Source organism: Strigops habroptila, chromosome W, assembly GCF_004027225.2.
Source record: "Strigops habroptila isolate Jane chromosome W, bStrHab1.2.pri, whole genome shotgun sequence".
NCBI lineage: Eukaryota > Metazoa > Chordata > Aves > Psittaciformes > Psittacidae > Strigops > Strigops habroptila.
In genome coordinates this window covers 2,492,085-2,625,481 of record NC_044301.2, presented here as the reverse complement: position 1 = coordinate 2,625,481, position 133,397 = coordinate 2,492,085, and the positions used below count along the sequence as shown (strand labels likewise).

General features: G+C 45.7%; 1 protein-coding gene across 1 annotated transcript; it reads left to right on the top strand.

Moving 5' to 3' along the window:
- Positions 1-39,371: 39,371 nt before the first annotated feature.
- Positions 39,372-120,173, top strand: LOC115619211 (E3 ubiquitin-protein ligase RNF38-like). Its single transcript, XM_030511258.1, has 10 exons — positions 39,372-39,493; positions 48,291-48,504; positions 53,849-54,016; positions 86,602-86,769; positions 90,952-91,113; positions 109,051-109,145; positions 115,991-116,075; positions 117,473-117,594; positions 118,270-118,369; positions 120,111-120,173. The coding sequence occupies exons 1-10, from the start codon at positions 39,387-39,389 to the stop codon at positions 120,171-120,173; spliced, it is 1,284 nt and encodes a 427-aa protein (XP_030367118.1). The 5' UTR covers positions 39,372-39,386.
- The last annotated feature ends 13,224 nt before the right edge of the window (positions 120,174-133,397 follow it).

Sequence of the window (133,397 nt, the reverse complement as noted above, 5' to 3'; positions counted from 1 at the left end):
ATAGGCTGGAGAGTATGGAACTCTGTCTGGGGACAGGTGATGACTTAACAGTGTGCTTGTGAGTCGGGGTCAAAGGGAGAACAGCGATGGGGGATCTGCTACAGACTGCCTGATCAAGAGGACTCTGTGGATGAAGCGCTCTAAAGACAGATAGGAGCAGCCTCACACTCGCAGGCCCTTGTCCTCATGGGGGACTTCAACCATCCTGACATCTGTTGGAGGGACGGCATGACCCGGCACAAGCAATCCAGGAGGTTCCTCGATTGTGTGGAAGACAACTTCCTCTTTCAAGCAGTAGAGGAGCCGACAAGGAGAGGTGCCATGCTTGACCTCGTGCTCACCAACAGGGAGGGACTGGTTGGAAATGTGATGCTCCAGGGCAACCTTGGCTGTAGCGATCATGAGATTGTTGACTTCGAGATCCTCAGGACAGTGAGAAGAGCATGCAGCAAGCTCACTGCCCTGGACTTCAAGAGAGCAGACTTTGGCCTCTTCAGGAACCTGCTTAGTAAGGTTCCATGGGCTATAGTCCTAGAGGGCAGGGGGGCCCAAGACTGCTAGTTGATACTGAAGGATCACCTGCTCCAAGCTCAGGAGTGTTGCATCCAGACTAGAAGAAAGTGCAGCAGGAGGGCCAGGAGACCTCCATGGATGGACAAGGAGCTGCTGAGGAAACTCAGAGGGGAAAAAAGAAGCTTATAAAAGGTGGAAGTGAGGACAGGCAGCCTGGGAAGAATACAGGGATATTGTCTGGAGAAGCTAGGGATCAGGTCAGGAAAGCTAAGGCCCAGTTAGAAGTAAATCTGGCAAGGGATGTGAAAGATAACAGGAAAGGCTTCTATAGGTACATAGCAAATAAAAGACAGACTAGGGATAATGTGGGCTCTCTCCGGAAGCTATTGGGAGAACTGGCTACCATGGATTTGGAGAAGGCTGAGGTTCTTAATGACTTCTTTACCTCAGTCTTCACTAGCAAATGCTCTGACCACACCACCCAAGTCTTGGAAGGCAAATGCAGGGACTGTGAGAATGAAGACCTTAGGCCCACTGTAGGAGAGGATCAGGTTCAAGACCATCTTAAGAACCTGAATGTGCACAAGTCCATGGGACCTGATGAAATCCATCCGCAGGTCCTGAAGGAGCTGGCGAATGAAGTTGCTAAGCCACTGTCCATCATATTTGAAAAATCCTGGCAGTCAGGTGAAGCTCCTGATGACTGGAAGAAGGGAAATATAACCCCCATTTTCAAGAAGGGGAAGGTGGAAGACCCAGGGAACTACAGACCAGTCAGTCTCACCTCTGTGCCTAGCAAAATCTTGGAGCAGATTCTCCAGGAAAGCATGCTAGGGCACATGAAAAACAATGAGGGTGTCGTTGACAGCCAACGTGGCTTCACTATGGACAAATCCTGCCTGACCAATTTGGTGGCCTTCTATGATAGAGGCACAGAACTGATGGACAGGGGCAGAGCACTTGACGTCATCTACCTGGATTTGTTCAAAGCATTCGACATTGTCCCACATGACATCCTTGTCTCTAAACTGGAGAGACATCAATTGAATGGATGGACCACTCGGTGGACAAAGAATTGGCTGGATGGCCGCATGCAAAGAATTTTGGTCAATGGCTCAATGTTCAGTTGTAAAACAGTAATGAGTGATGTCCCTCAGGGGTCAGTGTTGGGACCGATCCTGTTCAACATCCTTGTTGGCAACATGGACAGTTGGATTGATGCACCCTCAGCAAGTTTGCCGACGACACCAAGCTGTGTGGTTCAGTTGATACGCTGGAGGGAAGGGATGCCATCTAGAGGGACCTTGACACGCTTGTGAGGTGGGCCAATGCCAACCTTATGAAGTTTAACCAAGCCAAGTGTAAGGTCCTACACCTGGGTCAGGGCAATCGCAGGCACAGCTGCAGGTTGGGCAGAGAAGAGATTCAGAGCAGCCCTGTGGAGAAGGACTTGGGGGTGTTGGCTGACGAGAAGCTGAACCTGACCCGGCAGTGTGTGCTTGCAGCCCAGAAAGCCAACCATATCCTGGGCTGCATCAGAAGAAGCGTGACCAGCAGGTCAAAGAAGGTGATCCTGCCCCTCTACTCTGCTCTCGTGAGACCCCACTTGGAGTACTGTGTACTGTTATGGTGTCCTCAACATAAAAAGGACATGGAGCTGTTGGAGTAAGTCCAGAGGAGGGCCACGAGGATGATAAGGGGGCTGGAGCACCTCCCGTATGAAGACAGGCTGAGGGAGTTGGGGCTGTTCATCCTGGCGATGAGAAGGCTGCATGGAGACCTCATAGCAGCCTTGCAGTGTCTGAAGGGGGGCCTACAAGGATGCTGGGGAGGGACTCTTCGTTAGCGACTGTAGTGGTAGGACAAGGGGTAACGGGTTCAAACTTAGACAGGGGAAGTTTAGATTAGATATAAGGAAGAAGTTCTTTACTGTGAGGGTGGTGAGGCACTAGAATGGGTTGCCCAAGGAAGTTGTGAATGCTCCATCCCTGGCAGTGTTCAAGTCCAGGTTGGATGGAGTCTTGGGTGACATGTTTTAGTGTGAGGTGTCCCTGCCCATGGCAGGGGGGTTGGAACTAGATGATCTTAAGGTCCTTTCCAACCCTTACTTTTCTATGATTCTATTCTATGATTCTAAAAGGGTACCGATGGCCTTTTGGTATCAATGCATTGGAGATAGAGGAAATGAAGCAGCTGTCCACCTTGCCTGGTCTCTCAGAGAATCCTTCTGTTGCGGGGCTGCTGAAGGTCGAAGAACAAGTGCAAATCACGACCACAGTAGTGCACTGATGGCAATATCACACCAACCGAGACTCCCTGATTCCCAACCACAAGCCGATCCATAGACTGGAGAGTCTACATATAAGTGTTTTACTAATTTTTCCGGATTTTGCACTTGTTCAGGGGTGAAGTTCCAAAGCACTGGAGGGGCCCACTGGCCCAGGTGCTTAACCATATGAACCCACACACCCTGCTACTCATGAGTGTCCAGCCTCGGGGAAAATCTCTTGGTGGTATTCTTAAATACTCGTTTAACCTTAGACAAGTCCTGAGCCAGACCCTGCTTAGCTTCCAAGATCAGAGGAAATAGGGCATTCACAGGGTGGTATGGCAGTGGGTAAAGCAAATGCAGTATTTGTGGCAACATGATGATTCCCAGCAAAAGCAGCAGGCAGGTTTCAAGGGTATCCAAAGGAAATCCAAAACCTCTAGAACTCTCAAATGCTGCTGTAAATTGCCTAGTGGGGGAGCGGAGGGTGTGAGGGAATGTCTCCTTCATAGGTGGACCCTCCGAGGAGGGAAAAAAAAGATGTTTAATTGCTAAAAATTCCTATTATATGCCTCTCAAAGTATAGAGCCCCTTCAAGCTCCACGTTGGGTGCCACAAAGGACTGTTATGGTTTAAGCTCAGCCGGTAACTCAGAACCACACAGCCGCTCACTCATTCCCCCGCTTATTTCCCTGCCGCTCCTGGAGGGATGGGGAGGAGAATCGAAAGAATGTAACTCCCATGGGTTGAGATAAGAACAGTCCAGTAACTAAGGTACAATACAAAACTACTACTGCTACCACCAATAATAATAATGATAAGGGAAATAACAAGGGGAGAGAATATAAAACTGAAAGGGGAAAGGAAAAGAAAACAATAAACACAAGTGATGCACAGTACAATTTCTCACCACCCGCCGACCGATACCCAGCCCAACCCGCGCAGCTATCTGGGCCTTCAAGGTAACTCCCCCCAGTTTCTATACTGGGCATGACGTACTGTGGTATGGAATACCCCTTTGGCTACTTTGGGTCAGGTGTCTTGTCTCTGTTTCCTCCCGGCTTCTTGTGCCCCTCCTCACTGGCAGAGCATGAGAGACTGAAAAGTCCTTGATCGGGGTAAGCGCTACTTAGCAACAACTAAAACATCGGTGTTATCAGCACGGTTCCCAGGCTGAAAGTAAAAAACACAGCACTGCACCAGCTACTAAGAAGGAGAAAAAATGACTGCTGTAGCTGAACCCAGGACAGTATCCACCCCTTATTCCATACCATTCATGTCATGCTCAGATCCCACATTTTTCAATATACCATTGCTTTTGTCTCATATATACATATGTACACCCAGACCCACACACAAAGAGAGAGATATCATTCCTTAGACCATGGACCAATCCCTATAAAGTTGCTGAATTCATCCAGTCCATGATGTCAGGCTCCATCTCTTGTAACGGTCTTTCAGGGAAGGAAGGACGGTGTGTAGTGTTGGATTTTTGCCTGCTTATGACACTGCCGAAGTCGTCTGGTCACTGCTGAGCTCATCTGGTTTCATCAAAAATTCAATCTTTGTCGAGGTGATGATCGGAGGGAAGTCAGGGTCAGTTGCTGGCGACCTGAAGATATCTGGCTGGTGGGCTATAAAAGTGTTATAGAGCAGGCAACAGCATTCAGTTGAGTTCATTGTCTGTTTTCCCCCAAAATTAAATCCCCTTGAGGTACACATCGGACTTCCCCGTCTTCCCGCATTACCCACCAAGTATGTCCAGGTCCCTGAGCAAAAGCAACCCCACGAGTGGGTTTGCATTTACCTGAAGCAGGAATAACCCAGACTGTCTTCCCCAACAAATTCTTTATGTGCACCACAGGAACTTTATCCCCCTCTACAGGACGTAAAAGTTCTGATTGGGCTGGGCCAGCCCTGTTGGCAGATCCCCTCGTGTTGACCAACCAGGTGGCTTTTGGTAAATGTGTATCCCAGTGTTTGAAAGTCCCACCACCCATTGCTCTCAGTGTAGTTTTTAACAGCCCATTGTACCATTTGATTTTCCCAGAGGCTGGTGCATGGTAGGGGATGTGATATACCCACTCAATGCCATGCTCTTTAGCCCAAGTGTCTATGAGGTTGTTCCGGAAATGAGGCCCATCATCTGACTCAATTCTCTCTGGGGTGCTGTGTCACCACAAGACTTGTTTCTCAAGGCCCAGGATAGTGTTCCGGGCAGTGGTGTGGGGCACAGCGTATGTTTCCAGCCAGCCGGTGGTTGCTTCCACCACGGTAAGTACACAGCGCTTGCCTTGGCTGGTCAGTGAGAGTGTGATGTAGTCAATCTGCCAGGCCTCCCCATACTTGTACTTCAGCCATTGTTCTCCATACCAGAGAGGCTTTAACCCCTTGGCTTGCTTAATTGCAGCACGTTTCACATTTGTGAATAACCAGGGCAATAGTGTCCATTGTAAAGTCCACCCCTCCATCACAAGCCCATCTATATGTTGCATCTCTGCCTTGATGGCCTGAGGTGTCATGGGCCCACAGGGCTAAAAATAATTCACCCTTATGTTGCCAATCTAAATCCATCTGAGCCACTTCAGTCTTAGCAGCTTTATCCACTTGCTGGTTGTTCTGGTGTTCCTCAGTGGCCTGACTCTTGGGTACATGAGCATCTACGTGGCGTACCTTCACCACCAGGTTCTGCACCTGAGCAACGATATCTTGCCACAGTGCAGCAGCCCAGATGGGTTTACCTCTGCGTTGCCAGTTGCTCTGCTTCCATTGCTGCAACCACCCCCACAGGGCATTTGCCACCATCCATGACTCAGTAGAGAAATAAAGTACTGGACATTTTTCTTGTTCAGCACTGTCCAAGGCCTGCTGGATGGCTTTCACCTCTGCAAACTGACTCGATTCACCCTCTCCTTCAGCAGTTTCTGCAACTTGTTGCAGGGGACTCCATACAGCTGCATTCCATCTCCGATGCTTCCAAGCACTGGAGGGGCCCACTGGCCTAGATTCTTGCCCATACTATCCCACACACCCTGCCACTCATGACTGTCCAGCCTCGGGTTAAATCTCTTGGTGGTCCTGCTGCAGCGTCTTTTAATCCTAGACAAAACCCAAGCCGGACCCTGCTTAACTTCCGAGATCGGACAAGATCGGGCATTCTCAGAGTGGTGTGGCTGTAGGCAAAACAGAGAGAGCATATGCAGCAGCAAGCTGGCTCCCAGCAAAAGAAGCAGGATGCTTTCAAGGGCATTGAAAGGATATTCAACGTCTTTAACTTTTCCAGAATCTGCTCCTACTGTAAATGGCCTGGTGGGGGAGCAGAGGGTGTGAGGGAATATCTCCTCCATAGGTTGACTCCCTGAGGGGAGGAAAAAGAAAGATGTGTAATTGTTAAAAATTCCCATTACATGCCTCCCATAGTATAGAGGTGATGACCACGCTGAGGATGCATACCAGCCCAGTTTCATGATCAATGAGTCTATTGTATTACAAGTCATTGCCATGAAGTACAGTGAAACAAGAACCTTCGCCCAGGCCTCCCAGCCGATAAACTCTAAAACAGCAAATACTGGCTCTAAGTAAGGTACAACATGCTGAAACTCTGAGATCAAGTGCAACAACTCTGAGAGCAAATAAATCAGCATTCTGACGAGTGACTATTAATCCAAAACAATGAATGCTTATCATAAATATGATTAGACACACTCTGGTCAGATCTGTCGTTATCTCTACCCTTCGAGCCCCACCTTGGGCACCACAAAGAACTGTCATGGTTTAAGCCCAGCTGGTAAATCAGAACCACACAGCCGCTCACTCACTCCCCCCCCTTCTTCCTCCCCCCACTCCTGGAGGGATGAAGATGAGAATCGAAAGAATAAAACTCCCAAGGGTTGAGATAAGAACAGTCCAGTAACTAAGGTATAATACAAAACCACTACTGCTACCACCAATAATAATGATAAGGGAAATAACAAGGGGAGAGAATGCAATTGCTCACCACCCGCCGACCGATACCCAGCCTGACTCAAGCAGCGATCTCGGCCTTCTGGGTAATTCCCCCCAGTTTCTATACTGGGCATGACGTGCTGTGGGATGGAATACCCCTTTGGCCAGTTCGGGTCAGGTGTACTGTCTCTGCTTCCTCCTGGTTTCCCCTCCTCCCTGGCAGAGCATGAGACTGAGGAAGTCCTTGATTGGAGTAAACATTACTTAGCAACAACTAAAAACATCGGTGTTATCAGCGTTGTTCCCAGGCTGAAAGTCAAAAACACAGCACGGCACCAGCTACTAAGAAGGAGAAAAAATGACTGCTGTAGCTGAACTCAGGACATAACCACATTCCTTACCTCTTCAAGAATCAAAACCTATCATTTCATGATTGCTATGCCCAAGACAGCCTCCAACCATCACATCACCCACAACTCCATCTCTGTTCACAAGCAACAGGTCCAGTGGGATGCCTTCCCTAGTTGGCTCACTCACCAACTGTGTCAAGAAGTTATCTTCCACACACTCCAGGAATCTCCTAGATTGCCCTCTCTGCTGTATTGTATTTCCAGCAGATATCTGGTAAATTTATGTTTCCCATGAGTGCAAGGGTCGTGACATTTCTCCCAGCTGCTTATGGAATATTTTGTCTGCCTCTTCATCCTGGTTGGGTGTTTGATAATGTGGGAAATGGTGTCTAGATAAAAACTTTTATTGTAAAAGCTCAAGGTAGACACAGCAGTGAAGCAGCTATTTATTAATGTTTTTGCAAAAATGGGTGTCCTAGCAAGTAGGCACACACAGCAAAGGCAGAACTTTGATTTATATTTCCTATCCCATCCACAAGTTCCCAGGCTGGACAGAGCCTTGGGCAACATGGTTTAGTGTGAGGTGTCCCTGCCCATGGCAGGGTGCTTGGAACTAGATGATCTTAAGGTCCTTTCCAACCCTATCTATTCTATGATTCTATGATTAAGGGCATTATCCAACTGCCTCTTAAATACTGACAGGCATGGGGCATTGAACTCCTCACTAGGAAACCTGTTCCAGTGTTTGACCACCATCTCGGTAAAGAAATGCTTCCTAAAGTCAAGTCTGAACCACCCCTGACGCAGCTTTGAACCATTCCCACACGTTCTGTCACTGGATATCAGGGAGAAGAGATCAACACTTCTCTCTCCCCTTCCCTTCCTCTGGAAGCTGTAGAGGGCAATGAGGTCACCTCCTCAGCCTCCTTTTCTCCAAACTTGATAAGCCCAAAGTCCTCAGCCGCTCCTCATAGGACATGCCTTCCAGCTCCTTTACCAGCTTTGTTGCCCTCCTCTGGATGCATTCAAGGACCTTAACATCCTTCTTAAATTGTGGGGACCAGAACTGCACACAGTACTCAAGGTGAGGCTGCACCAACGCTGGATACAGTGGGATAATCACCTCTTTTGACTGTCTGGTTATACTGTGTTTAATGCACCCCAGAATATGGTTTGCCCTCTTGGCTGCCAGGGCACACTGCTGACTCCTATTGAGCCTGCTGTCAACCAGCACCCCAGATCCCTTTCTGCAGGGCTGCTCTCCAGCCACTCCTCTCCCAATTTATACTTGTGTCCAGTGTTACTCAGGGTGTATAGAACAAAAGAGAAATTTCAGAAAGGTTATGAACAGATGTTCACGGATGAAATTTTCATAGTAGCTGAAGTTGTGAGAAGGGGACAGATACTCATGTACTGCTTAATAGACTATGGTCATGAAGCGATCAAGGGGATATTTTACTCTGAAAAACCTTCAAAAATTGAATCCTGATGAGGAAAGACTACAAAATTGAGATCATTGCTGCAAAAGGGAAAGGAAGAAAGAAACAGCTGGTTGTGAAGAGGCATGGCTTCACAGAAATTTAACAGCTGGATAGAAGCCTCCCAAGTCCAGGATATCTAGTGACTGGGATAAGAGTGGGGGAAAAAGAAGGACTGTAGACAAGGGTTTTTATGTCACGCTGCCCAGCAATGTCAGTGCCAAAAATATCCCACAAAACACCAGCTCGAATTTCACCTCACATCTGGTGAGACCCCTGGAGCTCTCAGGCAAGTGGGAAGTGGGGCTTGCAGACATACAGTACCCACGCATCTGGAATAACATTGACAAAGACACCATCTTTAAAATAGTGCTGCAGGGCAAGACATGGCAGTATACTTTGCAGAAAGGCTATTGTCCAGCCCTCTCCATGTTGATGGAGATCAATCTTATTATGAACAATCTTATTAACCTCCACAGTAAAGCTTCAGTCATTGACTCTCCAGCCATAGGCCTGGTTGTTGTGATTTAACCCCAGGAGGCAGCTAAGCACCACACAGCCACTCACTCACTCCCCCCACAGTGGGATGGGGTAAGAATTGGAAGGGTAAAAGCACAAAAACTTGTGAGTTGAGATAAAGACCATTTAATAAGTAAAAAATAACAATAAAAAAAGAAATATAATAAAGAAAAACAAACCCAAGAAAAACAAGTGATGCAAGAAACCCAACAATTGCTTACCACCATCCAACCGATGCCAGGCCAGTCACCAAGCAATGGCAAACTTCCCACCCCCACCCCCACTTTTTATTGCTGAGCATGATATCATATGGTATGGAATATCCTGCTGATCAGTTTGGGTCAGTTATCCTGGCTGCGTCCCCTCCCAACTTCTTGCACACCCCCAACATACTTGCTGACAGGGCAAAGCAGAAAACACCTCGATGGTGTGTAAGCGCTGTTCAGCAACAGCTAAAATATGGGTGTGTTATCAACACTGCTTTCATCACAAATCCAAAACATAAGAAATTTCCCTTTGTGGCAGACATCCCTGGAGGGTTTAACTTAGAATCATAGAATCATAGAATCAGCTAGGTTGGAAAAGACCATCAAGTCCAACCATTACCCCAGGACTGCCAAGACCACCACTAAACTATATCGAGGGCCTCATCTGTCCATCATATTTGAAAAATCCTGGCAGTCAGGTGAAGTTCCCGATGACTGGAAGAAGGGAAATATAACCCCCATTTTCAAGAAGGGGAAGGTGGAAGACCCGGGGAACTACAGACCAGTCAGTCTCACCTCTGTGCCTGGCAAAATCTTGGAACAGTTTCTCCTGGAAAACATGCTAAGGCACATGAAAAACAATGAGGTGGTTGGTGACAGCCAACATGGCTTCACTAAGGGGAAATCCTGCCTGACCAATTTGGTGGCCTTCTATGATGGAGCCACGGAACTGATGGACAGGGGCAGAGCAGTTGACGTCATCTACCTGGACTTGTGCAAAGCATTCGACACTGTCCCGCATGACATCCTTGTCTCTAAATTGGAGAGACATCAATTTGATAGATGGACCACTCGGTGGATAAAAATCTGGCTCGATGGCCGCACGCAAAGAGTTGTGGTAAATGGCTCGATGTCCAGTTGGAAACCTGTAACGAGTGGTGTCCCTCAGGGATCGGTGTTGGGACTGGTCCTGTTCAACATCTTTGTCGGCGACATGGACAGTGGGATTGATGCACCCTCAGCAAGTTTGCCGATGACACCAAGCTGTGTGGTTCGGTTGATACGCTGGAGGGAAGGGATGCCATCCAGAGGGACCTTGACACGCTTGTGAGGTGGGCCGATGCCAACCTTATGAAGTTCAACCAAGCCCAGTGTAAGGTCCTACACCTGGGTCAGGGCAATCCCAGGCACAGCTATGGGTTGGGTGGAGAAGAGATTCAGAGCAGCCCTGCAGAAAAGGACTTGGGGGTGTTGGTTGACGAAAAGCTTAACATGAGCCGGCAGTGTGCGCTTGCAGCCCAGAAAGCCAACCGTATCCTGGGCTGCATCAAAAGAAGCGTGACCAGCAGGTCAAAGGAGGTGATCCTGCCCCTCTACTCTGCTCTCCTGAGACCTCGCTTGGAGTACTGCGTACAGTTCTGGTGTCCTCTACATAAAAAGGACATGGAGCTGTTGGAGCACGTCCAGAGGAGGGCCACGAGGATGATAAGAGGGCTGGAGCACCTCCCGTATGAAGACAGGCTGAGAGAGTTGGGGCTGTTCAGCCTGGAGAAGAGAAGGCTGCGTGGTGACCTCATAGCAGCCTTCCAGTATCTGAAGGGGGTCTACAAGGATGCTGGGGAGGGACTCTTCCTTAGGGACTGTAGTGGTAGGACAAGGGGTAATGGGTTCAAACTTAAACAGAGGAAGTTTAGATTAGATATAAGGAGGAAGTTCTTTACAGTGAGGGTGGTGAAGCACTGGAATGGGTTGCCCAGGGAGGTTGTGAATGCTCCATCCCTGGTGGTGTTCAAGGCCAGGTTGGACAGAGCCTTGAACCACATGGTTTAGTGTGAGGTGTCCCTGCCCATGGCAGGGGGGTTGGAACTAGATGATCTTAAGGTCCTTTCCAACCCTTACGATTCTATGATTCTATGATTCTATGATCTATACAGTTTTTTAACGCTTCCAGGGACAGTGATTCCACCACTTCCCTGGGCAGCCTGTTCCAATGCCTGATTACCATCTCTGTGAAGAAAATTTTTCCTAATCTCCAATCTAAACCTCCCCTGGTGCAGCTTGAGGCCATTACCTCTTGTCCTATTGCTTGTTACTTGGGAGAAGAGACCGACCCCCACCTCACTACAACCTCGTTTCAGGTAGTTGTAGAGAGTGATAAGGTCCTCCCTGAGCCTTCTCCTCTCCAGACTAAACAACCCCAGTTCCCTCAGCCTTTCCTTATAAGGCTTGTACTCCAGACCCTTCACCAGCTTTGTTGCCTTTCTCTGGTCATGTTCCAGCACCTCAATGTCTTTCTTGGAGTGAGGGGCCCACAACTGAACACAGTATTCAAGGTGCAGCCTCACCAGTGCCGAGTACAGGGGGATGATCACTGCCCTGGCCCTGCTGGCTACTCTATTTCATATATGGGCCATGATGCTGTTTGCTCAATGATAAAAGTTCAGTGCATATTTGTATTTTACACTGGACAGGGGTTCCTAAACTTACTTACTTTGTACACAACCATACTGCAGCAACATCCAACCATATGTATTTTCAAGGGGATGCATTCACCTTATTATTGCTGCTGATGGGATGAGTGCACAGTTTGGGAGTCCCAGACAGGAGATCCAGCTCATGCCAGAAGAAAAGTCCTTGATTTTTCTTTCATTGGCTGGGGAATAATGAATCATAGAATCATAGAATCATAGAATCATAGAATAGTTAGGGTTGGAAAGGACCTTCAGATCATCTAGTTCCAACCCCCCTGCCATGGGCAGGGACACCTCACACTAGACCATGTTGCCCAAGGCTCTGTCCAACCTGGCCTTGAACACTGCCAGGGATGGAGCATTCACAACTTCCTTGGACAACCTGTTCCAGTGCCTCACCACCCTCACAGTAAAGAACATCTTCCTTATGTCTAATCTAAACTTCCCCTGTTTAAGTTTAAACCCATTCCCCCTTGTCCTATTGCTACAGTCCCTGATGAAGAGTCCCTCTCTGGCATCCCTGTAAGCCCCCTTCAGATACTGGAAGGCTGCCATGAGGTCTCCATGCAGCCTTCTCTTCTCCAGGATGAACAGCCCCAACTCTCTCAGCCTGTCTTCATACAGGAAGTGCTCCAGCCCCTTATCATACTCATGGCCCTCCTCTGGACTTGCTCCAACAGCTCCATGTCCTTCTTATGTTGAGGACACCAGAACTGTACACAGTGCTCCAAGCGGGGTCTCACAAGAGCAGAGTAGAGGGGCAGGATCACCTCCTTCGACCTGCTGGTCACGCTTCTTTTGTTACAGCTCAGTATATGGTTGGCTTTCTGGGCTGCAAGCGCACACTGAAGTGGCTTGTTCAGTTTCCCATTGACCAACACCCCCAAGTCCTTCTCCACAGGGCTGCTCTGAATCTCTTCTCCACCCAACCCGTAGCTGTGCCTGGGATTGCCTTGACCCAGGTGTAGGACCTTGCTTTGTTGAACTTCATGAGGTTGGCATTGGCCCGCCTCTCAAGTGTGTCAAGGTCCCTCTGGATGGCATCCCTTCCCTCCAGCGCATCAACCAAACCACACAAATTGCTCTGCCTCAACATAGACCTTGTAGAGTATTACCTTGTTGAGGACTTTTTGTTTCCATTATCATGCTGTGTTCCAACCAGCAGTAATGACAATGAGACTGCTTACCAAAATGGGGGAAATAACCTTTGCAGCCCTCAATACACAGCACATGGTGAAAGTTGTTTAGTTACATGGGTAAAAAATGTGTAGAGTCTCTGAAACATATACATATACATGAACATGTATGCACATGAGTTTACCACCTCCACTGCACATTCATTCTTTCCTTCAGAAACTAAGTAGGCTTCATAGCCTTTGGCATTATATTCTAGGAAAGTGTAGGCCTGAAACTTTGTGTCCATTGACAACTGCAGTTGACAAGGCATGTTTCCCTTTTAAACTTCCATTTTCCTTCACTTTTCATTTCTGCCCTGTGATGGGTTGACCTTGGCTGGCCATCAGTTTCCTACCAAGCCGCTCTCTCACTCCCTGTCCTCAAAAGGACAAGGGGAGAAAACACAATGAAAAAGTTTGAGGGTTGAGATAAGGACAGGGAGGTCACTCAACAATTACTGTCACAGGCAAAACAGACTCGACTTGGGGAAGATTAATTTAATTTATTGTCAACTAATAACAGAGTAGGACAGCGAGAAATAAATAAAAATAAAACCCACTTTCCCCTAGCCCCCCCTTCTTCCCAGGCTCAAATTCACTGCCAACTCTTCTACTTCCTTTCTCCCAAGCAGGGCAGGGGGGTGGTGTATGAGGGTTGTGGTCTGTTCATAACATTTCATATCTGCCGCTCCTTCTTCCGAGCACTGTTCCACTGTTCCAGCATGCGGTCCTTTGCACAGGAAACAATCCTTCACAAACTTTTTCAGTGTGGGTCCTTCCCACAGACTGCAGTTCTTCAAGAACTGCTCCAGCATAGGTCCTTTCCATGAGGAACAGTCCTTCAGGAGAAGACTGCTCCAGCATGGGTCCTCTAAGGGGTCACAGGTCCTGCCAGAAAAATTGCTCCTGCATGGCCTCCTCTCCACAGGCTGCAGCATCCTTCAGAGAATGTCCACCTGCTCTGGCATGGGGTCTTGTCCTGGGTTCAGCTGTAACATTTTTCTCCTTCCTAGTAGCTGGTATAGCGCTGTGGTTTTGACTTTAGTCTGAGAACAATGCTGATAACACACCAGTGTTTTAATTGTTGCTAAGTAATGCTTACTCCAATCAAGGACTTTTCTCAGTCTCATGCTCTGCCAGTGAGGAGGGGAAGCCGGGAGGAAGCAGAGACAGGACACCTGACCCAAAGTAGCCAAAGGGGTATTCTATACCACAGCACGTCATGCCCAGTATATAAACTGAGAGGGGAGTCACCCGGAAGGCCCAGATCACTGCTCGGGTTGGGCTGAGTATCGGTTGGCGGGTGGTGAGCAATTGTCTTGGGCATCACTTGTGTTTATTGTTTTCTTTTCCTTTTCCCCTCTTAGTTTTATATTCTCTCCCCTTTTTATTTCCCTTATCATTATTATTACTAGTAGTAGTAATTTTACATTATACTTTAGTTACTGGACTGTTCTTATCTCAAGCCATGGGATTGTCCTGGGTTCAATGGGTTCAACCAATGGCTGTGTGGTTCTGAGTTACCGGCTGGGCTTAAACCATGACAGGGATTTACATTCTTTCGATTCTCCTCCCCATCCCTCCTGGAGGCAGGGGGAATCAGGGAGTGAGTGAACCGTTGCGTGATTCTGAGTTACTGTCTGGACTTCAACCGTGACAGTAGCCTTAGTTGCAGTGACCATGAAACAGTAGAATTGAAGATCCTGAGGGGAGTGAAGAAGCCAAGCCACAAAGTACAGATCCCTGGTAGGTCCCATGGAAGGCAGCTCCAAAGGGCAAAGGAAATTTAGAGAACTGGCAGGTCATTAAGAACAACACTATCCATATTCAGAATTACACCCTACCCTCTATCCCAGAGTCAAGCCTCAAGCCTTGATTTCAGATTTGACAGATAAGTCTTGGAAATCTGGCTGTCTGGGCACAGAAACAGGATTTCTCAGTGAAGGAACATGAAGACAGTTTGAACTTGGGCTACTGAAAATTTGACATAGAAAAAATTGAGCCTTAAACTTTGGATACCTGTAAGGAAGATCGAAACAAGCACAAAGGAATCTTGTAAATAAGTCTTCTCTGCATATAAATTAATAAGTTTCTAGGAGCATTTGCCAGTGAAAGAACTTAAAAGCTTGGAGCAGAGAGCAACTTGGAGTATTTTTGCATAGAATTTTAGCAGCTACTCTTAAGATGGTGAGTACCTCCCTGAGCAGTTGTTTCTCCCCACCAAATGCTAGGTATGTCTTATAAGATACAGTACAGAAGAACAGATACCACTCCTGAAACTGCGAAGTACTACTGAAAGCAATGTGTACCTTCAAACTAGGATGTATATTTCAGGTAGACCGACAAATAATTCCTAGAATGGCACTGCCCATTTCTACTATATTAGTGAAAATACTATTTCAGAGGAAAACCTGATGTGATGGGTTAACCTTGGCTGGCTGCCAGACACCCACCCAGTCACTCTCTCACTCCCCCTTCAACAGGACATGGGAAGAAATTAAGATGAAAAAGATAGGGAGATCACTTACCAATTACTGTCACAAGCAAATCAGACTTGACTTGGAGAAGATTAATTTAATTTATTGCTGGTTAAAATAGATTTGGATAGTGAGAAACAAAGACAAAATTAAACCAACATCTTCCCCCTGCCCCCTTCCCAGCCTCAGTTTCATTCCTTCATTCCAGACTGCTCTATCTCCTCCCCTGCATCCTGAGTGTCACAGGGCAGGGATGGGGAATGGGGGCTTGCAGTCAGTTCATAACAGTTCCTCTTTGCCACCCCTTCCTCCTCACACCCCAGCTCCAGCACAGGTTCCTCCCATGGGACACAGTCCTTCACTAACGGCTCCAGCGTGGGCTCTCCTTGGGCTACAGTGGGGATATCTGCTCCACCATGGTCTATTCCATGGGCTGCACGGAAATCTTTGCTCCAGCACCTGGAGCACCTCTTCCCCCTCCTTCTGCACTGACCTTGGCATTCATACTGCTGTGTCTGTCTCAGTTTTTCCTCACTCCACTCCCTCACACCACTGTGCAGCACTTTTTCCCCTTTATTAAATATGTTTTCACTGAGGTACCACCAGCTTCACTGATTGTCTCAGCTTTGGCCAGTGGCGGATCCATTTTGGAGCTGACTGGAACTGGCTCTGTCTGACATGGGGGTGACCCTGGCCTCTTCTCACAAAGGCCAACCCTGCAGCCCCCCTGCTACCAAAACCTTGCTGCATAAACCAAATAGATTTACACTCTTGGCCTCTCTTCTTTGTATAAACAAAACAAACAAACAAACAAATCAAAACAAAAAAATCAAACACCAAACCACACACACCAAACCACAAACCCACACAACCCACAGTGTGAACACTCTGCGTTTCTATCTTATGAGAGGCAGGAGAGGCAGAAGAGGCAAGTCTGATATAACGCTTCCAAAACAATGGAGTTTCGGAAAGATGGGAAAAAAGGGAGGGGGGGGAATGATACCAACTTAAAAAATGGAAGCTAACCACAACAACAACTTCATTTTGACAATATTCAATTGTTTGACATTCCATAACAAATTTTCATGCATTAACATGCACATGCAGGGATATGATACCACCGGCATCATGGAAACATGGTGGGATGGCTCCTATGACTGGAGTGTTGGAATGGAAAGTTATAGGCTTTTTAAGAAGGACAGGCCGGGCAAACAGGGAGGGGGTGTAGCTATTTATGTCAATGACTGGCTGGAGAGTATGGAAGTCTGGCCTGGGGATAGATGATGAGCCAAACAAAAGCTTGTGGTTCAAGATTAAAGGGAGGGCAGTGACAGGGGACATTACTGTGGGGGTCTGCTACAGGCCACCCAACCAGGAGGACCATGTGGATAAAGCCCTCTATAAGCAGACAGGAGCAGCTTCACACTCACAGGCCCTTGTTGTCATGGGGGACTTCAACCACCCCGATATCTGTTGGAGGGAAAGCACAGCAGGGCACAAGCAATCCAGGAGGTTCCTCGAATGCGTTGATGACAATTTTCTCATGCAAGTGATAAAGGAGCCAGCAAGGAGAGGTGCCATGCTTGACCTCATGCTCATCAACAGGGAGGGGCTGATGGGGAATGTGGTGCTCCAAGGCAGCCTTGGCTGCAGTGATCATGACATGGTGGAGTTCAAGATCCTCAGGGCAGTGAGAAGGGCATGCAGCAAGCTCACTGCCCTGGACTTCAAGAGAGCAGACTTTGGCCTCTTTGGGTACCTGCTCAGTAGGGACCCATGGGGGGGGCAGGAGGGGCCCAAGACTGCTGGTTGATATTCAAGGATCACCTACTCCAAGCTCAGGAGAGATGCATCCCAGCAAGAAGGTATCATGGTTTAAGCCCAGCTGGTAACTCAGAACCACGCAGCTGCTCGCTCACTCTCCCTCTTCTTCCTCCCCTCTCTCCCAGGGGGTTGGGGAGGAGAATCAAAAGAATGTAACTCCCATGGGTTGAGACAAGAGCAGTCCAGTAACTAAGGTATAATACAAAACTACTACTGCTACCACCAATAATAATAATGATAAGGGAAATAACAAGGGGAGAGAATAAAATTGCTCACCACTGGCCGACCGATACCCAGCCCGACCCGAGCAGTGATCTGGGCCTTCTGGGTACCTTCCCCCAGTTTATATACTGGGCATGACATGCTGTGGTATGGAATATTCCTTTGTCCAGCTCGGGTCAGGTGTCCTGTCTCTGCTTCCTCCCAGCTTCCCCTCCTCCCTGGCAGAGCATGAGGCTGAGAAAGTCCTTGGTTGGAGCAAACATTACTGTCCTGGGTTCAGCTATAGCAGTCATTTTTCTCCTTCTTAGTAGCTGGTGCAGTGCTGTGTTTTTTAACTTTCAGCCTGGGAACAACGCTGATAACACTGATGTTTTTAGTTGTTGCTAAGTAATGTTAAGACTAAGTAATGAAAGACTAGGGATAATGTGGGCCCTCTCCAGAAGGAAACGGGAGACCTGGCTACTCCTGATTTGGAGAAGGCTGAGGTTCTCAATGATTTCTTTGCCTCAATCTTCACCAGCAAGTGGTCTAGACACGCTGCTCAAGTCATGAAAGACATATGCAGGGACTGGGACAATGAAGGCCTTAAGCCCACTGCCACTGTAGGAGAGGATCAGGTTCAAGATCATCTTAAGAACCTGAACAAGTCCATGGGACCTGATGAAATTCATCTGCGTGTCCTGAGGGAACCGGCAGATGAAGTTGCTAAGCCACTATTTGTTCAGGGTGTAGAGCAAATTTTTGTTCTTCTACTCCAGCTGTTTGAAACAGGCAATTATGGTCACCTCTGTCTTGAAGCTGTCAGCATGCATGACTTTATATTCTTCCACTATTAATTTAAGCAATATGAATGTAGAATTTTTTTTAAGATTGGGTCAGCACTCTCCTACAAAGAGCTGTGTTTTGATCAGACTCCCTGGCTATCTTTATTGTAAAAGGCATTGGGGACAGGATGCACAGAGCCTTACAGTTTATCCCTCATTCCGAAATAGATAAAAAGCACTGCTATTGATCTAAATAACAAGGACAAAAATCTCAGTTTTGCTGGGAGTCTTGCAGTGCTTATAGCACTGAGGAATCTAACAGATTCAGAACTGTTAATAGGTGCAAAGTAGCTACAGGACAAACAGCATAAGGCTATGTGGAAGGGAAGTCCATCTAGCAGATTAAGGTTATCTGATCAATGGCCTTTTCAATGCAAAAGGTGATAATACATAAAAGGGGAAGAGATTAACAAGAACATACAGAGACACAAACCTGGTAGACAAGGGATAACAGACAATGCCAAGGACCAAAAGTCTGTGGTCACTAATTGATGGGCCATCAAGAAACTACAGGCATGGCTTTGGAGAGGGACACCTGGACTTTGTAACTGATGAGAAGGAAACAAGAGGCACGTGAGGATTTGGGATAGTCGAGGGGGGGAGGGGGCCTGTTCCAAAATCTATTAGGGAACATTTAGGGGAAGGGAAGTGGGGAGGAACAAAATGGGGAATAGACAGAAACAGGTATAAAAGGGGACAGACATAAAATGGGGCTGTTCAGTACTCTTGCCTGACCCAAACCCCGTGCCTGATAACTGCAGTCTGTGCTATCTTCTTAGTAAATACTTTCTTATCTGTCTGTGTAATCTCACTCTACCCTGTGTGTGTGTGAGTGAGTAGGTGCCATCTACTGGTGAGACCGACATGAGTGGATTTGGTGCAAGCAACTGGAGTCAGTCTGGGGGTGTAGATGCCCCCTGGCCTGTGGCGTCAGCAACTGAAGTGGATAGGGGTGTCTCACTGCCAGTCACTAGGCTCCACTTCCATGGGACTGGTATGTGTCCTGGGCACAGCTCCGGGGGGGGGGCTGGGGTGATGAGGGTTGCAGCACCAGTGACTAGAGCAAGACCATGGATCATAGGCCCATGTGCTTGGGTGTCAGCTGCTGGTGTTATCCAGGGAATGAAGAACTCATCTACACGAAGCAGATAAGCAGGCACTTCTTTATTGCAGCACTGGTTGCTAGGTGGAATTTACACAAATCAACCACACTCCATGCCGATTTCGTCGTTACATTTATACACAAAAATTACAAGATAGTACACTCCCAGTTACAATGATTGGTTAGCGATTTACGTACAATTATAATATCTGGAGTTTCATTCTCTTCTGCTATTATGCTTGCATGGGGGAAGGGTCTTCACTTGGGCAAGGGTCTTCTCGATCTGTGGGCGTGCTTTTTAGTATTATAATGAAGGCAGTTCACTTCAGGACACCTTAAAAGTAAGTTTTGTTGCCAAGTTGGCCGGCTAGATATCTATCCACAAACCCCATGCTCTTTAAGTAAGATCATATCCAAAGCCATTCTATTTTGTAAAGTCATCCTTGAAGTTGCCTGTAATTGTGAATTCAAGTCCTTAAATCCTTTCCTGGTTGCATTTGCTAGCCTTTCTACTTGTCCTGTTAGTTGATATATCCATTCCCTGTTCTTATATATTGCTAAAGGAGTCAGCAAAGACTCCAAAGCCCAACCAACTTTCACTCCAGTCGAAGGTTCATTCCATTCTTCATCTATTTCTGACCTCTTCACACCCTCCAATTTTAAATGTTCTAATGCTCCTCTAAAAGAAGTTCTTTTCCAGATTGGACATAGAGTTGGCATGCCTAATGTTATTTGTCTTACTTTACCATCTAGAGGTAAATGAGTTGTCCAGGTCCCATCACTCATTGTCCACACTAGTGTCCTGGGCTCTGGAATGCAGATCTTTTGCAACTAAATATTGTTCCTCTTCTGGGTATGTATGTCTCAGTCAATTTGAGGTCATTCCTAAGGCCCCTACACAAACATCCATATTTTAAAGCAGCAGCTAAAGGAGGAATGGCCTGGATCGCCATATCAGTGATATTACAATTATATACCTTTTCACACTTCCACCAAGGCACTAAGCTTTCCTTTTCTCGTGATGAACTGCTCCTATGATTTACATTTGGCCAGGTTGCAAAAGTCACTCCATCCCAAATAAAACACCAAGGTGCCTTAGCCATGTATTGAAATTGAGATAAAATGGCCATAGTCCAAACAGAGTCCCAATTTGCCTCGCTCTTTTGTATCTGACTTGTCTCATTGCATCTCCATTCCATGATCATTTAACTCACATTTTTCTTTATTTGTTCATCATAGGAACACCATCCTACAGTCTTAGATCTTCCTTTTTTGGTAAAAACATAATTTAACAATTTTTCACAGTCAGCTCGACTACCTGGGGATTTCCATTGTTTCCGAATGGTTTCCGTTTGTTGTTGCCATTCAACCACAAGTTTTTGTTCACAATGTGTGGTTTTGTTTTTTCCTAAAATTGTCAGATTCGTAGTTAAAATTCCCCATGGGATTGATTCACCTCCTGCTCTTGGAATTGATAAACAAGCAGTAATTTGTGGTTTTTCCTGGGAGATACATCAATTGGTCTGTTTCTATTTGCCTTTTATTTCTTATTTTCTTTTCCCCCCATCTTTTTCCCAGTTCACTTGCCATCTCATCAGGATTAAGGTCTGGAATTTGAGTAGAATTACATCCTAATTTCAATAGATTTCCATGTCTTACTAATTCTCCATCTGGTTCAGTTTTTACCACAAAATTGGCTCCCACTAACATTGAAATCGATATCCATTCTCCCCAGATTTGAAAAGGGTACACAAAATTAGACATATTTCAGAGTCAATTTTGAGGTCTTATCATCCCTGTTGACAATTTTCCATGATGGTGGGGCTTTCTTCACCCTAGTGTAGTTTATCCATGCTTCTGATTCAGCTATCTTGGTGGTGGTGAAGGTAATCAACAGTACTTGAAAAGGTCCTTTCCAGCATTCTTGAAGAGGTTCAGAAGTCCATGTCTTCATGTAGACATAATCTCCTGGTTGGAAATCATGTACTGGGTTCTCCAAATACAGAGGCCTGTTCCAAACAACCACACTCCGAAGCATAGTTAAAGTTTTTCCTAGGGAAAGTAGATAGTTATATACATCTTGTTTTCCTTTTATATGTACATTCAAATTTGGTTCTGGAGATTCATATGGCTTTCCATGTAGCAACTCATAAGGACTAATTAAAGTTCCACTTTTAGGTTGAACCCAAATTCGCAAGAGGGCCAATGGGCCTGAGGCCATTTCAAATTAGTTTCCTGACATATTTTACTAACCTGTCTTTTCAATGTTTGATTCATTCTTTCTACTTTTCCACTGGATTGTGGCCTCCAAGACGTATGTAAGTCCCAAGTAATGCCCAATGTTACTAACGCCCTGTATCACTTCTGCAATAAAATGTGGACCTCTATCTGAAGATATTCCAATAGGCACCCCAAATCTTGGGATAAGTTCCTGCAATAGCCACTTAATGACTTCTTTTGCTTGATTGGTCTGACAGGGAAAGGCTTCCTGTCAAAGTGTCAACACCTACCAAAAGGTACTGATACACATTTTGCCAAGGTAGTTCGGAAAAATCTATTTGCCAATAATCTCCTGGTTCCATTCCTGATTTCAATATTCCCATTTGAACCTTTTTCTTTACAACTGGATTATTTTTCAAACATATTTCACATTTTGCGGTTGTCATTTTAGCTATTTATAGCATTTTTTACTGATACTATGTGTCTCTTTAAAAGTGATACTGTCCTGGGTTCAGCTGTAACAGTTGTTTTTCTCTTTCTTAGTAGCTGGTGCAGTGCTGTGTTTTCGACTTTAGTCTGAGAACAATGCTGATAACACACCAATGTTTTAGTTGCTGCTAAGTAATGCTTACTCCGATCAAGGACTTTTCAGTCTCTCATGCTCTGCCAGGGAAGAGGGGCACAGGAAGCCATGAGGAAGCAGAGACAGGACACCTGACCCAAACTAGCCAAAGGGGTGTTCCATACCACAGCACATCATGCCCAGTATATAAACTGGGGGGAGTTACCCGGAAGGCTCAGATAGCTGCTCGGGTTGGGCTGGGTATCGGTCGGCAGGTGGTGAGAAATTGTACTGTGCATCACTTGTGTTTATTGTTTTCTTTTCCTTTCCCCTTTTAGTTTTATATTCTCTCCCCTTGTTATTTCCCTTATCATTATTATTATTGGTGGTAGCAGTAGTGGTTTTGTATTGTACCTTAGTTATTGGACTGTTCTTATTTCAACCCATGGGATTTACATTCCTTCGATTCTCCTCCCCATTCCTCTGGGAGCAGGGGGAGGGAAGAAGGGGGGGGAGTGAGCAAGTGGCTGCGTGGTTCTGAGTTACCGGTTTGGCTTGAACCACAAAAGGTCTTCACCTGGGCAAGGGTCTTCTTGATCTGTGGGTGTGTTTTTTGTATTATAATGAGAGTATAATGAGGATAGTTCATCTAAAGGGCAACCTAAACTTATTTTGTTGCCAAGTTGGCCAGCTAGATATCTATCTTGCCAGGTTGTCAAATAACTCATCCTATATACAATGGACCCTAGGTGCTCTGGTTATGGTCTAGAGAGTAAGGACTAAGGCTAACATGATCCAGAGAATAGGGACTTCAAGCAATGCAGCATCGGATTTCAAGCAGCACAGCAACCCATACATCATTGGTTAATAAATACTAATGTAATGCTAACATAAAGGCTAACTTCTTAAATCAAGATGTTCCTATAGCTAACTGTTTCACAAACAAACACAAAATATAGAAAGATTCAGTAAAACTTAAGATAACCTGAACACTGGGGCAGTGCCCACAGTGTTTGTATCTTCCCCAAACCTGGTGTGTGTGGAAGATTTAATTCGCTAGCAAACTTCAAGATGGACTAGCAAGTGAGTAGGAAGCCCAGGGATATCAGATGGGCAGAGGGTCTATGCTGGTGTTCAGGATGATGTGTGAGTGTGGAGTGCCCATGAGATGAGTGTATGAGTGTCGTGGTTTAAGCCCAGCCGGCAACTCAGAACCACGCAGCCGCTCACTCGCTCCCCCCCCCTTTTTCCTCTCCCCGCTCCCAGAGGAATGGGGAGGAGAATCAAAATAATGTAACTCCCACAGGTTAAGAACAGTCCAACAACTAAGGTATAATACAAAACTACTACTGCTACCACCAATAATAATAATAATGATAAGGGAAATAACAAGGGGAGAGAATACAGTTGCTCACCACCTGCCTGCCAACTGATACCCAGCCTGACCCGAGCAGCAATCTGGGCCTTCCAGGTAACTCCCCCCAGTTTATATACTGGGCATGATGTGCTGTGGTATGGAATACCCCTTTGGCTAGTTTGGGTCAGGTGTCCTGTCTCTGCTTCCTCATGGCTTCCCCTCCTCCCTGGCAGAGCATGAGACTGAAAAGTCCTTGATCGGAGTAAACATTACTTAGCAACAACTAAAAACATTGGTGTATTATCAGCACTGTTCTCAGACTAAAGTCGAAAACACAGCACTGCACCAGCTACTAAGAAGGAGAAAAATGACTGGTACTGCTGAACCCAGGACAATGAGTCCGTGAGCATGTACATCTGCTAGCAAGCATTAAGCTGAACTAGGCAGCAAGTACCAAACTTGTGGAGTGGGTAAGAGGGCTGAAGATCCAGGCAGGGGTACTGAATGAACAGAAGGTCTGTGCCAGTGTGCAATGGAACTGCAAAAGTGCATGTGCTTGTGAATCTAGAGTGAGGGAATGTGTGCTCTCACTTGTGAACTTCAGCCTTTACCAGCCAGAGAGGAGGAAGGGGACTTGGCTGTCTATATATGTTTTATGTTAGCCCTAGTAGTGTTATATGTAGGTGCTTGTTAAAGGCAGATTCTTGCCTGTAGCAGTAATGTGTAGCCAGCTGTGTTGGTGTCCTCTGTGTGTATGTGTCTCTGGGATTGTGGTGGGACGCCAGGTGCCAACCAAAGCTGCACTATCGCTCCCCTCATCAGGTGGACAGGGAAGAAAAAATATAACAAAAGGATCATGGGTCGAGATAGGGACAGGGAGAGATCACTCACCAATTACTGTCATGGGCAAAACAGACTCTACTTGGGGAAATTAGTTTAATTTACTACTGAATAAATCAGAGTAGGATAATGAGAAATAACTAAATCTTAAAAACACCTTGCCCTCACCCTTCCCTTCTTCCTGGGCTTAACTTCACTCTTGAGTTCTCTGCCTCCTCCCCCCCAGTGGCACAGGGGGATGGGGAATGGGGATTGCAGTCAGTTCATCATATATTGTCTCTGCCGCTCCTTCTTCAGGGGGAGGACTCATACTCTTCTCCTGCTTCAGCGTGTGGTCCTTCTCACAGGAGACAGTCCTCCATGAAGTTCTCCAATGTGGGTCCTTCCCATGGACTTCTTCATGAACTGCTCCAGCATGTGTCCTCCTCTCTCCACAGATCCACAGGTCCTGCCAGGAACCTGCTCCAGCGCAGGCTTCCCATGGGGTCACAGGCTTCCCATGGGGTCGCAGCCTTCTTCAGGTGCATCCACCTGCTCCGGTGTGGGGTCCTCCACAGGCTGAAGTTGGATATCTGCTCCACTGTTAACTTCTATGGGCTGCAGACGGACAACCTGTCTCACCATGGTCTTCACCACAAGCTGCAGGGGAATCTCTGCTCCGGCGTGTGGAGCACCTCCTTCCCTTCCTTCTTATAGAATCATAGAATAGTCATGGTTGGAAAGGAGATCATCTAGTTCCAACCCCCCTGCCATGGGCAGGGACACCTCACACTAAACCATGTCACCCAAGACTCTGTCCAACCTGGCCTTGAACACTGCCAGGGATGGAGCATTCACAACTTCCTTGGGCAACCCATTCTAGTGCCTCACCACCCTCACAGAAAGAACTTCTTCCTTATATCCAACCTGAACTTCTCCTGTCTAAGTTTGAACCCATCACCCCTTGTCCTATCACTACAATCCCTGATGAAGAGTCCCTCTCCAGAATCCTTGTAGGCCCCCTTCAGATAGTGGAAGGCCGCCATGAGGTCTCCACGCAGCCTTCTCTTCTCCAGGCTGAACAGCCCCAACTTTCTCAGCCTATCTTCATACAGGAAGTGCTCCAGCCCCCTTATCATCCTCATGGCCCTCCTCTGGACTTGCTCCAACAGCTCCATGTCCTTCTTATGCTGAGGACACCAGAAATGCACACAGTGTTCCAAGTGGGGTCTCACGAGAGCAGAGTAGAGGGGCAGGATCACTTCCTTCAACCCACTGGCCATGCTTCTTTTGATGCAGCCCAGGATATGGTTGGCTTTCTGGGCTGTGAGCACACACTGAAGCCAGCTCATGTTCAGTTTCTCATCGACCAACACCCCCAAGTCCTTCTCTGCAGGGCTGCTCTGAATCTCTTCTCTGCCCAACCTGTAGCTGTGCCTGGGATTTCCCCAACCCAGGTGTAGGACTTAGCACTTGGCTTGGTTAAACTTCACGAGGTTGGCATTGGCCCACCTCAAAAGCATATCAAGGTTCCTCTGGATGGCATTCCTTCCCTCCAGTGCATCAACCAAACCACACAGCTTGGTGTCATTGGCAAACTTGCTGAGGGTGCATCAATCCCACTATCCCTGTTGCCGACAAAGATGTTGAACGGCATCGGTCCCAACACCGACCCCTGAGGGACACCACTCGTTACCGGTCTCCAATTGGACATTGAGCTGTTGACTGCTTTTTATCACATAAAGCCAATGCCAGCTGGCTCCAAGATGGACCCACTGCTGGCAAAGGCTGAGCCAATCAGCGATGGTGGTAGCACCTCTGTAGCAATATATTTAAGAAGGGAAAAAAACCCCAAAAAACCCAAACCAAAACCTGTGCAAGAGTAGCTGGAGAGGAGTGAGAATATGTGAGAGAAACAACTATGCAGACACCAGGGTCAGTTGGAAACAAAAAACAGACTACGGAGAATGTGGGCCCTCTCCAGAAGGAAACGGGAGAACTGGCTACCATGGATTTGGAGAAGGCTGAGGTTCTTAATGACTTCTTTGCCTCAGTCTTCAATGGCAAATGCTCTGACCACACAGCCCAAGTCTTGGAAGAAAATGCAGGGACTGTGAGAATGAAGACCTTAGGCCCACTGTAGGAGAGGATCAAGTTCAAGACCATCTTAAGAACCTGAATGTGCACAAGTCCATGGGACCTGATGAAATCCATCCATGGGTCCTGAAGGAGCTGGCGAATGAAGTTGCTAAGCCTCTGTCCATCATATTTGAAAAGTCATGGCAGTCAGGTGAAGTTCCCGATGACTGGAAGAAGGGAAATATAACCCCCATTTTCAAGAAGGGGAAGGTGGAAGACCCGGGAAACAACAGACCAGTCAGTCTCACCTCTGTGCCTGGCAAAATCTTGGAGCAGATTCTCCTGGAAAGCATGCTAAGGCACACGGAAAACAACAAGGTGGTTGGTGACAGCCAACATGGCTTCATTAAGGAGAACTCCTGCCTGACCAATTTGGTGGCCTTCTATGATGGGGCTACAGAAATGATGGACAGGGGCAGAGCAGTTGACGTCATCTACCTGGACTTGTGCAAAGCATTTGACCCTGTCCCACACAACATCCTTGTCTCTAAATTGGAGAGACACCAATTTGATAGATGGACCACTCGGTGGATAAAGAATTGGCTGGATGGCCGCACACAGAGAATTGCAGTCAACAGCTCAATGTCCAATTGGAGACCGGTAACGAGTGGTGTCCCTCAGGGGTCGGTGTTGGGACCGATCTTGTTCAACATCTTTGTCGGCAACAGGGACAGTGGGATTGAGTGCGTCCTCAGCAAGTTTGCCAATGACAGCAAGCTGTGTGGTTCAGTTGATACGCTGGAGGGAAGGGATGCCATCCAGAGGGACCTCGACACGCTTGTCCAATGCCAACCTCATGAAGTTTAACCAAGCCAAGTGCAAGGTCCTACACCTGGGTCGGGGCAATCCCAGGCACAGCTACAGGTTGGGCGGAGAAGAGATTCAGAGCAGCCGAGTGGAGAAGGACTTGGGGGTGTCGGTCGATGAGAAACTGAACATGAGCTGGCTTCAGTGTGTGCTCACAGCCCAGAAAGCCAACCATATCCTGGGCTGCATCAAAAGAAGCGTGGCCAGTGGGTCGAAGGAAGTGATCCTGCCCCTCTACTCTGCTCTCGTGAGATCCCGCTTGGAGTACTGTGTACAGTTCTGGTGTTCTCAACATAAGAAGGACATGGAGCTGTTGGAGCAAGTCCAGAGGAGGGCCATGAGGATGATAAGGGGGCTGGAGCACCTCCCATATTAAGAGACTGAGGGAGTTGGGGCTGTTCAGCCTGGAGAAGAGAAGGCTGCGTGGAGACCTCATAGCAGCCTTCCAATATCTGAAGGGGGCCTTGTAGGATTCTGGAGAGGGACTCTTCATCAGGGATTGTAGTGATAGGACAAGGGGTGATGGGTTTAAACTTAAACAGGGGAAGTTTAGGTTAGATACAAGGAAGAAGTTCTTTACTGTGAGGGTGGTGAGGCACTGGAACAGGTTGCCCAAGGAAGTTGTGAATGCTCCATCCCTGGCAGTGTTCAAGGCCAGGTTGGACAGTCTTGGGCAACATTGTCTAGTGTGAGTCTTCCCTGCCCATGGCAGGGGGTTGGAACTAGATGATCTTAAGGTCCTTTCCAACCCTAACTATTCTATGATTCTATGTAGTGGAAAACAGGCATATCTCAAGGTAGATCTCACTTTCTCTATGCAAAGGAGAACAGCATTTAGGTAAATTATGTAAAAGTGACTATTGAAGTATGTTCAGAAGTGTAACTCTGGTGGGTTGACACCCCACCCCACCCCCTTAATTTTCCAAAGGCTCAACTTCACTCCTTCATTCTTGATTCCTTTATCTCCCCTCTCCTTCCCCCCCCCCGCCCCGAAGCAGCACATGGGGGGGGGAGATGGGAAATGGGGGCAGCCATGCTGCTTCTCACAGAGGCCACCCCTGCAGCCCCTCCAGTACCAAAACCTTGCAATGTATACCCAATACAGTAACAAAACATCATTCCAGTAGTAAGTTTCAATGAAACTATTATCCACTTGAAATATACTTGAAAAATGGTGTGCTATGTTGGTTCGGTGTATTTTTCTTTCCCCTTTGACATCCTGATGTGTTGAGATTTCATAAGACATAACATGAAGTGAGACTTTATGTCATGATATGTTTCACCTCTTACTAGAAAAAATCTCATGTCTTAATTTTAAAGCTGTTGCCTTCAAGCTGGAAATATTTTGTTTCTACTTAGTCTTTGATTTTCCTTGAATTAATATTCCAACTGATCTTTTTTTTTTCTTAAAAGCAAAAAAAGTCTAAAGCTCAGGTAGCTGCAGATAACACTTGGTGCTTGTTGCTTATTGGGCAGAAGACAAGCATACCACAGAATGGTTGTTAGGAGTAGCACTAGTCCCAGAGAACTTGCTGAATGTTTGTATGATGTGGTTTAAGTGTTCTTTATATTTTGGGAGCAGTCACTGTTGTAACAGGTATCATATTACATGATAAGAACATAGGTCATAAAACTATACAGGCTGTTGTTTGTTTGATTATGTGATAAAACTCATCAGCACACCCACAAAGGAGTGCAGAGACACAATGGTGGGTAAGAGAACTCAAATAATATCCTGCCAAGCCCATTACAGGAGAGCCATCAGCCCATTCTCTACAAACCCACCTCTACAAGCCCAGAGGAGAACAGGAGCACGATGGCAGGTAGGGAACTCAAATTCCAAACTCAAATGGATGCCCTGTCTGGGCCATTCTCAGGGCTGTCCCAGGTGAGGCATGAGCTCTGTTGTCCAGGTGTGAAACCCATCAGGCTGGTCAACACCAGACCACTCTTTGGACAGGTGTATGTGCATGTATTAATGCCTAAGGGTAATTGCACACATTAAGGGATGCAGGAAAGTCCTCTTCCTCACTGATTGGCTCTGCTTCAGCCAGCAGTGGGTCTGTTTTGGAAATGGCCAGAACCATCTGTGTCTGCAGTGGGGGCAGGTCCTGACTTCTTCTCACAGAGGACACCCCTGCAGTCCCCTCCTGCTAACAAAACATTGCCCTGATCACCTATTACAGTTTTCCAGCATGCTTTTATAACCTTGCTGTAATGATAACATAGGAATTTATTAATTTCTTTTTAGTTGAAACCAAAGAAAGAGAGTCACCAAGTTTTTTGGGGTGGTTTCATAACAACTTGTTGTGGTTTAAGCCCGGCACCACACATCCGCTCACTCACTCTCCCCGCCCTTCTTCCCCTCCACTCCCGGAGAGATGGGGAGGAGAATCAAAAGAATGTAAATCCCACAGGTTGATATACGAACACTCCAATAACTAAGGTACAATCCAAAACTACTACTACCACCAATAACAATAATGCTAAGGGGAATAACAAGGGGAGAGAATATAAAACTAAAAGGGGAAAGGGAAAAAAACAATAAACACAAGTGATGCACAATACAATTGCTCACCACCCGCTGACTGATGCCCAGCCCAACCTGAGCAGCGATCGGCCCCTTCCAGCTTACTCCCCCCAGTTTATATTCTGAAAATTACGTGCTGTGGTATGGAATACCCCTTTGGCTACTTTGGGTCAGGTGTCCTGTCTCTGCTTCCTCCCGGCTTCCCATGCCCCTCCTCACTGGCAGAGCATGAGACTGAAAAGTCCTTGATCGGAGTAAGCATTACTTAGCAACAACTAAAACATAGATATGTTATCAGCATTGTTCTCAGACTAAAGTCGAAAACACAGCACTGCACCAGCTACTAAGAAAGAGAAAAATAACTGTTACAGCTGAACCCAGGACACTTATAAAATAACCTGAAGCTCAGCTCCAACTTCTTTATTTTCAGTGAAAAAAAAAAATCATTTTAAAACAGTTATATGTAGTTCAGAAAACTTCTTTCTTTCTAATAATAAAGAAATTAGAATGTTGATGTATTGCTTAACATAAAAGGCAATTAACACTCAGCATAGCTCTTCAAAACCTGATAATAATTAGTAATTTTGAATGGCAATGAAGGCTAACCATATAGCAATTTACATTTCTGCTGGTTTTGAAGTGGTATACTCCATATAGAAAAAATAAAATAACCATTTCCCCAAGATTAACATTTCCTGCCCTGTAGAAAGCATGTTCATTTTACCTCTGCCACATTTCTTGGGCACTAAATTATGATAGCGGCAGCAGGAGATGTCTATCAAAAGAAAGGTACAAGATTGTACTTGTTTGGGCTGGAATAGAGTTAAATCTCTTCATAGTAGCATCTATGGGGTTGTTTTGGATTTGTGCTGAAAACAGTGTTGCTAATACACTGATGATTCAGTTATTGCTGAACAGTGCATGCACAGCTTCAAGGCTTTTTCTGTTCCTCAGACTGCCCTGAGAGTGAGGACATTGGGGGTGCACAAAAAGTTGGGAGGGGACACAGAACAGCTGACCCCAACTGACCAAAGGCATATTCCATACCATTATGACATCATGCTCAGCAATAAAACTGGAGGGAAGGTTGGGGCCAGGGGGGGTTGGGGCTGCTGCAGCTCAGGGACTAGCTGGGCATTGGTCATTTGGTGGTGAGCAATTGTTTGGTTTTGTCTTTCTTGGGTTCTTGGGTTTTCTTTTCCTTACAATTTTATTTTAAATTATTATTTCTTTTTAATTATTAAACTGCCTTTATCTCAACTCACCAGGGGTGGGAGTGAGCAAACAGCTGTGTGGTGCTTAGTTGTCAGCTGGGGTTAAACCACAACAAAGATAGAGGTGGAGTGGTGAATATTTTATCCCTTTGCTTTATTCTTCTTATCTTCCAACTTCACTGAACCCTCCGTCCCCTTCCTACATTCAGTTCTTCATTTTGGCATGCTGTGCGCTCTGGAATGCAATGTTTCCATGCCTTATCTACCTTTCTTGCATATATTTTTGTCTTATCTCCAGTCAACTTGGTGTAAAAATTACTTCTCCCTAGCCTGAGTGCTCACAAATTAGTGAACATTAGTAGCTACAAACAATTTTTGTCCTACATTCATTTTGTTACAGCAATAAGATAAATTTAAATAACTCTTAAGTGGCAGAAGGAATTAAGTTCAGTTTCCTAGTGATTTGTCTTTGGCAAGATTCTCTAGCATGTAGCAAGAAGCATATTCTGATTTAAGCTGGGGCACTTCTCTGGGTGGGGTTTACTGCTGGTTAAGGAGGCTTACTGTATGGCCTTATAGAAGGCATGTAGTTTCATGAAACTCCAATAGACCTGTCTGACTTCTCCTTTGTTCTTTCATGTTGAATTTCAGTTTATGAAATAATTCAAAAGTGACTGGAGACAAGCAAATGCATGTGTCATAAATCATAGGATAATTCAGGTTGGAAGGGATCTGGGGACTTCTCAAGTCCAACCTCTTCCTCAAAGCAGGGTCAACTATGAGATCAGACCACACAAGTTGACCAAACTGGATAATTGTGTTCACACCAGCTTCATTTTAAGGAAACAATGCTAAAACAGGGATCAATAACTAGGTCCAATCCTGTTCAACATCTTAGTGATCTGAATGCTGGGGTAGAGTGTACCCTCAGCAAGTTTGTTGATGTCAGAAAACTGGGAGGAGTAGCTGATATGCCAGAGGGTTGTGATGCCATCCAGAGGGATCCAGGCAGGCTGGAGAACGGGGCTGACAGGAACCTCATGCAGTTCAACAAGTGTAAAATCCTGCATCTGGGAAGGAACAGCTTCAGGCACCAGTACATGCTAGGGGTCACACAGCTGGAAAGCAGCTGGGCAGAAAAGGACCTTGGTGTCCAGGTTGGACACCAAGTTGAACATGAGGCAGCAGTGTGCCCTTGCTGCAAAGAAGGCCAATACTAACCTGGATTACAGCACTGGTGAAGCAACACCTGGAGTCCTGTGTCAAGTTCTGGGCTCCCCAGTACAAGAGAGACTGGGGAGAGTCCAGTGAAGGGCCATTAAGATGATTATGGGACTGAAGCATCTCTCCTATGAGGAAAGGCTGGGAGAGCTAGGACTGTTCAGCCTGGAGAAGACAAGGCTTGGGGGGGGGGTGGTGTGGTGTATGCGTCTCATTATTAATATATACAAGTATCTGAAGGGAGGCTGCAAAGAAGATGGAGGCAGGCTCTCTTCAGTCTTGCCCAATGAGAAGACAAGAGGCGATGAGCATAAAGTGAAACACAGGAAGCTCTGTCTGAACATTAGGGAACACACATTTTACTTTGAGGATGACTGAGCACTCTGGTCGCCCAGTGAGGTTGTGGAGTCTCCCTTTCTAGGAGATATTAAAAAACTGTCTGGACATGGTCCTGAGCAACTGATTCTAGGTGGCCCTGCTTGAGCAGGGAGGTTGGTCTAGATGACTTCAAGAGGTCACTTCCAGCCTCAACCACTCTGCAAAAAACAAACAAGATATTAAAATTTGGCATGCCCCCAGGTATTGCATGGTTCTTTTGATATTTTGCCTTTTTCTTCTGCCTAATCATTACTAGTGTTAGTAACGGTAAGTGCTTAAGTAAGGGTTTAGTAGGGGAATAAACTCCAGCTTGTGGCATGTAACTTTAAAATATGGGGCTGAAAAGAGGTGAAATGTAGTCAGAAAGACTGCAAAGTCAAGAGGGGAAAATAGGCTTTTTCTTCTCATGTGTCGATACATTTTAAGGATTAGAAAAAATGTAATTATACAGGTGTAAGTTGGGGGGGGGGGGGGAAGGCAAGAAAACAAGTTACCTATCAAGCAGCAAGAGAAATTTGGCTTCTGTCTATAATCACTGAAAAGTCGTGGAAATCAGGTGATATCCCTGATGACTGGAAGAGGGCAAGCCTCACGTCCATCTACAAGAATGGCCCAGAAGAGGACCCAGGAAACTACAGGCCTATTAGTCTTACTTCAATCCCTGGGAAAGTAATGGAACAAGTCTTCCTAGAAACTATTACAATCCAAATGTAGCAGGTGATTGGGAAAAGCACACATAGATTTACCAAAGGCAAATCATGCCAGACTAACCTCATCACCTTCTACAACAAAATAACTTATTCCGTCAACATGAGGAGAGCAGTCAGTGGATGTTGTTTATCTGGACTTCATCAAAGTGTTCAATATTGTTTCCCACAGCCGCCTTCTGGACAAACTGGCAAGATACAAACTGGATGGGTGGTCTACACCATGGGTAGGAAATTGGTTAACAGGTCACACTCAGAGGGTGGTGATCAGTGGTTTTTACTCAGGCTGGCAGCCTGTCACAAGTGAGGTCCCCACAGGGATCAATACTGGGCCCCATGCTGTTCAACAACTTCATAAATAATCTGGACAACGGGATTGAAAGCACTCTCACCAAGTTTGCTGATTACACTAAACTGGGTGGTAAGGTGGGCACATCAGAAAGGAGAGCCATATTACAGACAGACCTGGACAGTCTGGAAGAGTGCACAAGCAAGAACAGTGTGAAGTTTAGCAAAGACAAATGCAAGGTCCTGCACCTGGGATAACATTACCAAAGAGCCCAGTACAGGCTAGGATCTGCGTGGCTGGGGAACAGCCTTGCTGAAAGGGACCTGGCAGACAGCAAGCTGAACATGAGTCAGCAGTGCAACACTGCAGCAACAAAGGGAAATTGGATCCTGGGCTGCAGCCACAGGGGCATTACTAGCAGAGATAGAAATGTGATCATCCCACTCTACTCAGCACTTGTCCGGCTGCACCTGGAATACTGAATCCAGTTCTGGTCCCCACAATTCAAGAAAGACATGGACAGACTGGAGAAGGTCGAAAGGAGGGCCATGAAGACAATTGAAGGACTGGAGAACCTGCCCTATGAGGAAAGACTAAATGAATTGGGCCTTCTGTCCCTGGAGAAAAGAAGGCTTAGGGGGACCTCACCACAATGTTCTAGTACTTAAAGGGTGGCTACATCAAGGACAGAGGCTCTCTTCAAAAGGAACCACATGGAGAAGACAACAGATAATGGGTTCAAGTTGTACTGGGAGAGGTTTCATCTCAATTAAAGACATTTTTTACAGTGAGAACAATCAATAGAATCATTGAGTCATCATGGAATCAACTAGGTTGGAAAAGACCTTTAAGATCATCAGGTCCAACCACTACCCCAGGACTGCCAAGACCACCACTAAACTATATCGAGGGCCTCATCTATACAGTTTTTTAAAGCTTCCAGGGACAGTGACTGCACCACTTCCCTGGGAAGCCTGTTCCAATGCCTGATCACCCTCTCGGTGAAGAAATTTTTCTTAATATCCAACCTAAACCTCCCCTGGCACAGCTTGAGGCCATTTCCTCTTGTCCTATCGCTTGTTATGTGGGCAAAAAGACCAACTCCCACCTCACTACAACCTCCTTTCAGGTAGTTGTAGAGAATGATAAGGTCTCCCCTGAGCCTTCTCTTGTCCAGACTAAATAAGCCCAGTTCCCTCAGCTGTTCCTCATCCAACTTATTCTCCAGGCCCTTCACCAGCTTTGTTGCCCTTTTCGGGATCCGCTCCAGCATCTCAATATCTCTCTTGTAGTGAGGAGCCCAGAACTGAACACAGGATTCAAGGTGCGGCCTCACCAGTGCCAGTACAGCAGGACTTCCCTAGTCCTGCTGTCTACGCTATTTCTGATACAGGCCAGGATGCTATTGGCCTTTTTGGCTGCCTGGCATGAGCTGGCTCATGTTCAACCAGCTGTCAATCAGCACCCTCAGGTCCTTTTCCACCAAGCAGCTTTCCAGCCACTCTTCCCAAAGCCTGGAGCATTGCGTCGGGTTGCTGTGGCCCAAGTGCAGGACCCAGCACTTGGCCTTGTTGAACCTCATACCACTGGCCACAGCCCATTGATCCAGCCTGTGCAGATCCTTCTGCAGAGCCTTCCTACCCTCCAGCAGATCAATACTCCCAACCAACTTGGTGTTGTCCGCAAATTTACTGAGGGTGCACTCAATCCCCTCATCCAGATCACAATGAAGATATTAAACAACACTGACCCTAACACTGAGCCCTGAGGGACACCACTAGTGACTGGTCACCAACTAGATGCGATACCATTTACCACCACTCTGGGCTTGGTCATCCAGCCAGTTTCCAACCCAACAAAGAAACCACCTATCCAGGTCATGACCAGCCAAATTGTCCAGGAGAACATTGAGGGAGAGTGTCAAATGCTTTACTAAAGTCCAAACAGACAATGTCCACAGCCTTTCCCTCATCAACTTTCCCTCTATTTTCCACGCACATGCTTTATGATCGCACTTAGGATGATCTGCTCCATGACCTTCCCCAGCACTGAGGTCAGGCTGATGGGCCTGTAGTTCCAAGGGCCTTCCTTCCTGCCCTTTTTGTAGAGAGGAGTCACATTGGCCAACCTCCAATCCTCGGGGACTTGCCCACTAGACCAGGACTGTTGATAGATGGAGAGTGGCTTAGAAAGCTCCTCTGCCAGCTCCTTCAGCACTCTTGGGCGTAACCCATCTGTCCCCATAGACTTGCGTACATTTAAGTGGAGCAGGAGGTCACTAACTATTTCTTCCTGAATTACAGGGACTTCAATCAGCTCCCCATCTCTACCATACAGCTCAGGGAACTGAGTACCCTGAGGATGGCTGGTATAACTATTAAAGATTGAGGCAAAGGCAGCATTAAGTACCTCAGCCTTTTCCTCATCCTCATCACTAGGTTTTCCCTAGCATCCAGCAGAGGATGGAGGTTCTCCTTGGCCCTCCTTTTATTGGTAATATATTTGAAAAAGTATTATTATCTTTGATGGCAGTGGCCAGATTTAGTTCCATCTGTGCCTTTGCCTTTCTAACTTCCTCTCTACATAACCTAACAACATCCTTGTACTTTTCATGGGGTAACTGTCTGCCCTGGGTTCAACTGCAAGTTATTTTTCTCCTTCCTAGTAGCTGGTGCAGTGCTGTGTTTTCGACTTTAGTCCGAGAACAACGCTGATAACACACCAATAGTTTTAGTTGTTGCTATGTAATGTTTACTCCGATCAAGGACTTTCTCAGTCTCATGCTCTGCCAGTGAGGAGGGGCACGGGAAGCTGAGAGGAAGCAGAGACAGGACACCTGACCCAAACTAGCCAAAAGGGTATTCCATACCACAGCACATCATGCCCAGTATATAAGCTGGGGGAAGGCACCCGGAAGGCCCAGATTGCTGTTCGGGTCAGACATCGGTCGGTGGGTGGTGAGCAATCGTACTGTGCATCACTTGTATTTATTGTTTTCTTTTCCCTTTCCCCTTTCAGTTTTACATTCTCTCCCCTTGTTATTTCCCTCAGCATTATTATTATTGGTGGTAGCAGTAGTGGTTTTGTATTATACCTTAGTTACTGGACTGTTCTTATCTCACAACCCGTGGGATTTACATTCTTTCAATTCTCCTCCCCATCCCTCTGGGAGCAAGGGGGTTGTGTGTGTGGTGTGTGTTGAGATAAGGACAGATCTGAGCAGGGTGTGTCTAATCGTATTTGTGATAAGTATTCATTGTTTTGGATTAATAGTGACTCATCACAATGCTGATTAATTTGCTCTCAGAGTCCATCTAGCTCAGTTGGTAGAATATGAAACTCTTAATCTCAGGGTCGTGGGTTTGAGCCCCACATTGGGCGCCAAAAAGAACTGTTGTGGTTTAAGCCCAGCCGGTAACTTAGAACCGTGCAGCCGCTCGCTCACTCCCCCCCCTTCTTCCTCCCCCTGCTCCTGGAGGGATGGGGAGGAGAATCAAAAGAATCTAACTCCCACAGGTTGAGATAAGAACAGTCCAGTAACTAAGGTATAATACAAACCCACTACCACCAATAATAATAATGATAAGGGGAATAACAAGGAGAGAGAATACAATTGCTCACCACCCGCTGACCAATACCCAGCCTGACCTGAGCAGCAATCTGGGCCTTCCGGGTAACTTCCCCCAGCTTATATACTGGGCATGACGTGCTGTGGTATGGGATACCCCTTTGGCTAGTTTGGGTCAGGTGTCCTGTCTCTACTTCCTCCCAGCTTCCCGTGCCCCTCCTCACTGGCAGAGCATGAGAGACTGAAAAGTCCTTGATCAGAGTAAGCATTACTTCACAAGAACTAAAAAGATCAGTGTGTTATCAGCACTGTTCCCAGACTAAAGTCGCAAACACAGCACTGCACCAGCTACTAAGGAGGAGAAAAATGACTGCTACTGCTGAACCCAGGACAAGCAACTTCCCGATGACCACTGGCTGAGCTTACCTCCAAAGCCTGCTGGGCTACCAGACCCATTCTGCTCCCCCTACCTACGCAGACTGCCACACCACACCCTAATCTTTCGCGATCCAAGGGCGGTATTTTATCCGTTCACAGGTGGTGCTGTCCCTCCTGTTGCTGGCACCGCCCCCTATGAGTCAGCTGCTCGCGTCAGCAGAGCTGCCATCTCCTGGGCAAGTCCTGATGAGGATTTGAGGATCCCTTGGTCGCTCTTGCCGTTCAGGATCGAGACTCCTGGATGCTGTTTTCCCCACGCTTCGGTGCTGAAGGCATCTTCTCTGGAGCTACTCACCTCGATTGTTCATTCACTGGAATAACCTCTCCAGGGATGTAGTAGAGTCCCCCATCACTGGAGGTTTTCAAGATGTGATTGGACAGGGTGCTAGATAATCTCATCCAGGTTCCCTTTCCCACAAAAGTTTGGACCAGATGATCCTTCGAGGTCTCTTCCAACCTGAGCTGTTCTATGATTCTATGAAATACTCAGCCAACAGTGTTCAGAAAGTAGAAATCAAATTCTTTTAAAGCTAAAAAACATAAGAGGGACAATAAAATAGGAAGAAAAAAGAATATTTGGTAGACTGAGGAAAATTGTGAGGGATGAATAAGTGTAGAGAGGCTTTAAATCATGATAGTCTTTAAATGTATGTGAAACAAAAGGCTTCTAACAGGGTTAAAGGAGGCAGTTCAGGAAGACAGTTATTGTAGAGAAGCTCAGTTTTCTCTGCATTTGTCATCTGCAAATGACTAAAAATATTTGGTTTCTTAAACTCATCATGTATCTCTTAACTGAAATTATTATGGTGAAGAAGAAGAAAGGTCTAGCTAACCATTTTAAGCAGGGACAAGCAGTGAAAAGTAGAGGTAACTATTTCTGTTCGGGACTGAATGTAAACTTGGAGGTGAATGGTTTTCATATCACTGACACTGACAACTCTAGGAGCTACCTAGTCCCAGTAGAACTTCAGTAAAATACACAAACTTAAATTAAATTTTTCATCGTGGTTGTTTTTTATCACATTGTATTTACCTGTCAATTACTATTACTACGCTAACAAGTTAAAAGATGAGGCACCTCTGTGCTGGGATAGCAGAGCTGATTTTCACTCTAGACATTTAAAATGTTTTTTTCAGCTATGTAAGCATGCACCTGGTAGGGATGGAGTGCATATGCTGAAATAGAGCTCTATATGGCATCTATTTCCTGGCAATTATGTATCCCATTGGTGTGAAATCTATGCTTAACTTTCACAAAAAGGTCTTTGGATCACTCATGTATTTATATCCTAAATCTGTATTGGGGGGGGGGGTGGTAAGGGGGCATGCCTATGTTGAATATTATAATAAAATAGAACCTACCTCTATCTCCTGAAGTAAATGTTTACTCCTTTTTCTGATATAACTTCTGGGGTTGTCTTAGCATTAGCATTTAAAATATCTTGACGTTGCTAAAATATGCTTTAGTAAAAATGCTTAGGTGGGCAATTAAGTGTTTGCATTATGAAGGCAGTAGGTTTTACAGCTAATTATAGTTGTTTGTTTAATTTTATGGTGTTTTGATCCAGTCTGTTAAGTCTCCCTATCTAATGCTAGCTGAAGTAAAAAATATTGGAGTTTCAATAAGGGAAACAAATCACTTAGCTGAGGGGCTTTTTTGTTTACATTGGCACAGAGTGAAGATAGTTCAAGTCCCAAGAGGCAATGCCTTTCTCATTCAGTTTTTGACTATACAGTGGCATCACCAACTGCATCACCACCAATGCGACCATGGGAGATGGCATCAAATAGGCATCCTCCTTTGGCTCAGTCCAACCAACATCACTTCTCCAGGGAACGCTGCAGCACAGCTGCACGAAGTAGGAGGAGGTAAGTAAGCTATTTAGGTTAGGGATCAGTTTCTTATTCTCTCTATTGTCAACTCAGGAAAAGCCTATTTCAGGCAACACTGAATAGTATTTATTATATGATAAACACTCTAACGCTTCTTTTGACTTTTTTTTTACTAAATTATAAGTGCAACAGAAAACTCTATATTGAAAGTAATTTAAGTTCTTGCATCTTCCAATAATTTGTAAGACTAGATAGAAATTGAAGAGAATGCTTATTAACATTTTTTGTTATGAGCTGGCTTCTTTCTCTCATTCTGTACTGAAGAAATAAGCATTTAAGAAATGGGAAGGGGGGAATTGTGGTGGGTTGACCTTGGCTAGCTGCCAGGGGCCCACCAAGCCGCTCTATCACTCCACCTCCTCAATAGGACAGAGAGAGAAAAATCATAGAATCATAGAATAGTTAGGGTTGGAAAGGACCTTAAGATCATCTAGTTCCAAGCGCCCTGCCATAGGCAGGGATGCCTCACATCAGAGCATGTCACCCAAGACTCCGTCCAACTTGGCCTTGAACACTGCCAGGGATAGAGCATTCACAACTTCCTTAGGCAACCTGTTCCAGTGCCTCACCACCCTCACAGTAAAGAACTTCCTCCTTACATCTAACCTGAACTTCCCCTGTTTAAGTTTGAACCTGTAAATATGACTGAAAGCTCATGGGTCAAGATGAGGACAGGGAGATCACTGAGCAATTACAGTCACAGGCAAAACAGACTCCACTTGGGGAAATTTTTTATTTTTTTTTTTGCCAATTAAACAGAGTAAGATAATGAGAAATAAGAACAAATCTGAAAATACCCTTCCCCCCTCCTTTCTTCCCAGGCTCAACTTCACTCTAGACTCTTCTACCTCCTCCCCCTGAGCAGCACAGGGGTATGGGGAATGAGGGTTATGGTCAATTCATAATGCTTCATGTCTGCTGCTCCTTCCACCTCATAGTCTTCCCCTGCTCCAGCATGCGGTGCCTCCCACAGGAGACAGTCCTTCATGAACTCCTTCCCACAGGCTGCAGTTCTTTAAGAACTGCTCCAGCATGGGTCCTCTCTTCTCTAAACAGGCCCAGCTCCTGCAATTTCTCCTCATAAGATGCTCTAAACCCCTGATCGTCCTTGTGACCCTCCGCTGGACCCTTTCCAGTAACACTGAGGAGCCCAGAACTGGACACAATACTCCAGATGTGGCCTCACCAGGGTCGAGTAGAGGGGGAGCATCACCCCCCGCGACCTGCTGGCCACACTCCTCCTAATGCACCCCAAGATACTCTTGGCCCTCCTGGTCACAAGGGCACACTGCTGGCTCATGGTCAACTTATCATCTACCAATACTCCCAGGTCCTTCTCAGCTGAACTGCTCTCTATTAGGTCAGCCCCCAACTTGTACTGGTACTTGGGGTTCTTCCTCCCCAGGTGCAGTACCCTTATGAGGTTTCTCTCTGCCCAATTCGATTATCTTCTTTTCTTCTACATGCTTGGTGATGACCTCCAGAATGTTTTCTTCTTCTTATCTTCTTCTTGGTATGCGGCTACATGCTTGGAAGAAGCTCTCTGATGGCTGGTTCACATCCTCTTATCTTCTTCTTGGTATGCGGCTGCATGCTTAGAAGAGGCCCTCATATGGCTGGCTCATCACATGTCCACTGTCCTCCAAATATGACCCCACAATTCCCCCTTTTTCTCTTTGAACCAGCCAAACTTTCTTCAAGGAATTACTAATCATGTTAGACACTCCCTTTAAGATACAGGGAATGATTAACAATACAATCACAATTATACTTAAAGTTACAATGCCTTGTTTACAAAGATCTAAAAGCCATCCCGTTATGCCCCAACCCCTTAACCACTTATCGAAACCTGAATTGACCACTGTTAGTTTGTTCATGTTGTCTTTTATCTCCTTGAGACTTTTATGAATTGGCTCCGAATGGTCAGACAGACTCATACAACACATGCCTTCAAAATCCTCACACCCGTGACCCTGTGCTAAAAGCAAAAATCAACTGCAGCTCTATTTTGCAAAACAGCGTGTCTTGTGCTATCTACACCATTAAGCATTTGTGTAAGTACTTCTGACGTTACATTTATCTGCTTTGCGGCCCAACACCCTAACTCAGTCACGTCTCCTAATGCTTTTGCTGCAGCTACTCCAGGTGCAAACAAGGAGGCGATAACTCGAGACGGCACATCCCAAAATTGTACCTGATCATTACAATCAGGCCTCAGTTGTATCCTTGTTGACAAGTAATATTGAGCTCTAACTTAAACAATGTGTCATTTGACACATATCCCTTGAACCATTGTGACTGATAACCTTCTACCCCACGCGTGCCCTAGAACTTCGACAATACCATCTGAGCCCACAATACTTGCAAACACACAAACTCCAAGGCTCCCAAGTTCCACAGTTATGGCATGGAGTCCTTAGGTGCTGGGGTGTTTTCGGGTGGGTCATGCAACTTTTCTTACCATGGCTTTACCCACTTGGCTGGTATCCATCTGGTTCCTGTATCTGTAACAACACATGCTTATCCTCTTCCCCATGTGATTAACTTAACTGGTCCTTCCCAGGCCCCTGTTATCCCCTTTTTAATCATTACCTTGCATTGTCTGCTCTTAACTTCTTCCAACCCTCCTTGTAGACCAGCCCCGTGTTTTACCATTGGTGGCACCAAGCTATCTTGCAGCAATTGTAAGAAATTTAATACATATAGGACTTTGTTTAATCTATCTGTTGGTGATATAGCACTTTCTCCCCCTTCTTGTTTTTGAAGCAAACGCTTCAATGTCTGATTCATACGTTCGACCATAGTCTGACCGGTAGGTGAATGGAGTGTACCCGTCACATGAGTAATGCCCCAGAGCTGGAAAAACGCTTGCGTGGAATGAGCTACATAGCCAAGGCCGTTGTCAGTTTTGATTTCTCGTGGCATGCCAAGGGCCGCTATAGCCGAACGCATGTGACGCTGCACATGTTTGCTAGATTTGCCAGTCTGAGCTGTAGCCCAAACTGCAAGAGAAAAACAATCCAAGCAGACATGCACATATTTTTGTTCACCGAATTCTGGGACATGCGTAACATCCATTTGCCAAATTTCTAAAGGTCCAGTACCATGAGGATTGACTCCAGGAGCCAAGCCTCCGGTATACTGTTGGCATTCGGGGCACGACTGGACAATGCCCCGGGCATCTGATTCAGACAGCCCGAATTGGCAGCGCAGTACTTTGGCTGACTGGTGGAAAAAAATCATGAGACTGTCTTGCTTGCACGAACCGGTCCGTTGAGGGAGCCACCCATAGCGGCACTACCAGCTTGTCGGCTCTCCGGTTGCCTTCCGCTAAGCCTTCGATTATTCCTGTGTGACTCCGAATATGGCTGATAAAATATTCACATTGTCTTTCTGACAGCAATAGCCACAACCTCTGAAATAGTTTGTACAATACCTCATCGTTTATCTCTTTCAGCAATGCTCGTTCTATACGTGACACAACTCCTACTACATACAGTGAATCACAAATGACATTGACTGGTGTTGTCTTCCATCGAGCAAACACTTCTACCATGGCTCGCAACTCCAAATGTTGTGTGGAGCCTTGACAGTCTGTTAAAACTACATCATACCATTGCCCGTTGGCCTGCCACGTGATGGCAGCCTTTTGAGATCTTCCTCCTGCATCAGTAAAGACTGTAGCACCGTCTACCGGACGTGCAGTGTCTAAGTCTCTCTTCTATTTGACAGGAATGTAGTACACTAAAAAACTTGTGTGGTGGATAGTGCACCTTTACTTCACCCGAATAATCCAGCAACGCCACTTACAATAAAATACACTGGTGCAAAGCCCAAGCTAAATATTCTGCCACTAAAGGTATTATGATAAAAGATGGTTCTTTCCCTGCTATTTCAACAATTTGATTTCGCCCCCTCATGATTAATTGCGCTAGCGCCTCCATTCGTGTTGTAACTGTCCGCTTTGACTGTGCCAATAAAAACACCCACTCTAATAACTGCAAAGGATCTCTTCCAGGAATCCATTGCAGTATTACAGCAAAAGGGTGCTGCTCACTATTGATTATTGCTAAACCTATCCCATAATCAGGGTTCCAGCGATGGGTATAGGCCTTACTAACTTTTATGCTAATCTGCTGCAAAGCCTCTTTGGTCTCATTTGTCAACGTTCGGGGTGCGTTTGCAACACCTCCTCCCCTGAGTAACCTCATCAGAGGTGCCAGCTCCTCATTGGTAATACCGCATAGGGTCCTCGCCCAGTTTAAATCTCCTAACAATTTTTGTACATCATTCAAGGTGTGGATCTCTGTCCGGAGTTCCACCTTTTGAGGTCGAACAACTGCTTTGTCGATTTCCCAGCCAAGATACTTCCATACTTCTGGTTTTTGTATTTTTTCAGGGGCCAATTGTAGCCCGTTTGACTGCAACACATTTTGTAATTCAACAATCAATTGGTCTCCATTCAGCTGTTTTCCGGCTATCAAAATGTCATCCATGTAATGATAAATAAGCAAGTCTGGATGCGCTTCACGCACCGGAGTAAGTGACCAGGCCATGTAAACCTGGCACATGGTTGGTGAATTTTTCATGCCCTGTGGTAACACTACCCAGGGGTACCTTTTCATAGGTTCACTTTTGTTTACGCTCGGTACAGAAAAAGTGAATTTCTGATAATCTTCTGGATGCAGGGGAATGGTAAAAAAGCAATCTTTTAAATCGATAATTAAAATGTCCCAATTTTTTGGAATCATATTTGGGGAGGGTAATCCAGGCTGTAATGCCCCCATATCCTCCATGACCTCATTAATTTTCCTCAGATCATGCAATAGGCACCATTTGCCACTTCTCTTTGGAATTGTAAAAATTGGGGTATTCCAAGGGCTTGTGGTTGGTTTAATGTGACCTTTCTCTAATTGCTCCTGTCCCTTTCCAAAGCTAAAATTAAGGGATCTGGCAGAGCTCTCTTAATTCCACATTCCTTCTGCCACTTCTGCTGGTTTCTTAACGTGAAAAACATATCTGCATACATTACTTTGCTCTGTTGATATCCCATTATTAATTTTACACACACACACAAGGGATCCCACAAACACACTCCACACAACTGCAATACTTAAAACACAAAAAAAATCCAATTAGACAAACAGCTATTAATGACACAATCACAACATACAGTGCAGCCTTAACCATATTATATCGTCAACACCAAAATCGTTACCATGATAATCCACAAAACTAGGTCAAATACCAGCAAGTCACAAACAGAAACAAATCCAAATGTATACCAATCGAGCGCTAGCAGCCGGGTATACGCCTTTACCTATGAGATTTCTATATCTCGATTTACGGAAGGCTCCAAACAAAAGGTTAACCCACCAAAATCCAAACTTCAAACAGACTCCTGCGCAGGACGTCTCCTACTACTTACGGAATGTTAACCAAAACAAAACAATATTTACAAAAGAATACCTTCTTAAAGATGGTCCTTGTCTGCTCCTGCAGTGATCTGAGTGAGTCGAGGGGTCCCTCCGGGAAAATTCCCTGGGGGCCCTAGGGAGCCTTGTTCTCAGCGGGTCCTGCAGCCGAGCAGAGAGGGTCCCATCTGGGGTGCCAAATTGATTCGTAGAACTCGTTAAGAACTTGCCAACTTAATTAGTTCAGTAACACTGCTGGCATAAATGAGTGATTTCTCCTTGTCCTTCTACTTATCAGTTAACTTCGCTACATCACCTCCTGAATGTCTGCTTAGTTTCAGCTACTCCTTAGCTACAATCCTGTTTTGGTTACAATAAATTTTGTGCGAAGGTTGTAAGGTTCCAAAACTATGTCAGCTACAACAATTCATCTTAGACAAGGACCCTTACTGTGTTCCTTTGGTCTGGCCTTTTTTAGGTTTGGAAAGTTTTGTTGTTATATACAAAGCCACCAAGCTTAAAGTTACTTAGAACTAAATTTTCTTATTTACAAAAGATTATATTTTATTTTGTACTTCCTTGTCTCAAATCCCCCTTTTTTCTATCCTTTTGCAAATTCTTTTGCAATTTTTTTTCTTTTTTTTTTTTTTTCCACTAACACATTCTGAATAATCCCTCTCCATCATCGTGTTGGGTCCCCGTCAGTTTTAGCAGTTTCGCCTCTCGCCTCCCCCCACCCCCCTGTGTTCTTCTTGAGCGATCTTATCTCTTTCCAAGTCCTCCAACTTTCGAAGTAGTTTCTGCGCCCAGTCCGGTTCCCTGTGGGGCTCGAGCGTGGATGATTTTCGCCAAGACGTTGGTGGGGGAGGTGTGGACGGAGGGAGAGGTGGAAAAAGCGATGGCTGGCTCTTGGAGTGAGACGGGTCAGGTGGGACGGGCAGCGGCTCTCCCCTGGGTGGCTTTTCTGCGCAAGGGTAGGGAGGCAGCGGTACGGACCAGGATTCATCCACTTCCATCCCCTCGTTTTTCCAGGGATCCATCTCGTCCTCTATCGGAGGTGCCGACGGGGCAGTGGGGGAAGGGACAGGGAGCCGATCAAAAACTTTGATCTTAGACGATGGGGGCTGTAAAGCCATAAAAGCTTCGGCAGTGGCTGATTGTTCCGCCCTCATCGCTTGAAGGGTCATTAGAATCAGCTTCCAAGTTGTTGCTAGTCCCTTAGCTTCTTTGTTGCAGTTGCTTATGGCATCCCATCACCGTTCCCCAACCTTTTCCCAAGTTTCGACCTTAAAAGCAGCCTGTGGATCTGGGGGGAACCCGTTCTCTCGGCACCATATTAATAATTTTCAGAGCACAAGCTCATGGTGTTTAATTCCTCTCTTAGAGAGTATATATAGGAGCAGTTTCACAATCGCACTTTCTTCCTTTGTTACCCTCTGCCCCACCTCTTATTACCAGCTGCTCACCTCTAAGGGTGTCCCGTTGCAACGTACATTCTTCTTCTTCACGGACCGTCCTCCGATCCATCCCGACTCCAGTCCCGCTGGCTCGGCTCTCCAGCTGGTCCTCTCCTTCGGGGTTGCTCCCGGTACTATCGTATGACAATCACGTCGGGATCACCAACTGAGGAGAGATGACAATGGACCCTACATGATTCAGTGTGAATCAAGCAGAAGCCACTTTATTGTTCCCATGATCCCTTTATATACAGAGTTTTCTACCTCTACATGTGGTCACGCACCTTTTGATTGGTAAAAGCCCTCTTGCAAGAGGCAATCACGCGGCTCAGTAAGTGTCCTTATTGGTTCATCTAATTCCTGGTGTTCTTCCCATGTATCTGACTGCAGATGTTTTCTTCCTCTTATCTTCTTCTTGGTATGTGGCTGCATGCTTAGAAGAGGCCCTCATATGGCTGGCTCATCACATGTCCACTGTCCTCCAAATACGACCCCACAGGGGGGGTTGGTCTTTTTGCCCACATAACAAGCGATAGGACAAGAGGAAATGGCCTCAAGCTGTGCCAGGGGAGGTTTAGGTTGGATATTAAGAAAAATTTCTTCACCGAGAGGATGATCAGGCATTGGAACAGGCTTCCCAGGGAAGTGGCTCAGTCACTGTCCCTGGAAGTGTTCAAAAACCATGTAGATGAGGCCCTTAGTGACATGGGTTTAGTGGTGGACATGGGGACAGTGATGGACCACTGTCAAATCCCTGGATAAGGGATTGGCTGGATGGTTGCAGTCAAAGAGTTGTGGTCAATGGCTCGATGTCCAAATGGAGATTAGTGATGAGTGGTGTTTCTCAGGGGTCAGTATTGGGACCGGCGCTGTTCAACATCTTTGTCAGGAACATGGACAGTGGGATTGAGTGCACCCTCAGCAAGTTTGCTGATGACACCAAGCTGTGTGGTGCCATCTGACAGCAGCTGACAAAAGCTGGGTGGAACTAGGAGCAATGGCAGGAGAGTTAAATGCGGTATAAACAAAACTAGTACTTGGTCACCAAGGTGAGCAGCTCTGGTGCCTACAGAATCCACAGTGAAGTGCTCTAGCACCATGTACAGGGGGGTTTCCTAAACATCTCAGACATGCTGGAGGGAAGGGATGCCATCCAGAGGGACCTTGACAGGCTTGAGAAGTGGGCCAGTGCAAACCTCATGAAGTTCAACAAGGCCAAGTGCAAAGTTCTACTCCTGGGTCAGGGCAATTCCAAGCACTTTTTACAAGGGCATGTAATGATAGGACAAGGGGTAATGGCTTTAAACTGAAAGAGGATAGATTTATATTAGATATTAGGAAGAAGTTCTTCCCTGTGAGGAACATCTGAACATCAGGAAACACTTTTTTACTGTGAGGGTGAATGAGCACTGGAACAGGTTGCCCAGAGAGATTGTGGAGTCTCCCGCCTTGAAAATATTCAAAAGCCACCTGGACATGGTCCTGGGCAACTGGGTCTTGGTGGCCCTGCTTGAGCAGGGGGGTTTGACTAGATGACCTCCAGAGGACCCTTTCAACCTCAACCATTCTGTGATTCTGTGAATCAAGTGCTCAAATGTCTTTTTAACAAGTTTGTGAAGGTAATATTTCTATAAAAATGCTGCTTCTGGTTTCCTCTCATATTAAGTTATGTTCAACTCTCATATTAAGCTATTCCCAAGCACTCATGCTGAAATAATCATCTATGCTAGGGCTTTCAGAAATTTTTGCAATGAGAGATTGTATGACAGACTAACATATCTGGCCTAGCAAAACTTTCCAGTGTAAAGATATCTTTACTATTGAGTTCTTTGTGCATATAGTTTTAAGTGCCACAAAATTTTCTTAATGTGATCTTTCATCCTTTTCTTTATGTGTTTTTAGTCCTCCTGTTCGCCATCAGAGAGCAAGAAGGGATCGTCTGTCTAGACACAATTCTGTTAGCCAAGATGAAAACTATCACCATCTCTCCTATGGACAGCAGCAAGCAATAGAAGAGCCCCAAGCCTTTAACCCTCCAAATATATCCCATCATATGTTGCACCCAGCTGCTCACCCACCACAGCAGAACACAATGATGGTTGACATTCATGATCAGGTAACACTGTGTTGAGAACATGGACACAAATGTCTTAAACTCTGTATTCCTCTCTGAAGAGAGCAAATGAGTGAACTCTCATTGACAAATTAATTGGCAATGAGTGTCACATAACACTAACTCCTATTAGTCCTCTTATAGAATGCTTTTTCTTTTTTTTTTTTACTTCTGAGTAATATAAGTGTATAGAGAGCTGCAGCACTCAGTGAAAGCATTGATACATTTGTTACTTAAGAAAAAAAATTCAAGACTCTAATAGAGAAGAGTGAAAGACAATAGTCTGTCAGTGTGTGTTGGCACAATTCTGAAGATCTCCGCATCCTACCTTTGAAATGTGACTTCTGCTTCTGAAGTTAATTTAGTTTAAGATATGCTATGGCAATAATGTATTTTACTTCACTGCATATGAAGTACCTCTCCTTAGCTTAAAGTGATTTACATACTTTAAATATATTCTTTAAAAATAGAATTCTCAATGCATGTAATTGACTGCCTACATGACAACAAAACTCATAATGGTTGAACTTGATGATCTTAAAGGTCTTTTCCAACCTAAACGATTCTATGATTCTATGAACTCAAGATAATGTAGTCTCATCACTAAATTACTCCTTCTAGCCTCAACCAGCTCCTTAAATGGCATGAGAAAATGACATTTGCAGTTAGTACAGAAAAATAAGTTAGATCTTCCTTGAGATAGGAAGAGGAGTAGGATTCCATAATAGAGGTTCTTTAAAGAAAATGGTCCTATCAATAGAGCCTTTTCTTCTTCAAATCAGCCCAAGTGTATTTGTTGCTATGCAGTTACATTCATTAACTGGGGACAGAGCTGGTCATTCCAGGGCATTGTACAGGAGGGGGTCCTGAACCAGGGAAACCCCAGGGGGAGCTGAGAGACCAACCAGGAGCCTGTAGCTCGTGTGACCGCCGCTGAGAAGACCTGTGCAGGGCCAGGAGCAATGGCAGACAAGCCCCTCTTGCCTGTATAAAAGAAGCCCCTAGGGAGCACTAGTGACCAGGGGGGCAAACAAGGGTGTGGCGTGGCAGTTTGCACAGCAGTTTACACAGAAGGGTGCACAGGAAGGGTGCTATAGGTCTGCCAGCTTGACCAGGGAGAAATGTTATCTAACCAGCAGAACGCCATGGTCTCTCTAAACTTTGCACCCACCACAACAGATGCAGCTTCCCAGACAGAGCTCCAATGGGAACATGCTGCAACCCAGGTTTAAGGCTGCAGGGCGTGCCCTACTCTTAGGCCGGTACCAGATGACAGTAGTGAGTACAACTGTGGGAGGTACACCCAGGTAGAGGAACTCCTCATCTTAGTGACAAAGCTCCAGGAGGAGGTGAGTAGGTTGAGGAGTATCAGGGAGTCTAAGACAGTGATAGATTACTGGAATCACACCCTACCTTCCCTGGACAGGCCTGTTAGGCAGAGAGGACACATGGGCATGGGCAACTAACAGGAGGAATTGGAAGCCACTGTGCAGCAGGAAAACTATGACATAGTTGCCATCACAGAAACATGGTGGGATAATTCACATAACTGGAGTGCTGCATTGGATGGCTATAAACTCTTCAGAAGGGATAAGCAAGGAAGGAGAGGCAGTGGGGTAGTCCTGTGTGTTAGGGAGTGTTTTGACTGTCTAGAACTTGATGATGGTGATGATAGGTTTGAGTGTTTATGGGTAAGAATCGGGGCAAAGGCCAACAAGCCAGATGCCATGGTGGGAGTCTGTTATAGACCACCCAACCAGGATGAAGCAACTGGGAGAAGTCTCACAATCACTAGCCCTTGCTCTCACTGGGGACTTCAACTTACCAGATGTCTGCTGGGAGTACAATACAGCAGAGATGAAACAGTCTAGAAAGTTCCTGGAGTGTGTGACAGTTTGTGAGTGAGCCAACTAGGGAAGGCGCCCCACTGGACCTGTTGCTTGCAAACAGAGATGGAGCTGTGGGTGATGTGATGGTTGCAGGCTGTCTTGGGCATAGAGATCATGAAATGATAGGTTTTGATTCTTGGAGAGGTAAGGAATGTAGTTAGCAGAACTGCTACCTTGGACTTCTAGAGGTCAGGCTTTGGCCTGTTTAGGGGCCTGGCTGACAGAGTCACTTGGGAGGCAGTCCTGAAAGGCAAAGGAATCCAGGAAGGCTGGACATTCTTCAAGAAGGAAATATTGAAGGCTCGGGAGAAGGCTGTCCCCATGTGCCAAAAGACAAGCTGACAGGGAAGAAGATCAGCCTGGCTGAACAGAGAGCTTTGGCTGCAACTCAGGAAAAAAAAAAGAGTTTATGACCTTTAGAAGAAGGGGCAGGCAATTCAGGAGATGTCCAAATATGTTGTGAGGCTACGCAGGGAGAAAATTAGAAGGGCCAAAGCCCAACCAGAACTTAATCTTAATAATTAAACTTAATAATTTGTAAGACTAGATAGAAATTGAAGAGAATGCTTATTAACATTTTTTGTTATGAGCTGGCTTCTTTCTCTCATTCTGTACTGAAGAAATAAGCATTTAAGAAATGAGAAGGGGGGGACTTGTGGTGGGTTGACTTTGGCTAGCTGCCAGGGGCTCACCAAGCCGCTCTATCACTCCACCTCCTCAATAGGACGGGGAGAGAAAAATCATAGAATCATAGAATGGTTAGGGTTGGAAAGGACTTTAAGATCATCTAGTTCCAACCCCCCTGCCATGGGCAGGAATGCCTCACACTAGACAATGTCACCCAAGACTCCGTCCAACTTGGCCTTGAACACTTCCAGGGATGGAGCATTCACCACTTCTTTGGGCATCCCATTCCAGTGCCTCACCACCCTCACAGTAAAGAACTTCTTCCTTGTATCTAACCTAAACTTCCCCTGTTTAAGTTTAAACCCATTACCTCTTGTCCTATCACTATGGTCCCTAATGAAGAGTCCCTCTCCAGCATCCTTGTAGGCCCCCTTCAGATATTGGAAGGCTGCTATGAGGTCTCCATGCAGCTTCTCTTCTCCAGGCTGAACAGCCCCAATTTTCTCAGCCTCTTAATATGGGAGGTGCTCCAGCCCCCTTATCATCCTCATGGCCCTCCTCTGGACTTGCTCCAACAGCTCCATGTCCTTCTTATGTTGAGTACACCAGAACCGTACACAGTGCTCCAAGCGAGGTCTCACGAGAGGAGAGTAGAGGGGCAGGATCACCTCCTTTGACCTGCTGGCCATGCTTCTTTTGATGCAGCCCAGGATATGGTTGGCTTTCTGGGCTGTGAGCACACACTGAAGCCAGCTCATGTTCAGTTTCTCATCAACCAACACCCTCAAGTCCTTCTCCACTCGGCTGCTCTGAATCTCTTCTCCACCCAACCCATAGCTGTGCCTGGGATTGCCCCGACCAAGGTGTAGGACCTTGCACTTTGCTTTGTTCAACTTCACGAGGTTGGCATTGGCCCACCTCTCAAGCATATCAAGGTTCCTCTGGATGGCATTCCTTCCCTCCAGTGCATCAACCAAACCACACAGCTTGGTGTCGTCGGCAAACTTGCTGAGAGTGCATCAATCCCACTGTCCATGTCGCCGACAAAGATGTTGAAACAAGGATCAGTCCCAACACTGACCCCTGAGGGAGACCACTCGTTAGCGGTCTCCAAGTGGACATTGAGCCATTTACCACAACTCTTTGCATGCGGCCATCTGGCCAATTCTTTATCCACCGAGTGGTCCATCCATCAAATTGATGTCTCTCCAATTTAGAGACAAGGATGTCGTGCGGGACAGTGTCGAACGCTTTGCACATGTCCAGGTAGATGATGTCAACTGCTCTGCCCCTGTCCATCATTTCTGTAGCCCCATCATAGAAGGCCACCAAATTGGTCAGGCAGGATTTCCCCTTAGTGAAGCCATGTTGGCTGTCACCAACCACCTCATTGTTTTTTCATGTGCCTTAGCATGCTTTCCAGGAGAATCTGCTCCAAGATTTTGCCAGGCACAGAGGTGAGACTGACTGGTCTGTAGTTCCCTGGGTCTTCCATTTTCCCCTTCTTGAAAATGGGGGTTATATTTCCCTTCTTCCAGTCATCAGGAGCTTCACCTGACTGCCATGATTTTTCAAATATGATGGACAGTGGCTTAGCAACTTCATTCACCAGCTCCTTCAGGACCTGCGGATGGATTTCATCAGGTTCCATAGACTTGTGCAAATTCAGGTTCTTAAGATGATTTCGAACCTGGTCCTTTCCTACAGTGGGCCCAAGGTCTTCATTCTCATAATCCCTGCATTTTCTTCCAAGACTTGGGTGGCGTGATCAGAGCACTTGGTGGTGAAGAAGTCATTGAGAAGTCACTGAGGCAAAGAAGTCATTGAGAACCTCAGCCTTCTCCAAATCCAGGGTAGCCAGTTCTCCCGTTAGCTTGCGGAGAGGGCCCATGTTGACCCTAGTCTTTTATTTGCTATGTACCTATAGAACCCTTTCCTGTTATCTTTCACATCCCTGACCAGTCTCAATTCTAATTGGGCCTTAGCTTTCCTGACCTGATCCCTAGTTTCCCAGACAATATCCCTGTATTCCTCCCAGGCCGCCTGTCCTCGCTTCCACCTTCTATAAGCTTCTTTTTTCCTTCTTAGTTTACTCAGCAGCTCCTTATCCTCCATGGAGGTCTTCTGTCCCTCCTGCCGCATTTCCTTCTAGTCGGGACGCAACACTCCTGAGCTTGGAGCAGGTGATCCTTGAATATCAACCAGCAGTCTTGGGCCCCCCTGCCCTCTAGGGCTTTATCCCATGGAACCATACTGAGCAGGTTCCTGAAGAGGCCCAAGTCTGCTCTCTTGAAGTCTAGGGCAGTGAGCTTGCAGAGATTGGTTTCTTTACTGGAAAAAAATCTATCTGAAGTTCTTTTTCTTCAAAGATATAAGTCTCTGGGTTAACATTTAATTGCTCTGCAAGGATGAATTGAACAGATTCTTTAGCTACTTCTATGGGGCTTCCCCCCTCCCCCTTTTTTCTGACTGGCTTTTATGTGAGAGTTACTGCTGGCTATTTTCTCTAAGAACCAACCTTAGTGTGTGGGAGGGGCATCTTTGCTGAATTTGAGGTGCTGTTGAGTGCCTCTAATGGTGCCTTGGAGGACTTAACGTCTTAAGAGCTCCTTCCTGGCCTTGTCCTAAAAGCACTGACTGAAGAGTGATACCACAATGAGAAGATTTTTTTTTTTGCAAAGGCAGGGATTACAGGTATTTGCTGCCTTTAACACCTTCAGAGTAAAAAAGAAATACTTTTTTGTTATGTTAGGTGAAAGCTTGTTTTCTATGCCACAACTGTCCAAAGCCCTTGCAACAGCTTACTTCATACACTTGTGTTTTTGCTGCAGATCCATCAGGGTGCGGTCCCTGTCTCATACACTATGACAACGGTAGCGCCACATCGAATTCCACTTTGTACAGCCCAGCACATACCACCCTGCAGCACACAGCAGGTCCCAGGTTGTTCTGTGGCATTCAGCGGACAGCACCTTCCTATCTGTAGTGTGCATCCTCCAGTAAGTCTGGTTCTCTAGTTATATTGACTCTGGGCTTACACTTAGAAGGTAGAAAGGCTGGAGTTTCACTGCCCCTGATGTAAAATAAAAACTATTATTTCCTGGGGTAAACTGTAATGGTATATATGATATGGTATATAGAATAATGCAAGCTTAAGAGCTAGTAAACCTATTGTGCTTCCCTGCTCCCTTAATAGAATTATATCATATTCTCATGTATTTTTGACTCAAAATGGATGTTGGTTTATGATCTGGTCTCTTACCCTATCCATTAGCAACTATTCTACATACATTCAGATGCTTACAGGAAAAGACTTTCAAAGTACATCGAGTACTATTAGGAATCTCACATGGAGCTTTTATCTGGAAATGGTCTTATAAAATGGTACAGCTACACCTAACAGCTCTTTATGAAAAACAGGCAAAGAAGCAGAGGGGATTGCCCCTTACATGCAGGAGTAGCTCAAGCATATAGAGCTCTTCTATGGAATGGGTGACAGGCTGTTTGAGAGCTTGTGGGTCTCCTGACCCACAACAGAGAAGAGCCTAGTAAGGTGTGATATCATGTGAGCTTGTTACAGACCATGTGATCACTGTGAAGAAGGGGGCAAGACCTTCTTTAAGCAACCTGAGAAAGTCTCCAGATTATAGACCCTGGTTCTTACGGGGGACTTGAAACTCCCTGACATCTGCTGGAAGGGCAACAATGGGACAGAAACAGTCCAGGAGGTTTCTGGAGGGTGTTGCAGGGAATGAACAATGATGAAAACTTCTTAATTAAGGTGTTGGATGGGCCAACTGGGGGGATGCACAGCTGGATCTGCTGCTCATGAACAAGGAAGAACTAATTGAGAAAAATAATTGTTACAGCTGAACCTAGGACAGTATCCACCCCTTATTCCATACCATTCACGTCATGCTCAGATCCCACATTTTTCAATATGCCATCGTGTTTTGTCATATATATATACACACACACACACAAAGAGACAGATATCATTCCTTAGTCCATGGACCATCCCTTAAAGCTTGCTGAGTTCATTCACTCCATGTCAGGCTCCATCTGTCGTATCGGTCTTTCAGGGCAGGAGAGACAGTGTGTAGTGTTGGATTGTTGCCTGCTTACAACACCACTGAAATTGTCTGGTCACTGCTGAGCTTGTCTGGTTTCATCAAAGTTAATTTTTTCTTGGGGCGATGAGTCAGGGTCAGTCAATGGTGACCTGAGGACAGTTCAGGTAGATTCCTGATGCTGCCGCTGGCTTTTCCCATGACTTTATTCTCTGCTGATGATCATAACAGCATACATCTTCTTTTCAGAGCCCAGAGTGGTGGAGATGGGCTATAGAAGTGTTATATAGCAGGCAACAGAATGTAATTGAGTTCATTGGCTGTTTTCCCCCAAAATCAAATCCCCTTGAGGTACACATCGGACTTCCCCATCTTCCCGCATTACCCACGAAGCATATCCAGGTCCCTGAGCAAAAGCAACCCCACAAGTGAGTTTGCCTTTACCCGAAGCAAGAATGACGCAGACTGTCTTCCCCAACAAATTCTTTATGTGCACCACAGGAACTTTATCCCCCTCTACAGGACATAAAAGTTCTGATTGGGCTGGGCCAGCCCTGTTGGCAGATCCCCTCGTGTTGACCAACCAGGCGGCTTTTGGTAAATGTGTATCTCAATGTTTGAAGGTCCCACCACCCATTGCTCTCAGTGTAGTTTTTAATAGCCCATTGTACAGTTGGATTTTCCCAGAGGCGGGTGCATGGTAGGGGATGTGATATCCCCACTCAATGCCATGCTCTGTGGCCCAAGAGTCTATATGGTTGTTCAAGAAATGAGTCCCATTGTCTGACTCAATTCTTTCAGTGATACCTTGCCACAGTGCAGCAGCCCAGATGGGTTTACCTCTGCATTGCCACTTGCTCTGCTTGCATTGCTGCAACCACCCCCACAGGGCATTTGCCACCATCCATGAGTCAGTAGAGAGATAAAGTACTAGCCACTTTTCTTGTCCAGCAATGTCCAAGGCCAGCTGGATGGCTTTCACCTCTGCAAACTGACTTGATTCACCCCCGCCTTCAGCAGTTTCTGCAACTTGTCATAGGGGACTCCACACAGCTGCCTTCCATCTCCGACACCTTCCCACAATACGGCAGGACCCATCAGTAAACAAGGCATACTGCTTCTCACTTTCTGACAGTTCATTATGTGGTGGAGCCTCTTCAGCACTGTAGTGGTTTAAGCCCAGCCGGTAACTCGGAACCACGCAGCCTCTCGCGCACTCCCCCCCTTCTTCCTCCTCCTGTTCCCAGAGGGATGGGGAGGAGAATCAAAAGAATGTAACTCCCACGGGTTGAGATAAGAACAGTCCAGTAACTAAGGTATAATACAAACCCACTACTACTACCACCAATAATAATGATAAGGGAAATAACAAGGGGAGAGGATACAATTGCTCACCACCCGCCGACCGATACCCAGCCCGACCCGAGCAGTGATCTGGGCCTTCCGGGTAAGTCCCCTGGTTTATATACTGGGCATGATGCGCTGTGGTATGGAATACCCCTTTGGCTAGTTTGGGTCAGGTGTCCTGTCTCTGCTTCCTCCCGGCTTCCCCTCCTCCCTGGCAGAGCATGAGACTGAGAAAGTCCTTTGTCGGAGTAAACATTACTTAGCAACAACTAAAAACATTGGTGTTATCAGCATTGTTCCCAGGCTGAAAGTCAAAACCACGGCACCGCACCATCTACTAAGAAGGAGAAAAAATGACTGCTGTAGCTGAACCCAGGACAAGCACGCATCACTTCCTCCTCTGGTGACATCCCAAAATCTTTGCCCTCTCGCCAGTCCATGATGACTTCTAGAATTCCTGAACAACTGGGATTTCCTATTCGAGGTCATTGCGTAATTAGTGCAGCCCACTTACTCCATGTAGCATTGGTTGCATGATGTGTAGAGGAGACCCTGCCTTTGAACATCCAGCCCAGCACAGGCAACCGGAGTGCCAGGAGGATCTGTGCTTCAGTGTCAATCACTTCTGAAGCAGCCCGAACCCCTTCATAGGCTGCCAGTATCTCTTTTTCAGTGGGAGTATAGCTGGCCTCGGACCCTCTGTATCCCTGACTCCAAAAGCTGAGGGGCTGACCTCGAGTCTCCCCTGGAGCTTTCTGCCAGAGGCTCCAGGTAGGACCATTCTCCCCAACTGCGGTATAGAGCACATTTTTCACATCTGGCCCGGTCCGGACTGGTCCAAGGGCTACTGCATGAACTATTTCTCGCTTAATTTGTTCAAAGGCTTGTTGTTTCTCAGGGCCCCATTTGAAATCATTCTTCTTCCAGGTCACATGGTAGAGAGGGCTTACAATCGAACTGTAATTTGGGATGTGCATTCTCCAGAACCCCACAACACCTAAGAAAGCTTGTGTTTCTTTCTTGATTGTTGGTGGAGACATTGCTGTTATCTTGTTGATCAAATCGGTGGGGATCTGGCGACATCCATCTCTTCCATTTTTTTCCCAAAAACTGAATCTCCTGTGCAGGTCCCTTGACCTTATTCCGTTTTATGGCAAAACTGGCCTTCAGAAGGATTTGGATTATTTTCTTCACTTTCTCAAAAACTTCTTCCTCTGTATCGCCCCACACAATGATGTCATCAATGTATTGCAGGTGTTCTGGAGCTTGCCCCTGTTCCAGTGCAGTCTGGATCACTCCATGGCAGATGGTAGGGCTGTGTTTCCACCCCTGGGGCAGTCAGTTCCAAGTGTACTTGACGCCCCTCCAAGTAAAAGCGAACTGTGGCCTGCACTCTGCTGCCAAAGGGATTGAGAAAAATGCATTGGCAATATCAATTGTGGCATCCCACTTGGCTGCCTTTGACTCCAGTTCATATTGAAGTTCTAGCACGTCCGGTACGGCAGCGCTCAATGGTGGTGTGACTTCATTCAGGCCACGATAGTCTACTGTTAGTCTTCACTGTTCGTTAGACTTTTGCACTGGCCATATGGGGCTATTAAAGGGTGAGCGGGTCCTGCTGATCACTCCTTGGCTCTCCAGTTGATGGATCAGCTCATGGATGGGAATCAGGGAGTCTCGGTTGGTGTGATATTGCCACCAGTGCACTGTTGTGGTCGCAATTGGCACTTGTTGTTCTTCGACCTTCAGCAACAGCACAACAGAAGGGTCCTCTGAGAGACCAGGTAAGGTAGACAGCTGCTTAATTTCCTCCATCTCCAAGGCAGCTATACTGAAAGCCCATCGATACCATTTTGGGTCCTTGATATACCCTCTCCTGAGCCTATGCCAAGGATGCATGGATCCTCTGGGCCAGTCACAATGGGGTGCTTTTGCCACTTCCTCCCAGTCAGGCTGATTTCAACCTCCAGTACAGTCAGCTGTTGGGATCCTCCTGTCACTCCAGAAATACAAATGGGTTCCACCCCTTGATACCTTCATGGCATCAGGGTACACTGTGCACCAGGTATCTACTAGAGCCTTATACTTCTGTGGGACTGATGTGCCAGGCCATCTGATCCACACAGTCCAGTAAACCTGATTGTCCCTCTCCTCCACCTGGCTGGAGGCAGGGCCCCTCAGATAGTGATCATAAGATTCTCCACTTAGGTCTTGTAGAAAGGGATTAGAATTCCGTATCACAGGAGTTGGAGTAAAACCAGCTCTTCTACTCCATCTGGGAAACAGCTCACCGAAGACTGGAGCAGCAAGTCTCCTGGGAGGATCATCACTGTTGTTTTCCTCTTCAATTCACACACCTGTTCCTCCAGACCTGAGGTAGGTTTTCCATCCCATTTTCTCATGTCTTCTCTGTGATCCTGCAGATAAAACCATAGGGTGGCCCATGGCGTGTACCTCCTCTATCTTCCCTCTTGAGCAATAGGGCGCCTTCTGTTAATAGCTGAGATGTGGGTCTGTATACGTGGGGAGCTGGATAGATCGTCTCTCAACTGTTTGAACTCCTGGGTCAGGAGGTTTTCCCCAGCTGAAATGATGGAAGGTGCGAGATTGTCTTCAAACTCTCGGAGTTGATGACTCACTTCATCCACTGTCGGTGTTGCTGCTTCCCTGCAATTCATCAGTGCCAGTGAGTTGGCATATGATGATGGCACAACCCGTGTAAATTTCCACCACATGGGTCGTGTACATTGAACTTCAATTGGATCTACAGGTGCATTCCTGGCATCCAACTTACGATAGATCATCTCTAGAATGGCTGATTCCCTCAGGTAATGGAGGCCTTTCTCTGTCCTGGTCCACTTGCCTGGACGACACATAACATCGTCCTTGTAGGGAAACCTTTCCTTCACAGCTGCCAAGAGCTGCCTCCAAAGGCTGAGGGCTTGCTTCTCTTTTGCAATTGCTTTGTCAATTCCTCCTTCCCTAGCAAGTGATCCCAGCTGCTTGGCTTCCCTACTTTCTAGTTCATGACCGTCTGCCCCATTGTCCCAGCATCGGAGCAACCAGGTGACGATGTGCTCCCCTGGAAGACAGGTGAAATCTTCGCATATTCCGCAGCTCGGTCTAGGTCAGGGATCGAGAACTTACCTTTTCCTCTGATTCCCGTACTAATTCCTCTCGTTCACAAGTCACCCTCTCTAGTTTGTGAATTGGGTCTTCATCTTCCTTCACTACATGAGTTGCTTTTCGTGCTTCTCGTTTGCTTTTCCTCTTGCTTATAGGGACAACTGATATTGGCACAGATTGGTCCTTTGGTTCAGCTGCAGTGTCTATCACTGTGATTGGAGTGGCTGCAGTGTCTCTTGTTGGGGTTTGAGTAGCTGCTCTGCTTGTCACTGGGGTTGGGGTAGCTGCTGTGCTTGGGCTTTGACTAGCTACGTTGTCTGTTGCTTTGCCATCAGATCCAGAGACATGTTTTTCCCCTTGAGGGTACCGGATAGCGTTGAGCAGGGCTCTGTAGGCATAGGCCAAGCCCCAGCACTTTGCCATGATTTGTCCCTCTGGTATAGCCAGGACAACAGCACACCTTATTTAAGTTTTTTACTAATTTTTCACACTTGTTCAGGGGTGAAATTCCAAAGCACTGGAGGGGCCACTGGCCTAGATACTTGCCCATACTATCCCACACACCCTGCCACTTGTAACTGTCCAGCCTTGGGGAAGATCTCTTGGTGGTATTCTTAGATAGTCGTCTAACCTTAGACAGGACCCGAGCCTGACCCTGCTTAGCTTCTGAGATCAGATGAAATCTGGCATTCTTAGGGTGGTATGGCCATGGGTAAAGCACGTGCAGTATGTGCGGCAACATGCTGATCCCCAGCAAAAGCAGCAGGGAAGTTTCAAGGGTACTCAAAGGGTATTGAAAACCTTCAGAATTCTCAAATGCTGCTGTAAATAGACTGGTGGGGGAGCAGAGGGTGTGAGGGAATGTATCCTTCATAGGTTGATCATCTGAGGGAAAACAAGATGTGTAATTGTTAAAGATTTCCATTACATGCATCCCAAAGTATAGAGGTGATGACCACACTGAGAATGTATAGCAGATCAGTTTCATGATCAATGATTCTATTGTATTACAAGTCATTACCATAAAGTACAGCGAAACGAGAACCTTAGCCCAGACCCCAAAGCTGATAAACACTAAAACAGCAAATGCTGGCTGCAAGTAAGGTGTGACACTGTTACCGTAAAAGTCGGTCGGAGAAACTCTCTAAGACTCAATTTGGAGTTTTGGAAAGCAGCATTCTTTATTGCAGCACTGGGCGCACACGCAAATCATTTCGCAATGGTGAGTGCACCCAATACTTGACGACAGCGGCTCTATATTTAGCATACTCATGCATATTCATAGCTTTTCCAGGAACTAATTATAATATTTGCATCCTAATTACGCATGTGCTTTCTTTCTGAGTGGGGGTCTCTGGTGGTCACTGATAGTCTTCCTCACTGTGTTTGCTGAATGACCTCAGTGCTTGCGCACGCTTGCAGGGTCCTAGTGCCGAGTTAGCAGCAGGTATGTCCTTGCTTCTGTTCTGTTCCAGTCTTGCTCCACGCTGGGCGCCACTCTGCTATCTTGAAGGCTGGCATCCTTGGTCTTATTTACTGTCTCCTTAGTTGTTATCAGTCCCATGATGTTCCTTCCCCCATCAGCCAAACATTCCTTTCTCTCTACATTTTAGTAAGTTGGAGCAGTTTGTCCTATTCTACTATGTTAAAGGCACACACACTATTGTTAGTTTAAGATTTAAGGTTGCATTTCCCCCCTTTGAGACTTACAGGATATACATATATCCTGCAAGTCTCATTCTATACCCTTTACCCATATTTGATTCTAATACACCATCGTGACCAGCAATTACAAAATTGAATCATGATACATGCAAGGATACAGACATGGATTATTACTATAATGATCACAAACAAGTTTTTTAACAATATCCAATTTGGTAGCCAAGAAGTAAGTCCATGCCATAATTCTTCAAATCCCCAGTTAGTATCATCTCTAATGTCCTGATGTAAGATCTTTGTCTGCTTCCAGATTTCTGCTAGATCTGTGTATATTCTGCCACTCTGGTCTATGTACGTATAGCAGCTTGTATTTATAACTGTACAAACGCCTTCTTGGGAAGCTAACAGCAGATCAAGGGCCATACGGTTTTGCAATACTACCTGAGATAATGTCGTGGTTTGAGCCCAGCCGGTAACTCAGAACCACACAGCCGCTCGCTCACTCCCCCCCCCTTCCTCTCCCCGCTCCCGGAGGGATGGGGAGGAGAATCGGAAGAATGTAACTCCCACGGGTTGAGATAAGAGCAGTCCCACAACTAAGGTATAATACAAAACCACTACTGCTACCACCAGTGATAATAATGATTAGTGAAATAACAAGTGGAGAGGATACAATTGCTCACCACCCGCCGACCGATACCCAGCCCGACCCGAGCAGTGATCTGGGCCTTCCGGGTAACTCCCCCCGGTTTATATACTGGGCATGACGTGCTGTGGTATGGAATACCCCTTTGGCTAGTTTGGGTCAGGTGTTCTGTCTCTGCTTCCTCCCGGCTTCCCCTCCTCCCTGGCAAAGCATGAGACTGAGAAAGTCCTTGGTTGGAATAAACATTACTTAGCAACAACTAAAAACATCAGTGTTATCAGTGTTGTTCCCAGGCTGAAAGTTAAAAAACACAGCACTGCACCAGCTACTAAGAAGGAGAAAAATGACTGCTATAGCTGAACCCAGGACAGATAAGCTGGATACCTCAATCTGTAATGCCTGTACAGCACCTGGGAATACAACACCCAACATACATTTTCCAGTCCATCCTGGGGAAAGGGATTTTCTAGCAGTATTAATCCACAATCAATACCACCCTTTCCCTTCTGGAGCATTCCAATAGACAGTTTGAGGTCCCTTAATCTGGAGTTGCATTGTCCAGCTACGGTCTGTTTAATGTCCTACCAAGATATTACCAGAGCTAAGAGTTTTACCCAGTGCCAGCAGGTATTGTCTGAGATCCTGTTTTCCCTGCAAAAACATACCACCATGAACAAAAGGCAGTTGTTAAGGCCGCCCATACATCAGTTCATATGGACTCACATGATTCCTTCTTGGCTGTATTCGTATCCTTAACAAAGCAATTGGTAGGGCTTGTAACCAAGTTAAACAAGTTTCTTGACATATTTTAATTGTAACTTGACTGTCTGATTCATACATTTCACTTTCCCACTAGCCTAAGGTCTATATCGGGTATGCAGATCCCACTTGATTCCCAAACATTCTCCCACCTTCCTAACTACTTCTGCAACAAAATGCAAACCTCTGTCTGAGGACAAGCCTGCTGGTACACCATATCGGGGTATTATTTGATTCAATAAATGTTTTACTACTTCATGAGCCATATTGGTGCAACAAGGGAAAGCCTCTGGCCAACCAGAAAACATATCTATTAGTACCAATATATACATATACCTGAGCCCATTGTGCCATGGCAATTCTGTAAAGTCCACTTGCCAATAGTCTCCTGGACAATTGCCTTTGTTGTTACAGGTGGGGGTCTGCTAGCATGGCAAACAAGGTTCACACTTCTTTATAACACTTTTATAATTCCAGCCATTTGCATACTTAGAACTTGGAGCTTTAAAGCCTCAGTCATTGATTCTGTTCCCCCATGAGTTGCCTGGTGATTTTCTTCTCATAAGAGGCTGGGCGATTATTACTTGCCTGTTTTGTGCCTTCATCATTCTTCTTGGCTCCTAATAGACTAGGTAATTTCTCATCCTCTGATAACTTGGAACTTCATTATCCAAGCACTGATACTTATGAGGCAATATTAATAAAAGGTCCCCACCCATAGCTGCTTTGGCTGCTTTGTCAGCAACGTGGTCACCAATATTCACTGGGGTGTTATCAAATTGATGTGCCTTAAAAGCAAATTTTGACTTTCTGACAATTCCAGAAGTCTCAGTAGCACCATCAGCTTGGCTTTCTGTGCTGATGTGTTGGGGGGGTGGGGGGATGCAGGGCTTTAGCCTCTATTATCTTGTGTTTGGTTACCACAGCATATCCTGCTTTCCAGTTTCCATTTTCATAAAGCTGCTACCATCCACAAACAGTTCATAATCCACATCCTTCAGGGATCTATCTTGCAGGTCAGTATGACTGGAATACACCTGCTCAATAGTCTGTAAACAGTTGTGAGTCAGCTCTCCTGCTTCTGGATCAGTTGTCAAAACCACTGCTGGGTTCAAAAGACTAGTTATTTTCAATTCTACATTCTCTTGTTCAAAAAGCACAGCCTGATATTTTAACAGCCTGCTTGGGGAAAGCCAATGACTGCTTTTCTGTTCCAGAATGGTTGTTACCATGTGAAATACAAATAGAGTCCATTCTTGTCCCAAAGTATTTGACAAAATTTTCTATTAGAGGCTCTAGTCCTTTTCTTGCTTCCAGTTTTATAGGATATTGTTTCTGTCTTACCAGTCTGATATTTGGTTTCAGATGAATAGTTCCTTCATCTGCATTGCGTGATCGTCCCGGTGCTCCAGCAGCCCATACTTGCAGGGTGTATTCTCTACTTCCTCTGGTATATCCGGCTCAGTGGCTGGTTTCTGTAACATAAAAACTCGGGCCTCCACAGCCTTTTCATAATTTACTCAGTATATCTCTATCCAATAACAGCACGGGGCACTCAGGCATGTAAAGAAATTGATGGGTCAACATCTGTTTGCCAATTTTAAAATTTAAAGAAAGGCCGGGTTCCTGTCCACCCTGTGGCACCAATGACTGAAGCTGTTTGCTTGCTTAATTACCCTTTAGAAGTAAGAATAAGCAGCTTCTGTTTCTACAAGAAATTTTATCTTATCATTCCCCAACCTAACTGTAGCCAGGGGTTCTGCTGGGGAGGGTTTCGAATCTTCCCCCAGTCCTCCTTAATCTTCATCTAAAGTAATAATTTTCTCTGCCTGTCCTGACATTCCACTAAATCTCTGGTGTTTATTTTGATTCTGAGGGCATTCCCTCTTCCAGTGCAACCCGTGGAGTCTGTTCACAAACCTTTCCATGTAATCCTTCTTTCCTCTCCTCCCGGGCTGCTCCCCCCTTTCCTGCTTTCCTGGGTGAGAGTTACAGCCAACAATTTTCCTAAACATTCCAATTTTACTCTGGAGCTTATCTTATGCCCCCCACATACACAAAAACCAATTCCTAGTTGAAACCTGACACGCTATAACCCACAATACACGATATTGTATTATATTAATAATTATATTATTTTATATATTATATCAATAATATATATTATTAATCGGGGACTCAAACCCCTTTCCACCACCATTCGAACCATTTCAGGGAACTTGCACCAGGGCAATGGTGGTCCGATTGCAATAGGTCTTCCCAGGCCACATTCATTATTTTTCCCAAATCATATTGGTTCTTTCCTTCCTTCCTCCGATTCAGGATCAATAGTAGTATATTTATGCATCACCTCTTTTAATCTTTCCACAAATCCAGAAGGTGATTCATTTATATCTTGCTCTATTTCATATAGCTTAGACCAGTTCACTGCCTTGGGGACTGCATTCCTAATACTGAATGAAATCCACCTCTGATATTGTTTCAAAGCCTGCTCTCCTGGTCCCGATTAGGGTCCCAGTTAGGACTGGGGATAGGTACGTGAAGATTCACTGTACCTGCTGTTATTTGTTGCTCTACTGTGGTCCGAGCTGTACGAATAATCATATACCTGTCAACACTCTCGAAAGCATGATGCATAATTACCAGCCACTTGTTTCCAAATATTCTAATCTATAATGGTAAAGGGAATCTTTATCATGACTGGACCATCACTGCCCACAGCTTGTCTTAAAGGTGCAATCACAGTTTCCCCTTGTTTTCCCCTAGTCTGCCCTGCTGCAGGGCAAAATCCTTCAGCCCCCCTCTAACATCTCCCTTTCCAGTGCCTGTGCTTGTGCTTGATTCTTGTTGTCAGCACCTTCGGCCCCATTATTCACAATACCCCTTCTCCAGGGGGACTACCATCAAATCCAAATCCTCCTCCGCATTCCTCAAATGTTTCGTGCATAACCATCCTATGCTGCACAAAGTGTTTAAGCAAATTTTATTATCTTTCTCCAAGGACAATACTAACGGGTCCTGGGGTGCAAAATTAAAACTACAATCCTTTTGCCATTCCAGATGATATCTCAAAGTGAAAAACATTTCCACATAAGCTACTTCATCCCACTTTCCTTCTCGCCTCGAGAATAACATCCACCATTGATTACAGTATTTTACCAGAGTCTCCCGAGTAACCGAACTACTCGGGGGTCCACCACTTTGTTTCAAAGTCTCCCGAGTGACCAAGCCACCCGGGGGTTCACCAATTTGTTTCCAATGTTGCAAAATGCAACCCAATGGGGATTTCTTCAAAACCCTCTGTGGAGGCAGTGGTCCTGACCTCCACCCAGATTCCAGATTGTTGCAAAATGCAACCCAATGGGGACCTTTTCAGGATCCCCCCTTTGGAGGCAGTGGTACCCATGATCCTGACCTCCACCAAATACCAAAGTCCGGACAACCAAAACCAAACTACCTTTTACCCACCATGCAGGGCATCCTGCTGTGCCTTACATGGAAAGGGACCAAAAAGAATAACTTCTTAAAGAAATAAAATCAGGGGTCTTACCGAGGTCCCGAGTCGGTCCGGGGAGCTGTGGTTCCTTTCAGGGAAACTCCCTCGACACCGGCATGAAGGTCCCAGAGACTCCCCGGAACCGCAGGAAACACGGCAGAGGGTCCCTGTTCAGGTGCCAAATTGTTACCATAAAAGTCAGTCGGAGAAACTCTCTAAGACGCACACGCAAATTGTTTCGCAAAGGTGAGTGCACCCGATACTTGTCGACAGCGGCTATATATTTAGCATGCTCATGCATATTCATAGCTTTTCCAGGAACTAATTATAATATTTGCATCCTAATTATGCATGCGCTTTCTTTCTGAGTGGGGAGTCTTTGGTGGTTGTCGATAGTCTTCCTCACTGTGTTTACTGAATGACCTCAGTGCTTGCGCATGCTTGCAGAGTCCTAGTGCTGAGTTAGCAGTTGGTATGTCCTTGCTTCTGTTCTGTTCCAGTCTCGTTCCACGCTGGGCGCCACTCTGCTATCTTGAAGGCTAGCATCCTTGGTCTTATTTACTGTCTCCTTAGTTGTTATCAGTCCCATGATGCTCCTTCCCTCATCAGCCAAACATTCCTTTCTCTCTGCATGTTAGTAAGAACAGTTTGGCCTATTCTACTATGTTAAAGGCACACACACTATTGTTAGTTTAAGATTTAAGGTTACAACACAGGTACACTTTACTCATGTGCTCGCTTGATTGAGGCACATGTTTCATGTTCATGGGTGACCTGTGTGATGGCCTCCATGGTCAGGTTTACCCCTCGATCGCAACCCCATCTGTATGTTGCATATCACCCTACAGTAACCAATGTTGCGTGGGCCCATCAACCTACAAATAACTCCCCCTTAGGCTCCCAGTCCAGATCCACCTAACCATTTCAGTTTTGACAGTGTCATGGATTAACTCTGGCACTACTTACTAAAAACTAAAACATTTTTGCATTATTAAGATTATTCTCAGACTAAAGCCAAAACACAGCACTGTACCAGCTACTAGGAAGAAAATTAACTCTATTGCATCAGAAACCAGGACAGTATCCACCCCTTATTCTGTTACCGTAAAATTCAGTCAGACAAACTCTCTAAGACTCAATTTGGAGTTTTAGAAAGCAGCATTCTTTATTGCAGCACTGGGCGCACATGGCAATCATTTTGCAAAGGTGAGCATGCCTGTTACTTGCCGGCAGCAGCTCTATATTTAGCATACTCATGCATATTCACAGCTTTCCCAGAAATTATTTACATATTCATGAGATCTCCAGGAAATAATTGTAATATTTGCATTCTAATTACACATGTGCTTTCTTGCTGAGTAGGGTGGTTTGAGTAGCTGCTGTGCTTGTCACTGGGGTTGGTGTAGCTGCTGTACTTGAAGTCGGAGTAGCTGCGTTGTCTGTTGTGGTCAGGGCTTGAGCAACTGCTGTGCTTGTCACTGGGGTTGGTGTAGCTGCTCTACTTGGAGTTGGAGTAGCTGCGTTGTCTGTTGCTTTGCCATCAGATCCAGAGACATCTTTTTCCCTTTGAAGGTGCTGGATAGTGTTGAGCAGGGCTCTGTAGGCGTAGGCCAAGCCCCAGCACATTGCAGCGAGTTGTCCCTCTCTGGTATAACCAGGATGACAGCACACCTCGTTTAAGTGTTTTACTAGTTTTTCTGGATGTTGCACTTGTTCAGTGGTGAAGTTCCAAAGCACTGGAGGGGCCCACTGGCCTAGATACTTGCCCATACTATCCCACACACCCTGCCACTCATGACTGTCCAGCCTCAGGGAAAATCTCTTAGTGGTCCTCCTATATCATCGTCTAACCCTAGACCAGACTTGAAACCGACACTGCTTTACTTTCAAGATCAGACAAAATAGGGTGTTCCCAGGGTGGGATGGCCGTGGGTAAAACACACTCCGTATGTGTGCCAACATGCTGATTCCCAGCACAACCAGCAGGCAGGTCTCAAGGGTATTCAAAGGCCATCCAAAACCTTCAGAACTCTCAATAGCCTGGTGGGGGAGTGGGGGGTGTAAAGGAATGCCTCCTTCGTATGTAAAATTTATACCACATGGCTCGTGTTCATTGGACTGGGGTCTGTGGGTAACTGCACATTGTTGGGGTCATCTCTAGCACAGCTAATTCCTTCAGGTACTGGATCACTCTGTCTATTGCTTTCCACTTGCCTGGGCAACATATAACATCTTCCTTGAACGGATGCCTTTCCTTCACAGCTGAAGGGAGTCACCTTCAGAGGCTGAGGACTTGTGTCCTTTTTCCAATTGCCTTGTCAATGCATCCTTCCCTAGAAAGTGATCCCAGCTGCTTGGCTCCCCTAATCTCTAATTCCAAACTGCTAGCCCCATTATCCCAGCATTGGAGCAGCCAGGTGATAGTGTGCTCACCTGGGCAATGGCTGAAATAATTTCACATATCCCGCAACTCAGTCAAGGATAGGGATTGGTTGTTTACCTCTTGTTCTGCCTTTTCCTCCTGTTCTTGTGATGGCCCTGCTTTCTCCTCCTTCACTAAACATGTTGATTTTCATGTTCATTTCTTCTTGTATATAGGGGCAACTGTAATGCTAGGGTTGGTTTTCTGTTTCAGCTGCAGTTCCTGTTGCCGGGGTTTGAGTAGCCACAGTGCCTGTTGCTTTCTCGTCAGATCCAGAGACCTTCTTTTCCCTTTGAGGATACTGAATAGTGTTAAACGTGGCTCATTAGGCATGGACCAGGCCCCAGCATGTTGCAGTGATTCGTGTCTCTCTGGAATTGCCTGGGTGACACCATATTTCTTCCAAATATTTTGCTAGTTTTGCTGGATTCTGTACTTGTTCAGGTGTGAAGTTCCAAAACTCTGGAGGTGCCCACTGGCCTAGGTACTTGCCCATATGTCATGGTTTAAACCCAGCCAGCAACTAAAGTACCATGCAGCCGCTTGCTCACCCCACCCCCCACCCCCCCTTCCCGGGCGGGATGGGGAGGAGAATCAAAAGAATATAAAACCCAAGGGTTAAGACAGTTTAATAACTAAAGTACAATATAATACTAATGTTAATACTACTGCTAATAATAATAAGGGGGATAACAAGGACAGAGATATAAAACTAAAGGGGAAAAGGAAAAAAAACCCAATAAACACAACTGATGCACAATACAATTGCTCACCACCTGCTGACCGATACCCAACCTGAGCAGTGATCGGTCCCTTCCAGGTAACTTCCCCCCAGTTTCTATACTGGGCATGTTGTGCTGTGGTATGGAATACCCCTTTGGCTAGTTCAGGTCAGGTGTCCTGTCTCTGCTTCCTCCCAGCTCCTTGTGCCCCTCCTCACTGGCAGAGCATGAGAGACTGAAAAGTCCTTGATTGGGGTATGTGTTACTTAGCAACAACTAAAACATCAGTGTGTAATCAGCATTATTCTCAGACTAAAGCCAAAACACAGCCCTGCACCAGATACCAGGAAGAAAAATAAGTCTGTTCCAGCTGAAGCCAGGACACCATACTATCCCACATGCCCTGACACTCATAACTATCCAGCCTTGGGGCAGATCTCTCGGTGGTATTCTTAAATAGTTGTTTAACCTTAAACAAAACTTGAACCATATTCAGTAACATGCTGGTTCCTAGCAAAAAGACCTTTTTTTTTTCAAGGATATTCAAAGGATAAGTAAAATCTTTAAAAGACTTGAATGCTACTGGAAGGAAGGAAGGAAGGAAAGGGAAGGAAAGGGAAGGAAGGAAGGAAGGAAGGAAGGAAGGAAGGAAAGGGAAGGGAAGGAAAGGGAAGGAAAGGGAAGGAAGGAAAGGGAAGGAAGGAAAGGGAAGGAAGGAAAGGGAAGGAAGGAAAGGGAAGGAAGGAAAGGGAAGGAAGGAAAGGGAAGGAAGGAAAGGGAAGGAAGGAAAGGGAAGGAAGGAAAGGGAAGGAAGGAAAGGGAAGGAAGGAAAGGGAAGGAAGGAAAGGAAGGAAGGAAGGAAGGAAGGAAGGAAGGAAGGAAGGAAGGAAGGAAGGAAGGAAGGAAGGAAGGAAGGAAGGAAGGAAGGAAGGAAGGAAGGAAGGAAGGAAGGAAGGAAGGAAGGAAGGAAGAAAGGTGCTCTCCAAGGAGAAATGGCAAAAGGTGTAATTATTAATAGTTCCCAATATATGGCTCCCTAAGTACAGAGGTGACGGCAATGATGAGTGCACATACCAGATTAGTTTCATGACCAGCATTTCTATCATATCATATGCCAATAGTACGAAGTACAACAAAATTATAATCTTAGCACAGGCCCCAAGGATAATAAATATCACCACAGGGAACACATACTGCAAGTAAGATATTACATAATGCAACCCTGAGATCAAGTGCAAAAACTCTGAAAGCAAATAAATCAACATTGTGACCAGTGGCTGTTAAACCAATGCAATGAATGCTTATAACAAATTTGTTTTAGCACACTCTGGTCAGATCTGTTGTTATCTCAACCCTTTGTGCCCCATGCTGGGCTCCAAAAAGGACTGTTGTGGTTTAAACACAGCCAGCAACTAAGAACCACGCTCAATCCCCCGTACCCTGGTGGGATGGGGAGGGGAATCGGACAAAAAGGTAAAACCCATGGGTTGAGATAAGAGCATTTTATTAATTAAAGTAAAATATAATAATATAACGATAACAATAATAAAAGGAAAGAGAGAGAGAGGAATAAACTCCAAGAAATCATCCCCAAGCAGTGATTGGCCCCTTCCGGCCAACCATCTCCCCCCCCCCAGTTTATATACTGAGCATGATGTTTTATGGTACGGAATATCCCTTTGGCTGGTTCGGGTCAGCTGTCCTGGCTCTGCTCCCTTACTGGCTTCTTGTGCCCCTTCTCACTGACAGAGCATGAGAAACTGAAATGTCCTTGACTTAAAGTAAGCACTACTTAGCAACAACTAAAAGATTGGTGTGTTATCAACATTATTCAGACTAAAGCCAAAACACAGCACTGTATCAGCTACTAGGAAGAAAATTAACTATCCCAGCCAAAACCAGGACAGTCTTCTCTACCTGTTGTTTTGATGTTCTTTAGTGGCACAGTTCTTGGGTATGTATCTACATGCTGTACCTTTAGAGCAATGTTTTCTACCTGTGCAGCTATGCCTTGCTACATTATATTAGCCCAGATGGGTTTACCTCTGTGCTGCCAGTTGATCTTCTTCCACTGCTGTAGCTACCCCATAGGGCATTTGTCATCATCCATAAGTCAATATAGACATAGAGTACTGGCCACTTTTCTCATTCAGCAATCGCTAGGTTCAGCTGGATGGTTTTTACTTCTGCAAACTCGCCTTCTCCTACAGTGGCTTCGACAACTTGTCCCGTGGGACTCCACACAGTGGCTTTCTACCTCTGGTGGTTGCCTACAAAACAACAGTATTCATCAGCAAATGGAACATAATGCCTTTCATCTTCTGATAACTCATTATATGGTGGTGCCTCTTGGGCACAAGTTGCCTCCTTAGGCAGTGCTCCAAAATCACTGCCTTCTGGCTAGTCCATTATCTCTTCCAGGATTCCTAGGCATTTAGTGTTCCCTGTTTGAGTCCATTGCATGATTAATGCTATGCGCTTACTCCATGTAGCGCTGGTTGTGTGATGTGTAGAGGGGATGTTTCCTTTGAACATCCTGTGTAGCATAGGCAATCATGGTGCCAAGAGGAGATATGTTTCTGTACCAACAACTTCTGTAGTGGCTTGAACCCCTCATATGCTGCTAGCATCTCTTTTTCAGTCATGGTGTGGTGGGCTTCCAGTCCTCAATACCCTCTTCTCCAAAACCCTAATGGTTGACCTTGTTTTTCTCCTGGTGTTTTCTGCCAGAGGCCCCAGGTAAGACCATGCTCCCTGGCTGCTGTGTAGAGCACATTTTGCACAGATGTTCCTGTCTAGACAGGCCCAAGGGCTACTGCATGAGCTATCTCCTGTTTGATCTGCTCAAAGGCTTGTTGTTACTCGAGGCCCCACTCGAAATGGTTCTTCTTTTGGGTAACTTGATAGAGAAGGCTCACAAGATGACTGTAACCTGGAATATGCATTCTCCAGAATCCCACAAGGCCTAAGAAAGCTTGTATTTCTTTCTTGTTAGCCAGTGGAGACATAGTTGGTATCTTGTTGATCGCATCCATAGGGACATGATGACATCCATCCTGCCATTTTACTCCCAAGAACTGGATCTCCTGTGCAGGTTCATTGACCTTGCTTCTTTATGGTGAAACCAGCTTTCAGAAGAATCTGAATTATTCTTTTTTCCTTTCTAAAGCACTTTTTCTGCTTTGTTGCCCCACATGGCAATGTCATTGATGTATTGTAGATGTTCAGGGGCATCACCCTTTTCCAGTGCAGTTTGGATCCATGACAAATGGTAGGACTGTGCTTCCACCCCTGGGGCAGTCAATTCCAGGTGTGTTGGGCACCCCTTAATGGGAAAGCAAACTGTGGCCTTCACTCTGCTGCCAAAGGAACTGAGACAAATGCATCAACAATGTCAGTTGTAACATACCACTTTGCTGCCTTTGACTCCATTTTAGAGTTCCAGCATGTCGCCCTCCCCCCTTCTGTCTCTCTCACCCTCCCCCTCTCTATGCCTGCATCTTTTTCTTTCTTCCTCTGCATCTGTGCACATCTCTCTTGCTCTGTGTTTGTGTGTGTGTCTGTGTTCCTCTGCACCTGTGTACACATTTCTCTGTCTCTCTTCCTCTGTGTGTGTACATGCTCATCTCTCTCTCTGCATCTGAATCTGCATGCGTCTGTGCACATGAATGTGACACTGTGTGTGTACATCTCTGTGTCTGTGTGTCTCTACCTCCTTGTCTGTGTGCAGTCATTTCTCTCTGCATCTATGTATATGCAGGTGTCTGTCTCCTGCTGCCTGTGCACATGCATGCCTGTTTCTCTCTGTCTTTTTCTGTGTCTGAACACGCGCACATCCCTCTGCATCTGTGCATATGCTTCTGTCTCTATTCCTTTGCATCTGTGTGCGGGCCTCCCTGTTTCTCTCTATGTCTGCGTGCTCCAGTCTGTGTATGTGTGCACATCTTTCTGTCTCTTCCCCTTTGCATCTGTGTGTATGCATTTCTGTGCACGAGCATCTCTTCCTCAGCATCTGTGTGTGAGCAAGCCTGTCTCTGCATCTGAATGTGTGCACTTCTCTCCACATCTTTGTGCGTGCACACCTATTTGCATCTGTGTGCATGTCCCTGTTTCTCTCTGTATCTTTGTCATGGTTTGAGCCCAGCCGGTAACTCGGAACCACACAGCCGCTCGCTCACTCCCCCCCTTCTTCCTCCCCCCGCTCCCGGAGGGATGGGGAGGAGAATCGGAAGAATGTAACTCCCACGGGTTGAGATAAGAGCAGTCCAGTAACTAAGATATAATACAAAACCACTACTGCTACCACCAATAATAATAATGATAAGGGAAATAACAAGTGGAGAGGATACAATTGCTCACCACCCGCCGACTGATACCCAGCCCGACCCGAGCAGCGATCTGGGCCTTCCAGGTAACTCCTCCCGGTTTATATACTGGGCATGACATGCCGTGGTATGGAATACCCCTTTGGCTAGTTTGGGTCAGGTGTCCTATCTCTGCTTCCTCCTGGCTTCCCCTCCTCCCTGGCAGAGCATGAGACTGAGAAAGTCCTTGGTCAGAGTAAACATTACTTAGCAACAACTAAAAACATTGGTGTTATCAGCATTGTTCCCAGGCTGAAAGTCAAAAACACAGCACTGCACCAGCTACTAAGAAGGAGAAAAATGACTCCTATAGCTGAACCCAGGACAGTATCCACCCCTTATTCCATATCATTCACGTCATGTTCAGATCCCACATTTTTCAATATACCATCACTTTTGTCTTTTTATATATATATATACGCCCACACCCACACACGAAGAGAAAGATATCATTCCTTAGTCCATGGACCAATCCCTATAAAGTTGCTGAATTCATCCAGTCCATGATGTCAGGCTCCATCTCTTGTAATAGTCTTTTCAGAGCAGGAGGGACGGTGTGTAGTGTTGGGTTGTTGCCTGCTGATGACACTGCCGAACTCGTCTGGTCATTGCTGAGCTCATCTGGTTTCCTCAAAATTCATTCTTTGTTGGGGTGATGATCGGAGGGAAGTCAGGGTCAGTTGCTGGTGACCTGAAGATATCTAGCTGGTGGGCTATAAAAGTGTTATATAGCAGGCAACAGCATACAATTGAGTTCATTGGCTGTTTTCCCCCAAAATTAAATCCCCTTGAGGTACACATCGGACTTCCCCATCTTCCCGCATTACCCACCAAGTATATCCAGATCCCTGAGCAAAAGCAACCCCACAACAGAAGGATCCTCTGAGAGACCGGGCAAGGTGGACAGCTGCTGCATTTCCTCCATCTCCAAGGCAGCGATACCAAAAGCCCATTGATACCCTTTTGGGTCTTTGAAGTACCCTCTCCTGAGATAGTCTATGCCAAGGATGCATGGAGCCCCTGGACCAGTCACAATGGGGTGCTTTTGCCACTTCCTCCCAGTCAGGCTGATTTCAGCCTCAAGTACAGTCAACACTTGGGATCCTCCTGTCACTCCAGAAATATAAATGGGTTCCACCCCTTGATACCTTCATGGCATCAGGGTGCACTGTGCACCGGTATCTACTAGAGCCTTATACTTCTGTGGGACTGATGTGCCAGGCCATCTGATCCGCACAGTCCAGTAAACCCAATTGTCCCTCTCCTCCACCTGGCTGGAGGCAGGGCCCCTCTAATAGTGATCATAAGATTCTCCACTTAGGTCTTGTAGAAAGGGATTAGTATTCCTTATGACAGGAGCTGGAGTAAAATCAGCTCTTCCACTCCATCTGGGAAACTGGTCACCAGAGACTGGAGCAGCAACTTTCATGGGAGGATCATCCTTGACCGTTGTTCTCCTCTTCAGTTCACGCACCCGTTCCTCCAGACCTGAGGTAGGTTTTCCATCCCACTTTCTCATGTCTTCTCCGTGATCCTGCAGGTAAAACCATAGGGTGGCCCATGGCGTGTACCTCCTATATTTTCTTTCTCGAGCAGTAGGGCGCCTTCTGTTAATAGCTGAGACATGGGTTGGTGCACGTGGGGAGCTGGATAGATCGGATAGATCGTCTCTGAATTGTTTGAACTCCTGGAACAGTTTTTCCACAGCTGAAATGATGGAAGGGGTGAGATTGTCTTCGAACTCCCGGAGTTGATGAGTCACTTCATCCACTGTTGGTGGTGTTACGTCATTCCAGGTCATTGATGCCAATGAGTGGGCATATGATGATGGTGCACTCCATGTAAGTTTCCGCCACATGGGTCGTGTACATTCAACTTCATCTGGATCTACAGATGCATTCCCGGCATCCGGCCTACAATAGATCATCTCTAGAATGGCTGATTCCCTCAGGGACTGAATGCCTCTCTCTATCGTGGTCCAGTTGGCTGAGCAACTCATAACATAATTCTTGTAGGGAAGCCTTTCCTTCACAGCTGCCAAGAGCCGCCTCCAAAGGCTGAGGGCTCGCTTCTCTCTTGCAATCGCTTTGTCAATTCCTCCTTCCCTAGCAAGTGATCCCAGCTGCTTGGCTTCCCTACCTTCTAGTTCATGACCGTCAGCCCCAATGTCCCAGCATCAGAGCAAGTAGGTGACGATGTGCTCCCCTGGAAGATGGGTGAAATCTTTTCGCATATTCCGCAGCTCAGTTGAGGTCCGGGGTCGAGAAGTGACCTCTTCTTCTTCTTCCTCTTCCTCTGACCCACGTAGTAGTAACTCTTGTTCAGATGCTGTCCCCTGTAGTAAGTGCATTGGGACTTCATCTTTCTTCACTGCACGGGTTGCTCTTTGTGTCTCTCGTTTCCTTTTGCTTACAGGGGCAACAGATATTGTCACTAATTGGCCATTTGGTTTAGCTGCAGTGTTTGTCACTGTGGTTGGAGTGGCTGCAGTGTCTGTTGCTGGTTGGTGCAGCTGTTGTGCTTGGGGGTTGAGTAACACCAAAAGCTGTGTTGTCTGTGGCTGTAGGGGTTTGAGTAGATGCCGTACTTGTTGCTGGAATTGGTGTAGCTGCGGTGCTTGAAATAGCCGCATTGTCTGTTGCTGTCGGGGTTTGAGTAGCTGCTGTGCTTGTCACTGGGGTTGGTGCAGCTGCTGTATTTGGAGTTGGAGTAGTTGCGTTGTCTGTTGTGGTCAGGGCTTGAGTAGCTGCTGTGCTTGTCGCTGGGGTTGGGGTAGCTGCTGTACTCGGAGTTGGAGTAGCTGCGTTGTCTGTTGCTTTGCCATCAGATCCAGAGACATCTTTTTCCCTTTGAAGGTGCTGGATAGTGTTGAGCAGGGCTCTGTAGGCGTAGGCCAAGCCCCAGCACGTTGCAGTGAGTTGTCCCTCTCTAGTATAACCAGGATGACAGCACACCTCGTTTAAGTGTTTTACTAGTTTTTCTGGATGTTGCACTTGTTCAGTGGTGAAGTTCCAAAGCACTGGAGGGGCCCACTGGCCTAGATACTTGCCCATACTATCCCACACACCCTGCCACTCATGACTGTCCAGCCTCAGGGAAAATCTCTTGGTGGTCCTCCTATATCGTCGTCTAACACTAGACCAGATTTGAACCTGATACTGCTTTAACTTTAGAGATCAGATGAAACAGGGTGTTGCAGGGTGGGATGGCCGTGGGTAAAACGCACTCCGTATGTGTGCCAACATGCTCATCCCCAGCACAATCAGCAGGCAGGTCTCAAGGGTATTCAGAGGCCATCCAAAACCTTCAGAACTCTCAAATGCTGTTGCAAATAGGCTGGTGGGGGAGCGGGGGGTGTAAGGGAATGCCTCCTTCGTAGGTTGACCCCCCAAGGAGAAAAAAAAGATATGTAAGTGCTAAAAAATTCCATTATATACCTCCCAAAGTATAGAGGTGATGGTCACGCCGGGAGCACAAGCCAGACCAGTTTCATGATCCATGAGTCTATTGTATTACAAGTCATTACCATGAAGTACAGTGAAACAAGAACCTTAGCCCAGGCCCCCCAGCCGATAAACGCTAAAACAGCAAATACTGGCTGTAAGTAAAGTACAACATGCTGAAAGTCAGATCAAGCGCAACGACTCTGAGAGGAAATAAATCAACATTGTGATGAGTAGTGACAATGAATGCTTATCACAAATATGATTAGACACACTCTGGTCAGATCTGTTCTTATCTCAACCCTTCGAGCCCCACGTTGGGCGCCACAAAGAACTGTCATGGTTTGAGCCCAGCAAGTAACTCGGAACCAAGCAGCCACTCACTCACTCCCCCCCTTCTTCCTCCCCCCGCTCCCGGATGGATGGGGAGGAGAATCGGAAGAATCTAACTCCCACGGGTTGAGATAAGAGCAGTCCAGTAACAAAGGTATAATACAAAACCACTACTGCTACCACCAATAATAATAATGATAAGGGAAATAACAAGGGGAGAGGATACAATTGCTCACCACCCGCCGACCGATACCCAGCCCTACCTGAGCAGTGACCCGGGCCTTCCAGGTAACTCCTCCCGGTTTATATACTGGGCATGACGTGCCGTGGGGTGGAATACCTCTTTGGCCAGTTTGGGTCAGGTGTCCTGTCTCTGCTTCCTCCCGGCTTCCCCTCCTCCCTGGCAAAGCATGAGACTGAGAAAGTCCTTGGTCAGAGTAAACATTACTTAGCAACAACTAAAAACATTGGTGTTATCAGCATTGTTCCCAGGCTGAAAGTCAAAACCATGGCACTGCACCAGCTACTAAGAAGGAGAAAAATGACTTCTATAGCTGAACCCACGACAATCTTCCTCCCCAGGGAGGAGGGAAGGGGGGGTGTGAGCAAGCAGCTGTGTGGTGCTTAGTTGCCAGCTGGGTTTAAACTGTGACAGCTCCAGTCTATGTCGATGTGTGCGCATGTCTCACTCTCTCACCCTTCCTCTGTATCTGTCTGCATGCACCTCTCTCTTCCTCTTCCTCTGCATCTGTGTGCACTCATCTCTGTCTCTCTGCCTGTCTTTGTGTCTGTGCATGCCCGTGAGTCTCTGCCTCTCTTCATCTGCATTTGTGCATGCGCATCTCTCCATCTCTGTGTCTCCCTGCATCTGTGCACACACCTGTCTCTCTGTCTCTCTTCTGCATCTGTGTGCTCCCATCTGTCTGTGTGTGTGCATGCATGTCTCTGTCTCTATTCCTCTGTCTGTGCACACCCCCATCTTAGTTTCTCTTCCTCTGTCTGTGTGTATCTCTGTCTCTCCCTCTGACTCTCTCTCTCTGTCCGTGCATGCCCACATATCTTCCTCAGCATCTGTGTACGTTTGCATGTCTGTCTCTGCATTTGAATGAGCACACATCTCTTCACATTTGTATGCATGCACATCTGTCTCTATTCCTCTGCATATGCACCTCCCTGTTTCTCTTTGCATCTGTGTGCTCTAGTCTGTGTGTGTGCATATCTCTGTCCCTCACGTTTCTCTTCCTCTGTGTCTGTGTGCACACACGTCTCTGTTTCTCTCTTCCTCTGTGTCTGTGCTCATGTGTGCCTCTCTGTCTCTCTGCCTGCCTGTGTGTGCCTGCAACTGTGTCTCCCTTCTGTGTTTGTCTGCACAAGCTTCTCTTGGTTGCTCTTCCTCTGCATCTGTGTATGTACACATCTTTGTCTCTGCCCCTGTGTGTGCATCTCTTTGACTCTCTTTACCTGCATCTGTGCATGCATATCTCTCACTCTCTCTGTCTCTCATTCTGTGCCTGCATGTGCACATGCATCTCTATCTTTCTCTCTCTGCATCTGTATGCCTGTTTGTCTCTTCCTCTGCATCTCTCTTTGCACATGCCTATCTCTCCTCCTTTGTGTCTGTGTGCACGTGCATCTGTCTCTCCCCTCCTATTTATGTGCCCATCTCTCTTCTGCATGTGTGCACGTGCCTCTTTTTCACTCTGCATCTGAAAGTGTGCATGTCTCTCTGTGTCTGTCTCTTCTGCTGCAACTGCACTTGTATTTCTGTCTCTCCTCCTCTGTGTCTATGTGCACACCCATCTCTGTGCATGCACCTCTATCTCTTTCTGCCTGTATCTATTAAGTACCACACAGCTGCTTGCTCACTCCCCCCCCCAGTGGGATGGGGAGGGGAATCAGAAAAAAAGGTAAAACCCTTGGGTTGAGATAAGAACAGTTTAATAATTGACATAAAATAAAATGTAATAATAATATTAATAATATTAATAATAATAGGGAATAGAGAGAGGAATAATACAAACAAACAAAACCCCCCAAGTTATGTACAATGCAATTTCTCACCACTCGCTGACCAATGCCCAGCCTGTCCCCAAGCACTGATTGGCCCCTTCTGGGTAACTCCCCACAGTTTCTATACTGGGCATGACATTCTATAGTATGGAATATCCCTTTGGCTAGTTTTGGTCAGGTGTCCTGTCTCTGCTCCCTCCCAGCTTCTTGTGCCCCTCCTCACTGGCAGAGCATGAGAAACTATAAAGTTCTTGACTTAGAGTAAGCACTACTTAGCAACAACTAAAAAATTGGTGTGTTATCAACATTATTCTCAGACTAAAGCCAAAACACAGCCCCGCACCAGCTACTAGGAAGAAAATTAACTCTATGTCAGCCAAAACCAGGACACTGTGTGTCTCTCTCTTCCCACCTGTGTGCAGGTGCCTCTCTGTCTGTCTCCGCATTGGTGTTCATGCACACTTCTCATCTGTGTGCACAGGTGCATCCCCCCATCTCTCTGCATCTGCATGTACGCATGTCTCTTCTCTGTGTCTATGCACATGGTTGTCTGTCTCTGTGTCTGTGTATGTGCCTGTTTGCCTCTCTCTTTCTGTCACTCTGCATTTGCGTGCCTGTGCCTCTCATTTCCTTTGTGTCTGTGTGTGCGTGCTTCTGTCTGGCCTCCTCTAAAACTGTTTGCATGCCTCCCACACACCCCCAGCCCCCTGCATTTGCACTCACATGCCCCTTTGTCTGTCTCCTGTCTGTCTCCTCTCTCTCTCGCACTTCCTGAGTGTAATCAACTCTCTTAATTATGCTTTCTCGCTCTCATTCTCTCTCACTGTTTCTCCCTCACTTCCTCTTCCTTTATGCTCTTTCTTTTTCTTCCTTTATCCTTCTATTTTCCTTTCTTCCTCTATTCTTTCTTTCTTATTCTCTCACTATCACTTTCATGCTCTTCTCTCTCCTCCACCCTTTTTAAAAATACCTCTTTCTCTCTGCCTCCACCACCCCCCCCATTCTCTTTATCTCCCTCTTCTGCTTTCTTTTTCTCCCTGCCTCTCTCCCTCTCTCCCATCCTATCTTTCTTTGCTTTCTCCCTCACTCCCCACCCCCTTCTCTTGCTTTGTCTCTCTCTCTGTGACATTGTCTGGAAAAGTCAGCCTGTAAAATTAAAACTTTTCAATAAAGTTCTGAAAAGACTTTCTAGAATTGTAATGGTGGGTTATTTTTAGTACCAGAGATCATTGTACATTGTAGCTCTACTTAAAAATAATGAAATTGAGAATTATTTCAGAATATAAAAACATAAAGTGGAGACTTGTTTGACATGTCCTCTTATTGTAATATTGGGTGACGAATACATTCCGTTTCTTCGGTATTGAACAACTGGCTTAAGGCAATAGATTTGAAAGCCTGAAGGACATTTTAAATATACTCTAATCTCCTGCATAACACACATCACAAAATGTTGCTCAATAAACTTTATGCAATACCCTTAACATATGTTAAAGCTATAATAATATTTATTCATTCTTGGATATTATATAAGCTGATGAATTGTGTTTTAATATTTCCAAAAGAACCTCCTACATGTGTTATAGAATACTATGTCATGTTTTACTTCCACATTTATTATTTATTTCCAAGAATCATCTGCAGATAATTAGTATTTAGATCAGATTAATCTTCAACTGTATCAGCTTCATGTAAAGACCAGTTTGGGGTCATTACAACAGTAAATGAGTTTGTGACTGCACTTTCACTATTGGAATCTTATCATAAACTATATATCCTTACAATCTTTACAGTCATTATGCATATTGACCATAACATGTTTTGTGTTTTCTAATAAGAATATCATTCTTTAGCTAAGAGTACAGATGGGTCCTCTATTTCATTTCTTGAGGAAGCTTAATTCACTTCGGAAGTTTAATGTTTGAAAATAGCCTCTAATAAATACCCTTGTTTACATAAGAGAATTAGTGCTTATTTTTAAAAAGCTCATATTGAGTTGCACTTTTAATGGTCAGAAACATTAAAAAAAAAAGCACCATATACAGAACCATAGAATAGTCAGGGTTGAAAAGGACCTTAAGATCATCTAGATCCAACCCCCCTGCCACGGGCCCAGACACCTCACACTAAACCATGTTGCCCAAGGCCCTGTCCAACCTGGCCTTGAACACTGCCAGGGATGGAGCATTCGCAACTTCCTTGGGCAACCTGTGCCAGTGCCTCACCACCCTCACAGGGAATAACTTCCTTATATCTAACCTGAACTCCCCTGTTTCAGTTTGAACTCATCACCCCTTGTCCTATCACTACAGTCCCTGATGAAGAGTTGTTGTGTTAAAAGGTAAGATAATTTGGCAGAAAATAAACCCCCTTGCATTCCAGCCGGTCCTCAGATATTAGAGGGGCTGGGTGCGGCTAGGCTTAGATTCTGAGTGATGCCCAATTTGCCACTATCAGTCCGGTCGCATTCAATATATTGAATAATCACGATTCCGGATGCACTAATAGTGCACTGCACCTTCAGTCTAATCGTGCTCACGAACTAGCACGGCCACACTGAGGGAGCTGGTCGCGTTCAATGAGACATTTACGATTAGCTACTTAAACAGTGCAGTTTATTAAAGCAACAGATACAGGTTCTTGTGGATTGCCAGTGATAAATACACTGTCTGCAAAAGCACGTGCAAATAATAAGGTATACAACCGTGCAACAAAGTTATGAATAATACAGTCTGGCTTTGAAGTATAAAAGTAAAAAGTAACTCTATATAGAGATTCCTAATTTTCCCAGGGAAGCACTGGATACAGTGCAAGTCTTACCCAAAGGCATCCCTATGGGGGGGAAGAAAGGTCCAGCCCGTCGACCGGTCCCAGGAGTCAAGAGTAGTCAGCTGATGGGGTCTTCCTGGGCTCGTCCACGATGATGTCTTCCCTAAAGCCCCCACTTTTTGGGTCATTTTTATAGCATTTTTCACTTTCAAGGTGGAGCTTGAGTGACTCTAGTCATACATACCTTTATTGTTATTGGTGTAAACTTTCCTCGCTTTGCTTTTAAAGGTATATGCCACAAAAAATTCAAAGAGCATGCTCAAAGAGGGGTGGTCTCACTTTGGAGGCAGGTAGCATTGGAGGTGGAGGTGTGTTTTCGTATTAAAATGCATTATAATGAAGCAAAGTTCACACAAAGAACAGCATTTTGTCAAAAGATGACAGACTGTTGGCTCAGGGCAGCAAGTATGCAGCTTATCAGTTTTAAGTACCACCTAGCTCCCATCTCTGCTGGTGTTATGACAGAGTTTGGCCGCAGAATCTCCACTCTGCTCCATCCTCCGTCAAGCAATGTTGTCACGGGAACCACTGTGGAGTGAATTCCTGGCATACCACGTGCAGCTGCATCTTACCCTGAAAGTCCGTTTTTCCTTTATGTATGTGTGAGCAAAGCTACATTTTTAAATATAAGTTTAATTTCTAAATCATATTCAGTAATTATCCCACACCATATTCTGTTGACTGATTGAAAAAACAATTGAAGGAATGAAATTTGGGGTCTTGTTCCTTGATGTGTAGAGGTGGAAGTGAAACTGAGCACTTTCATGAAGTGAGTTTCTATTCTCCCTACCACCACCTTGATTCCTGAGAGTTCAGACTTTGGTGACTCACAGTATATTTTGAATGTATAACTTCACACAGGAGACATCAGCTTTTTCTTGAAACTCTGTCTCTGCGTGATGCCTTCATAGATCAAAGTATAAGGCTATCCTCAAAACATGGAAATTAGCACAACTTTTAAGGCTAGTTACAGTTTAGAATCATAGAGTCATAGAATGGCTTGGGTTGGAAAGGACCTTCAAAGGTCCAACCTCCTCCGCCATGGGCAGGGCATCTATCACTAGATCAGGTTGCTCAGAGCCCTGTCTAACCTGACCTTGAACACATCCAATGATGGGACATCCACATCTCTGGGCAACCTGTTCCAGTGTCTCACCACCCTCATAAAAAAAAAATTTCTTCCTTTTATCCAATCTAAATCTACCCTCTTTCAGTTTAAAACCATTACCCCTTGTCCTGTTGCAACATGCCCTGGCAAAAAGTCTTTCTCCATCTTTCTTATAAGCCCCCTTAATATATTGAAAGGCCTCCCTGTAGCCTTCTCCAGGCTGGACAACCCCAACTGTCTCAGCCTTTCCTCATAGGAGAGGTGTTCCAGCCCTCTAATCATTTCTGTGGGTCTCCTCTGGTCCTGTTTCAACAGGTCCATGTCTGTCTTTCACTGGGGGCTCCAGAGCTGGACACAGGACTCCAGGTGGGGTCTTACGAGAGCAGAGTAGAGGGACAGAATCACCTCCCTTAACATGCTGACCACACTTCTTTTCCAGCAGCCCAGAATACAATTGGCTTTCTGGGCTGCGAGTGCACATTGCCAGCTCATGTCCAATTTTTCATCCAGCTGGGCTTAAACCACGACACACCAGTACCCTCATGTCCTTCTCTGCAAGTCTGCTCTCAATTCCTTCATCCCCCAGTCTATACTGATATTGGGGATTGTTTAAACCCAGGTGCAGCACCTTGCACTTGGCCTTGTTACACTTCATGAGGCTCACATGGGCCCACTTCTCTAGTTTGTCTAGGTCCCTCTGGATAGCATCCCTTTCCTCTAGCAAATCAAGTGCACCACTCAGCTTGGAGTCATCTGTGAACTTGCTGAGGGTGCACTCAATCCCACTGTCTATGTCAGTGATGAAGATATTAAATAGTACTGTTCCCAGTATGGACCCTTAAGGGACACCACTCATTACTGATTTCCACTTGGAAAGTGCATCTTTGGACGCAGCCATCCAGCCAATTCCTTATCCATCTAACAGTCCATCACTCAAAGCCTCTCCAATTTATAGTCCAGAATGTTGTGGGGGACCGTATCAAAGGCTTAACAGAAGTCCAGGTAGATGACATCTGTAGCTCTTCCCTTGTCCACTGATGCAGTCACTCCATTGTAGAAGACCACTAGATTAGTCAGGCATGACTTGCCCTTGGTGAAGCCATGTTGGCAGTCTCTAATCACTTCTTTGTCTTCCACACATTTCAACGTGTCTTCCAGGAGGATCTGTTCCATGATCTTACCGAGCACTGAGGTGAGGCTGACTGGTCAGTAGCTCCCAGGGTCCTCTTTTTTACCCTTTTTAAAAATGGGCATGACATTTCCCTTTTTCCAGTCACTGGGGACTTTGCCTGACTGCCTCAACTTCTAAAATATGTTGGAGAGTGGCTCAGCGATTTCCTCAGGACTCTAGGATGCATCTTGTCAGGTCCAATGGACTTGTGTATGTTCAGGTTCCTCAGGTGGTCTCAGATCTGATCTTTTCTTCTGAGGGGAGGGACTTCATTCCCCCAGTCCCTGCCTTGAGGTTCAGGGACTCGAGTGATGTGGGAAGACAGATTACCATTGAAAACTGAGGCAAAAAAATGTTGAGTATCTCAGCCTTCTCCACATTGGTTGTCACTGGTTCTTCTTTCTTATTTTTCGGGGGTGGGGGTGTGTGTACATTTTCTTCTACCTGCAGAACCACTTCTTATTCTTTGCATCCCTTGCCAAATTCAGCTCCAGCTGTGCTTTAGCTTTTGTGATCCTATCCCTACACACTCTGGCAGCATCCCTATGTTCTTCCCAGGATACATGTCCTTGGTTCCACGGCCTATGCATTTCCTGCTTACACTTTAGTTTGTCCAGGCAGTCCTTACTCAGCCATGTTGGTCTCTTTCCTTCCTTGCCTTATTTCTTACACATGGGAACTGAGAGCTCTTGCACTCTAAGAAAAATGTCCTCAAAAAGCTGTTCTCAATCCCTTCATCCCCCCAGCCCGTATTGATACCAGGGGTTGCCCCAGCCTTGGTGCAGGACCTTGCACTTGGCCTTGTTGAACCACGAGGTTCACATGGGCCCACTTCTTTAGCCTGTCCAGGTCCCTCTGGACAGCATCCCGATCCTCAGGTGTGTCAACCACACCACTCAGCTTGTCATCTTCAAATTTGCTGAGGGTGCACTTGATCCCACTATGTCATTGATTAAGATATTAAACAGTACTGATTTCAATACAGACCCCTGAGGGACACCACTCCACTGATCTCTATCTGGACGTTGAGCCCTTGACTACTGCTCTCTGGATGTGACCATCCAACCAATTCCTTATCCACTGAACAGTCCACCCAACAAATCCATATCTCTCCAATTTAGAGAGAAGGATGTTGGGGGGGACCATATCAAAGGATTTACAGAAGTACAGATAGACAACATCAGTAGCTCTTCCCTTGTCTTCTCATGTAGTCACTCCGCTTACCTTCTCCTTGCACAGCCTTAAGGCAGGGCTGTTGCTCAGCCTGGGACAGTACACAATACCACACATCAATCTCCTGCTCACATTCTCAGATATTGCACTGCCTATTCAGCTCCTCTTGTTACATAGCTACTTGTTTGAAGAGTTCTTCCAGCTAGGCACACTTGTGCAGCTAAGACATCCACTGCTGCCTTCAGGTGCTAGGGGGACTTCAGATATTGGAGCTCCATGCAGCCTGAGGTCTGGACAGCTATATCAATCCTTGGAAGGTCTGCTTGGGGGGAGATGTCAGCATAGGTAGGCTGTAGTGCTTCTGTTTGTGTTACAGCCACAGCCTTTCAGTTGCAGCAGATGGACACCATTTTTTTGCAGCAGATCACCTCAAAGCCCCAGGACAGAGGAAAAAGGGACAGTAGGTACCAGCAAGAGGGGAAGGAAGAGAAGGGGCCCAACTTCAGGCAACAGAGTTCTTTAGGGCACAGTCCAACATTTAAGAGTCCTTCAGTTCCAACTAGTGATTGTTTTTTGACATGTGTCTGTAAATTTAAAATATGGCAAGAATAGAAGATACTATGGTAAGTAAACCTGCTCCCACCTTGGGAGTCTGTGACTGATAATACAGAGTAAATACCCCCAACTCCTATTGATTTCATCTGAAGTAAAAGGCCCTTTGCACCTTGCAAGTGTAGCTGGTAGCATCACACTTTTAGACCCTGTTCTGTACTAGAATCACTGTCCATTGAGTTTCTGAATGAATTATTGTGTGGGTTGTGTTTGTAAGCTAATGGTAAGCGGGCTGCTTTCTTTTAATAATCTCCTTTCACTCTAGATGTAAAAATGTTAATTTTCTTTCAGATGCTTCAGGCGTGCTCAGTCCAGCATATACCAGTATATGCAGCGTTCCCACCTCCGATTTCTAATGACCCATTCCTTTTGCATCCTCCTCACCTCTCTCTGCATCACCCCTCTCACCTGACACCTCCAGGGCAATTTGTTCCCTTCCAAGCACAGCAATCATGCTCAGTAAGTAATGCTGCTTATCCCCTTTCCTAAAATATGAGGGTTGATTAGCAAATAATGTTCTTGTCCTTCTAATAACATTCTGGTTGAAAGAACAACCAAATCTGATCTAGAGTAAGTAATAAAGTTTTGTAGCAGTGATACCTGAGCAAGATTTAGTCTGAAGAAAAAAAAATTGTTTTGAAAGTAATTTTGATTCTCTTAAGATTTCCTCAGCTGTTGCCCACTCCGTTTCCCTGGAGTCCTGTACTCCTGTCAGTGTGACATAAGTTTGCTTCATGTACTGCTTCTGCAGGTAGTGATCTTCCAGAAAGTAAAAGAGAATATAGAGACCTAAGTGTACTGTAGCAGTGGTCTCAGAGAAAAAACTTTGTAGAGAGACAAGGCACAAAGCATTATTTCTATTGCATGCTTCAACCACATTAATTCACAGTTTATTTAAAGTGACCACTGTATTCCCCCCTGAACACTAGTGTGAAAAGAGTTACTTAAACCTTCTACAGTCTATTGGAACATTTTTTCTCCCCTGCTTATGAAAATAATTGACTCAACTTAAATGAACTTGGCTGAAAAGTTAATGCCTTCATAATAGGGCTTATGCAAACATGAGAAAAGATGCTATTTTGGACAAGGGAAAAAATTATATTTTGTAATTTCCACTTACCCACTTACTAATCTTCTGTCAGGCACCTTTGTGCCTGTTTCTTTGGAGCTCTACTATTTCATTAATACAGAAATACAAAATAATTTCAGTATTACTAACAAATACTGCTCAGACTGTTTTGAGCAGTAACAAATACTGCTGCATTAAATGTCAGGTGTTGGCACTATTGTAACAATTTCATTATAGTCATGGGGGAACAGTTCTACATAGTTTTCTCTAGTAATCAGTATGCCTTCCCTCAGAAAATGTCTTTCTTAACTTAGGTTGCTAATTTAGCTTCAGAAATAAGCTCCCTTGTTAACTCTGATAGCTTGATTTTTTGCTGTCAAGTCTTACTAGAAGAATTATTGCCTTAAAAATGCTGACTATTTAAAGTTTGTTCAGCAGAATGGGGAAACAGTTTTCCTTTCCTTCCACAAGATGACTTTCATATCTGTCTGTTTTGAAGCATGTAGAATTCAGTACCGGGAAAAAAAGGGTGAATTAGTGAAATAGTAAAGTTAAGGTTTTCCTGAAAAGTTAGACCAAAATTAGCTGAGATTTGAATTGATCTTTCCTAATAGCAAAAGTATAGCTACGAGACAATGTATCTAGTCTAAACATGGCAATATTTCTATGTACAAATCATGGTGTTTATAATGAAATTTTTTGCTTCACAGGGAAATGCTGAGTTGTTTTTGTAAGAAACTTCTTAATTCTTTATACATCAGTGTGCCTTCAATTATTCCTTATGGTAGTGAAGTAGAACTATTTTCTTCAGTTTGAGAACATGTCTATTAAGGAATTCAGTTGCTGCCTTATATATGTAGTCTGATGAAAGGGATCACAGGATCAGAGGATAATTCAGGTTGGAAGACACCTCGGGAGGTCTCTAGTTCAACCTTCTGTTCAAAACAGGATCAGCTATGAGGTCAGGTGAGGGAACTCAGGGCCTTTTCCAGTTGGGTCTTGAAAACCTCCAAGGACAGAGACTACACAAACTCTCTAGGCTCCTGTTCCACTGCTTGACTGTCCTCATGGTGAAAAAGCTTCTCTTTGTTTTTACCTGGAACATCTTTTGTTTTGACTTATGCCCATTGTCTCTTGTCCTTCCACCATGCACCACTGTAAAGAGCCTGGCTCCATCTTCTCGATCAAATCTCTGCAGGTACTGGAAGGCCACTGTTAGGTGTCCTTTCCCCCTCTGCCAAGCCTTTTCTTCTCCTGGCAGAAAAAGCCTGGATCCCTCAAGCTCTTCTAATAGGACAAATGCTCCAGTCTCCTGACCATCTTGGTGGCCCTCCTTTGAGCTTGTTCTACTTTAACAATGTCTTTTTATTGTGTATTTGGGTACCCAAATCTGGATATAGTATTCTACATGAGGTCTAACAAACGTTGAGTAGAAGGTGGATAATCACTTCACTCAATCTACTGGCTATGCTACTGTTTGTTAATACAGCCCAAGATAATTGCTAGCCGCCTTTGTTGCCAGGGCACGCTGTTGGCTCATGTTCAGCTTGCTGTCTACCAAGGGCCCCAGGGCCTTTTCAGCAGAGCTGCTTCACAGCCAATCATTTCCCAAGCTAGATTGTTGCCAGGGGTTCTTCCTTCCCAGATGCAGGACTTGGCATTTGTCTTTGTTGAACATCATAAGGTTCCTGTTGGCTCATTTCTCCAGCCTGTCAATGTTCTGCTGTATGGCAGCCCTACCTTCCAGTGTATGGACTGTTCTCTGCGATAGCTGATATCAGCTGTAGACTATGAGCAAGTACTCTTGTCTCTTCCAGGTGACTGATAATGTTGTTAAATAGGATAGGTCCCTGCGGTATACCACTTGTTACCAGCCTCTTGGTAGAGTATGACCCATTAACCACTATGATCTAAGCCTGATCATCCACGTTATTTTTTTAACCATCTGGTTGTCCACTCATCCAGACTGTAACATCTGAACTTGGTTACAAGAATATTGTCATAGAATCATGAAATCATGAATGGTTAGGGTTGGAAGGGACCTTAAAGACCGTCTGATTCCAACCCCCCCCCAGAGACACTTTCCACTAGACCAGGTTGCTCAAAGCCCCATCCAACATGGCCTTGAACACTTCCAGGGATGGGGCAGCCACAGCTTCTTTGGGTAACCTGTGCCAGTGTCTCACCACCCTCACAGGGAAGAACTTCTTCCTAATATCTAATATAAATCTACCCTCTTTCAGTTTAAAGCCATTACCCCTTGTCCTATCATTACATGCCCTTGTAAAAAGTGCCTTTCCAGATTTCTTGTAGGCCCCCTTTAGGTACTGGAAGACAGTCTCCCCTGAGCCTTCTCTTTTCCAGGCTGAACAAGCCAAACTCTCTCAGCCTGTCTTCAGAGGAGAGGTGCTCCAGCCCTCTGATCATGTTTGTGGCCCTCCTCTGGACTCGCTCAAGCAGGTCCCTCTTGTGTTGGAGGCCTCAGAGCTGAACGCAGTACTCCAGGTATTCTTGAGCCTGTCAAGAGGTGGGCCAGCACATATTGTAGGAGACAGAGTCAAAAGTCTTGCTAAAGTTTAGGTAAATGACATCCACTGCTCTCTCCTCATCCACAAATCCAGTCACCTTATCATACTAGATAATCTGGTTGATTTTCCTTCGGTATAGCCTTGCTGACTGTTCCCTTTTCCATGTGCCCAGAAATATGTTCCAAGAAGACTCACTCCATGATTTTCACAGGGACTGAAGTAAGGTCGACTGGCTTGTAGTTTCACAGATTGTCCTTTTGGCCTTTTTTTATTGATGAATGCAATGTTTGCCTTTCTCTAGTTGTCAGGGATATCCACAACCTTTTAAAGATGATAGAGAGCAGCCTTGTAAGGACATCGGCTAGTTCTCTTAGCACCCTTGGATGTAGTCCATCTGGTCCCCTGGGCTTGTATGGGTCAAGTTGTCTCAAGTAATTAATCCCTGACTCAATCCTGATCCACTGCTAGTAGTTCTTCTCAGATTCCTCTCCCTGCCCAAACAGCACAAGAGTGAGTACAGGTGGGGGGGTTATGGTCAGTATATAGTAGTCATCCTCTGCTGCTCCTTCCTTTTCACACCTTTCCTCTGCTCCAGTGTGGGTTCTTCATGGGCTGCAGTCCATCAGGAAAATCTGGTCTGGCGTGGGTTCTCAATGGGCCACAGTTCCTTTGGGAAATATCAATCTGTTCCAGAGTGGGACCTCCACGGGCTGCAAGGAATATCTGCTCTGGTGCTATGGAGCACCAGCATCTCCTCCTCCTTCTCCTCTGCTGCTGCTGCTGCTGCTTTGGCTTGCAGTGGGTCCATTGCCAAGCCAGCTGGAACCAGCTGTGTCTGGCACGAGGCAGCTCCTTACCTCGTCCCACAGAAGCTACCCTTGTAGCCCCCCACTACCAAAAGCTTGCCACATATACCCAGTACAACTCCATAAAATTTCCATAGCTCCTCAGAGCATATAATTGGAGTTGTGGTTTTTTAATATCAAAAAATAATTTTTTAAAACTGGTTTTCTATTAATACAACAAACCCTGTGTTTCTTTTAGCCACTTCAAAGGATAGAGAATGAAGTAGAACTGCTTGGAGAACATCTCCCTATAGGAAGCTTTATCTACCCTCCATCAACTCATCCACCAACATTGACTTCCTCAGCTCCTATCCAATTCTTAACCCATGATCCTTTACACCAAGAGGTTTCATTTGGAGTTGTAAGTATTGGCTTTTGTACTACATCCTCATGCATGCCGAGTTCAAGTTATTGATCTTTGCTCTAAGTTATAACCATTTTATTGAAAAATGACATTTTTGCAATTGAATTTCATTAGTGGCTGCAGCTGCGGAAAGTCAAGAGTGGTTGGTTTTTAGGGCTAGACTTACTTCATATAGTCTGAGGGCTCCCATTTTAGTAGATAGTGCAAGATGTTTTAAACGGTCATACTGAGGACTTATGTAAGTAAACTAAAGATCCTCGGCTTTTGATTTGCAGCATATTCACCAATTCAAGTCCTGCCTGTCTAAACCAGCCAATATATAGGCTAAGCCTTACAAAATGCTTATTAGCTAGCTTGCAAGGGTTTCTGGTTAGCATTGTTACTTTTTTTCCTGCAGGATAGTATAATTGTATATTTCTGATCAGGTATGTTGGTCAAAACAATTGTTTGAAAAGGCTGGTATTTTTCAGCTTGGACAGGGCTGGATTTTTTTTTTTTTTTATAATGCCTTATTCGTGGCCCTCCTCTAGACTCACTCAAGCAGGTCCCTCTTGTGTTGGAGGCCCCAGAGCTGAATGCAGTACTCCAGGTGGGGTCTCACGAGAGCTCGGCTCTCATTTGCCGAGGTAAGTAACTCCAGAGAGGACGCCTTCAACACCGGAGCGGGGGGAAAACACAGCGTCCAGGAGCCTCAATTCTGATCGGCAAAGAGCCACCGAGGGAGCTTCAAGTCCTCGATAAGTCTTGCCCAGGAACCAGCAGCTCAGCTGATGCGAGCAGCTGCCTCACAGGGGGCGGCGCCAGGAGGGACAGCACGAGCCCCGAACGGATAAAACACCACCCTTGGGTCAGGAATGATTGGGGTGTGGCACGGCAGCCTGCGTAGGCAGGGGGAGCGGAAAGGGTTTGGTAGCCCAGCAGGCTTCGGAGGTAAGCTCAGCCAGTGGTCATCGAGAAGTTGCTTGTCCTGGGTTCAGCAGTAGCAGTCATTTTTCTCCTTCTTAGTAGCTGGTGCAGTGCTGTGTTTTGGCTTTAGTCTAGGAACAGTGCTGACAACACACCAATGTTTTTAGTTCTTGTGAAGTAATGCTTACTCTGATCAGGGACTTTCTTAGTCTCATGCTCTGCCAGTGAGGAGGGGCACGGGAAGCCAGGAGGAAGCAGAGACAGGACACCTGACCCAAATTAGCCAAAGGGGTATTCCATACCACAGCACGTCATGCCCAGTATATAAACTGAGGGGAGTTACCCGGAAGGCTCAGATCACTGCTCAGGTCAGGCTGGGTAAAACACGCCCTAAGGAACGCAGCACATCAGTTTGCATGGTAGTTCGCGCAGGCAGGGCAAGCGGGATGGTGAGCACTCGCTTCAGGGCCAGGGTCCAGTCTAGAAGCTCTGCACTGGCTGCCCTGGCGGTGGCCAGTGTCGCCAACCAGACGGAACTGATGAGAGGGGAGGCTGTAGTGCAAGCCTCTGAGTGTAGAAAGTGCCTTGACTTGTCTCTTGAGACAAGGATGAATAATGGACATGGCTACACTCAGTGCACCCTGGTGGAGGACCTCCTGCAGCAGGTGGCTGAGCTGCAAGAGACTGTCAGTAGGCTAAGAGATATCAGGGAAATTGAGAGGGAGATGGACTGTTTGCTGCAGGCCTAGACTGTGCAGGGGCCACAAGTGTCCACTCTAGCACATACAGAAAAGGAAGCTGGGAGCTAGTAACAAAACAAAAAAACAAAAAACAAAAAAAACCCCAAACCCAAAAAAAGGAGGAAGAAGACAATTAAGAGCAAGGGGTTTCCTCCAACATCCGACGTCCCCACCCAGAACTGCTTTGCAGCTCTGCAGGAAGCTAATGAGGAAATGCCCACCTCACCAAATGAACAACCATCTGACACACCGGTAAAGAGGATCACTACTAGCATTTCCAGAAAAAAAACAGCGCGTGATAGTTGGTGACTCTGAAAGGCACAGAGGCACCCGTCTGTCAGCCTGACCTGATCTCAAGGGAGGTGTGTTGCCTACCAGGGACTTGGATCAGGGATGTTGCTGAGAGGCTGCCTGGTCTAGTAAGTCCTGCTGACTATTATTCACTTCTTGTGGTCCATGTGGGTGCTAGTGATATTGACAGCAGTAGCCTGGGAATCATTAAGGACTCGATTTGGGAGGCCAGGTTTACTGGAGGCTAGTGGAGCTGGTCTGACAAAGAAGGGGAAGAGCTGCTTTGGTAGGAGACTTGCCAGGCTGTTCAAGGCAGCTTTAAACTAGATGTGTTGGGGGAGGGGGGCATCAATCCATCCCAACACTCCCAGTCAGTTGCCAGTACCTGTAATAAATGCTTGGAGTGATGCAGAGATATTTCAGCTGCTCCAGTCGGCTTCATTTGGAGCTTGGCTCAGATGCATCTATACAAACGCCCGTAGTATGGGGAATAAACAAGAGGAATTAGATGTGTGCACGGCTACAGGGATATGATATCATTGGCATCACAGAAACATGGTGGGATGGTTCCTATGATTGGGGTGTTGGAATGGAAGGTTACAGGCTCTTTAGGAAAGACAGGCCAGGCAGACAGGGAGGGGAGTTGCTATTTATGTCAGTGATAGGCTGGAGAGTATGGAACTCTGTCTGGGGACAGGTGATCAGTCAACAGAGAGCTTGTGGGTCAGGGTCAAAGGGAGAACAGCGATGGGGGACATTACGGTGGGGATCTGTTACAGGCCACCTGATCAGGAGGACTCTGTGGATGAAGCGCTCTGTAGACAGATAGGAGCAGCCTCACGCTCACAGGCCCTTGTCTTCATGGGGGATTTCAACCATCCTGATATCTGTTGGAGGGACGGCATGACCTGGCACAAGCAATCCAGGAGGTTCCTCGATTGTGTGGAAGACAACTTCCTCTTACAAGTAATAGAGGAGCCGACAAGGAGAGGTGCCATGCTTGACCTCGTGCTCACCAACAGGGAGGGACTGGTGGGGAATGTGACGCTCCAGGGCAACCTTGGCTGTAGCAATCATGAGATGGTCGAGTTTGAGATCCTCAGGACAGTGAGAAGAGCATGCAGCAAGCTCACTGCCCTGGACTTCAAGAGAGCAGACTTTGGCCTCTTCAGGAACCTGCTTAGTAAGGTTCCATGGGATAAAGCCCTAGAGGGCAGGGGGGCCCAAGACTGCTGGTTGATATTCAAGGATCACCTGCTCCAAGCTCAGGAGTGTTGCATCCAAACAAGAAGAATATGGGGCAAGAAGTCCAGGAGGCCTCCATGGGTGGATAAGGAGCTGCTGAGAAACCTTAGAGGGGAAAAAAGAAACTTATAGAAGGGGGAAGCGAGGACAGGCAGCCTGGGAAGAATACAGGGATATTGTCTGGGAAACTAGGGATCAGGTCAGGAAAGCTAAGGCCCAGGTAGAACTGAGTCTGGGTCAGGGATGTCAAGGGTAACAGGAAGGGATTCTATAGGTATGTCGTAAACAAAAGACAGACTAGGGATAATGTGGGCTCTCTCCAGAAGCTAACGGGAGAACTGGCTACCCTGGATTTGGAGAAGGCTGAGGTTCTCAATGACTTCTTTGCCTCAGTGACTTCTCAATGACTTCTTCACCACCAAGTGCTCTGACCACGCCACCCAAGTCTTGGAAGGCAGATGCAGGGACTATGAGAATGAAGACCTTGGGCCCACTGTAGGAAAGGACCAGGTTCGAAATCATCTTAAGAACCTGAATGTGCACAAGTCTATGGAACCCGATGAAATCCATCCGTGGGTCCTGAAGGAGCTGGTGAATGAAGTTGCTAAGCCACTGTCCATCATATTTGAAAAATCATGGCAGTCAGGTGAAGCTCCCGACTGTGGCGTGTCAAAAGGCACGGACTCAGGTTGGTGAGGATACTGAGACAAACTTTATTACAATCAAACCTCTTTTATACCCTCATTCGGTACTTTCCTAACATGCCTGGGCATGCCACGCTTAATCTCATTGGATTCTGTGAAAATCCCATAGGTTAAACATGTGTACAATAGTCCAATCACAATGCTGATCACGCACTGTTCACGCGGCGACAGTTCAGCCTCCTTGCTTCACATCTGGCCTTCAATTAAAATTCTTTGTTACACTCCCTGTTTTTCAACATCCTGGCTTATCTGTTTCCCAAGGCTTATTTGGTATCAGGGCCTCGTAGCTTGTATTCAGAGTGTTGCTCAAGCTCATCATGCAGATCCCGTCGCCTTCACCTCCCACATCTCCCCCTTTTTTGTTTTGTACATCTACTATCAATACCTGTTTGAGGGCTTGATCAATAAGAGATTGCATAAGTTTCATTAAACAAGGAATACAAATTAATAGGCTAATAAACACTAATGAAACAAGAGCTCCTAATACGATCGATTTTTTTACCCATGCTCTTATTCCAGCAAATAAACCTGAAAAAGGGTTCCAGTCATCCTCAACCTGAAGTTTTCCTGTGAGTTCTTTAAGAGTTTGCATACTTTCGTGAACCGATTCAGAGTGGTCTGAAAGGTTCATGCAACATAGACCTTCAAAGTCCTCACACCCATGACCATGGGCAAGGAGAAGAAAATCTATGGCAGCCCGATTTTGTGAGGTTGCATGTCTTACGGAATCTGTATCAAGAAGGAGACTGGAAAGCACATTAGATGTGGCATTTGCTTGCTTTGCAAGCCAACATCCTAATTTGTTTAGAGTTGCAAGAGCTTGTGCAGTGGCTACTCCTGGTGCAAAAAAGGCCGCTGAGATTATCTCTGCAGGACTCCAGAATGTAGCCGTGTCTTTGCAGTCGGGAGTAAAAGCATGAGCAGATCTTTTTAACCTGCGGAGATGGTGGAATCTAGTATAATTCAGCATCATAGAAATATTTGGGGTTAACATTGTCAATCTGCCTAAACTACAAGGGCCTCCTCGTAGGTGAGAAGGGATGCCAGGCCATGCTCGATCTCCGCAGATTAGAAAGACGCCTCGGGGAAGAGATATAGGACTATTAGAGGAGCGAGAAACGTTAACAGACATATGATTACACCATATAGAAGCATTTCAATAGACAGACAAAGAAGAGTTAACAATTTGAATTAATGATTGATTCTGACCTGTATAATTAAAATACAAACATTCATCCATTCTAACAGAACCTAACAAATCAATTTCTTGGGGTTCTAGAGAGACTAACGGCCGACTTGGCATCCAGCCATCCCATGTGTCCACAGGTTTTCCCTTTTTCATGAATACATCGATGAGGGGTGTATCAACGAGACGCGTCCAATCGTCCAATGGCAATCCCACCAGACACGTGCTAAATGGGTTCATAGGCATTGCAACAGACAGACACAGAGTGTCCTGTCCGGTCGCATTAGCCAATGTCACCCAGACGTTTTCTTTCGGCTGGTTGGGGATCCATGGCCTGATCAATCCTTCTGCGATGAGGAGGCAGAGGACAAGGCTGGACGGACCCATCGTGCAGGAACCCGATGAGGTCCTTTATCTGTGGAAACACAAGCATAGCCTCGTCCCCAGGTTATTAAGGGGAATGGGCCTTCCCATTCATGGGTTTCAAGGTTTTGTACTTTTACATGAGCTTTTTCCTGTCTAAGATCCTTAGAACCCCTGAAATGGTGCTGTATAGGAGGTCCATCCTCCATCCAGCGATTTAAAAAATTCAAAACATAACAGGCTTTAGCTATACGTTCTTGTGGGGTTAACCCTAAACTCCCCCTTTTTTGTTTCTGCAACATGATTTTAAGAGTGCTATGTGTACATTCATTAATGGCTTGACCTGTGGGAGAATGTGGAATACCTGTGGTATGTTGAATTCCCCATCGTTGAAAAAATGTCTGTGTTTTGTGCGCTATATAGCCTGGGCCATTATTGGTTTTTATGGTTTTTGGGACTCCCAGAGAGGAAAAGGCTGCAATAAAATTTCAACATACATCTTTGGCTTTTTCGCCTGGGTGTACCGATGCATAAATACAAGATGAAAAGGTGTCAATAGAAACATGGACATATTTGTATTTGCCAAATTCTGGTACATGAGTAACATCTGTTTGCCAAATTTCAAGTGATGAAAGACCTCGAGGATTAGTTCCGATTGTCGGTGCAGGCAAAACTTGATGACAATCAGGACACGATTGTATGATTTGTCTTGCCTGGTCCTGAGTCAGCTGAAAAGTACGTTGCAGAGCTTTTGCATTTTGATGATAAAATTCATGGGATAAACGAGCTTGTGCAAAACGGTCAGGTAAGACTGTAATACCTGCAAGCCTGTCAGCCTGTGTATTTCCTTCACTCATGGGTCCGGGTAGGGAGGTATGTGAGCGTATGTGTTGTATGAAATATGGGTGCGTCCGTCGATCCAGGAGCCACTTGAGCTCCCAGAGAAGGGCGAATAAGATTCTGTTGGAAACTTCCTTCAAAAAGGCATGTTCTAGCCTAGAAACAAGACCTGCCACGTAGGCAGAATCTGTGATAATATTTATTGGAGTAGTCCATAATTTGAAAACACGGACTACAGCAGAAAGTTCTACTATCTGAGGTGATCCTGTAACAATATGTATATCACTTTTCCAGTTTTCTTCACTGTCTCTCCAAACTATTACTGCGCAACCTGTTTTGCCAGACCCATTGGTGAATTCTGTGAGTGCTTCAGCTATTGGTGTGATAGCTAATTGTGCAGTAGGTAAAAGGGAAGAGAGTGTAGGGATTGTATAATTTTGTGTCCTGGGAAGTGAATACTTATCTGTCCCGTAAAATCCGCTAGAGCACACTGAAAAACAAAAGACTGGTGAGTTAAAAAGGTTAACTGTTTTGTATCAAGAGGCAAATAGATTATATTAGGTTCAACACCATCTAGAATCAATAACCGCTCTCTTCCTTTCTGGATAACCATAGCTATCATTTCAATTGCTGTTGTAACTGTTTTTCCAAAATTATGTGGTAAAAATATCCATTCTAGGATAATCAATGGATGTATGCCTTGTGGAACCCACTGTGCTAAAAGCCCGTAGGGTTGAAAAGATGAATAAAAAACGAAAAGGCTACTAGGGTGGTTCATTTTTCGCCGATGAGTGACCTGACCAGTCAATCTTGTAACCACTTTATTAAGGGCAATTCTTGCAGAGGAGGTAAGTCTTCGAGGAGACGTTAAACACGGGTCTCCCTTCAATAGTTTAAAGAGAGGATGGAGTTCTTCAGTAGATATTCCTAAAAGAGGACGGATCCAGTTTATAGTTCCTAAAAGCTTTTGCAAATCATTTAAAGTCTTTATTTCTGTCCGTAGGGTGACACTTTGAGGTTTAATGTTTTGTTCGGATATTTTTCATCCTAAATATTTCCAAGGTGGAGTTTCTTGAATTTTTTCTTCTGCAGTTTTGAGCCCTTTCATTGATACTGCTTGGATTGCTTGCCGTTTCACCTTTTGGGCTGTTTGTTTTGATTCTGCAGCTATTAAGATGTCCATATAATGGTAGATTAAAACATTCTCAAAACGTTCTCGTATCGGACTTAAAATTGCTGCTATAAATTGTTGGCATAACGTGGGACTGTTTTTCATGCCTTGTGGCAACACCTTCCAATGGTATCTTTTATATGGCTCCGCAGCATCGATAGAAGGTACAGAAAAGGCAAATCGTGGTGCATCTTGCGGAGCAAGAGATATCATGAAAAAAAATCTTTTAAGTCGATGACTATAAGAGTCCATGTCTGTGGTAACATTGTTGGCGAGGGGAGCCCAGGTTGTAAAGCTCCCATATCCTCAATAACCTCATTTATCTTTCTTAGATCGTGTACAAGCCTCCAAGAATTATTTTTCTTCTGAATCACAGAGACAGGTGTGTTCCATGGGCTGGTCGTGGAGACTATGTGACCAGCTTTCTATTGTTCATCTATCAATTTGTGTAATAATTGCAGCAGTTTTTCTTTTGGAAGGGGCCACTGATCTACCCACACAGGCTCATCTGATTTCCAGATTAAAGGTGGGACCTGTTGCAGAACAGCGGCCCCTAGGAAAAATACGTGCTTAATTGCATTCCCCGTTGGCTTAAACAGTCTCTGCCACATAGGGTAGGAGATCCAGGTAACACATAGGGCCTAATTAAAGCAGATCTTCCTTCTGGGCCAAAAATAACAACAAGCACTTTGCTCTGTTTCGGAGAAGTTTGACCACCAATTCCTGATAAGGAAGCATGAGCGTCCATTAAAGGCCACTTGCTGTCTCTGTTTACCGGCCTCAGGGACAGTTTTCAAGGCACGAAGTGCCAATTGTTTAACTTGCTGCAAGCCCGCCTGGTAAATCCTAGCTTGCGCAGGATTGCTACTAAAATCAGCTTGCCCCAGTAACACAACGGCAGTGACCACTCGAAATGGGTCACGTGCCCCTAACGCTACATTTTCAGCAGCCTGGGCATCTGCAAGCTGTCTCATTTTCGATTCCCACATAGTATATTACATGTTCAACATTATCAAACGAAACAACATTTTAAAGTCATTTGGGGTAAATACATGAGTATCACAGAGAGTCCGTATCAAATGAGTTGTATACGTAGCCCCAAGTCCATGGTCCGTCACTGTTTGTCTGATATCTTTGATAAAAGCATACGAGAGACCTTCCCATCGCGGATCTTGATCAGGCATATACATCACAGGGAAAGCACGCAATACATCCGCATCCCCTGCTCGTCCCGCTTCTCCCTTTACAGCTGCCCTTTTATCATGAGGGTCTGGGGGATATAAATCAGGCTCCTTTTCCAGATCAATAATCCCTGGGTCAAAAGGGTCATCCGGGTCGTCATAGGAATCATCAGGAGGCAGAACTGCAGGAGCAGCAGCAGGAGGCTGAGTTTTTGGTCTTACGGCAGGGTCCGCCAAAGAGGGGGGTGGAGGGGGAGACGAAAGTACCGCTTCTACTTCCTTTGATTGTGAGCCAACATGAGCTTTTAAAGCTTCAAAAATAGTTCACCATGGGGTCAATAAAGTGGCGGCAACCTTATCATTTTTTGGGGCACAGTCCCACAGATTAACGCCAATTTTGTCCCAAATCTCCAGGGTATAAATATTAGTGGAATTAATAAATGGGTCAGCTTTTGATGCCCACAGAAGAACACGTTTCAATTCTTCCTTATCTATTTTCTTCCCATACTTCTTAAGAATATTAGTAAAGACTTGTAAAACACTTCTTTGTTCTTTTGTTAAAGCAGTCCCCATAGTTCTCAGCCGCTTACCCTCGTCCTCCGATAGGTAATAGAGCACTCTGGATACGCTTCCTTTCAGCATTTAGTCCCATAGTTCGGCTGAGCTACGCCACCAGATCGACAGCTAGTCGTTAAGCCCGACGTTTGGGTGCCATTTGTGGCGTATTGAAGGCAAGGACTCAGGTTGATGAGGATACTGAGACAAACTTTATTACAATCAAGCCCCTTTTATTCCCTCATTCCGTACTTTCCCAACAAGCATGAGCATGCCACGCTCAATCTCATTGGATTCTGTGAAAATCCCATCGGTTAAACACACGCACAATAGTCCAATCCTGGCTTATCTGTTTCCCAAGGCCTATTCAGTATCAAGGCCTCATAGCTTGTATTCAGAGTGTTGCTCAAGCTCATCATGCAGATCCCGTCGCCTTCACCTTCCACACCCGATGACTGGAAAAAAGGAAATACAACCCCCATTTTCAAAAAGGGGAAAATGGAAGACCTGGGAAAATACAGACCAGTCAGTCTCACCTCTGTGCCTGGCAAAATCTTGGAGCAGATTCTCCTGAAAAGCATGCTAAGGGACATGAAAAACAATGAGGTGGTTTGCGACAGCCAACATGGCTTCACTAAGGGGAAATCCTGTCTGACCAATTTGGTGGCCTTCCATGATGGGGCTTGACCTGGGTTCAGCTATAGCAGTCATTTTTCTCCTGCTTAGTAGCTGGTGCAGTGCTGTGTTTTTTAACTTTCAGCCTGGGAACAACACTGATAACACTGATGTTTTTAGTTGTTGCTAAGTAATGTTTATTCCAACCAAGGACTTTCTCAGTCTCATGCTTTGCCAGGGAGGAGGGGAAACCGGGAGGAAGCAGAGACAGGACACCTGACCCAAACTAGCCAAAGGGGTATTCCATACCACAGCACGTCATGCCCAGTATATAAACCGGGGGGAGTTACCCAGAAGGCCCAGATCACTGCTCGGGTCGGGCTGGGTATCGGTCGGCGGGTGGTGAGCAATTGTATCCTCTCCCCTTGTTATTTCACTAATCGTTATTATCATTGGTGGTAGCAGTAGTGGTTTTGTGTTATACCTTAGTTGTGGGACTGCTCTTATCTCAACCCGTGGGAGTTACATTCTTCCCATTCTCCTCCCCATCCCTCCGGGAGCAGGGGGAGGAAGAAGGGGGGGGGGGCGGGGAGTGAGCGAGCGGCTGTGTGGTTCTGAGTTACCGGCTGGGCTCAAACCACTACAGTTCTTTTTGGCGCCCAACGTGGGGCTCGAAAGGTTGAGATAACAACAGATCTGACCAGAGTGTGTTTAATCATATTTGTGATAAGCATTCATTGTTACTACTCGTCACAATGGTGATTATTTGGCTCTCAGACTTGTTGCGCTTGATCTCAGAATTTCAGCATGTTGTACCTTACTTACAGCCACTATTTGCTGTTTTAGCGTTTATCGGCTGGGGGGCCTGGGCTAAGGTTCTTGTTTCACTGTACTTCATGGTAATGACTTGTAATACAATAGACTCATTGATCATGAAACTGGTCTGGTTTGTGCTTCCAGCGTGGCCATCACCTCTATACATTGGGAGGTATATAATGAAATATTTTAGCAATTGCATATCTTTTTTTTTCTCCTCGGGGGGTAAACTTACGAAGGAAGCATTCTCTTTCACCCCCCGTTCCCGTACCAGCCTATTTGCAACAGCAGTTGAGAGTTCTGAAGGTTTTAGATGGCCTTTGAGTACCCTTGAAACCTGCCTGCTGATTGTGCTGGGGATCAGCATGTTGGCAAACATACGGAGTGTGTTTTACCCACGGCCATCCCGTCGTAGGAACATCCTATTTTGTTTAATGTCAAAAATTCAGCAGTATCAGGTTCGAATCTGGTCTAGGGTTAGACGACGATATAGGAGGACCACCAGGAGATTTTCCCTGAGGCTGGACAGTCATGAGTGGCAGGGTGTGTGGGATAGTATGGGCAAGTATCTAGGCCAGTGGGCCCCTCCAGTGCTTTGGAACTTCACCACTGAACAAGTGCAACATCCAGAAAAACTAGTAAAACACTTAAACGAGGTGTGCTGTCGTCCTGGTTATACCAGAGAGGGACAAATCATGGCAACGTGCTGGGGCTTGGCCTATGCCTACAGAGCCCTGCTCAACACTATCCAGCACCTTCAAAGGGAAAAAAGTGTCTCTGGATCTGATGGCAAAGCAACAGACAACGCAGCTATGCCAACTACAAGCACAGCAGCTACTCAGACCCTGACCACAACAGACAACACAGCTACTCCAAGTACAGCAGCTACATCAACCCCAGTGACAAGCACAACAGCTACTCAAACCCTGACCACAACAGACAACGCAACTACTCCAACTTCAAATACAGCAGTTACACCAAACACAGTGACAAGCACAACAGCTACTCAAACCCCGACAGCAACAGACAATGTGGCTACTCCAAGCACCGCAGCCACACCAACCCCAGTGACAAGCACAGTAGCTACTCAAACCCCGACAGCAACAGATAATGCAGCTGTTGGTGTTACTCAACTCCCAAGCACAACAGCTGCACCAACCCCAGCAATAGACATTGCAACCACTCCAATCCTAGTGGCAGGCACTGCAGCCACTCCAACCACAGTGACAAACACTGCAGCTAAACCAAATGTCCAGTTTGTGACAATGTCTGTTGCCCCTGTAAGCAAAAGCAGACGAAAGGCACAAAGAGCAACCCGCGAAGCGAAGGAAGATGAAGACCCAGTGCCATTACTACACGGAACAGCACCTGAACAAGAGTTACTACTACGTGGGTCAGAGGAAGAGGAAGAAGAAGAAGAGGTCACTTCTCGACCCCGGACCTCAACCGAACTGCGGAATATGCGAAAAGATTTCACCCGTCTTCCAGGGGAGCACATTGTCACCTGGTTGCTCCGATGCTGGGACAATGGGGCCGACGGTCACGAACTAGAAGGTAGGGAAGCCAAGCAGCTGGGATCACTTGCTAAGGAAGGAGGAATTGACAAAGCGATTGCAAGAGAGAAGCGAGCCCTCAGTCTTTGGAGGCGGCTCCTGGCAGCTGTGATCACTTGCTAAGGAAGGAGGAATTGACAAAGCGATTGCAAGAGAGAAGCGAGCCCTCAGTCTTTGGAGGCGGCTCCTGGCAGCTGTGAAGGAAAGGTTTCCCTACAAAGACGATATTACGAATCGCTCAGCCAACTGGACCACGATAGAGAAAGGCATCCAGTCCCTGAGGGAATCAGCCATTATAGAGATGATCTATCGTAGGCCGGATTCCAGGAACACATCCGTAGACCCAGATGAAGTCGAATGTACACGACCCATGTGGCGGAAACTTACACGGAGTGCGCCATCATCATATGCCCACACATTGGCATCAATGACCTGGAATGACGGAATATCACCAACAGTGGATTGCCTGATACGTCAACTCCGAGAGTTCGAAGACAATCTCACCCCTTCCATCATTTCAGCTGTGGAAAAACTGTCCCAGGAGTTCAAACAATTGAGAGACGATTTATCCGATCTATCCAGCTCTCCACGCGTACCAACCCATGTCTCAGCTATTAACAGAAGGCGCCCTACTGCTCGAGAAAGAAAATATAGGAGGTACACGCCACGGGCCACCCTATGGTTTTACCTGCGGGATCATGGAGAAGACATGAGAAAGTGGGATGGAAAACCTACTTCAGCTCTGGAGCAATGGGTGCATGAACTGAAGAGGAGAACAATGGTCAAGGATGATCCTCCCAGGAAAGCTGCTGCTCCAGTCTCTGGCGAGCAGTTTCCCAGATGGAGCGAAAGAGCTGATTTTACTCCAGCTCCTGTCATAAGGAATACTAATCCCTTTCTACAAGACAGAAGTGGAGAATTTTGTGATCACTATTAGAGGGGCCCTGCCTCCAGCCAGGTGGAGGAGAGGGATAATCGGGTTTACTGGACTGTGTGGATCAGATGGCCTGGCACATCAGTCCCACAGAAGTATAAGGCTCTAGTAGATACCGGTGCACAGTGTACCCTGATGCCATCAAGGTATCAAGGGGTGAAACCCATTTATATTTCTGGAGTGACAGGAGGATCCCAAGCGTTAACTACGCTGGAAGCTGAAATCAGCCTGACTGGGAGGAAGTGGCAAAAGCACCCCATTGTAACTGGTCCAGGGGCTCCATGCATCCTTGGCATAGACTATCTCAGGAGAGGGTATTTCAAAGACCCAAAAGGGTATAGATGGGCTTTTGGTATCGCTGCCTTGGAGACAGAGGAAATTAAGCAGCTGTCCACCTTACCCGGTCTCTCAGAGGATCCTTCTGTTGTGGGGTTGCTGAAGGTCGAAGAACAACAAGTGCCAATTGCGACCACAACAGTGCACCGGCGGCAATATCGCACCAACCGAGACTCCTTGATTCCCATCCATAAGCTGATCCGCAGACTGGAGAGCCAAGGAGTGATCAGCAGGACCCGCTCACCCTTTAATAGCCCCATATGGCCAGTGCAAAAGTCTAATGGAGAGTGGAGATTAACAGTAGACTATCGTGGCCTGAACGAAGTCACACCACCATTAAGTGCTGCCGTACCGGACATGTTAGAACTTCAGTATGAACTGGAGTCAAAGGCAGCCAAGTGGGATGCCACAATTGACATTGCCAATGCATTTTTCTCAATCCCTTTGGCAGCAGAATGCAGGCCACAGTTTGCTTTCACTTGGAGGGGCGTCCAGTACACTTGGAACCGACTGCCCCAGGGGTGGAAACACAGCCCTACCATCTGCCATGGAGTGATCCAGACTGCACTGGAACAGGGGCAAGCTCCAGAACACCTGCAATACATTGATGACATCATCGTGTGGGGTGATACAGAGGAAGAAGTTTTTGAGAAAGGGAGGAAGATATTCCAAATCCTGCTGAAGGCCGGTTTTGCCATAAAACGGAATAAGGTCAAGGGACCTGCACAGGAGATTCAATTTTTGGGAATAAAATGGCAAGATGGACGCCGCCAGATCCCCACAGACGTGATCAACAAGATAACAGCAATGTCTCCACCAACTAACAAGAAAGAAACACAAGCTTTCTTAGGTGTTGTGGGGTTCTGGAGAATGCACATCCCAAATTACAGTCTGATTGTAAGCCCTCTCTACCACGTGACCCGGAAGAAGAATGATTTCAAATGGGGCCCTGAGCAACAACAAGCCTTTGAACAAATTAAACGAGAAATAGTTCATGCAGTAGCCCTTGGACCAGTCCGGGCCGGGCCAGATGTGAAAAATGTGCTCTATACCGCAGCTGGGGAGAATGGTCCTACCTGGAGCCTCTGGCAGAAAGCTCCAGGGGAGACTCGAGGTCGACCCCTTGGCTTTTGGAGTCGGGGATATAAAGGATCCGAGGCCAGCTACACTCCCACTGAAAAAGAGATACTGGCAGCCTATGAAGGGGTTCGGGCTGCTTCAGAAGTGATTGACACTGAAGCACAGCTCCTCCTGGCACCCCGGTTGCCTGTGCTGGGCTGGATGTTCAAAGGCAGGGTCTCCTCTACACATCATGCAACTGATGCTACATGGAGTAAGTGGGCCGCACTAATTACACAACGAGCTCGAATAGGAAATCCCAGTCGTCCAGGAATTCTAGAAGTCATCATGGACTGGCCAGAGGGCAAAGATTTTGGGATGTCACAAGAAGAGGAGGTGACGCGTGCTGAAGAGGCCCCACCATATAATGAACTGTCAGAGAGTGAAGAGCAATATGCCTTGTTTACTGATGGGTCCTGCCCTATTGTGGGAAAGCATTGGAGATGGAAGGCAGCTGTGTGGAGTCCCCTGGGACAAGTTGCAGAAACTGCTGAAGGAGAGGGTGAATCAAGTCAATTTGCAGAGGTGAAAGCCATCCAGCTGGCCTTGGACATTGCTGAACGAGAAAAATGGCCAGTACTTTATCTCTATACTGACTCATGGATGGTGGCAAATGCCCTGTGGGGGTGGTTGCAGCAATGGAAGCAGAGCAACTGGCAACGCAGAAGTAAACCCATCTGGGCTGCTGCATTGTGGCAAGATATCGCTGCTCGGGTGCAGAACCTGGTGGTGAAGGTACGCCACGTAGATGCTCATGTACCCAAGAGTCGGGCCACTGAGGAACACCAGAATAACCAGCAAGTGGATAAAGCTGCTAAGATTGAAGTGGCTCAGATGTGCTTGGATTGGCAACATAAGGGTGAATTATTTTTAGCCCGGTGGGCCCATGACACCTCAGGCCATCAAGGCAGAGATGCAACATATAGATGGGCTCATGATCGAGGGGTGGACTTAACGATGGACACTATTGCCCAGGTTATTCACGAATGTGAAACATGTGCTGCAATTAAGCAAGCCAAGCGGTTAAAGCCTCTCTGGTATGGAGGACGATGGCTGAAGTACAAGTATGGGGAGGCCTGGCAGATTGACTATATCACACTCCCACCAACCCGCCAAGGTAAGCGCTATGTGCTTACCATGGTGGAAGCAAGCACCGACTGGCTGGAAACATATGCTGTGTCCCACGCCACTGCCCGGAACACTATCCTGGGCCTTGAGAAACAAGTCTTGTGGCGACACGGCACCCCAGAGAGAATTGAGTCAGACAATGGGACTCATTTCCGGAACAACCTCATAGACACTTGGGCCAAAGAGCATGGCATTGAGTGGGTATATCACATCCCCTACCATGCACCAGCCTCTGGGAAAATCGAACGGTACAAGGGGCTGTTAAAAACTACACTGAGAGCAATGGGTGGTGGGACTTTCAAACACTGGGATACACATTTACCAAAAGCCACCTGGTTGGTCAACATGAGGGGATCTGCCAACAGGGCTGGCCCAGCCCAGTCAGAACTTTTATGTCCTGTAGAGGGGGATAAAGTTCCTGTGGTGCACATAAAGAATTTCCTGGGGAAGACAGTCTGGGTTATTCCTGCTTCAGGTAAAGGCAAACCCACTCGTGGGGTTGCTTTTGCTCAGGGACCTGGATATACTTGGTGGGTAATGCGGGAAGATGGGGAAGTCCGATGTGTACCTCAAGGGGATTTGATTTTGGGGGAAAACAGCCAATGAACTCAATTGTATGCTGTTGCCTGCTCTATAACACTTTTATAGCCCACCAGCTAGATATCTTCAGGTCGCCAGCAATTGACCCTGACTTCCCTCCGATCATCACGTCAACAAAGAATGAATTTTGAGGAAAACAGATGAACTCAGCAGTGACCAGACGAGTTTGGCGGTATCATCAGCAGGCAACAACCCAACACTACGTACCATCCCTCCTGCCCTGAAAGACTATTACAAGAGATGGAGTCTGACATCATGGACTGGATGAGTTCAGCAATTTTACAGGGATTGGTCCATGGACTAGGGAATGATATCTTTCTCTGTGTGTGGATGTGGGTGTATATATATGTGTATATATGGGACAGGGGTGATGGTGTGTTGAGAGATGTGGGATCTGAGCATGACGTGAATAGTATGGAATAAGGGGTGGATACTGTCCTGGGTTCAGCTATAGCAGTCATTTTTCTCCTTCCTAGTAGCTGGTGCAGTGCTGTGTTTTTTAACTTTCAGCCTGGGAACAACACTGATAACACTGATGTTTTTAGTTGTTGCTAAGTAATGTTTATTCCAACCAAGGACTTTCTCAGTCTCATGCTTTGCCAGGGAGGAGGGGAAGCCGGGAGGAAGCAGAGACAGAACACCTGACCCAAACTAGCCAAAGGGGTATTCCATACCACAGCACGTCATGCCCAGTATATAAACCGGGGGGAGTTACCCGGAAGCCCCAGATCACTGCTCGGGTCGGGCTGGGTATCGGTCGGCGGGTGGTGAGCAATTGTATCCTCTCCCCTTGTTATTTCACTAATCATTATTATCATTGGTGGTAGCAGTAGTGGTTTGTATTATACCTTAGTTGTGGGACTGCTCTTATCTCAACCCGTGGGAGTTACATTCTTCCCATTCTCCTCCCCATCCCTCCGGGAGCGGGGGGAGGAAGAAGGGGGGGGAGTGAGCGAGCGGCTGTGTGGTTCTGAGTTACCGGCTGGGCTCAAACCACGACAGGAGGTGATCCTGCCCCTCTACTCTCCTCTCTTTAGACCTCACTTGGAGTATTGTGTACAGTTCTGGTGTCCTCAACATAAGAAGGATGTGAGCTGTTGGAACTGGTCCAGAGGAGGGCCACGAGGATGATAAGGGGGCTGGAGCACCTCCCGTATGAAGACAGGCTGAGAGAGTTGGGGCTGTTCAGCCTGGAGAAGAGAAGGCTGCATGGAGACCTCATAGCAGCCTTCCAGTATCTGAAGGGGGCCTTCAAGGATGCTGGGGAGGGACTCTTCCTTAGGGGCTGTAGTGATAGGACAAGGGGTAATGGGTTCAAACTTAAACAGGGGAAGTCCAGATTAGATATAAGGAAGAAGTTCTTTACTGTGAGGGTGGTGAGGCAGTGGAATGTGTTGCCCAAAGAAGTGATCGATGCTCCATCCCTGGCAGTGTTCAAGGCCAGGTTGGACGGAGCCTTGGGCGACATGATCTAGGGTGAGGTGTCCCTGCCCATGTCAGGGGGGTTGGAACTAGATGATCTTAAGGTCCTTTCCAACCCTAAATATTCTATGATTTTATGATTTAAAATGTATTTCAACATTAATTTTTTCCTTTAATCTCCTTATTAAATAAGACAAGAAAATATTGAAGTTTTTCTTCTTTTTTACAGCATTACCCGCCTTTTATGGCTCGAAGACTCACAGGGCGCAGTAGATACCGATCACAGCAACCCATACCACCACACAGCCTGTTTCCGTATGTGCTGTAAGTTCCAAGCACATTGTACTTATAGACTACTAAAATAACTCTCTAAGCTAGTTTATCCCCTCAATGTTTTTTTTATGTTTGGGCTCTACCACAGCATACAGACAGTTCAGACAATCCCAAGGAACAAGAAAACTTGTAGTTATATTTAATGTTTACAGTCTATTTGAACAGCATGCATACATGAAGTGAACAGTTTGATGATAATGTAATTTTGGCATCTGCTGTGCCTCTTCTGTTGAAATCTCCTTAAAGATGTCCAATGTAGAATGGTTACACTTGGTTTTCGAATAATAGCTACGAGTTATACCCATGGTTACATCCTGAAGTCTACTTATATAGGATAAAGGTCTAACAGTCCTTACAAAAAAACCCCAAAACAAACAAACAAACAGCCAGCAACATCGGGCAAATCATTTTACTCTTAATTAATTACTGAAACATAATGAGGGGAGCCTTCTGGGTGTGTTTTCTGGTTGGGGGGGGTTCTTTCTTCTGAATTGATAATCTTTTGAACTTCTGCATCTGATCAAACATTTCTGGAACAGAAGGCATGGGAGAAGTAACATTAAGGGATTATCAATAACCTTTTAAAGTAGATCCTGTCTGCTGTAGTTTAGATGTATGACATGGAATTTATTGTTCTTTGTAGTTTTCATTTTTTAAATTAATATAAAATGCTTAGAAAATGAGGATTTATTTTAAAGGTGTCATCGATGGGGAGATAATCCAACTTTGTCATTTGTTGCTTTGCCACAACATAGTTTCTGACTCTACAGTTCGACTTGCATCAAAATGAATTGCCGAGGTGAGTATCTCCAGAGAGGATGCCTTTAACACCGGAGCGGGGGGAAGCACAGCGTCCCGGAGCCTCAGTTCGGAGCGGCAAGAGCGACCGAGGGAGCCTCAAGTCCTCGACAGGACTTGCCCAGGAGCCGACAGCTCAGCTGACGCGAGCAGCTGACTCACAGGGGGCGGCGCCAGGAGTGACGGTGGCAGATTCAAAAGGGTCATCATCGACCACTAACGATCAATTGCCGAGGTGAGTATCTCCAGAGAGGACGCCTTTAACACCGGAGCGGGGGGAAGCACAGCGTCCCGGAGCCTCAGTTCGGAGCGGCAAGAGCGACCGAGGGAGCCTCAAGTCCTCGACAGGACTTGCCCAGGAGCCGGCAGCTCAGCTGACGCGAGCAGCTGACTCACAGGGGGCGGCGCCAGGAGTGACGGTGGCAGATTCAAAAGGGTCATCATCGACCACTAACGATCAATTGCCGAGGTGAGTATCTCCAGAGAGGACGCCTTTAACACCGGAGCGGGGGGAAACACAGCGTCCCGGAGCCTCAGTTCGGAGCGGCAAGAGCGACCGAGGGAGCCTCAAGTCCTCGACAGGACTTGCCCAGGAGCCGGCAGCTCAGCTGACGCGAGCAGCTGACTCACAGGGGGCGGCGCCAGGAGTGACGGCACCAGCCCTCAGTGGGGAAAAACCCATCCCAGGGAGTTCGAGCGACCAGGAGCGCGGCGAACAGGGCGGGCAGTCAGGGCGTGGCGCGGCAGTTTGCGCGGGCAGCGAACGGGATGGTGAGCACTCGCCTCAGGACCAGGGCCCGCTCTGGGAGCTCTGCCCTGGCGGTGGCCAGCGTAGGCACCCAGACAGAGCCGATGAGAGGGGAGGCTGCGGCGCAGACCTCGGAGTGTAGAAAGTGCCTCGACTGGTCTCTTGAGGCGAGGGCGCGCAATGAACAGGGCTGCACTCGGTGCGCCCTGGTGGAGGTCCTCCTGCAGCAGGTGGCTGAGCTGCGGGAGGCTGTTGGAGAGCTAAAAGATGCCAGGGAAGCTGAGAGGAAGCTGGGCTCCTTGCTCCAGGCCCAAACTGCGCAGGGGCTGCAAACATCTAGCACTGCTCACATAGGAAAGAAGGAGGGCAGCAAACCAGGAAGCTGGGAATTAGTCACGAGAAAAACTAACAAAAAAAGGAGGAAGAGGACAATTAACGACAAGGGGCTGCCTCCTAAATCTGATGTCCCCACCCAGAACCGCTTCGCGGTTCTGCAGGGGGCTAATGAGAAAGCACCCACCACACCTAATGAGCACCCTGCTGATGCACCACTAAAGAGGATCACTACTGGTGCCTCCAGGAAAAAGAGGAGGGTCATAGTAGTAGGGGACTCTACTTTGAAAGGCACAGAGGCACTCATCTGCCGGCCTGATCCAGTCTCGAGGGAGGTGTGTTGCCCGCCAGGGGCTCGGATCAGGGATGTTGCTGAGAGGCTGCCTGCTCTAGTAAGTCCTGCTGACTATTACCCCCTCCTAGTGGTCCATGGGGGTGCTAGAGATATAGATAGCAGTAGCCTGGAGAACATTAAGAAGGACTACAGAGCCTTGGGAGAGGTGGTTAGGGGCTCTGGAGCTCAGATAGATAGTTTTTTCATCGATTCTCCAGGGCAAAGGGGAGGACCTTAAAAAAGCTAGGCGTGTTTGGCAGGTTAATAAATGGTTAGAATGCTGGTGCCATAGTCAGGGGTTTGGCTATTTAGAACATGGGGCTCCATTTGGGAGGCCAGATCTACTGGAGGCTGGTGGAGCTGGTCTGACAAAGAAGGGGAAGAACTGTTTTGGTAGGAGGCTTGCCAGGCTGGTCAGGAAAGCTTTAAACTAGATGTGTTGGGGGAGGGGAGCATTGATCCATCCCAACACTCCTGGTCAGTTGCCAGCACCTGTAATAAGTGCTCAGAGCGATGTAGAGATGTTCCAGCTGCCCCAGCCATTGAGTCGGCTGCATTCGGAGCTCGGCTAAGGTGCCTCTATACAAACACCCGTAGTATGGGGAACAAACAAGAGGAATTAGAGATGTGTGCAAGGCTACGGGAACATGATGTCATTGGTATCACAGAAACATGGTGGGATGGCTCCTATGACTGGAGTGTCAGAATGGAAGGTTACAGGCTGTTTAGAAAAGACAGGCCAGGCAGACGGGGAGGGGGTGTTGCTATCTATGTCAGTGATAGGCTAGAGAGTATGGAACTCTGTCTGGGGATGGGTGATGAGGTAACAGAGTGTTTGTGGGTCAGGATCAAAGGGAAAACAGCAACAGGGGACATTACGGTGGGGATCTGTTACAGGCCGCCTGATCAAGAGGACTCTGTGGATGAAGGGGTCTACAGACAGAGAGGAGCAGCCTCACGCTCGCAGGCCCTTGTCCTCATGGGGGACTTCAACCATCCTGACATCTGTTGGAGGGACGGTACGGCCCGGCACAAGCAATCCAGGAGGTTCCTCGATTGTGTGGAAGACAACTTCCTCTTTCAAGTAATAGAGGAGCCGACAAGGAGAGGTGCCATGCTTGACCTCGTGCTCACCAACAGGGAGGGACTGGTTGGAAATGTGACGCTCCAGGGCAGCCTTGGCTCTAGTGATCACGAGATGGTTGAGTTTGAGATCCTCAGGACAGTGAGAAGAGCATGCAGCAAGCTCACTGCCCTGGACTTCAAGAAAGCAGACTTTGGCCTCTTCAGGAACCTCCTTAGTAAGGTTTCATAGGATACAGTCCTAGAGGGCAGGGGGGCCCAAGACTGCTGGTCGATATTCAAGGATCACCTGCTACGTGCTCAAGAGTGTTGCATCCCGACTAGAAGAAAGTGCAGCAGGAGGGCCAGGAGACCTCCATGGATGGACAAGGAGCTGCTGAGGAAACTTAGAGGGAAAAAAGAAGCTTATAGAAGGTGGAAGCGAGGACAGGCAGCCTGGGAAGAATATAGGAGCATTGCCTGGGAAGCTAGGGACCAGGTTAGGAAAGCTAAGGCCCAGCTAGAATTAAGTTTGGCAAAGGATGTAAAAGATAACAGGAAAGGATTCTATAGATACATAGCAAATAAAAGACAGACTAGGGCCAATGTGGGCCCTCTCCGGAAGCTATCAGGAGAACTGGCTACCATGGATTTGGAGAAGGCTGAGGTTCTTAATGACTTCTTTGCCTTCATCTTCACCAGCAAATGCTCTGACCACACCACGAAAGTCTTGGAAAGCACATGCAGGGACTGTGAAAATGAAGACCTGAGGCCCACTGTAGGAGAGGATCAGGTTCGAGACCATCTTAAGAACCTGAATGTGCACAAGTCCATGGGACCTGATGAAATCCATCCACGGGTCCTGAAGGAGCTGGCGAATGAAGTTGCTAAGCCACTGTCCATCATATTCGAAAAATCCTGGCAGTCAGGTGAAGTTCCCGATGACTGGAAGAAGGGAAATATAACCCCCATTTTCAAGAAGGGGAAGGTGGAAGACCCGGGGAACTACAGACCAGTCAGTCTCACCTCTGTGCCTGGCAAAATCTTGGAACAGTTTCTCCTGGAAAACATGCTAAGGCACATGAAAAACAATGAGGTGGTTGGTGACAGCCAACATGGCTTCACTAAGGGGAAATCCTGCCTGACCAATTTGGTGGCCTTCTATGATGGAGCCACGGAACTGATGGACAGGGGCAGAGCAGTTGACGTCATCTACCTGGACTTGTGCAAAGCATTGGACACTGTCCCGCACGACATCCTTGTCTCTAAATTGGAGAGACATCAATTTGATAGATGGACCACTCGGTGGATAAAAAACTGGCTCGATGGCCACACGCAAAGAGTTGTGGTTAATGGCTCGATGTCCAGTTGGAAACCTGTAACGAGTGGTGTCCCTCAGGGATCGGTGTTGGGACCGGTCCTGTTCAACATCTTTGTCGGCGACATGGACAGTGGGATTGAGTGCGCCCTCAGCAAGTTTGCCGACGACACCAAGCTGTGTGGTTTGGTTGATACGCTGGAGGGAAGGGATGCCATCCAGAGGGACCTTGACACGCTTGTGATGTAGACCAATGCCAACCTTATGAAGTTTAACCAAGCCCAGTGTAAGGTCCTACACCTGGGTCGGGGCAACCCCAGGCACTGCTACAGGCTGGGCAGAGAAGAGATTCGGAGCAGCCCTGCAGAAAAGGACTTGGGGGTGTTGGTTGACGAGAAGCTTAACATGAGCCAGCATTGTGCGCTTGCAGCCCAGAAAGCCAACCGTATCCTGGGCTGCATCAAAAGAAGCGTGACCAGCAGGTCGAAGGAGGTGATCCTGCCCCTCTACTCTGCTCTCGTGAGACCTCACTTGGAGTATTGTGTACAGTTCTGGTGTCCTCTACATAAGAAGGACATGGAGCTGTTGGAGCGAGTCCAGAGGAGGGCCATGAGGACGATAAGAGGGCTGGAGCACCTCCCATATGAAGACAGGCTGAGAGAGTTGGGGCTGTTCAGCCTGGAGAAGAGAAGGCTGCGTGGTGACCTCATAGCAGCCTTCCAGTATCTGAAGGGGGTCTGCAAGGATGCTGGGGAGGGACTCTTCCTTAGGGACTGTAGTGGTAGGACAAGGGGTAATGGGTTCAAACTTAAACAGGGGAAGTTTAGATTAGATATAAGGAAGAAGTTCTTTACAGTGAGGGTGGTGAAGCACTGGAATGGGTTGCCCAGGGAGGTTGTGGATGCTCCATCCCTGGCGGTGTTCAAGGCCAGGTTGGACAGAGCCTTGAACCACGTGGTTTAGGGCAAGGTGTCCCTGCCCATGGCAGGGGGGTTGGAACTAGATGATCTTAAGGTCCTTTCCAACCCTTACGATTCTATGATTCTATGATTCTAAAATAGCACCAGCATATATGATTCAGTGAAGTGGTTAAACTTTGCGTTGTGCATTCTGACAAAGTCTGCTCTGATGTTATAGCAGCTTGCCTGTCTACTCAGGGACAGTGTGTTGCAATCATTCCTAATTAATTTAATTAGATTGCATTTATAGTGCTGTGTATTTTTTATTTCTATGGTTGTGCATTAAACTTTGACCCATATTACTGTCTTTGGATGGAGATGCTTTTTAACTTAAAAGAAAAAAACCCAGGAAAATGGTGCGCTCTTGCCTTTATATCTGAAGAGGTTCTTCTATGGCCAAATCTATGTTATATGGGAATGTATAGTTGCTGTCAATGTAGAAGTAGGCCCAGTACTATATTGTAATTATCTTTATGTGTATTATCGAAAAGGAGACTGAGGGGCAAACTTATTGTTCTCTACAGCTTCCTGAGGAGGGGAAGGGGAGAGGGAGGTGCCGATCTCTTCTCTCTGGTATCCAATGACAGGATGCATGGGAATGGTTCAAAGCTGCATCAGGGGTGGTTCAGACTTGACAGTAAGAAGCATTTCTTTACCGAGAGGGTGGTCAAACAGTGGAACAGGCTTCCTAGAGAGGTGGTCTCTGCCCCATGCCTGTGAGTGTTTAAGAGGTATTTGGACAATGCCCTTAATCTATGTTTTAAGTTTTGGTCAGCCCTGAAGTGGTCAGGTGGTTGGACTAGATGATCACTGTAGGTCCCTTCCAACTGAACTCTTCTTTCTTCTCCTCTCAAGTGCTTGAATGCTTTTGTATTGGGGAGCTAAGTGAAGTTGGGTTATTTATCTTTGTTTATACTCTGTCTTTAAATAATTCAAATTTAAGACCAGAAACTCTGATCAATATTAATAGTAACTCTGTGATGCAGGCTATCAAGAGATTAATGACTGTAATAACACTGTGCCTTATTGTAAGTATGAGATGTCATAGCAATGTACATGCAATTTAAAAATGTAATGCAGCGAGTACCAAAATGTGGCACAATTATCTTTCCTTTGACTTCTTTACTTTTAATTTGAATTCTTAATTTCAAATTTAACCTTTTTACTGGTTCTTAGGATTTGTTGGTTTAAGAAGGATCAGTAACGTAACTCTACCTCTGCCATATGTTTGCACACTTTCCTTCAGGAAGATGTTGTCTAACTGTTGGGGTTTTTTTATGGCAGATCAGTGCTTCCGGTGCCACCTGCAGTTGGACCAGCTTTCAGTTTTGAGTTGGATGTGGAAGATGGAGAGGTAGAAAACTATGAGGTTGGTGTATGAAGTACAAATTCATGAGGAGCAGAGGTTAACTCAATACATGAACTTAAATAGTCTTTTGCTTTTCAAAGACAAAACCAGGATTAAATTTAATGTTTATGAAGACAGAATCTGGAAACATTTTTTCATACTAGTTTCTAACACTGGATGTTAGAAACAGTCCTATTTTGTATCTATTGCCTTTCCCCAGAATCTATCCTTTCAGAATAGTGATTGTTAAATTCCTTAATTTTCCATTCTAGATGTAACTCCTTTCATTTAGCTTGATTTTAAAATATCAAGCATAAATATCCTTTTGAATATGCTATAACTTAGTACTTTTTATGTACCTTTCTAACTTTACAGACTAGTGTTAGCATTATAGGATTAATTCGGGTAAATGTGATGTTGGCAAGAATCTCTTAATATATATTTTCTCTTGACCATAAGGAGAGTACAGCAAGTCACATATTTTGAAATAAAATGCCATCAATGTCTTAGATAATTGAGGGCTGATCCCAACTCTTGTCCTTGCTGCTTCTCAGGCTGTTGGATTCCCATCAGATTCTGTTCAGAAAACCACAGCTGCTGCCTACCCCTCCTCATGTATCTATTTCTCCTTGCTTCTGCTCAGAGCTGTGTATTTATGCAGTTGCATAGCATTTACAGTGTAATGTCAAGCTTTCTTATAATTCTTCTTGTGCTAGTTAAAAGCATCATCATATTGTAACTTACATATTATTGCTTTATGTTCTCTATCAAGCTGATACCGATGCTTTTCTGGAGCCCTTCATAAAGGAGCAGAAATTATTTACATGAGGAGCACTTTGGTACAGTGTTCTACCTGTATGAATGAGTAGAAAATTTAATCAGAAAGCATCTCTATTCAGTTTGATGTCATGCCTTTGTTTCTGATGGTTCAGCATAAAATCTCCATGTCTCAATTCAGACCAAGGAGTGGAATGGGAGTCAAAGGTTGTCCCTTTAAACTCTTGGCCACATAGAGCTAGGCTCCTTGCATATTCCTAGAAAGCAAGTTTGTCAACATTTTCTTCTGGTTACTCACACTACTGTGAGTGGGATGGGGGAAGGGAGGTCATTTCCAAAACAAAACATGTATCAAGCTGTGAATACAGCTGCAGGAGTGATTAACAGTTAGGTCATGGATATTTGGAAATCTCAAAGATACTATCTTATGCAGTTCATAAGGTTTCATCAATGATCGAACTTTGAAAGACATCTTTCTGTAGCACTTGCAGTTGTAGAGAGAGAGAAGCAAGACTAAATGTGTCTTGATGTGGGTTGTCCTACCTGGTAGGATAGTGATGTGGCAGAATAAATCACTTCTGGTAGAGATGGAGCTTGTTTGAGCAATGAATGTTAAAAAGTCCAAATTCCTTGTTTTGTAGGCACTGCTGAATTTGGCAGAACGTCTAGGAGAAGCCAAACCACGAGGACTGACAAAGGCAGACATTGAACAGCTTCCATCTTACAGGTTCAATCCAAGTGATCATCAATCGGAACAGACACTGTAAGTGCATCTATCTCAAATTTACTGTGTTTCCATTCTTTCAGGCCACAGCCTCAACTAGGCAAATACTGTAACACAAGATAAATTTTCTTAAACCATTTTTCAAATCAGATATCATTTATCTTGCCTTTAAAATTCTGCATAGTTTCACTTCAGTTAGATGTTCAAATTTAGCTATTCAGTATTTTTTAAAAGTTTTCCAAATTTTTGTTTGGCATACTAGATAGTAAATGGCCATCATCAACTTGGAATTCACCCTATATTGAAATATTTACCAATTACTAAAATTTCCAGTTCTCCTGAAAGAGCTTTTGACAGTCTTTGAGGTTTACAGTCATATTTTCTTATTCTTAAGATGATTTTTAAGACTAATTCTGTTTGAAAGATCTACATAACAGAGAAATGAGATATAGGTGGGAAGCAAGTGAAAGTGCTATACAGTGCTGTCAAATGTTTGAAATTTTTTCTCTGATGAAACCGTGGTGAACAAAACAAAAGCAATTCTTATTTTACACTGGTCCACTAGAGATCTATACCCACAAAAGTTTGATCACTGTAGATACTCCAGTAGGTTTAAAAAAACCTTTTGCAGACACACCTAATAAGTTCCCTATAGAATAGAAATTATTGTTATTGAATGGGAAAGTTTATAGATATTTGCTGTCTTTTTTTTAGGTGTGTCATCTGTATGTGTGACTTTGAGGCAAGGCAGCTACTTAGAGTCTTACCCTGTAACCATGAATTTCATGCCAAGTGTGTTGATAAATGGCTTAAGGTAAATAAAATCTGTGTTGGATGAAATTTATAATGTCTTAGTTTGTAGTTTCATATTTTCTTTAGTTTTCTACTGCATTTCATCTCATTTCCCATTTTTAATATTTAGGCTCTGAAGTAACAAAAAAGGGCACAAGCTGAACGGATCTTCTTTTTGTTGTCTCCTTACACTGTAGAAATATTCCTTTTTAGCAGTTAACAAAATATATTTCTTTGTAATAATAATTGGAATAGGGTCATTTTAAAAGGTAGAAAGTGCTCCTATAAGAATTCCTGGCTTTATGCATGCTATGAGATATTATTTCAAAACAATTTGGGGGGAAAACCTAGAAGCAGGACAGCTCAATAAATTAACAGAATAGCAGTGGTACAGAAGGTGAAAAGGACAGGAATACAGTTTGGAAGATGATATGTAGGGAGACATCTGTACAAGCTGTGTTATCCAGACCTACTGCTAATAAGGTATTCGTACCTTTCTTGTCTCACTTCTTTAAAATTCTATTCATATTTACTTTAATCTACCTGTAGTCTGTACTGCAGTATCAAATATTCCACAGTCCTATGTGAATGAAGCATGTCAAACATTTCCTAGAGAATTATAGATGCAATCTTATGTTACATAATTTTAAGATATATTTTTAAAATAAAAAAGTTTTTATGCTTTGCTGACAAATGTATTTCTATAGACAATATACATTTTTAACTTGGATAAAGTCCTATAATTTCTAGGCTTTATGAAGTCAAGGAAATTACTGCCTTATGCATATGGTAGAATATCCTGTGCATAAAGTATTGGCAGTAGTCTTTTGGCTAATGAAGCATCATGAATAATGATTTAAAAAAAAAAGGAATCTGAAAAAGCTTTGTGTTAGAGTACCCAATATATTCTAAAGCTTTTACAGAATCTAGTGCTGGTGTAAATGTTTCCACAAAACTGCCTTTTCTTTTTTTTTTTTTTTTTTTTTTTCTAATTTGAATGAAATATGTGCTTGGGTTCAGAATACTGTAGAACATGTCTGAGAATCAACAAGATGACTATAAACATGTTGTTCTAGCTTGAAATATATTTTTTAAAGCATGTTAACATTCATAGATATTTATTTAGACTGTTTTATACAGCAATTGTCAACTCAAATTAACATATGCAAGTGTCAGTACAGAATATTTTCCAGTCCCCTTCTATTAATGTCTGGTCTGGGGCAAGGCTGAAGCATGTTTCCACACTGGACTTGTTAAACCATATAATTGCATAAAGCTTAGTCATGTCGAGAGCAGTCAAGAGAAAGTGCTGGATTCTTTCCAACCCTAACTATTCTATGATTCTATGATTCTGCATTCTTATGTTACATTAAGCATTTTCAATTGGCAATCAAAGGGTAGTGAAGATAACCCTTAGAGATCAGTAAAATGGGGAAAAAAAAAAATTTTTTTCGGGGCATTTTTTGTTTTAGTAATCTGAAGTGAACTGTAGTATAACTGCATGATAGACTTCTGCTCTTATGCTGGGATAATGGGGTAGTGAGAGCCTAAAGAGCAGTGATTCTCTCTGCCCACTGTATATTTTTTTTTTTTTTTTTTTTTTTTTTTTTGTTGAGTTTACAAAGCATCTAGGTAATTTTCACATACTCTAAAGCTCTAAAGTAACTCTAAAGTCCCTTTTGGGTACTCTTGATCACTGCAGGTGGCAATTTCATTTTGTTTCTGTCAGTGCATTAAACTTTATTTTATTTCTGGTTTTACAGGCAAATCGTACCTGCCCAATTTGCAGAGCTGATGCTTCAGAAGTGCATCGTGATTCAGAATGACTAAACTAAGAGCACAAATCTGGTTGAACTTACCCATGTGGCTTCCAACATTCCCTTTACACAAAAGAGTCAATGGACATTTCTTTGCACTGTGTAACTTAATCAATTATAAAGCTTATAATTAGTCTTCACAATTGTGGGATTGCTGTACTAACTGTGTGACTGGAAGTCCAAAGACTTTTTTTAGCTTAATTTTTTGCATGCACTAACCTTTCCTGGGTTTTGTGTCATCATTCTGGGTGTTCCTGTGAGATTACAGTGGACAATGATCTTTTAGCATGTGCTTTTATAAAAAGTGGTAGCTCTGAATAACATAGCAATCTACCTTCAGATACTGTGAGAGGGCATGAAGGGGCGGTGGTTGAGAGGATGTGTGAAATGCGACTGGGTGTGTATATATGTTTGAGAACATATATACCAGCATGTACTAAGAATGTATGTATGTAGTATTAATTATGCTACAATCTATAATCTTATGTTATTTAAACAGTACTAGTACTGTACACTGTTATTTTCCCTTGTGTTTGGAGTCACACACTGAATGCAGAGGGTGCTGCAATTATAGACATTTAATATTTCCTCCCTAATATATATAAATAGACCTCTTTACTTGCTATTTAAACGGATGTTATACTTCCCCTTTATTAGAGGCTTTTAAGTGTACCTCTAAAGCATGTGTTCATTACTCAATATGTCGGTAACCTTGGGTTTTTTCACACGATAGGAAATCCAACTTTCAGTATGACAGGTTTACTGCTTATTTTATCACTATAAAGTTGCAATATTGCATAACTTAGTTAACAATATTAACGCTTTCAATTGGTGACTTTAATGTTGAAGCTTTTCTGTTCTCCTTCTCAGTTCTTCTAGATGGGTTTTATTTACGTTCTCCAAAAGGAAGCTGAAAAGGTGCTAAGGGTCTTGCGCAAATTTTCTTCACTTTGACTATTATTATACTTGCTAAGTATGTGCTCCTTCAGTATATAAAGATTGGCTTTAATCATTTATGTTCTCTATTTACAATTAAAATAACTTGTAAGAGGATATGATTTTATTCCTGTGACTTAATGAACAAAATAAAATTTTTAATGTGTGGGGTGGTTGTTTTTTTTTCCAGAGAAGTAGAACTTTCAATTTTTGTGCTTCAAAAAGGGTTGTTGGTGGTCATTCACTGCTAGAATACAGTTGTCCTAGGGTGCTGCTTCTTAGCCTTCTGTATTTTTTGATAGGCTTGTCATGAAAAAATTTCCCTTAGTTATTTTTTGTTAAGTCTCCAGAATGTTCTACTGTAGAAGAATAAATTGGTACACCATCCAGAACAAATAACGCTGTGAAATGGGAAGTAACTTTCATTTGACCGCCTTTCAAATAATATTTTTAGTTGTGTGGGTGAAAATATTGTATTCTTTAACACTTCAGACTGTTAAGATATTAAAGACGTTTCTGTGGAAAAAATTGGATCTAAACATACCATAGTTAGTTAGGGATATGATTTTGGCATCAAAATGTTTTCTCCTAAATTTAGTGTCAATACCTTGATTGCAATAGTACAAGTGACACAAATACCAATACTGCTATAACTTGGTGACAGTTTGAGCTTTTCTTCTTCTTTGTCATTTCTGGCACTTCTGTATGCTGCTATGCTTGAGTATCAGTTATATTTTCAGACAATATTATGTTTTCTATGCTACTTGGCCTTCTTTGAAGGTTCTACAAACTAATTAATTACAGCTGGTTTTTTTTGTTTCAGATGCTCTTGTCTTTTAGTTCCACAAATAGTACTCAAAAATTTAGTCTGTCCCTACTTGTCAATAATTAAGAACACTAAATAAAAATATACTGTTATACCAACTTCAGAATATTGCAATTTCCCCTCTCCCCCAGGTACTAAAAAATGGACTCCTCACAATAACATCAAAAAAGTTAAATCATCTATAGTAAACTTTATTTTTTTAGCAAGTGAGATCATGTAGCTATTTTTAAAAGTGTGTGATGTATATGTCTTATAATATTTAAGGTCTTGAATATATCTGAAAGAAAACCCAACCCTAGCTGTACATATTTAACCATAACAAATGCTACTACTCTCAGTATTCACATTGTTTGAAGCTTGGAAATAAGGAACTTGGTCGAAGCTGGATATAAATGCGTAATGAACAAGCCACACTTCATGAATACCAAGGGGAAAATAGTCTTCTTTCTGTAACTGGAGAAATCTTGGTGTTTAATGTCCCTTTTTTGCCAGTAAAACACTGTGAGGCAGCTGAAGATTTAGGAGATGGAGTATCTAATTTAGTAAAATATTTAATTGTTGCACTCTCGTGGCTGATCTCTTCTGGAATGTTACTTCTGTTTGCATGGGAGTCTTGCAGATCTGTGCAGACTTGCTTCCTGTGGTTAATGTGTATAAACAGCACACGTGTGTACATTCCGAATCAGACCAGACCAGCTACAACGAAGTGTTTTCTATTGTGGCTGTCAAAAGAAGAGGGGAAAGGAATTTATGCTCAGCTATTAACTGCCATGTGCTCTGCACATTTGTGTCTAATGTCACAGCCTGTTGTGGTGCCTGATGGTGCCAGAATCCAGCAAGATACTAAAATAAATGTTCACTGCCTTCCTGCCATACTTACCCAACCAGGAAGGGAGGGGCACATTAATGGTTTACCATATTGACACACCTGATGGATTTTATTTTTTTTTTCTTTTTTTCCTTTTTTTTTTTTTTTTTTAGCTAGAGAGGCTTAAAGGCTTACAGATATCTCCATGGTCTCATCATTTTGTCTCCAGAAATCTTACTGTGCAAAGTAAACCTTTTTGTTGTTGTGTATGGCTTCTGTAAAGGTTCTTGAATGTGATAACAAGATGTGTTAATAGCTGAGAAATATTTGAAATTGCATTTACCAACCTTTGTTTTACTTTGGAAAACACATTTTTGGATGAGTCATATTTAGACTCCTGTAAATGAGTTATGTGGGTTTTGTGGTTGGTTGATTTGTTTGTTTTTCTTTCCTTTGGTAAATTGTTACCTCTTTTTGCTATTTGTTTGCTTTTTCCTATTTTTTTGGTTTGTTAATGATTATCAAAGCCATGGGTTTTGTTAGAATCTTATTTTGTCAAACATTTTCTCTAACATCACACTTTGTGTCATTTAACATATTTTAAATGTATTATAAATATCTGTAATGAAATCATTTGCAAGCTTGATAATTTTTTTAACAAAACTTGTACTTTTTTATGAGTTACTACTAATGCTTTATTAAGTAGTGCAATTAATTTTTATTTTTAATCTCTGTGCCTAATTTTGAAGAGAGTTGTTCAATAATAAAAATAAAGATATGATGTATACTTGCACAATTTTGGCCTGTTCCTTCTCTTCCTAGAAAGGGATGCAGTCCTTGCCATGAGTACTCTCCATATTTCAGTGCTTCTTCATGCAACTCTAGATGGAAGGGTGTCCTATTTTAAACCCAGCCAGCAACTAAGTACCATGCAGATGTTCAATCACCACCCCTTCCCCCGTCCCCATGTCCCTGTCCCCTGGCAGGATGGGGAGGAGAATCGAAAGAATGTAAAACCCACAGATTGAGATAAGAATAGTTTAATAATAAAGTACAATATAATACTGGAAATAACAAGGAGAGAGATAGATATAAAATTAAAAGGGGAAAAGGAAAAAGCCCCCCAAAACAATAAACAACAGTGATGTACAATACAATTGCTCACCACCTGCTGACAAATACCCAGCCCATCCCTGAGCAGTGATTAGCCCCTTCCAGCTAACTTCCCCCAGCAGGAAGAAAATTAACTCTATCCCAGCCAAAACCAGGACAAAGGGTAATATGTTTGGGCATAAGCAATCCAGGAGATTTCTGGACTGTGTTCATGACAGTTTCTTGATGCAGGTGACTGATGAGGTGACATGGGAAAGTGCACAGTTAAAAGACAAGAGGCAATGGGCCCAAGCTGTGATGTGGAAAATTCTAATTGCAAGGAATTTTATGGTTTTTTTTCCATGAGCGTGGTTGAGTATTGAAATGTGACCACAAAGAGGGGTTTGAGTATCTTTAAAGATGGAGATTCCACACTTAACAAGGCCCTGAGCATCCTCATCTAGTGAATCTAATTTGACCAGGGGAGTGGACTAGGTGATCTCCAGTGATTCCTTCCGACTTAATTTTTTCTTATAGTTCCACCCCAATAACAGAGTGGGGTTGGGAGAAGGGGTCTTCAGATGCAATTTGTTTAAAGAATTCATCCACAGAGTGCAGCTGATAATTTCCTGCTGCTGAAATTATTTTTGTGCTCAGAATCATAGAATAGTTAGGGTTGGAAAGGACCTTAAGATCATCTAGTTCCAACCCCCCTGCCATGGGCAGGGACACCTCACCCTAGATCATGTCACCCAAGGCTCTGTCCAACCTGGCCTTGAACACTGCCAGGGATGGAGCATTCACAACTTCCTTGGGCAACCCATTCCAGTGCCTCACCACCCTCACAGTAAAGAACTTCTTCCTTATATCTAATCTGAACTTCCCCTGTTTAAGTTTGGACTCGTTACCCCTTGTCCTATCACTATAGTCCCTAAGGAAGAGTCCCTCCCCAGCATTCTTATAGGCCCCTTCAGATATTGGAAGGCTGCTCTGAGTTCTCCACGCAGCCTTCTCTTCTCCAGGCTGAACAGCCCCACCTTTCTCAGCCTGTCTTCATACAGGAGGTGCTCCAGCCCTCTTATCGTCCTCGTGGACCTCCTCTGGACTCGCTCCAACAGCTCCATGTCCTTTTTATGTTGAGGACACCAGAACTGTACACAATACTCCAAGTGAGGTCTCACGAGAGGAGAGTAGAGGGGCAGGATCACCTCCTTCGACCTGCTGGTCACGCTTCTTTTAATGCAGCCCAGGATACAGTTGGCTTTCTGGGCTGCGGGCACACACTGCCGGCTCATGTTAAGCTTCTCGTCAACCAACACCCCCAAGTCCTTCTCCGCACGGCTGCTCTGAATCTCTTCTCTGCCCGACCTGTAGCAGTGCCTGGGATTGCCCTGACCCAGGTGTAGGACCTTGCACTTGGCTTGGTTAAACTTCATAAGGTTGGCATCAGCCCACCTCACAAGCATGTCAAGGTCCCTCTGGATGGCATCCCTTCCCTCCAGCATATCAACCAAACCACACAGCTTGGTGTCGTCAGCAAACTTGCTGAGGGCGCACTCAATCCCACTGTCCATGTCACCATCAAAGATGTTGAACAAGATTGTTCCCAACACTGATCCCTGATCACTCGTTACTGGTTTCCAACTGGACATTGAGCTGTTGACCACAACTCTTTGTGTGCAGCCATCGAGCCAATTCTTTATCCACTGAGTGGTCCATCCATCAAATTGATGTCTCTCCAGTTTAGAGACAACAGTGTCGAACGCTTTGCACAAGTCCAGGTAGATGATGTCAACTGCTCTGCCCCTGTCCATCAGTTCCATGGCCCCATCATAGAAGGGGCCTCTTCCGGAATCTGCTTGGTAGGGTATCATAGGATTAAGCCCTGGAGGGAAGAGGAGCCCAAGAAAGTTGGATAATATTCAAGGATTACCTCCTCCAAGCTCAGAAGCGAACCATCCCGACAAAAAGGAAGTTGGACAAGAATGCCAGGTGGCCTGTGTGCATGAACAAGGAGCTCCTGGACAAACTCCAGCTTAAAAAGGAGGCTTACAGAGGGTGGTAACCTAGGATGAATGTAGTCTGAGCAGCCAGAGATCAGGTTAGGAAAGCTAAAGCCCTGACAGAACTCAATCTGGCCAAGGATATTAAGGGCAAGAAGAAAAACTTCTATAGGTACATTGGAGATAAAAGGAAGACAAGGGAAAATGTGAGCCCCCTCTGTAAGGAAATGGGAGATCTGGTCACCTGGGACATGGAGAAGGCTGAGGTACTCAATGACTTTTTTATCCTTGGTCTTCAATGGAAAGAGCTCCAGCCACACTGCCCAAGTCACGGAAGGCAAAGGCAGGGGTTGGGGGAATGAAGAACAGCCCACTGTAGGAGAAGAGCAGGTTTGAGATCATCTGAGGAACCTGAAGGTGCACAAGTCCATGGGACCTGACAAGATACATCTGTGGGTCCTGAGGGAACTGGTGGATGTAGTTGCCAAACCATTATCTATCATATTTGAGAAGTTGTGGCAGTCCGGTGAAGCTCCTGCTGACTGGAAAATGGGAAATATAACCCTGATTTTAAAAAAGGGAAAAAAGGAAGACTCAGGGAACTACAGGCCAGTCAGTCTCACCTTGGTGCCCAGCAAGATCATGGACCAGATCCTTCTACGGCCTTCTACAATGGGGCTGTAGGCTTAAATTTTAAACTAACAACAGTGTGTGTGCCTTTAACATAGTAGAATAGACCAAACTGCTCTAACTTAGTAACACGTAGAAAGAAAGGACTTTCTGGCTGATGGGAGAGGGAACATCACAGGACTGACAACAACTAAGGAGACAGTAAATAAGACCAAGGATGCCAGCCTTCAAGATAGCAGAGTGGCGCCCAACATGGAGCGAGACTGGAACAGAACAGAAGCAAGGACATACCAACTGCTAACTTGGCACTAGGACCTTGTGAGCGTGCACAAGCACTGAGGTCATTCAGTAAACACAGTGAGGAAGACTATTGGGGACCACCAGAGACCCCCATTCAGCAAGAAAGCGCACGCGTAATTAGAATGCAAATATTATAATTAGTTCCTGGAAAAGCTATGAATATTCATGAGTATGCTAAATATACAGCTGCTGTCGGCAAGTATCAGGCACACTCACCTTTGTGAAACAATTCGCGCATGCGCCCAGCGCTGCAATAAAGAATGCTGCTTTCTGAAACTCCACATTGAGTCTTAGAGAGTTTCTCTGACCGACTTTTACAGTAACAGGGCAACTTGTTGGTGAATAAGGGAAGAGCGGCTGATGTCATCTTCCTGGACTTATGCAAAGCATTTGACACTGTCCCAAATGGCATCCTTGTCTCTTAACTGGAGAGGCATGGATTTGATGGATGTACTATTTGGTGGATAAGGAATTGGCTGGATGGCTGCATTCAAAGAGTTGTGGTCAACGGCTTGATGTCCAAGTTGAGACCGGTGACAAGTGGTGTTTCTCAGGGGTCAGTATTGGAACTGGTGCTGTTCAACATCTTTGCCGGTGACATGGACAGTGGGATTGATGCACCCTCAGCAAGCTTCCCAATGATACCAAACTGTGTGGTTGCCTATAGAGGGCCTCTTCCTCTCTTTCTTCCTGGTTGGGTGGCCTGTAGCAGCCCCCCACTATAATGACCCCTCTTCCCGTGCTCCCTTTAATCCTAAACCGTAAACTCTTGGTTGGTTCCTCATCCATCCCCAGGTGGAGTAGAGATAATTGCCAAATAATGTTTGGAGATCAGATAAATGTAATAAGAGCTTGCGATAGGACAAAATTGAACTAAAGTACAAGAATGTAGGCAGAGACCAGAGGGACACCCCAGTCACTACTGGGGAAGATTGCAACAGGCTTTGTTGACATACAGGGGGATGACTCCCCCAGAATTTTAATAATTAATTGTCACCAAGTGTGTTTGTGGACCAAGCTGCCTCTGACATCTGCTACTATTTTAAAGAGCACATGCTGGGATGGCAAGGAGAAAATTTGCAAAAGAATTTGAGTTTGACTGTATTTGTGTATGTTGGTTGTGAGAAGAAACTTCACACCCAGTGGTACCTGATCCCTCTACCGTACTTCTCCAAATACCACATTGGGGAAAATATTTTACTGTGATTGATCTAACTGCTGTGGGGGGGTTTTTTAGTATTGTGCTAGACAAGAGCAGCCAATTTGGTTGGGGTTTTTTTGCCTTCACGTGAAAGAAAGAGACAACAATTAACCTGAACACATCTCTCGCAAGGATTCATGGGTTCTTCTACACTTTTTTTGCGAATATTGGGAAATGATTTAATGGATATAGAATTACTGGGTAAATCAGCTCTTCTACAATATGTAGATGAATTGCTATTAGCAAGCAAGGCTGAAAATGCTTGTAAAAAAAGACACCATACATCTATGTACTGCCTTAGTAGAGAAAAGATATTGTACATCTCCATCCAAACTTCAGCTGTGTTAGAAAGAAGTTAAAGATTTAGGGTTTATCCTGAGAGGGGCAACAAATAGTAGACCCAGAAAGAACAGGAGCTATAATAAAGCTTCCACGCCTGGTCACAAAGAAACAGTTGCAAGGGTTCCTTGGAGCTGTGGGATTTTGTTGACCATGGATTCCTGGGTTGGAAGAAATAACAAAATCTCTGACGGAAGAAACAAGAAATGAGAAGGTAGAACTTACTGCATGGGGCCCAGAGAATGAACAAGCTTTTAAAGCAATAAAAGGAGCCTTGGCGTCAGCTCCTGCACTTTGCAAAGAGCAAGGACACTGGAAAAAATGAGTGCCCAAAAGGTAAAAGGATCAGCCAGCCTCAGGAAATACCTCCTGAAGCTGATTATTATAATATAATGGGAAATGAAATGAATGAAAGCTGGGGAATTAAACTCAAGTTTTTAGTAGATATGGGAGCAAAATATTCTGTTGTAAATACTTGTAAAGGACCCTCGAGTAAATTTTCTATGATGTCCGTTGTTGGAGCCATGGGAAAGTAAGACATAAAATCATTCTTAAAACCACTGAAATGTAAAATTGGAGAAATTTTTGTACTTGACAGAGTGCCCAATGCTTCTTCTAGGATTGGATTTATTAAATAAATTAGGAGCACAAATTAACTTTGAAAACAGAAAGGTCCAAGTTCATTGACCTAAAGCTAATGCTTGGCAAGCTCAAGTATATTTTTTACAGATGGAGACAAAAAAAAAGAAGAAAGATTTGAAAAAGTTCCAGAGGAAATCAAGAATGCAGTTAACCTCTTTGTATGAGAGACAAAAAAACCTGGAAAAGTGAGAAATATTGGACTGGTAAAAAAAAAATAATCTGTCTTGGATTTGTCCCAGGGACAACGACATTTTTGAAATGACAGAAAAGAAACCATTTGTAGAACACACATACACCCCCCCCCCTCCAAATCTAAAAGAAAAAATAAGTGACTCTAACCATGTGTGGGATAATTACTGAATATGATTTAGAAATTAAACTTATATTTAAAAATGTAGCATTGCTCACACATAAAGGAAAAACGGACTTTCAGGGTAAGATGCAGCTGCACGTGGTATGCCAGGAATTCACTCCACAGCGGTTCCCGTGGCAACATTGCTTGATGGAGGATGGAGCAGAGTGGGGATTCTGCGGCCAAACTCTGTCCCAACACCAGCAGAGATGGGAACTAGGTGGTACTTAAAACTGATAAGCTGCATACTTGCTGCCCTGAGCCAACGGCCTGTCATCTTTCAACAAAATGCTGTCCTTTGTGTGAACTTTGCTTCATTATAATGCATTTTAATATGAAAACACACCTCCACCTCCAATGCTACCCGCCTCCAAAGTGAGACCACCCCTCTTTGAGCATGCTCTTTGAATTTTTTGTGGCATATACCTTTAAAAGCGAAGCGAGGAAAATTTACACCAATAACAATAAAGGTATGTATGACTAGAGTCACTCAAGCTCCACCTTGAAAGTGAAAAATGCTATAAAAATGACCCAAAAAGTGGGGGCTTTAGGGAAGACATCATTGTGGACGAGCCCAGGAAGACCCCATCAGCTGACTACTCTCGACTCCTGGGACCGGTCGATGGGCTGGACCTTTCTTCCCCCCCATAGGGATGCCTTTGGGTAAGACTTGCACTGTATCCAGTGCTTCCCTGGGAAAATTAGGAATCTCTATATAGAGTTACTTTTTACTTTTATACTTTAAAGCCAGGCTGTATTATTCATAACTTTGTCGCGCAGTTGTATACTTTATTATTTGTACGTGCTTTTGCAGACAGTGTATTTATCACCGGCAATCCACAAGAACCTGTATCTGTTGCTTTAATAAACTGCACTGTTTAAGTAGCTAATCGTAAATGTCTCATTGAACGCGACCAGCTCCCTCAGTGTGGCCGTGCTAGTTCGTGAGCACGATTAGACTGAAGGTGCAGTGCACTATTAGTGCATCCGGAATCGTGATTATTCAATATATTGAATGCGACCAGACTGATAGTGGCAAATTGGGCATCACTCAGAATCTAAGCCTAGCCGCACCCAGCCCCTCTAATATCTGAGGACCAGCTGGAAAGCAAGGGGGTTTATTTTCTGCCAAATTATTTTACCCTTTCACGCAACACCATGACTGTTTGCAAGTTATTGAACAGATATATGCCAGAAGAACAGATTTGAAGGATGTCCCTCTTGAAGCCGAGGTGAGTATCTCCAGAGAGGACGCCTTTAACACCGGAGCAGGGGGAAGCACAGCGTCCAGGAGCCTCAGTTCGGAGCGGCAAGAGCGACCAAGGGAGCCTCAAGTCCTCCACAGGACTTGCCCAGGAGCCGGCAGCTCAGCTCACGCGAGCAGTGACTCACAGGGGGTGGCGCCAGGAGCTAAGGCACCAGCCCTCAGTGGGTAAAAACCCATCCCAGGGAGTTCGAGCGACCAGGAGCGCGGCGAACAGGGCGGGCAGTCAGGGCGTGGCGCGGCAGTTTGCGCGGCAGTTCGCGCAGTCAGGGTGAGCGGGCAGGCAGGGCGAGCGGGATGGTGAGCACTCGCCTCGGAACCAGGGCCCGCTCTGGGAGCTCTGCCCCGGCGGTGGCCAGCGTAGGCACCCAGACAGAGCCGATGAGAGGGGAGGCTGCGGCGCAGACCTCGGAGTGTAGAAAGTGCCTCGACTGGTCTCTTGAGGCGAGGGTGCACAACGGACGGGGCTGCGCTCGGTGCGCCCTGGTGGAGGTCCTCCTGCAGCAGGTGGCTGAGCTGCGGGAGGCTGTTGGAGAGCTAAAAGATGCCAGGGAAGCTGAGAGGAAGCTGGGCTCCTTGCTCCAGGCCCAAACTGCGCAGGGGCCACAAACGTCCAGCATTGCTCACATAGGAAAGAAGGAGGGCAGCAAACCAGGAAGCTGGGAATTAGTCACAAGAAAAACGAACAACAAAAGGAGGAAGAGGACAATTAACAACAAGGGGCTGCCTCCTAAATCTGATGTCCCCACCCAGAACCCCTTCGCAGTTCTGCAGGGGGCTAACGAGAAAGCACCCACCACACCTAATGAGCATCCTGCTGATGCACCAGTAAAGAGGATCACTACTGGTGCCTCCAGGAAAAAGAGGAGGGTCATAGTAGTAGGGGACTCTACTTTGAAAGGCACAGAGGCACTCATCTGCCGGCCTGATCCAGTCTCGAGGGAGGTGTGTTGCCCGCCAGGGGCTCGGATCAGGGATGTTGCTGAGAGGCTGCCTGCTCTAGTAAGTCCTGCTGACTATTACCCCCTCCTAGTGGTCCATGTGGGTGCTAGAGATATAGATAGCAGTAGCCTGGAGAACATTAAGAAGGACTACAGAGCCTTGGGAGAGGTGGTTAGGGGCTCTGGAGCTCAGATAGATAGTTTTTTCATCGATTCTCCAGGGCAAAGGGGAGGACCTTAAAAAAGCTAGGCGTGTTTGGCAGGTTAATAAATGGTTAGAATGCTGGTGCCATAGTCAGGGGTTTGGCTATTTAGAACATGGGGCTCCATTTGGGAGGCCAGATCTACTGGAGGCTGGTGGAGCTGGTCTGACAAAGAAGGGGAAGAACTGTTTTGGTAGGAGGCTTGCCAGGCTGGTCAGGAAAGCTTTAAACTAGATGTGTTGGGGGAGGGGAGCATTGATCCATCCCAACACTCCTGGTCAGTTGCCAGCACCTGTAATAAGTGCTTGGAGAGATGTAGAGATGTTCCAGCTGCCCCAGCCATTGAGTCGGCTTCATTTGGAGCTCGGATAAGGTGCCTCTATACAAACACCCGTAGTATGGGGAACAAGCAAGAGGAATTAGAGATGTGTGCAAGGCTACGGGAACATGATGTCATTGGTATCACAGAAACATGGTGGGATGGCTCCTATGACTGGAGTGTCAGAATGGAAGGTTACAGGCTGTTTAGAAAAGACAGGCCAGGCAGACGGGGAGGGGGTGTTGCTATCTATGTCAGTGATAGGCTAGAGAGTATGGAACTCTGTCTGGGGATGGGTGATGAGGTAACAGAGTGTTTGTGGTCAGGATCAAAGGGAAAACAGCAACAGGGGACATTACGGTGGGGATCTGTTACAGGCCGCCTGATCAAGAGGACTCTGTGGATGAAGGGGTCTACAGACAGAGAGGAGCAGCCTCACGCTCGCAGGCCCTTGTCCTCATGGGGGACTTCAACCATCCTGACATCTGTTGGAGGGACGGTACGGCCCGGCACAAGCAATCCAGGAGGTTCCTCGATTGTGTGGAAGACAACTTCCTCTTTCAAGTAATAGAGGAGCCGACAAGGAGAGGTGCCATGCTTGACCTCGTGCTCACCAACAGGGAGGGACTGGTTGGAAATGTAACGCTCCAGGGCAGCCTTGGCTCTAGTGATCACGAGATGGTTGAGTTTGAGATCCTCAGGACAGTGAGAAGAGCATGCAGCAAGCTCACTGCCCTGGACTTCAAGAAAGCAGACTTTGGCCTCTTCAGGAACCTCCTTAGTAAGGTTTCATAGGATACAGTCCTAGAGGGCAGGGGGGCCCAAGACTGCTGGTCGATATTCAAGGATCACCTGCTACGTGCTCAAGAGTGTTGCATCCCGACTAGAAGAAAGTGCAGCAGGAGGGCCAGGAGACCTCCATGGATGGACCAAGGAGCTGCTGAGGAAACTTAGAGGGAAAAAAGAAGCTTATAGAAGGTGGAAGCGAGGACAGGCAGCCTGGGAAGAATATAGGAGCATTGCCTGGGAAGCTAGGGACCAGGTTAGGAAAGCTAAGGCCCAGCTAGAATTAAGTTTGGCAAAGGATGTAAAAGATAACAGGAAAGGATTCTATAGATACATAGCAAATAAAAGACAGACTAGGGCCAATGTGGGCCCTCTCCGGAAGCTATCAGGAGAACTGGCTACCATGGATTTGGAGAAGGCTGAGGTTCTTAATGACTTCTTTGCCTTCATCTTCACCAGCAAATGCTCTGACCACACCACGAAAGTCTTGGAAAGCACATGCAGGGACTGTGAAAATGAAGACCTGAGGCCCACTGTAGGAGAGGATCAGGTTCGAGACCATCTTAAGAACCTGAATGTGCACAAGTCCAT

What these genes read in the sequence shown, in the direction of transcription:
- LOC115619211 (XM_030511258.1), top strand. Translation starts at nt 39,387, where the DNA reads ATGCGACCATGGGAGATGGCATCAAATAGGCATCCTCCTTTGGCTCAG. An exon ending in TGGTTGACATTCATGATCAG is followed by an intron (nt 48,505 to 53,848) that starts GTAACACTGTGT and finishes TTTTTGCTGCAG; the next exon opens with ATCCATCAGGGTGCGGTCCC. An exon ending in AGCCTGTTTCCGTATGTGCT is followed by an intron (nt 109,146 to 115,990) that starts GTAAGTTCCAAG and finishes TTTTTATGGCAG; the next exon opens with ATCAGTGCTTCCGGTGCCAC.